This window comes from Pelmatolapia mariae, linkage group LG23 (assembly GCF_036321145.2).
Source record: "Pelmatolapia mariae isolate MD_Pm_ZW linkage group LG23, Pm_UMD_F_2, whole genome shotgun sequence".
Taxonomy (NCBI): Eukaryota; Metazoa; Chordata; class Actinopteri; order Cichliformes; family Cichlidae; genus Pelmatolapia; species Pelmatolapia mariae.
Genome location: NC_086246.1, coordinates 9,744,614 through 9,888,792, shown reverse-complemented (window position 1 = coordinate 9,888,792; position 144,179 = coordinate 9,744,614). Strand labels below are relative to the sequence as shown.

The 144,179-nt window shown below is 40.0% G+C and overlaps 3 protein-coding genes across 8 annotated transcripts; 2 read left to right on the top strand and 1 right to left on the bottom strand.

The window, feature by feature from the left end:
• The first annotated feature begins 33,644 nt into the window (after positions 1-33,644).
• kcnh7 (potassium channel, voltage gated eag related subfamily H, member 7) lies at positions 33,645-107,772 on the top strand. 5 transcript variants are annotated; one of them, XM_063467743.1, is made up of 18 exons: positions 33,645-34,214; positions 34,986-35,216; positions 61,348-61,503; positions 71,715-72,194; positions 72,796-72,816; positions 74,251-74,465; positions 80,768-81,193; positions 86,769-87,000; positions 87,096-87,263; positions 87,562-87,761; positions 89,717-89,969; positions 91,487-91,692; positions 92,228-92,312; positions 96,985-97,275; positions 98,321-98,480; positions 102,717-102,894; positions 103,875-103,920; positions 104,359-104,571. In XM_063467743.1, exons 1-18 carry the CDS (start codon positions 34,139-34,141, stop codon positions 104,457-104,459), a joined length of 3,525 nt encoding a protein of 1,174 aa, XP_063323813.1. In that variant the 5' UTR covers positions 33,645-34,138; the 3' UTR covers positions 104,460-104,571. The 5 variants fall into 5 exon arrangements, with proteins under 5 accessions (XP_063323813.1, XP_063323811.1, XP_063323810.1 ...); XM_063467741.1 differs by lacking the exon at positions 103,875-103,920 and having other exon boundaries at positions 89,726-89,969; positions 104,359-107,772; XM_063467740.1 differs by lacking the exon at positions 103,875-103,920 and having other exon boundaries at positions 104,359-107,772.
• Positions 107,773-107,882: 110 nt separating this feature from the next.
• LOC134621313 (grancalcin-like) lies at positions 107,883-121,519 on the bottom strand. 2 transcript variants are annotated; one of them, XM_063467745.1, is made up of 8 exons: positions 121,393-121,519; positions 119,836-120,045; positions 117,274-117,343; positions 113,704-113,747; positions 113,376-113,523; positions 112,548-112,661; positions 112,283-112,341; positions 107,883-111,556 (listed from the first exon to the last, which is right to left on the bottom strand). In XM_063467745.1, exons 1-8 carry the CDS (start codon positions 121,480-121,482, stop codon positions 111,530-111,532), a joined length of 762 nt encoding a protein of 253 aa, XP_063323815.1. In that variant the 5' UTR covers positions 121,483-121,519; the 3' UTR covers positions 107,883-111,529. The 2 variants fall into 2 exon arrangements, with proteins under 2 accessions (XP_063323815.1, XP_063323816.1); XM_063467746.1 differs by lacking the exon at positions 121,393-121,519 and adding an exon at positions 120,613-120,767.
• A 7,277-nt stretch (positions 121,520-128,796) lies between these two features.
• Positions 128,797-143,247, top strand: dpp4 (dipeptidyl-peptidase 4). The gene is made up of 26 exons (XM_063467568.2): positions 128,797-128,829; positions 129,513-129,600; positions 130,118-130,213; positions 131,090-131,181; positions 131,325-131,399; positions 131,497-131,549; positions 131,682-131,754; positions 133,655-133,775; positions 135,870-136,024; positions 136,112-136,209; positions 136,301-136,430; positions 137,184-137,219; positions 137,625-137,723; positions 137,855-137,925; positions 138,099-138,152; positions 138,242-138,351; positions 138,455-138,502; positions 138,585-138,683; positions 141,270-141,339; positions 141,424-141,618; positions 141,846-141,900; positions 142,060-142,159; positions 142,243-142,301; positions 142,401-142,473; positions 142,988-143,061; positions 143,144-143,247. Exons 1-26 carry the CDS (start codon positions 128,797-128,799, stop codon positions 143,234-143,236), a joined length of 2,250 nt encoding a protein of 749 aa, XP_063323638.2. The 3' UTR covers positions 143,237-143,247.
• The last annotated feature ends 932 nt before the right edge of the window (positions 143,248-144,179 follow it).

Below are 144,179 nucleotides of genomic sequence, written 5' to 3'. Positions count from 1 at the left end.
ATAATTGTAAGTGTGAAAAATCTCAGCTTACTTTTCATAATTGAGTGTCAATTAAATAAGAAGTAGTGTACATGTTAGTAACAGGGAATTACACATTTTTGCATTTATTTTAAATGATGCTGTTAGTATGTTTAAAACAATGTGAGGAATTCATTTCAACAGCGCATAGAACATGTATTTTATTTCTTTTCTTTTTTTTCAATTTAAATTCTGATGGGAATAAAATTATTTCATTTGTTAAAATATTTATTTTTTGGAACAAATTAATGAAAATAAAAGTGGTTTTGCCTGTTAACAGATGGAATCATTAATTGTGTGGATTGACCATTTATATAAAAACACTGCCACCTACTGGCACTGAACACTATGAGCAACGTCAGGTTTAAAACCCATGTAATTCATATTTACTTGCAGCGTACATAACATGGATAGGGGATGCATGACCCATCCTGGTCCATTTTAGGGTAGGAATCTGTTTGTGAAAGATGAATATTTACTAAAAGAAGCAAATGTTAAGACATGAGTTGTAGTGTTGTGCTAATATTAGATGCAATATGTTTGTTTTGACATGGTTTTACATGTCTTTGATGTATTCAGTGTTTCCTGCACTGTTCTATGCTCTGTTCTATTTTTGCTTTTATCAACACATTTCATCATTTCCCATGATTCATGACTATGTCGATCGTTTTAAACTTAGACATGTGGTGCAAAAAAGAAAAGGTGCATTTCTGATATGCAGGATATAACAGACTGTGGCAGTCCTACAATGGGTTAAAAATTCTGCTGTACTTTGCATAACTAGCAGCTATAATTTGATTAAAAAGGAGGCTTGTCCATTCTAGATTTTACCCTAGTAGTGTACACAATATAAATATTAAAAAACTAAACTATGGAACTGAAAATATCTGATTAACATCCCATTTATAGTTTGTATAGATTTTCCAATTTGTACAATAGAAAGCAGGAGTTAAACCTGCAAACTTAAACCTAAGTACATTAAGTTGTTCAACTACTAAAATGTCTTCCCTAAAGGTTTTTCTCATTAACTATAGCCTCATTATGAGATTCCCAAGGAAACCCAAACAACACCACATGGCCAGCCAGAGAACAGATTGGGTTGCCTTTCACCAGCTGCTCCAGTACAGTTCCTGCTCCATTTACTTGAAAGTGACTCCTGCTACCTCAGGTCAGCTGAAAGAAATCATTCTTGTGTGAGTCTGACTGACAGGTAAGCTCTGTGTGCCTTTGAATCAAGCCGTCTCTGAAAATAGAGATGCTACAAAGTGTGGTACAATAAGCATTCTTCCTGAGATCATTACGCCGCTGGTGTTTCGATATAATCCAGAGGTATTAGTGTCAGTAAACCTATAGCCCATATAAGGTTGAACTACGTGAGGAGACTTGCACGGAGAAGAGCGTGTTGATCCTGCAGCACACAGCACAGTTCGTGTAATATTAACACTTGTCTTACTTTCAGTCTTAGCAAGCAGCTAAGACAGTAAGCTATTTGCCAATCATCAGACTAAATTATTATTGAGCCAGGTGCTGTTCTTGGGAGTTTCAGACCAAAACTGAGCTCAAACAGTGAATTTAGATTGGAATTTATAGGCTAGAAAAATGGACAATTTAGCTGCATGAAGGTGTACTTTGATGTCTGAAAAATATGTTGGCATGAGCCAAAATATCAGCAGAGGTTTTTGTCAACTTTTATCAACTCTGTGCAAATTATTTCCACATCATTTACTGTATATGGAAAATGGACTGGTTCTTAAATAGGGCTTTTGTACTTTATACAACTTGCCTCATTCACCTGAGCACTTTTTTTATAAGTGCTTTCTATCGAACATTCATACTCCAATGGATACATCTGAGATGGAACACAGGCTTTCTACCTTGCCCAACGATGTTGGGTATGTAGACTGGAGCAGACAGGAATTGAACCACCAATCTTCCAGTTATTAAGCGCCCTGCTCTACCACCTGAAAACAGCCACCCTATAACAGCATTCAGGGTGTTTTTACCACACATTTGACTACATATAAGTACTGTAGGTGCAGTAAATGATTAAATTATACTCATTGCAATATACTGACCATTCACTGATAAAATTCAACATACTGTGTTAGAGGCTGAGATTAGGTGAACATGGTCCTTGATGATCATCTATGTCCAGTTGAGAATGAATGTGTACAGTCGTGTAATTAAAATAGATGTACTTAAATCAATCAGTTCTGTTTCTCTTCTTTGCGTTGGCAGAGGGCAGTAATAAAAATAAATTACTTTAGTGACCAAAGGTCAAAGGGGAGATATAGATTCCTGCTTGTTGCCAGAATTATGTTGAGTGTTAATGATTTTGATAATTTTGCTTTTGACTTTGATCCTTCTCAAAGTTGTTAGTGGTATGATTGACTGGTCAAGAGTTTTCCAAAAGTTGAGGAGAGGTTGGTGATTAAGCAGGAAGGTGAGCTTCAAATTGTAAGTTAATTCATTGAATGAATTCCTCCTTTTAAGGACAGGACTTGGAATTATAGGTAGGTTATTTCTGATAGGTTCCTGAGAGGCAAAGAGAAACACATTGTTAGCACAGGGAAAACACTAGGAATTTCTACCAGAAAGAGAACCTGATTACCACTACCACTTTCAACTACACGTGATAAACAAAGAACCTGAAGAATTTGTGTGTCACTAAAGCCATTTCCACCTGAGGGTAGGGAAACAGCAAAAGGCGAGTGAGAGGGAGCAGGAGGAAAGACCCCAGACCCTGACAGTTTATGTGTAGTCCCCATCACATTCACCACTGCCATGTACAGAACTTAAATTGTAAGAACTATGTGTGACACTTTACTTCCGTCTCTGTACTCATTACTCTTTGGAGAGGTTTCGCTTTTCATCGCTTAACCTGTCAAGGACAAAAATGTAAAGAAAATTCTTTGTCATGCCTTGTAATCATACCTTTCCTACTTTTTTTAAGCCTGGATTGACAGCTCGTTGGCACAGTGGTTAGCACTGTTACCTAACACTGCAAAAGTCCTGGGTTCAAATCTACAGGCTGGCTGAGTTTGTGTGCGTTCTCTCTGGGTCCTGGGTTTCCTCTCACAGTCAAAAATCATGCGGTTATCAGGGTTAGGTTCTTTCTAAATTACCCATAAGTGTGAATGTAAGTGTAATCTGTCTCTCTGTGATAGACACACTTTACTATCACATCTGGGATAGGCCCCTCCACCAGATGGATGAATCCATCAGCTTTTTATGTTAACCAGACTCTAGACTTTGTTGAACACTCCAAAAAATAACTCTTTAAATAAACTTACAATAATCATGGAAAGGATTTCCACATTAATGAATGGCTTTCTATTAGCCTTAAGTATCTTTATCAGACTAACGTAATTTGCATGGGTTGGATCAATTCAGTCAAATTAAGTTGGACTCAAATGCAGTAAATAAGTTGATTCATCATTAATTAATTAAGTTGGTCCAACTCAAGTACATTAAGTTGGAATAAAATAATTGCATAACGCTAAAATAAAGCAATTTAATCATGTTCATGTTTATTCAAAGAGTTATTTTTTTGAGTGCAGAAACTATTAATAAAAGATAGAGGGTCCAAAAGTGAAACCAATAATTAAAGATTTGCCTTAACAACTTTCGTTATGAGTTTATTGACTCGGTCACTAGTTTGAGATGTTACGGAAGAGAACCTGATGTTCATTTGGTACATTGTGATGCCATTTAGCAGAGGTATGCCTGTCTGATGACAAAACATCAAGATGAGGGTGATTGGATGGAGGCCACAGTGGGCTGGAAAGGTTTTTTCTTTCTGTTATACATAAAATGTGTGATGAATTCTCATGGAGAAAGGGAGTGTTGGGACTGAAGACTGTTTGTCTTCCCCCGCGCATCCTCAACCACTTGCAGCTGACGGCCGCTCCTCCCTGAGGTTATTCTGGTTAAAAGGGAGTTTCTTCTTCCCACTATCGCCAAAGCACTTGCTCATAGGTAGGGATGGGAACTGATAAGAATTTAGACATTACATTTTGAAATTAATCAAATGTTTGTTCACGTTGGCGGTATTTCCCCTCTTTGTTGTGATTAGTGTTACACATATTAAACAGAGTACTTTTTCTTAAAAGTAATGCAGTACATTATTACTCCCAGGAGATATTAATTTGTTATACTACTCATTACATTACTTTCGTGTTACTCGGTGAAATGACCTGAAAGCATTGTGTCATAATAACCATTCAGCGATATAAAGCTATGGCCTACAGTCCTACGCACAAACACAGATCCCTATCCTAATGATGAAACACACAGTCTTTCTCTTAGTATTACACAAGTAGAACACAAAGCCGACAGCACAAAGCAAAGATGAAAACCAGCACAAAGAGACTTTAAAGTGATGGCACAGTGATTCTACTGTAGAAACATGAACAGGGTCTGGCTGCTGGACTGGGGTCAGCATACAGTGAGCTTTAACATCACTCTGGGCTCTTGGCTAGCTAAGCATTAGCATGTTTCTCCACATGCTGTGCAAGAGAGCTGTGCAGGTAGTTGCAATGAGCCAAAGTTGTCTTAGCAGCATTATGCAGTTGTTTCTGGCCTGGATGCACTTTACCATCGCACTCTTTTTTTTTTTTTTTGAGCAACTGTGCCACGATTTCCCTCCTCAGACAAATAAACTGAAACCAGCTAAATGTAGCGTGAGTGCAAGAACCAATTAGCCTGATCGATAGGCAAGCAAACTAATAATTCTGAGGAATTGGACTACTAGGAACCAGTACTCTCCAAGAACCAGTTCTCGATTCCCATCCCTACGAGATCATCTGATTGTTGGGGGGTTTTCGCTGTATTATTGTAGCATCTCTACCTTACAATAGAAAGCGCCTTGGTTAGCCAAGCAACAATTGTAGTCAGCAGTGGAATTAAGGCAAACTTAGTCTGTTCCCAGGTGTGCCTGCACCTCTGAAAATGGCGTCAAATTGAACAGCCCAGTAGCAAAAGGACATCAATGTGTTATGGGCATTGTCAGCACAACTGTCAACTCCAGAATGAAGTGGCAATGACACAATGAATGGCAGTCTCCAACTCCTTATTCAATCTTTTTCTGTGATCCCAGAGCTTAGATGTACCTAGCTCCAAATGCAAAACGGAACCCCTTCCACCCCAGCAGTGGAGCAATAAAACACCACAGCAACCTACCCCCCCCCCACACACACACACACACCAAATAGCTCCAAGAGCAAGAGGTTGTCGTGGATACTGGAACAGCTGACTGAGCAGGAGTGGAGGAGCCTGTGAAAGGAGCAGATGGTAGTTTAGCATGGATTGATTGTAAAATATTAAACAACTGTTCAAGGCGCTGGGTGACAGCTGTTTACTCCTGATAGCATCTACCACTTCTCTTTTGAAATGAGAGGCAACATCAGAAAATAAGTGTTGCGTCAAAAAGTGATCAGTGGCCAAAAAGACTAATATTTCTAATATTTTGCTTGTTCAGGTCTCTTGAAAGACATGTTTTTAATCCCAATGAGATAAAAGAACAAGTACTGGATAAACAAAGGATAGAAAAGTGACATTGCCTAAAACTATTCATAGCTTCTAACGTGTAATAGGAATGTTTCTTTTGGCTCTAAATAACATGAAATCATTCATGAGATTTGTTTGACAGGTTATTGGCTAACAAGTCATTTATAACATTTTAAAGACTAGAAATCACTTCTTGGCAGGCAACTGCGCTTTGGCATAACAGCAGGATAAACTTGTTAGGAAAGATCCTCTCTTAGAATTCCCATCTGAGTAAATTCAAGGACCAAAAATTTGCCAAATTTAACTCCTACTATGGCCGCTGTTACAAATAACCTGATATAATGACTGAACATTTGACTCTGGGGGAAATTATGTTGACAGGGATTGTTTATATTTTGTGCTGCTGTGGTAAATACACGGTTAGCATTTTACTAAAATGCACTCCTTTGTGTGGTATCTGCTGTTGTGCTGTGGTTCCTTTTTACAGCAGCTGGTGATAGAAATAAAAAATATATTCCCAACAATTGCCAGCCACTGCTACATGTTAAACTCAGCTGATTTTAAGAGAGAGAAAACTGTGCAACATCTTTTAAGAGGCTCTTGGGAATCTGGGTTGAAGAGGTGGAGATGCTACGTGTGGCTAAACAGGGCTGCTCCCAGATCTTATTCTCAGTCGAATGCTACGTCTTAAGGGAGCTGAGGCTATTGCTCATCCTCTAAGTGGTTCAGACGTGACAAAGCTTCTCTTATACTGAGTCCTGGTTGGGGTCTGTGATGCAGACACTTGGACACACATGAGATTCAGGCTCCGTAATGGAGAAGATGAAGAAAGAGGGAGATAGACTGCCAAACGAGCAGGGATTATACTGTCAGTTGGTAAAGTTCACTCCTCCAGTTTCATTCCACTCCTGCTCTTACTTTAGTTGTTATAGAGTTAATGAGAGCGAGTGATACTCGGCTACGCTGGCTGAAAGCCCAGGTCAACACCAGGTTTAAGTTGACAAGGTGTGCTAAATGATTGATCGAGACACGAGTCATATCATGAAACCAAGCTCAGTCATGACCTTACAGTGAGGGTCAGCCTACACCTGTGATTGTGTATTCACGCAGCCTGCCCTTCCGGACGGCATGAAAGTCATGGGTCTCCTTTCAAACGGGCCTCATTACAGCTTATTGTGTTCTCCCCCGAAAACAAGACTCATAAATGATTCCAATTAATGAAATTAGTCCTGTTCAAGTCACTGAATGCTAGTGTTGAGTGTGCTTCTAGAACAGTACTCTTTAGGGTCAGGAAAAAACATGCGCTGAACTTTACTTTGCTAAATTCATAAAAGGGAATGAGCATTAAAACCACTACTATTGGCTGTAGCGGTTAAATGGATGTGAATTTATCATATATAAAAATATTTATAGCCTACATACACGAACTTTAGAAAGCACTGAGTGTGTAAACTCACATTGGGCTCTCTTCACAGGCTGGAGAGGAACTCTCATTCGCCAGGCTGACAGCAGTCTGCACCACAAAAAGTCCAACTGAGTGTGTCAACTCACACTGGACAAAGGACCTTAAGGTCCTCGGAAGAATGGGTATCTTCTCCTTTTATGCAAGAAGGAACAGGATGATCATTGCCAGGGCCCTACAAAATGGCCTCTAGCACTGGTGTGAATGTCTCTCACCAATCAGAAACAGTCTTCATGAGGGTAGTCTGAGGGCCTGATGTCCTCTAGTAGATCTGTGCTATCTGCCTGGCACCGCGAAACCTGAATGACATTTGCAGTGAATACCAGAATTGGAAAATCTACCACTGGCGAACTAAAAGGTTTTGGAGATTCATAGAGAACATTATGCTGTCTGTCACATCATTAAGCACGACCAGTTTGGTGGTGGATCAGTGATGGTCTGGTGAGGCTTATCCATGCAGACCTCTACAGGCTATGGCAGCCTAAATGTACCTACCTATACCTATATATTATTAGGTATTAAAATATGTCTAAATGCTTAGATTGCAAATGCAGACCTGATATGAGTCCTGATAAAATTCCAGATAGTCCCTTTTTAACTTAATCTTTTCCAAAAATAATTTCTAATTTTATTTCATCTGACTACAGAATAGTTTTCTTCTTCCTCCAGCCCATTTTAAATTAGCTTTGAAACAGAGAAGATGGATGGACTTCTATTGTTTCTTCTTTGTATGATAAAGCCTTAACCTGCATTTGTGGATGCCATGGCAAACTGTGTTTCAGTGTTCCATACAACTTTTGATGTGTGTTTAAATAACATCACCAAAAGAGGGCGATAGAGACTTATCTGTTTGTTTTATGAAATGCCATATTTATATATATAAATATATATATATATGAAATTAAATATGAGAAAGCTCAAAATTAGTATTAGATGTTGCCCATCTGTAGCTTCTCTTGCACTCAATAGGCATCGACAGAAGTGTAGGCTCCTGTTATACTCTCTCTAAATGAGCTCCACTTATTGCTCGACACCATCAGTTGCTGACAGCTCTAATTAATTGATTTTAATTATTTAACTTTAATGAACTAAAACCTGGTGTAAATGTTGTTTTTTCTTTACTCTCTTTAAACTGTGACCAGTGTAACACTTTACAAGTGTTCATGCGTCTGAGCTAAAGCTAAAATATTCACTGTGAGAACTTAAAAATTTGATTTAGCTGAACGACAGGCTCCCATCCCAGCTCACCTCATTGTTTGGTAACACAGAAGTCACAATCGCTCTTTTTGTTTTTTGTTTGTTTTGTTTTGTTTTTTATGAGACACTCAGTAGCCATGCTTTAAATATCCCTATTCATTACAGCTATATTCTATATTTAGCCCTTTATACTATCAATAAGCCGGCAAGCAGGTTTATTATCCTAGAAAATGATTCTCAGTAAGCAATCACTCACTCAATACAGCATGTCAATAAGCTAACTGTAAGAGCTTTTTGCAGTCATCAGTCAATGTCGTTATCCACAAATCGATTAGAAGGAGATTGATCAATGGCTAACTTCACCTTGTATGACATCTTTTTTTAACTGATAGTCCTGTCAAGATATTAGACAGAGTCAGTGATTACAGGGGTGTGAACCTGTGTGTAATTAGTCCTGGCTAATGCAAATATTTTCCAAAGAAGGGAAACTCTCCAGATTTGGAAACTTTTTAGGCACCCCAGGTGAATTGGTATGTCGGCAGAAAAACAAACACAAACTTATCTGTTTTAGTTTGGACTGTGGGGAGGAGTGTCTTGACTCCCAACGCGTGTTGTGGTAAATTGATAGAGTTAACTCCAGTGCACGTACACTTGTCCTCTCATGTCTAAACCAAAGCGATGTGGTGATCACAGCGCTTTTAATATACCTGGTAGCACTGTCTGTCCTTTGAAAGCCGTTCACTGCCACAAATGTATTACTGTGTAAATGAATAACATCACCTGGCAACTTATGGCTGTTTGATCAGCCAAGAGCCATATTTTCTTCGAAATTTAAAAGTCCCGTTCTGGGGACAGGACGAACCTCAGTTACCGAAGAGCAGGGATCAAACCTGAATGCCAAGAGCAGAGAATAATGTGAATAATATAAATATCAGTTTAAGCTACATTAATGGTTCCATATAATATCTCAACAACAACTCAATGGATTGTTATGAAATATTCATATTTCAACAATTAATTAAATTACTATTAGATTACTAATAAATCTGGGAAAAAAGAATGAAACTGAATGTATGAAAATGTTCCCAAGGGGCGATCGTGGCTCAAGAGTTGGGAGTTCGCCTTGTAATCGGAAGGTTGCCAGTTCGAGCCCCAGCTTGGACAGTCTCGGTCGTTGTGTCCTTGGGCAAGACACTTCACCCGTTGCCTACTGGTGGTGGTCAGAGGGCCCGGTGGCGCCAGTGTTCGGCAGCCTCGCCTCTGTCAGTGCGCCCCAGGGTGGCTGTGGCTACTATGTAGCTTGCCATCACCAGTGTGTGAATGTGTGTGTGAATGGGTGGATGTCTGGATATGTAAAGCGCTTTGGGGTCCTTAGGGACTAGTAAGGCGCTATATAAAATACAGGCCATTTATGTTCCCCCGGACAAGCTGGAAGAGGTGGGTGGGGAGAGGGAAGTCTGGGCTTCACTGCTTAGGCTGCTGCCCCTGCGACCCGGACTGGATAAGCAGAAGAAGATGGATGGATGCATTATTAGATTACATTTTTGTGGTGAAGATGTCAATGATTAGAGGGTGAAGATGAAGCCCTTAGTTTTTAGTGATTCCTTGGCTTTTCTTTTCATGAGGCTGACATTTGTGGCAAGATATGAAAAGTCTTGACAACTACTTGATATCATGACATTTATTACAAATAATAATCAGTTTAGACTTTCATGGTCTAAAGCTTAAAGACTGAAGTTCTGAGTGCATCTTGCATCACCTTGAGGCTGACATTTGCTGCCTTGAGTTAAATGCCTGGAAATGTTACGGATATGCAGAATATGTCATAAAGATTTGGTACAAATATTCACAATCGTTTTTGCATTAATTCTAAAAGCCTTTCTGTCATGCGGTCAATGGGCTTTTTGTCCTGCTTGTGCTTTTTTTTTGTGGAGGGGGGGGAGGGGGGGGTTCGCTAATGTAGTATCTCTGCTTTGAGTGAAACTCTCTCCCTCAGAGATGTCTAAAACTGATCTGCCTGTAATATATGTCAGTAGTTTTGCATGAACATTTGACTCTCTGTGCATGTGTGTGCTGTCACACACTGACAACACTGGAAACAATCCTTCCCTTCCTCTCGTCTATAGCCTAAAAACCTGAAGATGTCACTTCTTCCCTGCAGAATTTCATTCTTGCTAGCCTATAATACTTTGCCAACAAAAGAAGCATGATGGAAAATCTGACAGAGACATGTCTGTTCCTATAGTTCGACTTAAACAAGGAATTTACTGAAGTTTATTTTGTCCAATAAATGTTAGGGAGTTGGCATATGTTTCCGTTTTTCTGTATTCCAAAGAGTTTGTGGTAGTAGGGAACAATCCATGGATGGATAAGTTGCCATGGCAACCTTACCTCCTGATCTGTCAGACCGACTGGAGCTGACAGAAAGTGAGAGCAAGCAAGAGTCACACTGGAGGTGAAAGAAGGAATGGAGGAGGTGGGGTGCCTTTGGTCAGCTGAAGTGCTGCCAGAGGTTTTGACAGCAGTGCAGTAATGAACAGGAGGGATGGAGTCATCGCACGGGGGTCTCCAGAGGGATAACCTCTTAATGGTTAGGCCATCTGAAACCATTATTCAGTGACAAGACTGACAACGCACAGACAAATATCCACAGATGCATTTTCAGAACAAATTCCAGTATATCAGAAATAGTAAGATTAAAGAAACACACACACACACCCTTATGTATGTGTCACACAAATACATTCTTGTCTATTAGTATCAAACTATTGGTTTGATAATGATGAACATATGTAATTTCTGAAGTTCTCAGCTGCTGCCGGTGATCCAGAAACTATGTGCTGTAGTCAAATTATACTTTGGATTCAGATTGTTGAGTGTGGAATTCTCAATATTTTTTAAAGTTTATACCGTTTTTATTTTCTCTTTTTGGAGATTTTGAATTTCATATGGTCTTTTGTCTTATACTCTATTTCTATTAGAGTATAATTGTTCCTCAGGGTTGTATTCTCTTTTATTCACCAGACTCTATGGTAGGGGTGGACAATTAATTTCCCCCAAGGAGCCACATATGAAACTGGGACTGTTGTGGAGGGTTGCACCAATACGCTTATAAAGAGATAAAACTAATATCGAGCAGAATTGAGTTTGGATTATTGGTGGCTCCTTAGTTTCGAGTGTTTATTTTATTGTACTCTATCAGTTCCAGGACTTGTTCCCTTTGTTTTCCCTGCCAGGAAAGTTCTACATATTCAGTGTTTCAGTTTTCCTTTCCAGATTTATTTTGGTAGTCATTTGTTTGTTGTGTGTATTTAATTTTACTTTCTTTTGTTATTTCCTTGATTAGTTTCAGTTCTGTCTTGTTTCGCTGGTGTTTCTCCCTGAAACTCTTTGATTGCTTCATGTGTATTTCTAGCCTTGGTCTTCCTTCAATGTTTGAATGTGTGGTGTCAGTTTGAGGTCCCTAGTGTCTGTCAGTTCATGTTTTGTAAGTTATTGAAATTTAATAAACTTTTGTTGTTTTACATTGTTTTTTCCTTCTCGTGGACTCCTACTTTAATAAAACGGTCAGTTTTGCATTTACTTGCCTTTCCTGTTAGTCCTGCATTTGGATTCTCTTTCTTGCTGAACCTTAGGAGACTTTATCAATTCTGTAGTTTTGACATGCTTTCCTCGGTTATTGTATGTGGACTGTCCATCTCCACCCTTAAGACTTTATGCAGCCTTCTGGTCTCACCCTCAATTGAGTGTTTAGCCCAACAGAGCAAAGTGTTCATGAGTAGATGCTTAATGTCTGTCAGGCTATGGATGAAATATACATTTACTTTTTTCTCGAAATAGCTGTTTGCTTTTTCCATTCATGAAGGCATTTCTAGAGGGTTTTTTTACTTGGTTAGATGTTGTTAAATTCAATTTTTTTCAATTCAGTTCAGTCTTAATTATGCATCACCTAACTACAACAACAGTGTCCTCAGAATGGTTTATATTGAAAGGTAAAGACCCTACAACAATTCAAAGAAAACAGAGAAAACCCCAACAATCTTATGACCCCATATGAGCAATTGCTTTGGCACTTTGGCGACAGTGGGAAGAAAAAAACTCCCTTTAAGCAGGAAGAAACCTCCAGCAGAACCAGGCTCAGGGAGACGCAGCCATCTGCCACCACTGGTTCGGGTGAGGGATGGAAAGCAGGACAAAGACACTGTGTGAAAGAGAGACAGGGATTGATAATAATTAGCAACTGAATGTGGAGAGGTTTGTAAACACACAATTATGCTGCAATAGGCCTAGGCTGCTGGGGGATCCCCATGATGCATTGAGTGTTTCTTCTTCAGTCACTTTTTTCACTCAGGAAGGGAGGATTCAGGGTCACCTGGTCCAGCCCCAACTATATGCTTTAGCAAAAAGGTAAGTTTTAAGCCTAATCTTAAAAGTAGAGATAGTGTCTGTCTCCTGAATCCAAACTGGAAGCTGGTTCCACAGAAGAGGTGCCTAAAAACTGAAGGCTCTGCCTCCCATTCTACTTTTAAATACTCTAGGAACAACAAGTAAGCCTGCAGTGCGAGAGCGAAGTGCTCTAATTTTCGATTAACTGAAGGCTTTTCGAGGAGTTTTTAGGACATCCTGATAATAATGAATTACAGTAGTCCAGCCTAGAAGTAATAAATGCACGAACGAGTTTTTCAGCATCATTCTAAAACAGGATGTTTCTAATTTTAGAGATGTTGCACAAATGAAAGAAAGCAGTCCTACATATTTGTTTAATATGTGCACTGAAGGACATATCCAGGTCAAAAATTACTCCAAGGTTCCTCACAGTGTTACTGGAGGCCAAGGTAATGCCTTGAGGCTGTCAAGGTCTTTATGTCTTTAAGACATTCCTGCAGTTTAACTAATTGGTGTGTGTTATCATGTGTTTTGATGGATAGATAAATTTGGGTGTCATCTGCATAGCAGTGAAAATGTATGCTATGCCTTCTCATGATACTGCCTGTAAACATAATTGGTAACCTTAGTGTGTGAAGAGTACTCTCCATTTACATGAACAAATTGGAGTCTATTAGATAGATATGATTCAAACCACTATAGCTCAGTACCTCTTTCCTACTGGTGGAAAAATTTACCACGTTGACCAATCAAAACAATTACATGGCAACGCCTGGCCTTTGATACATGCATTCACACTCCGAGGAACGCATCGGAGAGCAACTTGGGGTTAGTATCTTGCCCAAGGATATTTGGCATGCAGACTGGGGAAGCCAAGGATCGAACCACCAACCTTCCAATCAGTAGCTGATCTGCTCTACCACCTGAGCCACAGCCACCTCCTGTGCAATTTTAATTCCCCCCGGTGGGGTCATTAGCTAACTTTAGGGATTGGTTGGCTCAACAGAGCTCTGACTTTTTGTCAGCCTGGCTACAGTACTGAAGAGAAACCTAGGGTTGTTCATATTTTTTTCTATCAGTCATGAATAGTAAGATGTTCTAGATGTTTTTGTAAAGCAGCAAACTATTTTTTCAGGCTAAACAATGAACTTCTAAATTAGTGAGATGCCATTTCCTCTCCAGCTTACAGGTCATCTGCTTTAAGGTGCACGTTTAAGAGTTCTGCATGCAGCTAAACATGTCACTCCTGATCTAGTTGGGAAGGGGAACAGAGAAAAATGCAGTCCCACATTGTTTTGGCAAAGTTGCACACTGATTAAATATTAATTTTAGTGCTCTCCAACTGGCATAACCAAGAGTCATTACTCCTGACGTGAATTATAATTTTATGGAATTTATGTTTACCCTTAGCCAGCAGTTTTAAATTTCCCTCAATGTCACCTGTTCTGTCCCCTGGAAGACAGTTGACTATGGTTGCTGGTGTCTCTAACTTTACACGTCTCAAAACAGAATTGACAATTACCAGAGTTTGTTCCTCAGTGGGTGTGTTGCCGAGCGTGGAAAACAGTTAGAAACATAAATGGGTTAGTGGTGGACCGGGCTTTCTGTTTAGAGCTACGCTTCCTCATCGATCGTGGTTCAAGAGTAGGCAGTTTGTCTTATAATCAGAAGGTTGCCGGTTCGAGCCCTGGCTCCGACAGTCTCGGTCGTTGTGTCCTTGGGCAAGACACTTCACCCGTTGCCCACTGGTGGTGGTCAGAGGGCCCGGTGGCACCAGTGTCCGGCAGCCTCGCCTCTGTCAGTGCATCTGACAGAGGCCAGGGCAGCTGTGGCTACAATGTAGCTTGCCATCACCAGTGTGTGAATGGGTGGATGACTGAATGTAGTGTAAAGCGCTTTGGGGTCCTTAGGGACTAAGTAAAGCGCTATACAAATACAGGCCATTTACCATTCATCACGTGAGCAGCACCCAGAACATAAATATTACACTATGAAAAAAGACGTTATGTGTAAGCTTTTAATTAAATTGGCTAAACAGATAAGCTACACAAAAACACCACTGTGCATTGAAACAGGAAGAGTAAGTGATACGTTACTGCAAAGGAAGCCAACACCGAAACACTGTTGTGAAGCTGTTTCTTGGCAACCATGACAATCATTCTTTCATTATTTCCATTAGGTGTAGGTAGTCTTTCAGGCCTTTTGGTACTGCTACATTTTTTTGAATGTAACTGATTGTTGCTTTTTAAGTTTTTTGTTTTGTTTTGTTTTTTCGAAAGGTCAGTTTTGCTTTTTCAGAACAATGATGACATCACTTACACTAACAGTCTCTGAAATTGGGGGAGTGTTTATGAAAATGTCTATAATTCCCAAGCAGTTAATGTACTATTTTTTTGCTAATCACCTTGAATTAAAGTTTTAATTGAAGTCTGCACTTCAATCACATTTTTTTTTAAAGTCCATTTAAAATGTGTACTAGAGCCAAATCTATTAAGAAAGCTGTCTGTCCACCAAATTATGAACCTAATAATAATGGGAAAAAAAGGAAATGTAAAAAATTAGAAAAGTAATTTAGCTTGTAAACAAAGTCTAAAAATACCTCAGCCTCTGTTTGTTCTGTCAACATTAATCACAAAACATCATGCTGCTGGTCTAATTATGTTACTATGTCATATGCATTGTACTGAGCTGCACAATGATCTGTATTTTAATTTCCCAGACATATAGGCACAAATTGTACACAGCTGAATATCCCCATTGTATCTGTAATGCGTCTATACATCTCATTTTAAGAAAAGCACTTTCTAAGCTGCAAAGACATGAATAATTTTGTTTTCAATGTCGAGTACAAACTGAAACCAGGGTAAAACTGCTGTATAATTTCACACTTCTTTTTGCCTTTACTTGATAGCATAGAGAAGAGAGGACAGGAAAGCGGGGAGAGAAAGTGAGGGAAGACAAACAGCAAAGGACCTCAGGTCAGAGTTACATCCAGGCCGCTGCATTGAGCCTTACAGCATATGGTCGCCTCCTCACCCTGTGAGCTAAACTGGCAGCCAAAAGTTCATATTTCTGAATCAATTCTTGTTTCTTTACTGAAAGTAGGCTATATTTGAAAGTAAATGTTGTCCAATGTAGTTCTGCTGCCAAGTGAGTGATATTTTTATATGACTTTGTTCCAATATCATTTCTCCCATGCAAATACCAGCCCACTATTGTTGCCATTAAGATGACTAATGTGACTTGTTTGCGATTCTGCAGCTGGGAAGTATCCAGCTGCAATCATAAATGGATGCAGTTGTCACTAATTGTAACAGCAGTCACTGCTTCATTTAATTCACCCATACATGTAGGATGAGTGAGTGTTTACAGGATGAGCTAAGTCTAAGAACAAGAAAATATTCGTTATTTCACAAATGACTACAAAAGCAGACGTCATTATAGGGCAAAAAATTCAGAAAGCAGTAACAAAACTGCTATGCTCGTGGATTTGGTTCTAAGAATTGGCACAAGAAGCTGATCTGAGACTTGAATCGGGATCTGTGTTAATGATGGACTGTAAATAATTAATCCTTCCCATTTATGAATTCAATTATTATTTATCTACAAAGATCTAAGGCATGTCATGTTTTACAGCATACTTTGTTGAACAGACAGACAGACATTAACATACAGCAGTTAGGTATTTATCAGTCAATCATCCTAGCAAAAAAAAGAAGACATTCGTGTAGTTTAACTAATTGGTGTGTGTCTGGCTTCATAGATAGATAGAGCTGGGTGTCATCTGCATAGCAGTGAAAATGTATGCTATGTCTTCTGATGATACTGCCTAAGGGAAGCATGTATAATGTGAACAGAATTGGTCCTAGCACTGAACCCTGTGGAACTCCATAATTAACCTCAGTGTATGAAGAGGACTCTCCATTTACAGGAACAAACTGGAGTCTATTAGATAAATATGATACAAACCACTGCGGTGCAGTACCTGTAATAGCTGCAGCATGCTCTAATCGCTCTAATAGAATATTATGGTCAACAGTATCAAACGCTGCACTGAGGTCAAGCAGTCCACTGTCCACTGTCAGCGGCCATAAAAAGATCATTTGTAACCTTCAATAAAGCTGTGATGAGCTCTGAAACCTGACTGAAATTCTTCAAGTAAACCATGCCTCTGCAGATGATCTGTTAGCTGTTTGACAACTACTCTTTCAGGAATTTTTGATATGAAAGGAAGGTTGGAGATTGGCCTATAATTAGCTTAGACCGCTGGGTCAAGAGATGGCTTTTTAAGTAATGGCTAAACTGCTGCCATCTTGAAGGCCTGTGGTACATAGCACAGGTCACAGTAGGGATTGTCCATAATGCTGCATTCACATCTTCTAGTAGACTCAATCTTGGATTGGGATGATGATATCTCCCTCCTGACCTGAGGTCCTGGCACCCCTTGCTGTAGCATTTGTGTTGTTCCTCATCAATCATCAAGAAACATCTAGCAGAACCAGGTCTCAGGGAGGGGCAGTCATCTGGTGCAAAACATGCAAATGCCACGTAGAAAGCCCCCAGCTGGTCAGTGGATTTAAACCCAGGCCCTTTTTTCTATGGGGTGCTTTGTCTTTGTCTTTTTTATTTTGCTAACATAATGCTTTATACAAAGTTAATCAAACAACATAAAACAAACAGAGGCACAAAACAAAGAAAGCCAGTAGTATTGTTTGTTTGAATGGTTTTATGGATGGAAAACAAAATGACTGCAATCTAAAATGTGGTGTCTGTACCCTCACAGCTTTGAGGCACAAATCTCTGCCCCTGGGATCTCAGGTTAACCAGGCAATCAGTCCATAAAGTGCAGTTAAAGCACGCTAAAATCATTTCTTTTTATGAAAATTGCCTCAAACTCAAATCTGCTCTTACAAGGACAGCCACAGCATTACACTCACAAATGGATATATATACACAGCCCTGAGTCACAGTCAGTCCACTTTGGAACCTCAAGTGGACTACCAAGGAGACTGGGTCATGTGTAGGGTGATAAATCTCTGGGATGACACCTCTCTTTGGCAATGAGCTGTGCAGTCACAGGCATTTAGTTAGGATGGTGACACTGACAGAAGACAAAACTGTGGGTTTATAGAGAGCTGTCAGGGGTATCTTGGAGTGACGTGTGGGTTATCGTTGTAATGCCCACACTACATCCTAAGCACGTATTTCCCATGAACCTCAAAGGTGGACTGCGCAGTTACCAAATGATAGCAAGATAGTAGAGAGGAAAGGTGAGAAATGAATCTGTGCATGGGGCCAGCTGTGGAAAAAGTCTGTGACAAAAGGTGGATGGGTGATCATAGCAAAAACCAATGCAATGCTTCATTACCTACTTAACCTTACTGCCATGCATTCTTCTATTCTGCTTTACTGTGTCTGAATTAATTTGCTTTGGATTTTTCTGACTGTCCCCATGTCTTCACCTGGCTGCCAGCCAGAACAGAGAAGAGCCAACAAAAACAAAAATGGGCAGAGGTAAATCACAAGAGAATAGGAAGAGATAGGGTCATTCTTGGATGTAGGCAGTCATTTGCCCTGGAGTGATCTGTGGATTAGGTGCCAAGGCCTAGCTGCCCGATCTAAATTGCTCCACATACTGAAAAGATTAAGCTACAAATGAATGGGCCAACTGAGCTGATAGTCAGGCCTAAGCTCCAGTGGCGGCAGTAGGAGGCTATATTTTGATGCAAGTTTTGATGGGAGATTAACACAAAGAAGAATGTTTTTTCTCACAGAAGAAAACACAAATAGGACTGTCCCAATTATATCCTCATCAGTGGCATTGATTTAACATTAATAATATCATCTATTATTAAAATAGGTCTTTGTTTAGCTTGACAACAACGTTTTTTAACTTGGAAATGTCAAATTGTGTCCATTTTCTGAATTATTGTAGTTTAGTCACAATGCAGATAGATAAATACTGATACACTCTTTCTTTGTGCAACCAAGATGCCTCTTTGGCCAGCTTTCCCTGTGCTGCATTGTTTGTCCAGTGTCCTGACAACTGCTGGATTACATCTGGTTCAGTCATTCGTGCTCTTCAAAACATTTAGGAGGTTCCCCAAACTTCTTTTCCAATGTTTACATCTAATTTTAGCATTTATCTCAAAAACATAAATGTGCACAGGCCACCTTAGCGTTTAAAAGGTTTTGTTATTCAATTGCATTCACTATATCTATTTCTTCTTTAATATAATTAACTTAGGGCAACAATGCAATCAAGTAAAGGCAACAATTTTTCTGTAATCTTTTCCAGAACAACTATTATAAAACATGAGCAGATATTATTTTGATACTTTTTATTTAGAAACATTTTTATACAGCAAAAAGAAAAAAAAAGGGAAACAAAAAAACCCAGACAAATAAATGCACGTATATACATCTGCACATACATACATACATAAATACTATAGTATTGCAAGTTCTGTGCATTAAAGAATGCTGCCACAGTTTGTAAAGCCCAGCCATTTTCTCTAACATCTCCTTCCCAAGTCCCCCTGAAGTCGCAGGGTGACATCAATCTGATGTTTTACACTATAGAAATAAAAAAGCTTTTAGTGGGTGGATCTTTACGAAGCCAGCATTTTGTTATAGCCTTTTTCGCAGATGCCAAAGAATTCTCAAGAGATAAACATCATCTGTAACTAAATCTTCCAGAAAACATCCCAGATCATTGATGCGAATGTACAGCTCACATTAAATCCCAGTGCTTTTGGAATTATTTTTGAAACTTCCAATCAGAAGGATCGTATGGACGGGCAGGACCAGAATATGTGTCCATGATCTGCCATGACTTCCCCACAGTTTCTGCAGCACAGCACAGATGTAGCACTGAATTTAGACTTTTGTTTAAGTGTTATGAAAAAACGTATAATGTTCATCCAACAAAAGTCCTGCCATGTGTTGGAATTAGTTGTGGTGAACTGTGTTTCCCAAATCCTTGTCCACCTGTCTTCTGTAATCTCAAAGTCCATTTCTCTTGCCCATTTCTGCTTTATGTTAATTATTGAGTCCTTTTTAAGCTTAATCGTATATTTGTACAGTTTACCTATCAGTACTCCCATAAGTCATAAGCGTCAATGAAGATGGTAACAATCGAGAAGTCTCCAAGGACACAGCTGTTTATTCTTTTACCAATATAGTCACGAAATTGCAAATATCGGAAGAAGTCTTGTTTCTCGAGGTCGTAAGTCTTACATAAGGTATCAAAAGCCATAATTTTAGATTTTGCGATAACTGTACACACAGCAGTAATACCATGTCATGCCCATTGTCTAAATCTACTGTCATGGGAGGCAGGTAAAAATTCAGGGTCGTATGATGGCCACCTCAGAAGTTTTATCTCCTCCTAATGTTATGCCTGCTTAACCGCTCCCCTCCATATTTTTAATGTCAAATTGACCCATTGGCTGGTTGTCAAAATATTGTCCAACTCAGAAGCTGCGTGACCACTGGATCGGTGTGTCCGAGAGAGACATCTCAATCGCCTTCCACCTTGCACAATAAGATGGGTTACACCAGCACACCAAAGATCTCAACTGAGCAGACAAGTAGTAATCCCTTAAAGAAGGTAGAGCCAAGCACCCTCCTTCCCTCGGCAAGTGCAAAGTAGAAAACTTCACCCTTGGTCTTTTGTTGAGCCAAATGAATCTCGAAATCTGTTTATTCCATTCCCTGAATTGCTTCTCAGGAATCGGTATAGGTAAAGCAAGAAAGAGATACAGTAATTTAGGAAGAATGCTCATTTTAATTATCTGTATCCTGTTGCAGAAATCGAGAGGGAGCAGGCTCCAAATGTTAAGGTCACTGTATATTTCTTTATTAGTACAACGGTAATTAACATCATATAGTTGTGACAAGTCTTTCATCAGAAAGTGGTTGCCTTCCATTTAAACTTGAATTTTGATTCAGAATAATCAGAATAATGATCAGAATAATGTCTGATTTGGAGAAAAATTAAATGTCAGAACTTGTGTTTTATTGACATTAAAAACACATCCTGAATATAAGCCACATGTTTCTAACATCCTCATTAATACTGGTACACCTGACCTGGGATCTGTGATTATTACTAAGCCATCGTCTGCGTATAGACATACTTTATACTCCTCCCCTCCTATTACAATCCCTTTTAATGATGTTTCCTGACGTATGGCCTGGGCTAGGGGTTCAGTAAACAAATTGAAGAGATAAGGGCTTGCCGGGCACCCCTGCCTAAATCCGCTAATCTAAAAAATATGGCGATGGAGAGACTACCTTTAATTTTAATTCTGGCAGTAGGAAAGGAATAGAGGGCTTAGAAACATTTTATAAATTCACTATGGAAACCAAATCTTTTCATTACTACAAAGAGAAAGTCCAAATTCACTGAATCATAAGCTTTTTCAGCATCTAAGCTAAGAATAATTGAGCTATTTTTCCTTTTAATAATGTGTTCAATGATATGTAAAGCTCTCCTAATGTTATCATGAGTTTCAAAAAACCTGTAGCAGATATTCTTGTTAACACATGTGCATCTCATTTTTTAAATTTCTGAACAGCTTATTTTCTTCTTCTTGTTAGGGGAGGAATAGTGGATATAGTGTGCAAAGGATGCTGGCTGTGGAGCTGCCAGGTTAGAGTAGTAGTGAAGAAGGACATGCAAAGGGTTGGGGTGACAGAATAGGTTGCAAGAAATAGGGTGAGATGGAGGAAGATCCACTGTGGGAACCCTCTTAAAGGAGACTGCTGAAAGAAGAAGAGGAAGAAGAATGTAATGTAATAAAGAACGTGTAGAACCCAAATGTGTTGCTTCTTCTTGTTGTGTAATAATATCCAATAGAAGGATCCAGACAAAGTAGAGTGGTATACTTTACAAATAAATGTTCATACACTGAGTAGATTAGGATGCTCTGGGTTAATTTAATAACTGCTGAACCAGCTACAGCAGCTAGAGCTTATGGGATGAGGTTTAAAAAACCCCATCTCATAGTAATAGAGATCCTTTACAACCATCAGGGGAAATTACTGCCAATTTCTTGGTGGTCCATGTAATTAACCCATGTCAGCTTTCTTAGACTCACAAAAGATGGAAAATAAACCCCGTGTAGACCCTAACCTTTCAATCTGGTGTCACATAAAGTGAAAGGGGGCTATTTAAAGGTGGACAGCATCCCTAATTTTTCCATGACGAAGCTGCTTTAAAATAATTTACTTCTAACAGTGAAGGGGAAAATTATGTGATTTTTCTATTGATGAAAAAGTTTGTCTATAGATGGGAATTCATTATCTTCTCATGCTCTGGGAGGCTCAAGAGGGTGGATGTTTGTTGTTAATGGAGTCAAGCCTAAGTTAAAGTCTCCCCACTCACATCTTTTTGTGTATGAGTAGAGCATTATCTTACTCCTTGTTCGAGCTCCTCACTACAGGAAAGAGTACCAGTCATACTCGAACTCACTGCATGAAATGCCAATTGAAATTCTTGGGTCTCACTTGTCTGTGGGGAGGCATTTAATATGCTTGCTAACAGTTACCGTATCATTATCAGTGAAAAGATTAACATGGCAATAAAATTTATAAATAAATTGACTTTTCTGACATATAATAACCATCATCAATATGATCATATTGATGATGGTGAACTGATCATATGATCATCATCTGATCACCTGATCACTGAAATTGCCAAGGCATTCAGCTCAACAAAGAGTTCTGGTGGTTTCAAATTCCCAGAGATATATGACTCCTACTCTACTATTAAGGGGACATACATGGCCTTCTATTTGACATTTGTGTGTGCTGGGCAAGCACAGCACATGGACAGATTCCATATTTATAGCCAAAATGGAGGTCTAGTGATACTTTTTTGCAGACATGATTCTATTGCTTGAGCTCTAATTGTTTCTTACTTAAACTTAAAATTGATGTATTAGGATTTCAGAAATGTACAGTAATTTTACCCCTTGTAAAAAAAAAAAAACTTATTCAGTGTCTTTTGTAGTCATGAGCAGGACTTACAACCTTGCATTTTCAACCAATGTCCATACTTCAGGAATTAGGGACCAGAATGAGGCAGATTTTATGATTTTACTGATTTTACTCAGGATTATGGGAGTCAGTCTTACTGTAGAGGGCCAGACATCAGAGCAGGTAGGAGCAGGTACAGAGTCACGGCACCTACCGCCAATAATAACAAGAATGTGGGGCTCTTAAGTTTTGTAAATTAAGATATCTAGAACGGGAAATGGGAACCTTTTAAGTTGAATTCTCTCTCTCTCTCTCTCTCTCTCTCTCTCTCTCTCTCTCTCTCTCTCACACACACACACACACACACACACACACACACACACACACACACCAGCTGTCAATTTATGCAATTAGATTAACGCTAAAATGCATTAAACCATACCTCTCCTGTCTTTATCAATTCAATTTCAATCATGCTGAAACTGGGCTGATAATTTTTTTGAAAATGATGAAACATGAAAATAGGACAACGCTGCCCACAAACACCAACTGGGTGATCCTCTCATTACATCGAACAGAAAATGGGCAACTGGATTATAGAATTATAAAACATGTCAGAGCTCACAAAACATACGGTGGTGCTCATCTCTGAATGGAAAGTAGCATTATGGTATACTGAAATTGGGTTGAAATTGTTTTTTACCATGAAAGATGAACACAGGACAACATTGCTGCAACCACCAAATGGGTGTTCCCCTAATTACATCAAACAGAAAACAGGTAATCAGGTTTTAGAGAAAAATAATCAGAACACAAACAAGAGGGAGATGCTTATCACCGGACGTAGCATTAAAACTGAAAACATTCTGGAAGTGAAACATTCAGCACATCTATGGTTAGATAACCTAGTATCTGAGTTAACTGGTTTGTAGTTCTAGCCAAAATTCAGTAAGTTGAAATAGATTCTTCAAGACTAGGTAGGCCATCAAAGTAACAAATTATCTTGATGTCTCTGAGAAGTGGGAAAGAAATAAACTCCTAAAAAGCTACCATGGAAAGAAGATTCCTTTCATAGGCAGGTGTCTTGTATGGCAGACACCGGCAATCCATAATGGATTTGTGGTGTCATTATTTTGCCCATTTTGCACTGGCTCCTCAAAATCTGGTATGTCCTATGTCTGCCCCTCCTCCATCGTATCTCCTGAAAGCTCTAAGTTTGACTCTACTTCCACAGTTAAATAATTTCTAACCTTGGCATGTGTGCATCAGTATAATAAGTGGTGTAGGTGAGTGCATGAGAGAATAAATGGTGAATGTAATGTTGTTTGGTGCAAAAACCCAAATCAAAATCCAAAAGGGTTTCTCAGGGAAGAGAGTCACGACACCCAGCTCTGAGGGCTTTTATAGTACAAAGACACAATAGTCCCAGTTGTTGCCAGTGCTACTGATGGAAACGAGCTACACCAGCTCTCCAGTGCCTACAAACGAGACCTGCCACACCAAAAAGCTGGAAAAGAAAACCAGGCGCCATGGGTCATCACACCTAGGGGTGGGTTTTAATAATCGATTAAAATCGATTCTGGCCTGGATAACATGAAATCGATTCATTAAAATCCTGAATCGATTTTTTAATATAAATTTATTTTGCCCGAAACGCCAGAATCTCAGGTGAAACCTCACAAAATTTCAACAACCACCAAACAGCTAAGACAGTAAATGAGAGCAGGTACACGGATTCTGCACAAGGACGTAAACACACAGGCGGACCCGCGGATCAGAATCAGTGAGATGTCGCCTTTCTCACCTGACGGCGCTCCCGCGGACGGCAATCACTTTCTGGCAGACAATCACTTTTTGGCACAACAACTGCACGGACACGGTCGGGGCTGAAAGCCGACAGCTCGCTGATTCTGATCCGTCGGCGGGTCCGCGCTTTGTGTTCACGCCCTTTTTGCGCTGCTGATTCTAAAGCTGTTAGTTTTATCTCTCTCCAAACAATAATGACCGAACCAGCAGCAAAAGAAGATCCAAACTACGCTTCACATAAACATTGTCATGAAATCACTCTGACTTTTACTGTTTTGCTTCACCCACGATAAAATCACACGTCATGCACAGCTCTCTCTCTCTCTCTCTCTCTCAGTGTACTTCAAGAACAGTTTCCCGTCTAAAAATCTGTTTTCTGCATTATTCGCTTGCTTGTTACGCACAAGTCTACTGTTGTTTACAGGGCTGTCGGCCACTGTTTGTTTTTTTTCGTTTTACAAACTACCAAAAAGAAAACCTAATTTCTGCCGTTCAATACTGAACAAATTTAAACTTTTTAAAATTATGCAAAATGCAAAACGCTTAGCCGTGTCTCTAATAAAACTGCTGTAACATCAGAGGTAACGTTCATATGTTCATTAATGGTTTTCTTTCGTTTTTGATGTACTGCAGAATATTTTTTATAAAATCCCAGGCCAGGAAAACCACCTTCATGTTTTTCTGTGTTTTATCTTCAGCTACTTTGACACAAAGGCATCTGCTGTGATGCTCACACCTTTGATAAAGTCTTGCATGTGTCAGCTTCCTTTTTATAGATACAAAAATATGTAAATGTACTGATCTGAATTATAATATTTCTGACTGTCAAAATTTCCCAGATTCAAATCGAATTTATTTGAATCGAATCGAATTGAATCGAATCGAATTGAATCGAATCGTGGATCGAAACGATTCGGGACCTTGTGAATCGGAAACGAATCGATTCTAGAAATCAGTGACGATACCCAGCCCTAATCACACCACCCCCTTAAGACCGTAGTCTTCCATAGGATCTCTGTCCCCTAAACAAAGAAGGGTTTAAGCAAAACAAACAAATCAAGAAATGAAACATACTAATCAAAGTTTGTGTTGGGTCTAAACTCAGACCCCGCTGTATCCAGGACTTATTCCCATGAAAGAAAAACAAGGCAACAGTGTTCGATCGATTACTTGCGCAAGGGAGGCCACATCTGTGTCCAGCACGACAATGAACCCCATGATGGCCTCCTCTCGCTGGCTTTTATTGAGAGACAGTTCACACAAAACACAGCAAAGCAACGCCCCCATGGTTCTAAGGCATTGTATGTTTATGTGTGAACTTCTATATGTAAGTAGGAATGTGTGTGTGTGTGTGTGTGTGTGTGTGTGTGTGTGTGTGTGTGTGTGTGTGTGTGTGTGTGTGTGGTAGACCTCCTGCTGACCAAAGGGTCGTAAACTCAGGAAGCTTACATCAAAAGAAGTAGATCCTCCAGATAGGATGTATCTGCAATAAAACATTACAGCCCCCTACCCAGAACCCCGAGAATCTGGGGGGAAGGACAGTGGAATCCCTTTCATCAAAGTTGGCAAGCATAAAAATGACAAACATTTAACAATCCACTCTGACAGTTTGCTTTGTCCTTTGAAAAGAAACTGGCTGGACTGTCAACTCCCTGCTCATTAATACAGCTCCTGCCCCCACATGAACTTGCAACTACCTGTAAAACAAAAGGATGGTCAAACCTGTGCTGAGCACAACAGAGACTTACCATTATCAAAAGCTTCTTGGCAATCAATTGACCACATAAACGGAATCTTGGCCAGGTCAGTGAGTGGCACAACCATGGTGGAGACATTTTTTCAGAAGCCGAGATAATATCCCACCATTCCTTTGTTGTGGAAACTGCTCAACTAGCCACTACTTTGACCTGCACAGGAGCAACGCGCCCCTGCCCCATCATCACTCTCACAGTTGCCTAAGTAAAATAAATGGTAAATGGCCTGCATTTGTATAGCGCTTTACTCAGTCCCTAAGGACCCCAAAGCGCTTTACACTACATTCAGTAATTCACCCATTCACACACACATTCACACACTGGCAATGGCAAGCTACATTGTAGCCACAGCTGCCCTGGGGCGCACTGGCAGAGGCGAGGCTGCCGGACACTGGCGCCACCGGGCCCTCTGACCAAGTAAATTCACATTCAGCTTTTTCTCTGACAAGCAGTCAAACAGCACTTTAAACCTCTGCATGTGAGTAAACCAAGTCACTATAGACCACCAAATCATCTAAATATACTGCACAACTTGTCAACCCAGCCACAACATGACTCATAAGGTGCTGAAACGTGGCTGATGCATTTCTCAAATCAAATGGCATTACTTTATAGGAATACAGCCAAGATGGAGGAAATAAATCTGCCACTTCCTGTGCTCTTTTCGACAAGGGAATCTGTCAGTAACCTTTTAACACATCAAACTTATTGGCATACCTGGCAGGACCAACCTGGTCTACACAGTATGCCATGTGGGGTAAAGGACAAGAGTCTGACTTTGTGACAATCTCAACCCTTGGAAAATTAGAACAGAACCTGGGCGTTTGTTGGTGCTAACCCTTTGGTTAAATTCGATGTCAAACTCATTGACAAAGGCACCAAAATACTGCGCTTAAGCATGTAGTCTGCCTCAGTATCTAGACATTCATGCCTTCCAGGAGAAACTATAATAATACTGGCAAAAAGGCTACTTCAGTGTCATGCTCCACACACTCTGTGCAACAGGGCTGGGTGGAGAATGGGTTCTTCAAACTCCCAGGCCTGAGTTTCTGATAAATGGACCAAAAGACACCTTAAATTCTTAAGGGTCTCTGAATTCTTCAGGTATTCAGACAGCAACTCCTCATCTAGAACAAGAACAGCATTGGTACATTCACTTGAGATGGCCTTCATTTCGCCAAATACCAAAACGGGACTGACAACTACACCTCCTTCTTGACAAATAGGATAAGACAAACCAGGAGACTGCTCATAATAAAGTCTTAACAAATTAACAAATTGGAAAGGTGAACGAACAAGTGGGCCAAGAGCTAAGACTTTGTCACCAGGAATAAACTCACGCAACTCGGCTCGGGAATCATATCTCTCTTTCATTTTAGGCTGGGACGCAGCCAGTGTTTCCCTTGCTAGCTCACCTGCAATATTTAACCAGTGCTTAAACCCATTCACATAGTCAATTAAATTTGTTTGAGTATCTGTCTCACTCTACCCATCTTAAACACAGACAATGGATCCCTAACGGCATGGCCAAGCACCAGATCATTTGGGCTAAAACTTAGGCTTTCCTACATCATCATTCCCACAGCTAAAAGCAAGCACAGCAGGGCCTCTTCCCAGTCATTTAGTGAAAACACTCCAAAACACCTTAACTCTGTGGATAAAAAGGTGGTGACTGATTACTCCTGACCCCCAACAGTTTCAAAACTCAGGCCAACAAGTAGGATGAAGAATTGGATCTCCGATCACTCTGAATAACCCTGAGGATGCCTAATGAACTTTTTCATGGCCTTAACTACATATCGTTACACTCAAAAGTTCATGCCACCAGACTTTGCATGGGACAGAGGACTCACACAGTCAATGAGCAAATACTAAAACAGCTGACTAATAGCTTAAATCGCTAGAGGGTACCAGGTTTAATAACCATATTTGGCTTTCCAGTCAGTTGACAAGTCCCACAGAGGTGTCTTTCTTCACACATGGCCAGAAAAAGTGCCGCAAAATCCTACCATACATTTTACAGAAACCGTGGTGTCCTGACCCATCATGAGCATGATTCTATAGAATCACTAGCTGAAAAACTGGAGCTCCAAAAATATACAGTTAAGCCTAAAATTATTCATACCCCTGGCAAATTTTGACTTAAAGTTACTTTTATTCAACTAGCAAGTTATTTTTTGACTGGAAATGACACAGGCGTCTCAAAAAAGATAATAAGATGATGTACAAGACGCATCATTGTGGAAAAAAAATATTTCTCAGCTTTTATTTACATTTGAGCAAAAAGTATCATGTCCAGAATTATTCATACCCTTCACAAACTGTCACAGTCTCTGGGAAAATCCAAAGTATCATACCATTACAAATAGTCAAAGCTGTTCTAAAGCATCCTAATTACCCTGATTAATTGGAAATAGCTGTTTTGATCAACTCAACAGGTGAAAAACAGCAGCTCTCTGCAGGTGGTCTGTGGACATTCATGGCTAAGACAAAGGAACTCAGTGAGGACCTGCAGCTGTGCATTGTGGCTGCTCACAAGTGAGGAATGGGCTACAAGGCCATATCCAAATGTTTTCAAGTTCCAGTGGCCACAGTGCAAAGTATTATTAAAAAATACAAGATGTTCCGCACTGTGGAAAATCTCAGAGGACGTTGTCGGAAGCCAAAAGTGAAACCTGTGCTGGCCAGGAGACTAGTGAGAGAGGTGAAAAAGAATCCAAGGATCACCACCAAGGCCATTCTGGTGAATCTGGGCTCTGCTGGTGGCAATGTCTCAAGCCAGACAGTCCAACGGACACTGTTGGGTTCCACGGATGCAGACCAAGGAAAACGCCACTTCTCCAGGCACTTCTAAGGCATGCAAAAGCTCATTTGGCCTTTGCAAATGCTCATCTGGACAAAGAAGAAGGTTTCTGGTCTTCAGTGTTATGGTCAGATGAAACAAAAATTGAATTATTTGGTCACAATGATGTTGGCATCATTGTGATCATTTGGCATAAAAATGGAGAAGCCTTCAACCCAAAGAACACCATCCCCACTGTCAAACATGGTGGTGGGAACCTAATGCTTTGGGGGTGTTTTTCAGCCAATGGACCATGGAACCTAATCACAGTAAACAGCACCATGAAAAAAGAGCAATACATGAAGATTCTCAACAACAACATCAGGCAGTCTGCAGAAAAACTTGGCCTTGGGAACCAGTGGACATTTTAGCACGACAATAACCCAAAACATACAGCAAACGTGGTGAAGAAATGGTTAGCAGACAACAACATTAACGTTTTGCAGTGGCCTAGCCAGAGTCCTGACTTGAATCCAATTGAGAATCTGTGGAGGGAGCTAAAGATCAGAGTGATGGCAAGAAGACCCTCCAACCTGAAAGATTTGGAGCTCATTGCTAAAGATGAATGGGCAAAAATGCCTGTGGAGACATGCAAAAAGCTGGTCTGCAATTATAGGAAGCGTTTGATTGCTGTAATAGCCAATAAAGGCTTTTTTCTATTGATTATTGAGAAGGGTATGAATAATTCTGGACATGATACTTTTTGCTAAAATATAAATAAAACCTGAGAAATATTTTTTTCCACAATGATGCCTCTTGTACATCGTCTTATTATCTTTGGGGAGACACCTGTGTCATTTCTGCTCAAAAAAGAACTTGCTTATTGAACAAAAGTAACTTTAAGTCAATATTTGGCAGGGGTATGAATAATTATGGGCTTAACTGTATATATAAAATAAATATAAAAATACAAAGTAAATATCCATTAACAAGACTTCTCACCTCCCCCAGCATAGAGCACAGTCTGAAACAGCTGTTTCAGAGACGGGTCAGCTCATTCCTTAACTCACCATAGGACACAGATAATGCAAAATCAAGAACCACTGGTACAAAAGATTTGACCCCACTCAGCCCCTTTGGACTCATTCTACTCATTGCCTGAGTAACAGCACAGGCCAGGTAAGTGTAAGGACAGACTACACTTTCTACCTGATCTGAGCTGAAAAGCGACCACATTTGATGATGACACGTTTGCCCAAACACAACTGCATGCAAAATCATTGCCTAGAACAGGAGTGTCCCACTCCAGGCCTCAAGTGCCGGTGTCCTGCAGGTTTTAGATCTCACCCTGGGTCAACACACCTGAATCGAATGATTAGTTCATTACCAGGCCTCTGGAGAACTTCAAGACATGTTGAAGCCATTTAAATCAGCTGTGTTGGATCAAGGACACATCTAAAACCTGGGGGACACCGCGCCTCGAGGCCTGGAGTTGGACACCCCTGGCCTAGAATGAGGTCAACACCCACGACAGACAATGCGGGCTGAAATCCCCACAAAATAATAGAATCTGCTTCCAGTTTGTATTCTGGAAGCAAACACCATCTCTACTTTCAAGATCAGGCTTAAAACATTCCCTTTTGATAAAGCACGTAGTTAGGCCTGGATCCTTCCTTGCAAAGCATCTTGTAAAGCAAGGTTTACACGATGCTTTACAAGATTTCAGGTGATCCCTGAAGCTAGCTTATTGTGTGGTAGCGACTATTCAAAACATTTGTGTTAAATGTTTGAGTCAAATGTCCCCATGTTATTACTCAGTTATTTAGCACTAAATGGCCCGATTTGTTGTGTCTGCATTGCAACCACAGTTTATGAAAGCAGCATGCTAACCAAGCTTGCTAGTATTAACTGATAAAGTAGCAGTCCACCCTTTTACCTATGTAAGGTTTCACTCACACAGGGCCAGAGCCCCACAGTTGTGGTGTTGTGCCAAAAACCTCCTTGTGCTAGCAGATTTGTTGCAGTCATCTGTAACTTTCATGAAGATGCTGACTTGTCTGCAGAAACTCACCAGCTACTCTCCAAGTGGTAGGCAATAATCCTCTGATGGAAAAACTAAATGCTGTAACCTATCTCTGATCCACTGTTTTAAAAGCTGAGCTAATACCATTAAAGAGCAAACACCAGTATCTGCAGCCATCATAATCTCATTTTCAATTTTAAACTTTTAATTAAATTCATTTTACGATAAAATGATTGAAATTGATTAAAAATGTTATGCACATCTTTAAAAAACAAAAAACAAAAACAGAGATACAACACATTTCCCTATGTCATTACCAGGGGTACACTGACCAGTCACTAGACCTGTATGAATTGGAAATCACAGTAACTCTTAGCAACTTTCAGAAACCCCACACAATTTGTTGGGGAATACCCATTTTTGATTTTTTGATTGCATGATGTTCCTGGGACAGAGTGAAATGGAGGCAGATAATCCACTGTGACAACACCTAAAGGGACCAGTCGAAAGAAGAAGATGGTGATCATCTAGAAGGAAACAGGAATAAAAAAGGCCCTCAGATTTTTATGTAAATTTTAAAATTTTGTTTTGTCATTTCATTGAGCACTTTAAGAGCTGGAATACAAACTAACAAACACTGCATTTTCTTTAAATGGGATTGTGACTATGGCAGGGGTAGGCCTTACCTTCACTGTTTCAGTGAAGGGAGGGTTTTGCTCGCTCTGTGACAGACATAGACTGAGGGAGGAGTAAGGGAATAAGAGAGAAATAAAAGACTGCAAAAGCAACATGGGCTGCAGTCTCTGCAACTCCCCTCCCCACCATGTCTGTTGAATTGTGAATCATTTTCTCAATGGAGCAGATGGAGCAGGACAGATGTTCCACTAGAGTATGGGAGTGCTTATTTGCCTGTGCGTGTCTGAGTGGAACACTGAAGGAGACATAGAGAATAAATTGAATCTGCAAGGAAAGTGGACCAAGGGGGAAAAGATAATAAAAGGAAACAAGAGCATTTTAAGACCCCCGGTATAGATAACCTGCTAGCTCATGTTGGTGTAGTTTATTAAATGATCAGTAGGTAATCTAGTGCAAATTCTCCAAAAAAAAATACAGATAATTGTGGTTGAAAGCACATTTATACAATAAATGCTACTTTAATTTTATAGCTATGGATTTGTAGATTAAGATTGCACATATATGACCTAATAAATGTCATTTATAGAACAACTGATATAAACATGTTACCAGTTCATATGTGATAGATTACTATTTAAATGGCTCTTAACTATTTTTACCGAGCACTACAAAGCACTTTAAACACTACATGCCACATTCATCCACTCATACCACACAAATTCATGCAGCACTTTAATTCCATGCCTTTAATTGCTTTTTCACTATACGCCCAGACGATTATAATGGATACACTGGGTGCAATTTAGGAACACTGGAAGCCTGCAGACTGGAAGAGCTAGGGATCAAACTGCTGACCTTCATTAGCGGTATTAGTAGATTACTAAATGGCCCGTTCTATCACCTGAGCCCTAATTTGCATGTAAATAACATGAAATGCTAGCTAAAGTCACTCTAATTTATGTTTTTTTTTATTTCAGTCTACTGTTATTTGTTATCTTCTTTGTGTATTTGAATGTAAAAATGGCATTGAAAAGATATGTAGCTTTTTTTAAATGAAAAAAAAAACACCCAACAAGCTAGAAAAATGCTGTTAATGGTAAACAAATGTCATAGTTCAATAATAAAACATTCAGTCATATGAAAGTACCGCTAATGTGCAGAATATACTATTAAATCTCTGCCAAAAAGCACAATTTTGGAAGAGAGAGTAATTATTTGACCTCAAGTAAGCTGTTGCATTCTAAGGAGAGTTTACAGCAACTAAGTGTAGACTGCTTGAGTGGGAAAGATTATCTTTTTTATTGTTGTTTTTTTGTTATTTTTTACACAGTGTATTACGTTCGTTACAAGGCAGCAACAAAGGCTGAATCTTTTCATTCAAAAAAAGTTACTGAAACCAGCAGCGGGCGGAAATGTGAGACGCCGCAACAGCAGCACCATGGCCAGCGCCTGGCCGAGGCAGTGACAGCGGATCCTTGCTCCATTTTGGATGCAAACGGTGTTTTACAGGAAAAGCGGAAAGGGGAGATATGTGGTGGCCAAGCGCTTCTCTTTTAATAAAATACACCTGCGTCGGCTGCCCTGATCTCAGCCTCCCACTGCCGCTGTCGGGCTTGCGACTCAGAAAAAGTAACAAAGAAAAAAATGATTCTATGTCAAAACGTATTTCCTTACTCGATGTCGTGTTGCAAACCAAAATAAGATAAGTCATTTTAGTAAAAATCCGTTTTTGGCTTTTTTTTTTTTTATTCAAGCAGGCAAACTTAAGCTAGTTTGCGCTCATAAAGTCTACAATAAATGTAGATAAGACAGATAAAAAGGAAAACTGAATATTGAAAATGTCGATAATAATTCGCCTTTAGGCGTGTATCAGCTAAAAGTACGAGCTGTTTACTCTGTGCTAACTTAACTAAAGCCTACTCATGAAATGATGCGTCTAACCTCACTGGAAGGTGTTACAGTAATCCGTTACTTCTCCGCCTCGCCTCTAACATCTCTACGTTTGCTGCTTTGTCTGCGCATCCTTGTGGGTTCTCCCTTCGCAGTGTCGGTGCTGCGCCTCTCAGCCATTGGCCTCAGAGACCATCCGTCTTCCCTTCACAACAATAGACCCCTGCTCGCTCGCTCGCACGCACGCACGCACGCGCGCCTTCTGCTCACGCGCCGACACAAAAAGCGCGCAGTGCTTTCGAAGAGCGACGGTGAAATGTTTAAACTGCGGTTTGCCGATTCTTTCTTTCTTTCTAGCTTCACGTCGGCGAGGAGCGCAGGGAAGCCTCTGCGATGCGCTCAACGGGGGACACGTCGGAGTTGAAATAAGGGAAACACTGGGGCTTGGGTAAGAAAACCGGAAAGCAGAGGGGGAGGTTTTTTTTCTTCGGTTGGTTGGGGCTTTTTTTTTTTTTTGTTTACGAGGATGACTGACTGGTGACAAAGAATACGGGGAGCCCCTCTGGCTTCGGTTGACACCCGCTATATAACTTTACGGAAGACATTTTTGTGGGGACCGGTGTGCTCTTACTTGGACAGACAAAGATTTTTTTTCTTCCATCATTATTATTATTTTTGGAAGGGGAACCATGCCTGTCCGGAGGGGTCATGTTGCGCCACAAAACACATTTTTGGGAGTAATTATTCGGAAATTCGAAGGACAAAGTAAGTAGATTTCCTGGGTGTCAGGTACTGTGTGGGTGCACTGTGTTGTGCTGCTTGTCGTTTGTGTCTGTCCCGCTGCTCCTCGAGATCAGTTATTGTTAGGAGTAGGCCTTCTTTTATACACCAGCAAGGCTTTGGATGGCTAACCCTGTGATGTTAATGCCAGAAGTCCATGAAAGTCATTATGAGTCAATTACCATACTGTGTTATCGCGCACCAGGTTTGTTTAGTTCTGGTGTGCTTCTCATTTTCTCCTGCTCCAGTGGGAAATGTAGTTTAAAATGCTGCATGTGAGATACACGGATTAAAGGATTAACGTAATTAATTACAGATTGTATCCCCCATATATGAATTTTGCTAATTACGCTTTTAAAAATGGGTTTCAGTTATGCCTCAAATCTGGTTTTTACAACTTAAAAATGTGCATCAGTTGTCTCTCCACATTGTTGTTTTAAAAAATGTCAAATTTAACCCTACCTCGTTAATAGAAAGTGGAGTATTTAAGCCTACTAAGGATTTACTGAACATGCTTATTGTCTAGAGCAATCCCACCTACATGTGAAGTTTCATAATTTTATTCAGTCAGCTGAGTAGCATTCAGGACTGTAATTCTGGATAATCCCATGCAAACCAATACACCCACTTGTATTAGTTAAATAAAACATTTGTTATACTTTTTCATATTCTTATTTATGTGCAGATAGTTTAAAATTACATCCATGAACACGGTAACACTCTTTCTCCCCCAATTTCTTCTCTGCCTTGTCACAGATAAGAAATTCATCATAGCCAATGCCCGGGTGCAGAACTGCGCTATTATCTACTGTAATGATGGTTTCTGCGAGATGACGGGCTTTTCCAGGCCGGATGTAATGCAGAAGCCATGCACTTGTGACTTCTTGCATGGCCAGTTCACCAGTCGGCACGCTGTGGCCCAGGTGGCCCAGGCACTGCTGGGGTCCGAGGAGCGCAAAGTGGAGATCACCTACCACCGCAAGGATGGTGAGTGTTGCAAGGTTCAGGTGGCACATGCAGCACTTGACATAAGGCTGCTGCAATAGTCTGACATTAAAATCCACACTGGCTGGCAAGCTGCTTATGTTTTCACTTTATGTTGTGATCCCTGTTATACCTTTCAATGTAAAGAAATTGCTTAAAATAAATACAGTTTTTAAATCTAGTGTTACAGTGTTTGAATTTGAATAGATTTTGTGCTGCTATCTGCAAGGAAAGCCTATAGATGAAGAAAAAAATACGTGAAGGGTGACTTGTACAACATCTGCCAGTGTAGGTACATTTAGTGTGTAATTTTTAGTTCTGAGTCAGCTCTAGCTGGAGCATTTTGCTGCAGCAAATCACCAAGTGCACCCATTTAGAACCCTGAGGGGGGAAAAGAGCAACTGTTAAAGTTTTGTCTCCCGTGATGTCCAGTTTTGAAATGATGCATGCACTGAATGACTGGGAAAAGGTGTTCATTAGCCTTCGCCGGCTAGGACACTCCGGGAAGGATGTAGCTCAGCTCCCTTAAGACCAATGTGAAGATAGTAAAGCGTGCGGTTTCTCTCTTTCTGTTCTTGCCATCTCTCAGTTTCTCCTCAGTTTACTGAACACATATGTCACTCTTCATTCTGCTACTTTACATTTTCCAGTGTAAGCATCCATAGGCGTGGCAGTTGTCTGTAACTGATGGGATCTGTATCACTCATCTATGATTAAGATGATGTAGCATGCATATGCTAACTCATGACTTGACAGCTGGGATAGTTTTGATGAAATACAAAGTTAGCTCCAAAGTGAAAGTTCAACTGTTTGATTCACATCAACTGTGCTGGTTCAGGGAGAGTTCGTGTGCTGTCCTCTAACCGTGGCATATGTATTCAGATGATTAAGTCTCTTTGCGTAACACTTAAGGACCAGTGAAATTGCACTGTGATTCAAACAAGGATTAATAGTTTTGTAAGAACTTTGTAGGGATGATCCCCATGTGGTTGTGTGTTTTAGGAATTGTTTATTTTTTTGTCCTGAGCTCAGGGATCATTTTACAGCATTTCTTATGACTTTTAGGAGTTGGCTACAACATCAAGTAATAATACTTGTATCAATATGTAATGACCAAAGACCTGTAGGGCCAGTATCTGCTTCGGAACAGAATGAGCACTGCACAAAATGACCTCCAGCAGGCCCCTAGCATGAATGTCTCTGACCAAACAATCAGAAACAGAGTTCACGAAGGTGGCCTGAGGGCCCAACATCCTCTAGTGCATCCTGTGCTCACTCCCTGACTGGCATTTGCCACAGAATATAACAATTGGCAAGTTCACAACTAGCATCTTCTATTTTCACATTTGAGAGCAGGTTTGCTATGAGCACATGTGACAGATGTGAAAGGATCTGGAGAAGCAGTGGAGAATATACGGCCTGTAACGTTGTTCAGCATGACCGGTTGGGTGGTGGGTCAGTGATGGTTTAAGGAGGCATATACACGGAGAGACACACAGACCTCTACAGGCTCAGCAACAGCACCCTAACTGCCATTAGGTATCAGGATGAAGGCCTTGGACCTATTGTCAAACCCTATGCTGGTCCCGGGTTCTTCCTGGTGAACAAGAATATCTGGCTTCATGTGATGAGAGTATGCAGGCAGTTCTTGGAGGATGAAGGAACTGATACCACTGACTGGCCTCCACACTTACCTGACCTAAAGCCAATACAACCCCTCTGGAGCATTAAGTTTGGGTCCATCCAACACCGCCAGGTTGCACCTCAGATTGTCCAGGGGCTAGTCTGTATCTGGATCCCCCAGAACACAATCTATCGTCTCACTGGAAGCATGCCCTAACGTTGTCAAGCATGCCTACAAGGACGTGGGGGCCATACAAACCACAGAGTACTATTTTGACTTGCTTCAACAAAATCTCGTCAAAATGGACAAAATCTATCGTTTATTAAATAACACTTTTTGGCTTTTGTCTGGAAAAACAAAAGCTAAAAAGGCTGTCTTCAATTACATTATACTTTGGATGGGCCCATACTTTAACATCCAAAGGAGTCTGTGCAGATGTTTAAGTTTCAAAAATACTTTTTAAATGTGGACTGGCGAGACCATAGGGCAGTTTTTAACTTTGCCTCAGGTCATCTTCAATAAGGCAGTTTCCAATTAACATGCATGCACTTCTCGAGTTTCTTTACACATTTAAATTGATCTTGCGTTTCTGTGAAAAGCTTTGAACTGCAGGCGCTGTAGTTGAAATCCTCAAATTGATTGTACTTTTGCACTGAGAAACAAACAAGAGTTGTGAACCTGACCTCCTTTTTTATGTATTCAATATTTTTTTCAGTCATTTGTTCCCATGTATTCAAATTCAAAATGGGGGGGGGGCTTTATTTTGAAATAAATGCAGCTTTTACAAAATGGTGTTGTTATATCTCTGCTTTTGAAATGACTTTTTTTTTCAGGGACAGTGAAACAACATCCTGTCAGGAGGATTTGTTTTGACACTTGTTTTGGCGCTGTGGTTCAATCAGGATGACGCATGCTTCAAAGATTGAGCTTTTTTTTGTTTGTTTGTGTGAGTATGATTGTGTATGAAATGTATAAGAAAATCCAGACCAAAATAAGGTGATGTAGATTAGGTCAAAAGCAGCTTATGGAGCAGTCACAAAGACATAGATGTTTGTGGTCAGAGGTTAAAAGAAAGTGATAAAGATAGAGAAAAATGCTTGAGGGAATAGGCAGAGAGGAGATGTCAGCCCATGTTTTTAAGCAAAGTGTTGTGCTACAGCCTGAACCTGTAACAGCTTTCAATATAAAATCTAGCTTTGTGTTATATTGGCCTTGCTGAGCTTTTTGTAAATGTTGCATCAGTAATGCTACATTTTCCCTTTGCTTATCTAAATGGTTTTGTTCTATATTATATTTATAATTATATTTTACATTCTGAAACCATAAAGTCCATTTCAGTTATTTGATTGATTGCATGAGAACTTTATTTTTGTGTCAGAGAATTTCTGCACCCTTTTTGTGTAATAAATGTGACTTATTGAACACCTAGCATGAACTACATAGAGCAGGGGTGTCGAACTCCAGGCCTCGAGGGCCGGTGTCCTGCAGGCTTTAGATAACACCCAGGGTCAACACACCTGAATCACATGATTAGTTCATTACCAGGCTTCTGGAGAACTTCAAGACATGCTGAGGAGGTCATTAAGCCATTTAAATCAGCTGTTTTGGATCAAGGACACATCTAAAACCTGCAGGACATCGGGCCTCGAGGCCTGGAGTTCAACACCTGTGACATAGAGGATTCATAGTTAAAAGTCCTGTCTTCCTTCTCTCATCCCAAACGGTCGCGGCAGATGGCCCCGCCCTTCCCTGAGCCTGGTTCTGCTGGAGGTTTCTTCCTGTTAAAAGGGAGTTTTTCCTTCCCACCGTCACCAAAGTGCTTGCTCATAGAGGGTCATATGATTGTTGGGTTTTTCTCTCTATATATAATTGTAAGGTCTGCCTTACAATATACTTTGATACTTGTCTGCATTTCACAAGTTTGTGTGAAGCTGATTTAAGTGTATATTTTGTAGCCTATATTTTCACAACAGTGGATCAGAGTCGGTCCTCCTGTGCTTAGTGTAGCTGTAACACTAGCTGAACACGAGTTCAACTAGTGCGCTGGCCAGGACGAGCTTCTCTGGCATCAGCAATATGACTTACAGCATTGTTGCCACTCTCACCAAAATTAGCTGGGGTGTGATTAACAAACTGCAAATATTTGGAGTTGTCTGTCCGTCCAGACGTTTACCAGTTGGAAAGACACAGCCACACTATTCACTATTCTACTCTTCTTTGCATGCCCATTGTGGCACATTTTAAATTGGTAACATTCTTTCTTAATGGAATTTTCTTTTAATACTTAAAGGATTAAAGTAACTGACCATTAGGAGTCTAATGCTCCTCTAGGCCAGTTTGTCAGCTAAGACAAGCTGGAGGTTCAGTGTGCATTGATCTGCTGGGCAAACAGTATTAACGATTACACAAATACCTGCATGTTGCATTGATCTCTGAAAACAGTGTATTGGAGATTGCAAATCAGTCGTGGCCAAACATCCGCCCTCTGTTGGCCCATCCACAGGAGATCTGAACTGAAATTGGACAGTTTGTTAATAATAACAATGTTCATTGGAGGGATTTAGACTGTTGGGCCCTACAGCAAGGGAAAGGCCTTATTACTATTCTGTATCCTGGTTCCTAATTACCACAGTGTTTTCCTCTTACCTGAGTCAGAGTTTCTCCAGGGAAGGTCATACACCTGTTTCAACTTGGCAGACTGCTGTTAAACATGCTGCTCGTATTAGGATAAGCAAGTATGGGTACATGTATTCATACATGTAAATCATCTTTTCTTTTGAATTTATATAACTATATTTTTAGCTTTTTATGTAATCTGGTATGTTTGCAGATATGTTTAACCATTTATAATCTTTGACTGCAAAACATTCATGTGATCACACTGTTAATACAAATGTGCTGAAGCAGGCAGCTCCATTTGTAAAAAATACACATTATTTTGTCTTTTCACAATAATATGTCTTTGATACAGTCTAGCAATGGATAAAGTCATGTAACTGAAGCACGGTTGTTTGTCAGTGATGGACAACAATTAGAATTTAAAAAAAAAAATGTGCCAGCTGTCTTGAGCAGTACTGCAGTGAAAAAAATCCAGAAATGGAAATCAGGTTTAGCAACTCCCGGATTTATGCATTTATGAGAATAGATTTAGATGTAACAGCCAGCAATCAGAGAGCCTGCAGCCTCTGTCTCTATTGTCTTCTGTATTAGGATTTTAGGAGAAATGTCATTGCAGCAGATCTCATTGTGGTGCTCTGTAGGAGTTTCCTCAAGCCAATCTTCTTTTTAATCCCAGGATCCTAGGTTGATATAAGCACATTGCCCAATGCCCTTTACAGTCCATGAAGGAGATTCTGCTCATCAGCACAATCTCTGGCACATTGTTAATGCTTTATGATTTGTGCATTCACTGGACCACTGGTCCTTTTTCCTTTCAGTGCATCTGACTTCTGTCATTAAAGTGGAAATTGTTTCCAACTGCCGGGGAAAGTAATTGTAAATAGTGTGTTGAACATACGCAGTAGTAAGACAAAATATGCATTCAATAATGTATTTCATGAGTTTAATATGTAAAGTGTGTTAAATACAGACAATTCACACAAAAATAGTTAAAAGATTGAAAGAAATTAGCCAATAATTGTTCTGACAATTATTTTGACAATGGTACAAAGAGTCTTGCACTTTAATCTTTTAAGGAATACAGATGCAGGGCTCATTCTTCTCTGACAGGATTTTGTTAAATATAGTTGCATGGCCCATTTAAATGGTAATGCTACAAAATTGTCTTTGGAACATCTGTTGCCACCTGAAACACAAGCATATAGTAAAACAGTTCCTGTTTCAAAAGACTACCTGTTTCAGCTCTGGCATTGAACAATGCACCACAGGAGGTAGCTACAGCTGATGTTCCTGTCAGCACTCATTATTACTCTGCAGGCTTATATTTGCTAATGAATGTATCCAGTGCATAAATAAATTACCTGAGTTAAAGATTAAGTATTTAAATGTTAGTGTCTTAATGACAGTTTCAAAAAAAAAGTCAGAGTAAATATAAACAGTTCTAATCTCAGCAGCACATATTTACTCAGCAACACTCGCTCTATTTGCGTCTCTGTTCTGAGCATTTACAGCGCCTTGCTTCCCATGCTAAAAATGCCGACTCTCGGGGTCCTTTGTGTATCTAGAAATCCATAAGCTCAGCACATGCTAACAGCTCTCACTTGCAAATAGCAAATGAGAGTGAAAATGTCACACTCTAAATAGATTAAAGCTGGTTGTGCTTCAGTGATGCTCGCTGAGATTAGAGCTTTTTCAGCCTTCAAATGCCATGGATAAATGTGGGAATTTTAGATTGTAATGAACATTTGTTGTCGCTGCTTAAAAAGCCATAATCTCAACAAAATAGGTGACATTATGATGTTAAAGTCATAGTTATTCTCAGTCTGTTATTCATGTTGGGTCAGATTTGCTAACAATCTGTCCAAATTTTGCAGACAGAATTATTTTAGGACCTGCTAAAAACTTTAAGTATTTAGCATTGGTAGAAACTACATTTAAAATTATGCTTTTAGAACGTTTAATGTATATTTTTAGTCCTTTCGTGGATCTGAATGTTATTGATAAATGGAGTGTTAAAAGTGGGTCTTTTCTTTCCTTTCCTTTTGGCTTTTAAAGGCTCAGTTACAAAACTAATGTTGTTTCTGAGTCCTTATCTGATCAATAGTACACATCTGAGATATGCCTAATAGTTAGTATTTCCTAATTGGTTGATTGCATTCTGGCTTGGTGCATGTGAGTGAATATATATAATTGTGTGTAAGTGATTGTGTGAACATAGCTGTGAGTGCAAGATCAGCTGTATATCTTTTCTCAGCAGTACAATGTATATACTATGGCAAGGCATGTAAAAGGGGAAAAAGTTGTTCTGCAAGTTTTATGAACAAAGCACAGTAACATTAACGTCATTAACATGCAGGTGGATATATATTGTTCTGTCTGCTTCTGTACATACTTCAGGTCATACTTTTAGGGCTTGGGACAGAATCTAGTACTTTTTAGGGAACTAACTGAATTAGTACAGAGGACAGATTCACACTAAATCGATTGGTGCCAAATTTTGGTACAAGAGCCCATCTGGATTAGACGGTTGTTGCCTTTGCAAATCATGGTGTCCAGAAGTGGTTACAACAGCTGGTGCTGTGTGCGTTTGTGTCTCAGTTTCATGTGCAGCTGCCTCTTGTTGATTCGAGTTGCCATGCTGCTTTTGAATTGAACATATGTACAAAACCTGTGCTTACACTGCATTCTTTTGGTTACTAGATGCTTGCTCTCTCAGTGGGTCTGCTGGGACCTGTTATCACGATTGTCTGGTTATTACTGCTCAACTAACTGGTTTGATGTTTGTTTATAAATTAGAAAATTAGCCTGCGTCTCCTATCAGTCCATTTTTTGTATTGCAGCATCATGTTCATGTTCCCTAATGATTAAAAAAAATTACAATTACAATTTTCCAAGTTGACACAGTAAAATGACATGTTTTGTCCAAGAGTTGAAATCCAACAACATCAGGTGTACTATCCTATAAAACCTTAGTGTTGTTAATATTTTGTTAAATGTGCTTCTAAGAGAAAATTAAGAGAATGTAGGGCAACGATCCATCAGGAGCAAAACAACAGAGTGGAAATAATATCTATTCTTCTTTATCTTTCAGCAAACATCACCTACATAAAGGGCTAATATTTGGGCATGCACAAAACACTTAATGTTACAGGTTACAGAATACAGTTTAACACCATATGTAAACCAAACAAGTTGTCACCCACACATCTGCCCAGTTAGCGCCTGAATCACTTACGTTAGCATCTAAACCAGATTGCCATGGCTATACAAACATGGGTATTGCAGGGACTTGGAGCTAACTAATTTGTACAAGAATGAGATGACTTGAAGGTGTTTTTTTTGAAGGTGCTGCTGACACAAGTGGACCACGTTGTGTGAATTTTGTATGAATAACTCACAATGTGCAAATAGCCAATGAGGCTATGGAAACTGGACAGGATGACTGATGATGAGATGAGTCAGATTATTCAATGGTGTGAGTCTTGAATGGAAACCACACTCCATAAAACCAATTCTTGCAGATCCATTGCTGTGCAAACAAGATAAGCTCTTATTCTGTTTCACCTGCATTCTCCGTCATGTTCTCAGGTTCAGCTGTATTTGAGCGCATACAGTGGGCAGCCTGTCTCTGTGAAAGACATGTGTATGAAGGGAAACAGTGCGAGCTAAAAAGAAGGAAATGCAGAGAGAATAAAAGAAGATGCAGTGGGGGAGAAAAAAGGGACAACAAAAGACAAAATAAGGCGCATAACTGAAAGACGGAGAGCTGGGATGAAGAAAGGAGCATTCATCCTTATCTAAATGTGTGTGTGGTTGGGGCGGCTGGCAGAGAGAGTAAATGGAGGTGTCAGAGATGGAAAGAAATCAGGTGCAGCTGAATATCAGATGGCTTCTTCCATTGTGGGAACAGCCTCTTGAATTCAGTCCAGTTGCTTGAGAGCTGCTTCAATAATTGATGGCCCTAGTTCTGTATCCAACACCCTTTGTCTGTCTCACTGGAAGCAAAGTGTTACCTCTTTATGCAGATACAGAACATTATTTTCACTTGACTGCGCTAAAAACAGAGCGAGCTGTTCTCGTGTTCAACATTGAATGAACCCATACAAAATAAAACAAAGGATTTGCTTAGAAAACTGATTTTGTGTGACTGAATAAAGCTGTCCAGCTCACTCTCATCACTTTACAGGGCCCAGCTAGGGAGCAGTGTAATGAGCAAAGCTACCACTCTCAGTCTAAAGTGACATAGATAGATTTGTGTTGTAGCAGAAGCTTTGATTTCCTCTATATTCATGCCTCACAGTGGATCCCATTTATAACGAGTCTCCTCAACAGCTTTTCAGAAAGAGGCTCCCCAAATTCAGATGTGGTTCTCAAGAAAAGCAGGCAGTTTCTACTTAGCTTCGTATTTCATGTTATGAGAGCAGTTACACATTTTTTTAGCTGACGGTTTATTATAACTATTGCAAAGGAACATTTGACCTGGTAATAAAGATCTGGCTTCATAGACAAACTGAATATAAAGACACTAGAATTGCGAAAGCAGACTGGTAGTAATATAGGAATAGCGTCTAATGTTAGAATATCCGTTTAAATTAATGTGTATTTCAGTTAAAAATTGACAGAAATTGTAAATCTGACTCAAATCTACTCAGCAGGAATACTCAGCTTTTCCCCCATAATGAAAAGAGTAAAAGGCTCATAACTTAATAACTAACTAAATTCATTTACAAAGACTGACACCAAGCCCACATGATACAACTGTAAAAATTTTACTTGCAAAATGCTAACTTTGTTGCCCTGGAAAGCATTTATATGATGGTACATATAGGTGTAACATCTTCAAGCCATATTTCAGTGAATAGCTGGACAGTTGTCCCCCGTAACAGACCTGACTAGGTTGATAGGCCCGTAAGCTGAGTATCACTTGCCCAATGTCACACTAGTAGCTCTGTGAGGCACTACTGAGATCCAGCACTTTGCTAAGATAAAGGTCCAAAATGCAGTCTTTGTCAACAAAGATGAAAAGATCTGCTCCTCTTTCAGTTATCTTTTGCAGAAAATAGCATGGCCTCAGACAGATAAATGATTTGCTGTCTTTCTGTCTTCTTATTTGTATTAAAATTCATGAAACCTTGCACTTAGTGTGTAACAAGATCATTCAGATCAATAACGCATTCCTTCACCATCCGTCCCCTTTTCCATTGTGCTCCTGTTAGATCATTCTTCACTGCAGCAGCAGACACAGACACCATTTTTTTCTTCTCACTGACATGTCAGATGAAGTACAATGCTACACATATAGTTGTAGACATTAATATCTCTAGAAAATAATATCAACACAATATTTTAAAAAAAATAAGAAATCGGATCTTTTTTCTTTAGTTGTTAGGAGGTTGCAAAGGAGTTAATATCCTTCCATTGTTTCTGTTTTGTTTCACTGTTTTATTTCATTGATATCCATTAAGGTATTGAAATTTTGGGATTCTTTCAAAGAGAGGAATTACTTTCATAAATCAAACTTTTAGCAGAAAGGTATACACGCTGCTCTGGACATGTCAACAGCTTTGTCATTTTCCCACATATAGAATTTTATGATATCAGTCACACATACTAGTTAATTAACTGGTATGAATGAAATCTATTACAAAGCCAGGGCTTCGCAGTGCCAGTGAATAAATGTAGGTCAGTCTGGTGTTGTATCTTTGGATTAAGCCCACACTCACTGCATTTATGTGATAGTATTACTGCAAACAGACAGTAAACAGTCTGACGGCCCCTCCCCCAACCCATTCAGGCTCAAACACTTGGCTTTCCTTCCTCCCCCTCCCCACAAGTCTCTGCTCATTCTTGTTTTATTAAGGGGCTCACATCTCCTGTCCAGCAGCTCCATGTGCAGAGATGCCGTTCATTCATCTGATGTCCAGGAGATAATAGGTTGGCTCTATGAATGCTGACTGCAAGGAAGAATCACACAGTGTGGGTCTGCCAATTTAACCCTGCCCCCTCCACTCAATCGTTCATATTTCTCATGAACGATATTTCAGACCTGATCCCAGATTTTCTCTCATTCAGAGACGAATATGCAAAGAGCAAATCTGTGAATGAGCAGCCATTCATTTTTTTCTCACTGTTATAGTTTTTCATTCACTGGATTTTGTGCTGTTAGGATTGTTGCAACAATCAGGGAAGGGAAACAATGAAATGTTCTGAAAAACCTCATGTCCTGGCCTTAATTTGGATCTTATGTTCCCTCACACCTGAACATTGAAATTCAACTGCATCTCCCACATAACAGAAAGCAGAAATTACTCAGGAACAACTTGAAAAACACAACAAAGACCCCAAGACACAATCCCAGCCCCACAACAATCACTTACTTCCATGACTTGACGCATTTTTGCAACCTATCACTAAATGCCATGGATCTGTATTCTGCTACCCTTGAAGGACCACTTTGATGGGGATTCAATCAACAAACCCTTAGAGGCAGGGGGACAGCCTAAAGCTAGTGGCATGTATCAACTGTACAAATGTCAACAAAACCTGACATCTGACATTATCAAGGTGTTAGACCACAGTAGTTCAAGTCTGACATTTCCCAAACTTCGTCTATTTGAGGTCTCTTCATCATGCATGTCTTTCTTATTTACATCCAGGTTTGTACTGTGTATTTTGTCTTTGTTGTTTCTTATTTTTTTGGCTCTTGCTAGACAGTTAAGCATGACCAATGCTGTTCAGATTGTTGCAATGCTAAATAACGCTAAAAAAGAAATTATGGGGTCTTTTTATAAATTTTTGTCTTAGAAGTCCTCATAAGATATTGTTGTATGTTTTCTAGCAAATGTTGCGTTACTATATTGTGTGAACGCTATTTTTAGTTGTCTGACAAAGTCAAACCAGTATTTGGCTATGAACTGGCTAAAAGAAAAAAGTGACTGAACAATCATTAACTGTTCGGTTCACGTACACAGTACACATTCAGTCAAACTCTCGTGCTTTAATAATACTGTAAACAGTAACCCATACACCACATAAACACAGGATATCCACAAATTTAAAAGTCACTCATCAGTTGTTCGTGTATTCAGTAATTTTTTTATATATATATAGTGCCAAATCACAATAGCAGTTGCCTCAAGATGCTCAGGGCTCGCAAAATTGCTAGCCCAACGTCCCGGGGCTAGCGATTTTTCCAGTCGGGCTACCAGAATCTATCCCTGCCCTGCCCGTCAGGCTATCATGGGAAGGAAAAATATATGTCAATGCTTTTGCATTCTTTCGGAAATGTAGCTGGGTAAATATGTCATTGGCATCGGTGAACCACTGTCAATATGTGACTAGGGTTGCTCAATTAATCGAATTTTAATCTAAATTACGATCTGGGCTTTCAACGATCATTAAAAATGACTGAGCCGATTATTAGCACCTCCCTCGTGCTTTAGTCTCGCGCTGCTCCGTGTGGCAAATCGAGCGCACCTCTCTGCGTTTCAAACACGCGTCACAACAATTAAGAGGAGCTAACAGAGGGAAGCTCGGAAAGCTAAGCAGAAGTTATTTGGAGAGGAGAGTGACTGCCGTTGGTTGAAAAGAGAGGTAAAAAACCTTCAGTGGTGTGGAAACATTATGGGTTCGCGGAGTCAGACGTGGATCAAGTAGACATAGTGTGTAAACTTTGGTGTCCACCACAGAGCGACATGGCAAAGTTCACTAAACATAGATGTTTACATTTTATTTTTTATATTGCAAACATTTGCACTGTTACCAGTATTTGCACACTATTTTATACTATTTTTGACAATCTTTAAAGCCATTATTCAATACATTGTTATTGTTAAATAAATATCATCAAATAATCGAGATCTCAATTTCAGTGAAAATAATCGTGATTATCATTTTTGCCATAATCGAGCAGCCCTATATGTGACATATTGAAATCGCATTTGAATTTGCGCTTGTTTTTTGCTTTCACTTTGCAATCGCGCGAACTGTGTATAGAGAGCGACAGTACTGATTGGTGAGTGACGATAATTTGCGCACCAATTCCTCTGACATCATCTTATCAATCGTTAGTTTACTATGCAAACATGACAAGTGAAATCTCCCGCAGCAAGCTTAAACATGTGAGAGGTTGATCGCGCAGAGAATCGCTGAGCGTTATGTGAGTGCGTGTGTAAAGGCAGCAGGATATATATTTTAGTTCTGCTGAGCCAAATAAGACCGGTCAGGGTGAAGAAGTGACAGCCAAAGAAAAGCCTACCACAAAACGGAAAAGTTATGACAAATCAGACTATAAGGCAAAAAGAAAGTGCAGCTTTATGGTTTCATGGACAAAAGAATTTCTGTGGCTGGAATATGACAAGCTAAATAACCAGGGGTGCACATAAGAGGTCCGCAGGTGCGCATTCGCTGTCAAAATAAAATACGCGCACAAGATAAGAAGTTGCAACGCGTGTTTGCGTCCATAAGATTTTCTGGAGGAGGACAGACATTTGTTTAGAACTCTTAAAGATGTCGAAGAAGCTCCTTTAAGCAATTACTTTGGTGTTCCTCCACCTCCAAAGAAATGTCAGATGGAGTCCGAACCACAAAAGAAGCGCGTATTCTAGGAAAAGTGGTTGCAGGAGGTGAGCTGGCTTTAAACAAATGATGAATGCACAGAGATTTGGTGCAGAATGTGCCATGAAAATCCCACCCTAGCGGACAAAAACAGTGCCTTTTATATGGACGCAAACGTGCGTTGCAACTTCTTATCTGGTGCGCGTCTTTTATTTTGACAGCGAATGCGCACATGCGGACCACTTATGTGCACCCGTGTAAATAACATAATGTTCTGCCGGGTGTGTTGTTGGTTTCCCTCGATTTCTGAGTCGACAAGTGCCTTTGTTACTGGGACCAGTAATTTTAAGAAAGGTCCCCATTAGAACCCATGAGAAATGCAAGAAATGGATTATTGCTCAGTCTGCAAATAACATACTAAAAATCAACCTGAAAAATCTGTTTAGAACAGCGTACTATGTTGGAAAGAGTGAACTACCACTGGCAAAATTTAGCAGTCTTTGCAAACTTCAAAAAGCAAAAGTCCTAGATCTTGGTTCCACTTGCCTCTTACCTGTGATTTCAGTGGAAATTTCAAATTCAGGATCTGACACAGACTGATTCCTGTTGTACAGTTCTTACAAGTTCATAGAAATTTCTGTTCAATTACAACCAAGTATTTGAGTTGATGATTGTAATTTTTATACAATATTGTAATTTGTGTTTCAACAATTTTTTGATTGATACATTAAAGTATAATATTGTAATGGAAACAAAACAGGAAACAAAACATTAAAAAAAATTGCTCCCTTTTTTATTCGGGCTACTTAAATTTATTTTGGGCTACCAAAAACTGAAGAGTCCCTGCCCGAAGGGCTACCAGGGATTTTGAAATTTTGCGAGCCCTGATGCTGTATATTGTAAAGTAAAGGCCCTACAATTATACAAAGAAAACAGTGAAAAACCCATTTGATGAAGTGCTTTGGCGACAATGGGAAGGAAAAACTCCCTTTTAACAGGAAGAAATCTCCAGCAGAACCTGGCAGGGGGAGGGACGTCCATCTGTCGTGACCAGTTTTTGTGAAGGGAGGACAAAGACATGCTGTGGAAGTTAAGTTACTTTTGTAAGTGTCTTTTGTATTTAGCTGTCATCCTGTCTTTGTCCTCCGGATCCTGAATTTGGGTCCTTTTTTAAACCATCACACATCATAATGGAATTTTAGTATCAAATCTGTCAATAGCAGTAAGCCAAGTTTTCCCGATCCAACAATACCAAGGAAATATCAGATAAAAGATCCGAGAGATGCTAAAATACAGCAACTAGTTTTTGTAATAAACCCTGAATGACTCTGCAGTTGTGGGTAATTTTCAGCTCCATCTCTGATCAGCAGTGACAGAAACATAGCAGCACAGGCGGATGCTTTAATTTTGTCATGCTTGATGTTGTCCCTTTTTTGGTAGCATCTGAAGCGCTTGTCACATCAGCTACAAAAACCATCTGTCTGTCCAAGATGGTGCAGTAGCACTGAGTTTGGAAAGATAAAGTAAAGACATAAAAACTAACTACTGTAACTTTGGCACTGAGCTCCTAATTTTTTGCTGTTTACTGTTTAGTAACTCTGTTTCTCTGACACTTAAAGAGGAACAGAAAGACAAACTTGTTTACCACTATATTGTAATAGTTATGTATGCATGGTAAACACTGCTGGTTTACATTTTGAGGAGGGGCTCATAAAATAAGACCTTAAATGAATCTGCACCACAATCAGGCACACAAAAGGCAACTAAGTTGTTTGTATTCAGTTCTGCATCATGACTCAGATTTGGAATAAAGTTTATCTGCTTCAGCCTGCAGTTTGGCTTTTATACTGTGTGATTTAAACTCATAATGAAGTGTCTCTTATATAAATGCTGGCACAGGATGCAGTGACCCTCTGATCAAATTTTACTCACTGTCTTCCTATCATTATCAGGTCCTATTGAAAGTCATTGTGCCTCATGCTAACAAGGCTGTACTCTGTCATTGTGCTCACAATGTTTAACACCCACATCTCCTGTCTGTTCAAGAGGAGATGTTATGGGATGTTATGACTCCATCGCTAATTTCCAGGAATATATTTATGATATGCCATTACATTAGATTTTAATTATGTTCCAAGACTGTCATTGCCTTACCATTGGCAGGGGATAAATGGAAATAATTTTCTTCTATGAATAATAACAGAGGATATTTCTGCAGTTATAAATAATGTGTACATGTGTACTGTGTACCTGTTATTCATATAGATGTTGATGCACTTCTCTTGATTTGACAAGTCTCAAACCACCAGGCCCTGTGCTGCCATTGATGACATTGTAACCTCTTCTGGAATAGATAGCAGACATACACGTACACAGTTCTGAGTACATTTAAATGTTCTCAGTGGAAAAAGGAAAACGGGAGAGGGGTGGGAAGCGCTATTTACGTTTCCAGAAGCATAGGCTTGTTTTTTTCATCTTTCTCATTTTGAACGAATAGTAATCATTTAGCTTTAATACTTTAATGGAATCACAGCATCTTTTCACCCATCTTCTGTTTTTGAGTAGAGTCATCAGATTGAGTGGCTTGTCTGTTACTGTAAATGAGAATTTGTGCACTTTGCAGTTTACACAGGTCGCCGTCATTCCTACACCCATGTTGCTTTTCTCACTTTCTGAATAAAAGACACTACTGCTGCAACAGTGATCGACTCCGACACATACTAACTTGCTGAGACAGGGTTAAAGAGTGACCTGGATAACTTGATTTGATGACAATTAGTTGTGGCGAACTGAAGAAGCTCACAGTTGAGCGTTTTACAGAGACATAGAGAGTGGAAACAAGGAGGGAGGTGTCACTGTAACCCCTGAGGTAGTGTAACACCAGAGCTGCTCGAGGCTCAGCTCACATTAGTGTCACTCATTTGTGGTCACATACAAACATAACTGCATACACCCACACATACACACCATGTCTATCAAACCAAGGCAAAAAGTAGAGTTTTCCATTTAAAATGATTTTCACTTAAATGGTGCTGGCAGAGATTTCTCCGAGTGAGGGCTGTCAAGATTCCCATATAACTGTCAGATATAACCAGTTAACAGATGTTAAACAACTGTGTGTGTGTATCTGTGTATGAGAGAGACAGCAAGAAGAAGAACTTGATCAAACTGCAGAGATTAATATATGCGTGTGTTGAACTTTAGTTACCTTTCCACTGTGAATGAGTGTACGTTCAGCTGCATTCTTTTAATTATTGATAGTGGAAATGGAATGAAATTTCCAGCATCCTGAAACTGGAACTCCTCCTGCTGTGCAACTGTCAGGTACACAGTCACATTCAGCAATTTCTATTACCTAACTAATTTAGTTTTTTACAAAGGATTGTTTTTTTTTTTAATAATAAAGATACCAGGATTTTGTTCAGCTATGCAAATTGTTTATCACACCAACCCTCTTCATATCCTTCTTTTATTCATTTGAATGTTGTGCACATCCATGTATCTTCCTCTTTTCATGGTAGCACCATATTTACCATGCTTTGTCCCATATGCCCACTATGCCTGTCCAAACATGTCCAAACTATTACAACCTTTCCTCTCTAACTTTGTCTCCAACGCACTCAACTTGAGCTGTCGATCTGATGTACTCATTTCTTCGTGATATTGATCTTGTCCATTTTGGTCATTCCCAGTGTCAATCATAATCTTCAGCTCTGTCACCTCCAACCAAGCCTCCTGTCTTTTGTTAGTGCTACTGTCGCCAATCCATATGTCATATTAGGTCTCACTATCATCTTGTAAATCTTCTCTTTTACTCTTGCTGATATCCTTTTCTCACAAATCACCGCTGACACTCATATCAGCCTGCTTTACCCTGCCTGCACTTTCTCCTTCACCTCTGCACTCTCCATTGGTTTGTATGGTTGACCCCAGGTATTTAAACTCATCTGCCTTCACTATCTCTACTCTTTCTATGTTTACCTTTCCACCTGTCCCATATCTTATTCACACACACATATTCTGTCGTGCTTCCACTGGTTTTCATTCCTTTTCTCTCCAGAGCAAACCTCCACCATTCCAGGCTCTCGTCTGCGCCCTACTTTCACTATAGATCACAATGTCATTGGCAAACATCATAATCCACTGAGAATCCTGCCTGATCGTATCTGTCAACCTATCCATCATCATTGCGAACAAGAAGGGCAGCTCTCTGATGTAATCCCATCCCACCATATCCAGTGTCTTGATGCATGTCCTGTACCAGCCTCACATACTTCTTTGCCACTCCTGACTTCCTCAAGCACAACCACAGCTCATCTCTTTGCACCCTATTATTAATTTTCTCTAGATCCACAAAGACAGAGCACCTCTTTTTGACCTTCTCTGTACATCTCCATCAACACTTTTTACTACAGCTTTGCGCATCACCTTTGTTCAGAATGAGCAATGCTCAAGAAATTGCAAAAAACCCAAGAGCCACATCTCAGTTTCTACAGGTTTCTCAGTTATATGTGAAAAATTACATTTTATGACAGGGCAATTAGAAAAAGACTGAAAAATCTGACAAAGTTAAAGAGACAATGTATGGGCATATGCAGAGGAAGGAGACTATTGACTACATCTGAAAAAGGATGTTGAATATGGAGCTGACAGGCAGGAGGAAAGAGGAAAATCACTGTACCACTGTACTGTACCACTGGTGTGATAGAGGATGCTAGTTGTAGGGTGAGATCAAGGTAAAAGATCCACTGTGGTAACCCCTATAGTAGAAGAAGAAGAAGACAATTAGAAAATGACTGAACAAGTATGGGTTGTTTAGAAGGGGAGAAAGGAAAAGGCCTCTTGACTCTAAAAAGAACATGGCAGCAGGCGTGCAAAGTTGTAGCTGAACAAATAACAAGACTTCTGGAACAATGTCCTTTGCATGTATGAAACCATGTTTGGCCATCACATGCAATGCCATTTTTGGAGAAAACCAAACACACCTCCACCAGTGCCAAGCGCAGTGGTGAAGATGTGTTTGGTTTTCTGACCATTGATGATTTGGGCTTGTATGGAGCCATAGGATCTGGATTCCATGCAGTCACTGAATTTTCAATGAAATCCTCTGTATACCAAAGTATTCTAGAATCATGTGAGGCCATCTAATTGACAACTAGAGATAGCCGAAATTGCTTTATGCAACAGGAAAACCTAACCCTATTATTGTAGGGTCCACCTTACAATATGATAAAAACAATACAGCGGCAAATCACAACAACAGTTGCCTCACAGCGCTTTATATTGCAAAGCAGACCCTACAATAATACATACAGAGAAAAACCCAACAATGATATGACCCCCTATGAGTTAGCACTTTGGCGACAGTGGGAAGGAAAAACTCCCTTTTAACAGGAAGAAATTTCCATCAGAACCGGATAACTACCATTGTAGTTATCAGTTACTTTCATTTTACAAACAAATGACAAACTTAGAATTGTTATAGATTTAGAGCTCAAAGACTTAAGTGGTGTAACTATGTAGTAGGAACTGCAAAACTGTGACATTTCCCACTAATAGTACAGCTATTTAATTCCTTCCTTCTAAAATAAGATGAAAACAAGTACCGGCTTTTATGCATACATTTCAAAACAGAGCTATCCCGTCGCAGTGTGGACACTCGAAAACGCAGACTTTCTAAAACAATGACGCATTTAAGTCATGTGATGCAGTCATGTGTATTAAACAAAGATAGGAGAGTGCATTATACAGCAGTTGTTTTGATTGCTCTCAATTTTGACAGCCCTAAAAAAGATTAATATCAGTTTGTACATGCTCCAGATAGCTTCTCTTCAAATTCTTTAATTCTCACTCGCTTTTGCGCATGCGCGGGACTGGAACGTAAGCATTTTCGGCCGTTTCAATGTGGACGCACAACTCTGTGAAAACGACTGAAAACGCTAGTGTGGACGCAGAGTGTTTTCAGACGAAAACACCGTTTTCAAATCTATCCGGGTTAGTGTGGACGTAGCCTAAGAGGACTACTTTATCTTGAAACTTTGCTAGTGGAAAAGAAGATGTTGTTTGACTACTTTGGCTACTAGCCAGTTGCCACAGCTGCCTATGGTTGTTTATGTTGGTCTGCAAATACTCACTAATTATTAGCTGAGTAGAAGTAGAATTTGAAAAAGTTCAATTCTTTAAAGTAAAAGTTGTGCCTGCAGTTAGCATGTTTCAAAAGACACTTTCACTTTGAAGCCAAATGGTTTTCATTTCCAGTTTGCAGATTCACAGTTTCCATACAGCTCAGGGAATAGCTGTGCAGTGTTTGTGGAAAAGTCCAACACCTTCAAACTGCGACCACAGCAGTGTCCTAGAGACCAAAGCAATCGAAAACAGTTGTGGAGTTGTACAACACATTTTTCCCAGTGAGAGGTAAAACTCAGGGGATTGCTGACCGCTGACTAGGGCTCTAGCAATTATTTTTCCAATGACTGTCATCAACTTCCAGCAACTAGTTAGGGAACACTAATTTTTCCCTCATGATCAGTGGTTTCTGGTAGCTGGTCACAGGCTAATCTCTAGGCCTATGTAACTTGGGCTTTATTTGTTTGATCCTACATTGTCAGCATAATTGTCACAGGTCCATACAGATGATGTAATTTTACTTGGTTAGTCACCACATGTTTGCAAAACCTCAGTAAGAAAATTGAATATTTCTTCCAGTAGCGTAGACTGTTGACCTCTGCTGAGCTTTGGGTTTTGTGTTTTGGCCATTGCCATCTTGGGTTTTTGGAGCTATAACTTTTCAACCAGGGTTTAACTGAACAGCTACCATTTCAGTAGTGGGTTAACACTCCTACAGGTTACTCAGGTTATTTCCTTGGCAGGCTAAGATAAACAGCCAAGAAAACATTAAGGATTAAGATAACTCTAGTGCCTGCTTGGCTAACAAGTCATTTACCAATGAACTGCCAACTCTCTTCCTTTTTGAAACCAAAATTGAAGAAATCAGTAAATTTCTTTAATTGGTAAAATTAATACAATGACATCTCATGTCCTGTACAGCACTAAATATAATTAAAGTACCAGGTCTTTTACAGTATAAAACAAAAATTGTACACTATAAAATACTATGAAAAAGTCTTGAGATATTAGCTTTCTTGTAATTTCTTTAAGTAGGCTTCAGGAAAAGAGCTAATTTCTTAATGATTTGCTACGAAAATGGGAAATAGGGGAAAATGGGAAATTATTAATTGAAACATGCATAGAAATACAATATATAAGAAAAAAAGAATTTGCACAATTCTAATGAGATTATGAACGTCAATCATTTGTAACACCCACCTTTATTCTTCAATAGAGCCTGAATTATCTTACGTAAGCTTTCTTGTAATTTCTTTAAGTAGGCTTCAGGAAAAGAGCTCCAAGCTTCTTGAAGGATATTTCAAAGCTCTGCTCGGCTGGAGGTAATGCCCTTCAGCAGAGCAGAGCAGTGATCCCTCAAGCTTAAAATGAGCTTGAACTGGCACAACCTTTGATGGTGTAATTAATATAAGTTGAGAAAGAGAATCATGGCAGTGAGGCACAGACTGAGAGAACTGTGTTGAACAGAGACATGTATTGGATAGCTCTGTAATGAAAGGACATTGTTGGAATTGTTGGTCATTGGTGTATCAGTGCAATATAAGACACTACCCTCATCTGAACTTTGTCCTTAGCTCCATTAGTGTTCCTGTTGTCAGTCCAAACCTTGAGGTCAAATTAAGGTTCCCGGGAGTCTTGTGTACTAAAAGGTGTCGATAACGTGTCTGTTATGCAGAATATCAACTTTTATCCACTGTGTTTGAGATGAATGCCGGTTTTATCTCATGCACAGTTGTGTTAATTTCATAGTAATGTCTTTGCTTGCGCCAGTCATCCAGGTTACTGGAGAGACATCAAGTACAAAAACTAGCATGGAGGTGACTTTGCATGACTGGAACTACCTTTTTTTTTTTTTTAAATCTTGTGTTTTTATCAGAATGGACACTGACTCCCCACTGTACCAGAGTAGTTATGTTCAAAAATGATGATGCTATACAATGTGGCTTTGGTCTGAAAACATTAAAGAGCATGCTGTGATTTGGCGTATTCTGTATATACACTTGGTAACACACTGTGCTGCCATCCTGCCGAGCCATCTGTCTAGCAAAAGATTACTAGGTAGCTCTGTTAATCCAGGTAGCTTCCTAACTGCACCCCGTCAGCGAGGAAATGAAGTTGAGTGGAAAATGTTTCAATGAATAAGACCCACGTTTCCTCTCAGGCTTAAGGCTTGACCTTGACACACCAAGCAGTTTCAACACTAGCAAAGCAGTAGCCTTATCAGGCTGCTTATATATATATAGAATTCCCTCCGGTTTGGCTCAAGAATCTTGTTTATGGGGATGATAGGCAGTTTTGTGCGCATTAGATCACTTTCACCTTGCCAAAGTCTGAGATTCTTTGCCACTTACATGAACTGTGTGTCAGCACTTTCCTCCATCCACCATTCTCTGAGGATTAGAGACTAGAAAAGAACAGATTGTGTTTCTGTTTCACTTCATCCATCCATGACTGTAAATTTGTGCCATGGGAGGGCTGATGCTGAGTCACACACTTTCTTTAAGTTTGAAGGGTATTTTTTTTTTCAATTCTAAATCTGTTGTTAAAGCAGTAGAGATGGCACCCGATCTATTAAATGGAGATATTTAACTGTGTTTGCTTTGCTTGTCCTTATAAATATTCAGGTCAGAAATTCTCTGACTAAAGTTGTTTTAGTGCCTTTCAAAGGTGTGCTCTCTCATTACACTGCACCATGTAAAGCAGCTCCATTGCCTGCGTATTAGATTTAGTTGGACAGAGAACATTCTGCTAATTAATGCTGCCGGCAGGCTGTGTGTGAGTGACTGTGTGTGTTTATGTGTGTGAGCTAGTGTCTGTCTGTGGCTGTTTCAGAGTGTGCTGAGCCGAGATCTGTGGACCTCATTAGCGTTTTTGTGCGCATGCTTGTGTGGTTGGCTGTCTCACTGCCAGTGTGCGCGCAAGAAATGTAAATGTTATTTCTGTTTGTGTGAGTGTGTGCATGCATGTATGTGTATCTGTGTTTGCCTGTCACACTCCTCTGAGGCAGGATACACAGGCAGATGGGCAGAAATTTGCATCAGCAGCAGTGTCGGGAATCTTTCTGATCTGTCCACTTATAACGCGTCAGGTGGCCTTCCTGCAGAGAACCTGGGCAGCTCTCTTTCTTCTTAGGAAGAAAGACATGCAGAGACATGGGCAGAGAACGAGAGCAGGCAAATAAAGACTAAGGGGAATAAACCAACAGAAAAAAAAGGAGTCTGGATTTAAGAGACATGAAGGAGTAAGGGAGTAATGACCAGAAGAGATAGAGGGGAAAGAAGTCCATGTAGAATTATTATTTTTATGCAGGTTTAAAACTAATACTAAACCCATATTAAAACTGGACACCCCGCTCCGAGTAACACATGCCTCCACTGAACTAATGACAAAAAGATCACAGTGTCCTTGTGCCCCCGTATGGCTTAGAAACTATAAGCACTTCTCTACCCCATTGTCTTTTTTCATATTCAACTGTATTTGAATTGAGCCATTGCTAAGTATATGACATGAGATCACATGAAAAATTATTACAATAAACAAAATATTGATTTTTTGTAACAAACTTTACGTTTTTATAAAATTCCCATCATTTTCTTCTTCTTCTATTCTTCTTCATACACACAGCTTTAAACCCATTCTCATTCTTATGTTGCCTAAAAAAGTCATTGTCACCAAGTCACCATTATGTTTTCTAGAATATAATACCTGACACTTATGAATTATAAATGCCTATGGATTCCAAGCAGCTTATTTTTAGAGTCCCTCATACACGTACACACATAGATTGCATTTCAAGGCTGGGGTTTTGTCCCTGCAAGCACTGCTTTTATAGACTGCTCTGTACTGTACTGTGAACGAATGTACTACAAGTACTGGAAAGTACTGTATGTTAAAAAATAATATAGTATAGTCAAGTAATCACATAAAAATAAAATCATAACTATCTATATTTGATGTGAGCATCTCCAGTTCTCTTGGGTACATGTGCAGTTTTTCAATCTTGGAAAATGTGCCACAGGTCTGTGGATTTTAGACTGGCTCACTGTCTTTTGTCTCTTGATATAATCTCAGAGTGACTGCATGGTGTGTTTAGTGTGGGGCTCTTTGTTCGCCTTGTGTTTGAAGATAATTCTTTGACTTACCACGTGCTGGGATTTTGTTGCTATGCCATAGACTGACTTTGAAATTAATAAGATGTTTTGCTCATGGTCTTGAGTGATGGTTATACCTACATCACATAATATTTAGCGAGTTTTATTGGATTTTGTTCGTTGATGGATAGAATGCTTTGAGACTTCTGTACAGCACTGTATGGTTGTGCACATGTGAGGGCATCTGTGTGCATGCATGTGATTTGTTTTGCATGTTTGGTTAGTCTATGCAAATGTGCATTTGTACAACTTCAGACACTTCTTCAACACTACAACTGAAAAAATGTAATGATAGGTGGCTGGGTGGTGTTTGTGTTTTCAGTGGAAACGCTGTTAAATGCCCATCTAAGTGAGTTATTCCATTTGTTTGTTGCCATAAAAGGAAAATTTCTTTCAACACCTTGTATATTGACAGATGAATAAAGATGATCATTTGAAAAACATCTTGAAGTCACTTTGTACTGACGACAGAATGGTGCAGCGAGTTTAACTTTCTTTGGAGCGCTCAGTTGTTTCCATGGAGACAGACAGAGAAGATTTTAATTTGCAAACAAAGTGAGTCAAATTATAGGATGCTTATCACTGTCAGTGCTACTCCTTGTGCTTAAAGAGATAAAAACAACAGATGCATTTGTATTTTTATAATGACAAACATATCTGAGCTGAGATGAAAGCTAAAATCAAAGTCATTGATTGAAGTTCATATTTGTAAGTTGGGGTAAATAACTGAATCTGTCAGTATGAGGCAAGTACACAATAATATCTGGATGCACTCTTTTCATATCCAGAATATTCCACTAATAATGTGTGTATATTTGTGTAGGTCAGGATTTAATCCCTCTAGCTAATGTCAAAGTCCTTCTAGAAGCATGACTTACCACTTGGCAGCCATATTGGTAACTCTCCTGGGGCAATCATGAGTTGGCAGTTTGTCTTATAATCAGAAGGTTGCCGGTTCAAGCCCCGGCTCCGACAGTCTCGGTCGTTGTGTCCTTGGGCAAGACACTTCACCCGTTGCCTACTGGTAGTGGTCAGAGGGCCCGGTGGCGCCACTGTCCGACAGCCTCGCCTCTGTCAGGGCACCTGTGGCTACAATGTAGCTTGCCATCACCAGTGTGTAAATTTGTGGATGACTGAATGTAGTGTAAAGCGCTTTGGGGTCCTTAGGGACTAAGTAAAGCGCTATACAAATACAGGCCATTTACCATCTTCTGGGTAGTTATTTCATAAGTGTATGGGGAGCCTGTGAATAAAATTGACAGTCAAGTCTGATTCAAATTGCTTTTAAAAAGTATGTTGAATGCAAACTAAACTATGTGGATTATCCTGTCTTCTTTCTGTCACCCCAACCGGTCGCAGCAGAACCTGAACCTGGTTCTGCTGGAGGTTTCTTCCTGTTCAAAGGGAGTTTTTCCTTCCCACTGTCGCCAAAGTGCTTGAGTTGTGGTTCAAAACAAGCTTCTTTTTTTACCTCAAGTAATAGTTGCTATATCAGAATGCTGTTTGGAATCTTAATACTCACTCTGTAGTAGATGCTGGGTTCATAGTGTGTATATGTGTGTATATAGTGCCAGTTTACACCAAGAGTCATTTTAAGTTAAAGGTATGGAACTGGAGAGGGAACACTAGCAATCTGGTCATTCCCTGTGAGTGAGTAGGCAGACCTAGGGTGAAGAAGAGGCAACCATCTGCTGTGACTTTATGTTCTGTATTATCTGTAAGCTACAGTGCTACAGTGTTGACACTGTAGTCACAGGAAGCACGGTAGTGCCCCCCGCCCCAGATTTAAATGAATAGTTCGACCCACCCATGGTGACAGTGATATACTGTTAGGCCCTGGATATTGCTTAGCCCTGCAGAATCTGGACTTCCTAAAACATAAATCAAAGCCAGGCCTTGTGAGCTACTTTGGTTTACAAAGCTGCACAGTAGCATTTGAGAACCTGATATAAGAAAGTGAGTGGTAATCCACAATTCTTTTGCAGGCAGAGTAAGAATCGCAGTTTAGGGTGTTTGAGCAGCAGTGCATCTATGCTCCCCCAGAAAAGAAACGCTCTGGGCTGGGTGCCTGCTGGGTGAGCTATAAATAGCCTAATAGTGATACCAGGATTTCAAGTCTAGTGTGTGAGAGAGCATCTTCCAACAATGTCTATGTTTATTAGTTAAAACATAAACATGCATCTCATTTTTGTTCATTACTCCTGTACTACAGCTTTACTAATGTTGGCAACACTGCAATTACTATTTAAGCCTAGATGTAGCATTAAAGACAGAATCAAACCTAAAAATAAAAATGTAACAATCATATTTTCTGTTTATTTGAGGGTTTTTTCTAAAGCTAGGACAAGTCAGCTGGTAGGAGTGGTCTACAATTTTGTCTCCTATATCTGCTTTATTTTTGTTCACCTCTTTCCTATTTGATCAATTAGGAACATTTAGATGTGAGGCATTAGCAGCTAGCAGGGTTGTATTAAATTACCTCCCACTGTGAAGCCATTGCCAACTCTAGTAATTGGGCCTCATTTTTTTTCCTTCCATGAGAACTGCTGTGAAAATATTTATGGTTGTTACATGAAGAAGAAATTATTCATGTGACATTCTGATGTTTTAACACCAAGGGGATACATTATTTAAATAATCTGCTAATGTTAGGTTTGAGGTAAGCTGTTTGCAATGTTTTAACTGTACTGAACTGTGAAGGACACTTCACAGTTCAACATGTCTGTATGTATAAAATCATTGAGCTCCAGTGGGTTTCCTCTCAGAGGCCTTGTTGACCTTTTCACCCTCATTTTTCTGCCAGACCTGCCTGCATGAGCAGCTTTATCTGGAATACAATGCCTGAATGTCAAAGGGTGTTAATGGAAAACTCCAGGGTCAAAATGTCTAGAAACCTGCTATGTTATGGTTTAAATCAGGTTTTCCATTTTGCTTCAGACTGAAAAATTACAAAGATTGATTGGGCCTCATAATTTCGAGATTCTGTATCTGCCACTGGCTCACATGCTAAGTCAATCAAATAGAAAACTCTTTCTAACTGTGATTTCCTTTTGCTTAGGTTCAAACTTCCTCTGTGCCACCCATATCATCCCTGTGAAGAACGAGGAGGGTGTGGTCATGATGTTCATCCTGAACTTTGATTACATCCTGGATGAAGGCAGCAGTGACTCGCTGGAGAGACTAAACCATACCTCACCTTCTAAAGCTGACCAATGTGAGTAAAAACATGCAAGGCCCCAGGCAGGAGTGTGTCGGTGCTAGACGACCGTCTGTGACATTTGGTTGGAGCTTTTATTCATTCCCCAAATCTGGTTGTGTTTGTACCATTAAGTAAATATAGTGTTAGAAATAATACACTTATAAAGGTGGACATATATTAGAAATATGTAAATATACTAGATACCTACTATAATCTTAAAGTTGCACATGCTGCTGTCTGCTATAATTGATATTTCACTTTAGTATAATTTCCTGCTTTTTTGTTGTTGCCTGCAATAATTTCATATTTGTGGCCTGGTCTTTATCTAGTCACAATTATACACAAAATCAGGGTAAATAAAAACAGTCATGTGTTGTTGTCTAGACTCGTCATTTAGTTGCGTCATGTTAGTTTTTTCTCCTAAGTCAGTTATATCGCTGTCTGTTTAACTTTTTGTCAAGTTCATACGTGTTGTTTCCTCTTTTTTTCTTTTTTTTTTAATAGTTCCTCATCTTGTCTCTGTTTTGTTCAGTTTTGCTTCCTGCTGTCTCATTAGTTAGTTTCTGTTCAGTTGTGTTCACCAGGTGTCTCCACTTTGCCTCATTTTCTGATGTGTGTATTTAAGTCTACAGTTCTTTGTCACGTTGTCATCATACTTCCCTCATGCTGTCTACCTCTTGTGTTCCGTGTTTTTTTGTTATCTGAGTTTTCTAGATTCTTTTGTTTTGTGTTTTTTGTATTATTTGTCCTGCAGTTGGGTCCACCATAAATCTACCACACCGAGGCCCCGTGACGAGTTTGTATAGCACCCACGTCAGTCGCCTGCATGCCTGTCAATTGCATGCTCCTTGTGAGACAATACATGGTGTACTAAGGGATCTCCTTCCAGATCTGGTCCAGGGCAATGCTGTTCCTGGACAATCTGAGGTGCAACCTAGCTCTGGAGCAGGGATTTACCTAATGGTAGTCAGAATTCATTGCCTAGCCTGTAGAAGTCTGTGCATGCCACCATGGTTATGGCTCCCCAGATCTTGACTGATGCACGACCAAACCTGTCATGCTGAACGATGTTATAAGCAGCTAAACATTCTCAGTGGCTTCTGCAGACTCTTTCACATCTGTCACATGTGCTCCGGGTGAACCTCATCTGGAAAAGGACAGGGCACAAGTGGTGAACCTGCCAATTCTGGTGTTCTGTTGCCAATGCCAACGAGGCTCACAGTGCTCGGCTCACTAGAAGATGCTGGGCCCTCTGGCCACCTCATGAAGTCTGTTTCTGATTGTTTGGTCAGACATTTACACCAGTGGCCTCATTTCTTAGGGCAATGCTCATCTTGTTTCTTCTTGCACAAAGGAGAAGATACCTTCTGCTCGATCCTTCTGCTAGTTTAGGACCTTCTACAGTCCTGTGCAGTTCTCGTAGAGTAATTGCCGGCCTCCCAGAATTTCCTCCATCCTCTTGAGACTGTGCTGGGAGATAAAGCAATGTTATGGATAGGGATCATGTTATGTATCAATGTGCCATCCTGGAGGATTTACGCATGCTGCCAGTAACAACACTGACCCTAGCCACTGGTGAAACAGTCATATAAATGTCAGTGGGCTAGAATTCATTTTTATTTATATAGCACCTCTATTAATTAATTAATCAATAAATTACTTTCACTAGCGGAACAGCAGCATAAACTCATTAGCTAAAACTGCTACTTTATTGACCAGATCAATATTCCAGAAGTTAAGGTGACTTAATGGTATGCTCCGGTGAAAAAAAGATCCCATTCCTACAAGACTGCTCAAAGACGTTTGACCATTAATGCTTCAATTTTATCCATCCATCCAATTTAAATTTAATTCATTTATCTTTATTATCAGGCTATGTACCACAAACTTTTAAGGTGGTGGTAATTAAACCATTATTTTAAAAAGTCCTTAATCGATCCTTAATTATAGACGGATTTCTAAACTTGCTGTTATTTTTAAAAGTTATTGAAATAGTAGTATTCAAACAGTTGGCTGATCATCTGCAAAGGAATGGTTAGTCTGAGGAGATTCAGTCAGGATTTAGAGTGTATAGCACAGAAATAGCACCATTGAAAGTCAAATGATCTTGAAATTGGACTGGTTTTTGTGCTTGTCCTATTAGACCTCATTTAACATGGCTGACCACAGTATTTTACTACAGTGATTAAAATACACTAATGGTAACAAAAGAACTGCATTGCAGTGGTTTATATCATATCTATATATGCAAATTTGTAGATGTAAATCTACTAATTTTTAGATGGGACTCTTCTTCACACACAAGTTAGTCACGGAGTTCCTCAAGGTTAAATGCTGGGACCAATACTTTTTACATTATAAATGATTCGCTTAGGTAAAATTATTAGAAAAAACTGCATTCAATTTAATTGCTCTGCAGACACCCAGCTGTACTTATCCAAGAAGCCAAATGATACAAGTCAACTACACTCCAGGCATGTCACAGACAAAAGCCTGGATGAGCTCTGAGTTCCTACTTCTAAATTCAGATAGTCACCAAATCAGACAACCTCCGTTTTAACCAGATAATTACTTTAAAGTGCATTACGTTGGCCTGCAGTAACACTGTGAAGGATCTTGTGGTATATTTTATGTCCTTCAGCATGCACATTAAACAAATATGTAGGACTGTCTTTATTCATTTCCACAGTATTGCTGAAATTAGAAACATCCTGTTTCAGATTGATGCTAAAAAGCTAATATCAGGTCCCTCTAAAAGCTCTCTCAAAAGCCTTCAGTTGATCCAGAATACTGCAGTGAGCGTACTAACTGGGACTAAAAAGAGAGACTATATTTCTCCCATATTAGCTTCTTTCCGTTGACTCCCTGTTAAATTTAGAATTTAAGCATGTTTTAAAGATGTCATAGTGTCTTATTATCCTAACAGAGCGCTTCTCTGTCAGACTGCTGGCTTGTAGTACTTGTACTTGTAGTGCTTAGAGCTTGTAAAAGTAGAATAGGAGGCATACTCTTCAACTATCAGGCCCCACTACTAAGGAATCAGCTCCTATTTGGGAGACAGATACTCTCTCTACTTTTAAGATGACTCAATTTAGCACAAATGCGTTGTGTCAGAAGAAATTTTGCCTGTTTCTTGATGTTATCAGCTACCAGTTTAAATTGTATGTCATGCAGACTGGAGTGTGAGGACCCAAATACCAGATGCAAAGACAGTCAGACTGAAATAAACAAAAAGTGAGCAACTTGTTGAAAGCTAATGACACATTTGAATAAAAATGAAAAGTAACATACAAAGAAAACGGCAACTACTTGAAACCTAAACTTGAAAACACACTAACGCTTGGAAACAACAGAGCTGGGGAACAGTGGGAAGGATGAACAGCAGGGCATGGAGAACAGACTCAAGAACACTGCACGAACACAATATTCAAAATATTTTTATTGAGTATTTGTGGATGTAGTTTACAAAGAAAAAAAGAAGACGGAAAACACAAACTGTTTACAATGAGCACGAACACATTAGACCAATCAGGGACCAAACAGAATATTTAAATAACTAGAAAGTTAAAAAGCTCAGACACAGACGCAGAACCAAAACACTGTAATCATCTTAGTTATACTTTTATTTGGCTACTTCAGCATTTTTACAATTGATTCCCTGGTTGTCTATTTATTTCTCTGTACAGTCTATATTCTTCATTATGTATTTCTTTGTCATTCCCTTTTCAGGTGCACTTATTTCTGTTTTTCCAGACATGTTAAGCTAATCTCTGCATGTACTCTTGACTACTGCAAAAACACCTCTGGGGTACTTCTATTTCCATATTGACTGCTACATTTTCACTTCTTTCTTTCTTTTTTTTTTAATCTTGCAACTGTACTAGCAGCAGTAATCACGAGGGCAGCTGCTGAAATTCCCAGCTAGACGGCTCCTTTGGCATGTTGACACAAGCGTTTAGCAGACACTGATGTGTTAGCCTGCTATCATTTCAAAGGTCTGGACCAATTATAGCTCAGGATGGCCTGATGAACTACTGGAGCAGTGCTGTGGGTCCCTCAGTTTCCCAGAGCTGTCGGTGTAATAGTGGTTAATGTCATTCCCCAGCTGTGCTCTTGAACGTGTTCTTGATGCCTTGTCTTTTTTTAAAGTTTTTCACTTTCCCCATTTTCTGTCTGTGACATATACAGCAGCATCATGAAGACCAAAGGTCACCTCAGATTAGTGTAATTGAACGAGGACTCTAACAGACTGCCTTGCTTCATGTGGCGTGTGAATGCATGTTCTTTACATACAGTTTATATACATGTTTATGTATGATACTATTACAGTGTGCATGCTTAGGCTATAGTCAAGCTTTTGTGTGTGTGTGTGTGTGTGTGTGTGTGTGTGTGTGTGTGTGTGTGTGTGTGTGTGTGTGTGTGGGCAGGGGGTCATGTTTGGCTGTTGTGCATGTGACTGATAAGGCCCTCCTATTTCACTTTTCTAAGTTTCCTATCTGAATATCTAAGTGAGTGCCTCCACAGATATAGTTCAGATTTGCTTATAGGGTCAAGGCCCGATGCTGGATAGGTTTCTTTGTGCTTCGTTTATTTATTCATTTAACTCTAGAAACTCTAGAAACCTGTGTCATGTTCACAAATTATGAATGATTTTGCAGAATTTTGCATGAAAAAAAATGCTAAATATGTAATTTAAGACTGTGAGACATACAGTGTTACTATTCTAATTAATAGCCTTACACTGCTTGTTACTGAGGAGATGATGCATGCATTGCGTTATCTAGACTCTATCTGAGGAATGCATTAGGCACTGCTTATCAGTTGCCCTCTGTCAACCAGTGATGAGTCATACATTCTGCAACCGTCTTGGATTGCTTTGATGTAGCTGAGAAGAGCCACTAACAGATCCACAAAATGCACACAGAAATGTGCGCAAAATGGTTCGTTTCACTATGCTGTGTATTGTGTTTCTTATGAATTCATAAGTATTGTTGCAATAGTAGGGAATTCCTCCAGGACTGAGCATCACTTGGAAGATAAGAAGCAGAATAGTTGAAAATGTTGTCAGTATATTGAGATCTGACACTATTAAAACCAGAACATTGAAAATAAAATATGTGATCACTACAAATTTGACAGATGCAGTTCAAATTAAGTCTGCTGTGTGTGACAAATCTAAAAACTTATCCAGGTCAAATAAGTATGTGTGTGCCTAAAGGTTTGTGTTCTTTACATCACCATTGGAGCTTCTTGTACTTTTGAACCAGAGGCCTATTTTATAAAATAGTCAGTAGGTTCGAAAGAGCAGAGATCAAAATTAGAGAATGGTTAATAATTTGTAATTTTTGTCTTATGGGTGACTGTAAATGCCCAGAATTTCAAAGGAATATTATCTGTGGGTATAACACTAATATTTTATTCAAATACATGTAAGGCCTTCTGTAAATTGCAGTGGTCAGAATTGGAGAAGAGCAATGACTGTAGAAGAAAAGATGCTTGCTGTTTACTATGCTAACTGCTTTCAAAAACCAGTAGGTAGTAAGCATAGTGATGACTGTAGTGATGTTTGGACCAGTTAAGATTGATCACTGTAGAGTCAGCTTTCATTTAAATTCTCTCAGACAACAAGAAAGAACTTTTAACCAAACTACCACGATGGCAAATGGCAATCCCCCATTACCACTGATGAATATATTGTGCTGTGTTACAAATAAAACTAGGTCTAAGAAGCTGATGGTTGCATCGGCTGCTAATGAAATAAACAAAACAATTTGACAACGCAGTCAAACCTGGACATGCGCTTTGCTGCAGGCTCCTCACTATTTGTTGAGGATTTGTATAAACACATGCAGAACTGATGAAGTCACATAGATAAAAGCTTTAAAAATAACAAACAGATACTGTATTTAATTCCAAAATCAAGATTAAAGGTGTTTCATTTTCACATGAGTGCAGGTGGTGAAGACATGCAGGGCGATTTGGAGAAGGTAGTGTGTGGATTAGGTGTGCCTGGTGCTCTTCACTGCAGTGTACAAAAAGTCATTTGTTGTAACCCTGACAACCAAAACTATTATATTCAACTTCACAGAACCTGCGTAACACTTTGTAAGTTATAAGGGGAAGCAAGGCCTCACACAGTTTTGTTGTCTTTTAAGACTGTTGGTACCTTCATTCCTATAATGTGAGATTGTCTGCTTGTGATATATTAGAACAATTAAGTAGCTCTAAAATTGTCTCACCTCTTATCTTACTTTGCCCAGGCCTATATCAGTTCTTCTTCTAAATATTCTGTCTATGCTAGGCATCTCAAGTTAGAAAAATTATGCTGCTGAAAGGTTACGATGGTTTCTGCTTGTCTCCTTACTATCTCTACATTAGACACCAGATTTTCACATTAGACACTATTTATTTTGAGCTCTCCACTACAGCTCAGCATCTAATCTAACCACATGATGTGTTTATAACTGTAGAACAACAGGAGGTTCAGAATAGGTTTCAGGAAAAAACGAGCAAGGAATTGCAGATTTGATGGCGCTACGTGTTGTCTTTAGCATTTAGTCGCACTATAGTTTTCTGTAACCAACCACACTGGCTTCTGTGCATTGGGGAATGTGGTGATGAGCCTAGGAAGTGAAGAGCAGCTGGGGGAAATTTTTTATGAGCTATCTTTTTCCTCAGGAGGAAAGATTCATCAAATTCCTGTTGGGGAAATGGCTTTTCAGTTTATTCAGGATTAGCCTTCAGGGCTACTAACACTCAGTCTTAGTCTTTCTTTCTTTGCTTTCAGTGTTTCCCTCTTTACTCGTTTTTCTACCCTTGTCCACGCAGTTTAAGTAATTCGTGTACTTTATATCTGTAGCCAATTTAGAGTGACCAGTGAATATAACATATGTCTTTGGACTGTGGGAGGAACCCTGAGTACCCAGCGGAAGCCCACCCAAGGGGAACTTTCTTTCTGTGAGGTTTTGTACTGAACACTGACTTAAACTACATTGAATGCATTCTACAGTGTTTCTATTTCAAATTCAGCCAGGGACCTTTACTGATTATCATTCTCAGGTATATTTTCACACACCAATGGCAACTGCCTGACTTAAAAAATAAATAAATAAAATAAAGCTCTTGACTATTAACTCAGGCTCATTGCAATCATACCCTAATTTCCTCTGTAATAAATAAGCAGAGAGCAAAGTTGGGACCCAGCAGAAATATAAATGTTATCCTCTAGAGCATGTGAGTAATAGTAGGGCTGTGCTGGAAGTCTAGGAAAACAACTCTTAAGGTGAAAGAAATCTGCTTTCAAATCACTTAGCAAACACATTAACTGCTGTACAACTCTCTTTTTTATGTAATGTCAGCAAAAGCTCAAGAACAAAAGACAGAGACAAAAAGACACACCATTGTTTTTGTCCCGCGTTTACCACAGCATGGAGGGTTGTTGTTCTCTTTCTGTTTCTAACATAATCTCTGAATGATGCTCACATTACAGCAAGATGTTTCACTCCCCAACATGGGGATCTGAGGACCCAATTAATATTCAGTGCAAATATTACTATCTGGTATCATAGCAACAAGGGCCACTGTACTGGTTGTGTAAAGCTGCCAGTGAGATTTTGCAGGGAGGGAACGGGAGGGGTAAAGAGGGAAGAGACGCATACAGTACATGCAGTAACAGCAGTCACAAAAGGGCAACATATCCATGAAACGTTTGGCTCTTTCAGTGCCACAATTAAATGTACATGCAATTTTCTCACCACACGCTGACTGTGTGACTGAATTATGAACTAATTTAAGGAGCTGTGGCATACATTGTCCACTTATCCTCCATGCACAATAATTGGAGGCAAGTAATGTTGTTCATTATTTTCGTAAGGTGTCACTTTTAGCAGTGAATGTTGGCCCTTAAAATTGTGAAATGCTTCACAATTAATTGTCTAACATGTTAGTATTGTAATATTACAGTGGTGTGATTAGAAAAAGCGAACTGAGCTCTCACGAAACAGACTTTTGTTCACAATCACTTTTCAAAGACGAGAATGCCGATTTAACCTGTTTTCATCCTGATGAATGTGAACGGTATCCCAGATTTGAGTTTCCAATCCAGCTCTGAATCTCAAATGAAATGCCGATGATCACTTCTGGCATCAGCATCTGGCTCCAGACTTAATTTAAACACACCACACTGACCCAAACAGACATTGGCATTGTGTCTAAAATTAGTTTTTCTCTCTCCTCCCTGTCAGTCTCACCCCAGTAGAAGAAGCAGTGAGGTAGACAAAGCGACGGGCTGCTCCCTGCTAACACTCAAACATTAATTCTACTTTTCTGAACACATCCTTACCTTTTCCGCTATTTGCATATGTCGGTATGTTGTATACAATGTAGCTGGCTGCAGAAAATATACAAAGGAGACATGATAATGTGATGTGTTTACTGATTTTCACGGTGTCGCCATGGCAGTAAGACTAAAGGCTGAGAGAGTATTGTGATATGGATGGCATATGTTCAGGTGACTTTGCAGTGCATACAGTATGTGAAAACCTGTAAGTCTGAGCATCTGTCTTATGGTGTTTGCATATAGTGTACAACAAAAGTAAATGTGTGTGTGAATGGTGTGTGTCTTTGGGGTGGGGAGCGTTACAGTAAACTTATATTGTTATACTATCATCCCTCAGAACTGTCGTATGTTTCAATATGGTCAGAAATATGACTTTTTACCATCTCCCCAGAAGCTATCAGTCACTCATTAAAGCACTCTCTGTAATCTCCTATAAGACTGATTCTTCTATACATCACACTATAGTATTTCCACAAATGTCCTCCCTTATGAATAATTGAAGAAAACTGAAGCCTGAACTTGTGCCTGAGGCAGAGCAGGCACTTGTGTTGATCTGCCAGGGTCTTTTTAAGAAAGCTGTGTTGGTAGGCTTTTCAGTGATGCTGGCAAACAAATGCGAGGTATCACCAGGGATGCTGAAGAATGTAAGCACGTTTTCTTATCGACACACCGTGAAAACACACTGCAAGGTCACAGGGGGTTGTGTCTCTCAGGGGTTCATTAAAATCCACTGTATTCTCTGTTTTTATGCTATTTGGGTGTGACTACAGTCAAATAGTCTTCACACTAATTGAGTGAATCAGTTACATTAAATGTGATATCAATTGTCCTCAGGCGTTCCCTGCTTGACAGAAACAAATCTATGCAAGAATATTTTGTTCCAATCCATTAATAGAAGCTAAAGGTTAGAGATAAAATTTGCAATAATACTCATATTTTATGGGCTATTTTTGTCACTCCCTGAAGAAAAACTCAAATTACTTTACTTTACTTTTTTAAAACGTTTTTTTTACTTTACCTTTGATCAGGTGGATAATAGACATGATTGAATGGGCAGTCCCCATTCTGTCCATAGCTAGACTGGGTTTACCTCTTGCTCAGTAATAAGAAAATGAAATCCCACACTGTGCTTACACCTTGAACACATCTCTTTTTTTTCTATGATGCGTTCATGGTGTAAAGTTTTTGTCATGGCACTCAGCATCACGATTAAATTGAGTAAGGTTTTAGGTGTCAAGTAATTTCAAATGGATTTTTTTCAACAGATTTAATAAATATGTACACATTTGGCTAGCAGAAACAAATTGTTTCTGTGCAGCGTCTCACAAATAGTGTCTGCAAGCTAAATGTACAGTTGTTGTAAATATACAACACTGAAAGATGAGTGCAGATGTATGAAAGAGAGGAGCGGGGAAGCAGATGAGAGATTATTTTTAAAGGTGAGGATTACTCAGCAAGTGAAATTTGATATGCTGGAAATTTAAATCTTATTTCACTCACTGGGCCCACGTCCTCATTTGAGGTTTGACAGCGTTTTAGTAGATAAAGGTGAATGGCTTGGACATTAATTGAGCTGCGGTTTGGGGAAGGCTTCGAAGGGGACTGGGGTATACCAGTTTTGTGTTTCAGAATAAAAGTCTTACCCTCTTTAGGGTCTTTAACTTCAATATAAAGAATCTTGAGGCAACTGTTGTTGTGATTTGGCGCTGTATAAAAACATGTGCTAATCAGAATTGAGACACTGTGTCAGTGTTGTTATTCTTATTCTTATTCTAAATTCTTATTATAAAAAATTATTATCATGGGGGCATAAATGTGGAACAATATAGGAGAAACAGAGGCAGTGCGACCACTTGTTCTTATTGATTTTTCTCTCGTTTTCTGTCAGGGAAAGGGAGATTCTTTCGTTTCCGTCTCCCAGCCTTACCTCTCCTGGGAATCAGCAAGCAGTCCCTGCCCCAGGAAGACCCTGATGCCGTCATGGTAGACTCTCCTCGGTACAGTGACGGCTCAGTAGCAACACGCGACTACCAACTTCCCACCACTCGAGAGAGCTGCAGTCCCTCTTACGCCAACGACACCCGTGCCCTCATCGGCCCCAGCCACTGCTCAACCCCTGTGTCTGGGCCTTTGGACCACTCGTCGCCTAAAGGCCCCTGGGACCGGATGTACCCGGACCAGGCCGTTGCCCAGACACAAAACCAGAGCCAAGAGGACACGCTTATTGCAGCTCCATCAATCCCAGGCCTTACTCCAACTGCCTCCAGAGAGAGTATGTGCAGTATTCGCAGGGCCTCTTCTGTACATGACATGGAAGGCTTTGGGTCCAACTCCAAGATGGTGTTCAGGGACCGGCATGCCAGTGAAGGTAAGAGTATCCTTTTATACATTTTCAGACATGCATCAACAGTTGCTGAACTGTATATATGGTATTACTTAATGATCACTTTGTATTTATTTTAAATGCTTTAAACTGGTAAACAAAGTTTACATTAGTTTACATTAAACTGCAAAGTGCACAGCACTGGTTGATGATGTCTTGTTTATTGATTTGTTGAACTGATGTGATATAAGAAAGAAACAAATGTAATTGATATTTTATTTACAGATCTAATTAATTACTGTGGTCCTAAAATATCAGCTATGTGGAGTTCTAGTGAATCCTCAGTAGATGGTCACATCTATAATCTGTGGTATTGATCTTCCACCTTTTGGTCCTCATTTGGTCGAGGGTAGAAGTGACCCATACTGGTCCTGTTTCCTGCAGATCAATCAGTCTCCTCCAATTGCCTATAATTCCTATTTAGATACATCTAATACATCTACTTCCCTGTAATGCATTGTTCACAGGGACAGTAGCGGGTCGTTAACGGCAACCCCCATTTATCATCATAGACACCCACAAATTCTTCTCTCACCTCCACTCCCCTTTTTCTGCCTTCTCCCCCACTCTGTTGCCACCTTCACAGATAATGGTCGCAATATCAAAGGTAACTAACAGCAACCTGCTGCATTTTCAGATCGTGAATAGCGGCATGTCTAATGATACACGTGTACATGTCAAAGCCTGCTTGTTGCATGAGTTTTCCCACAAAAGGTTCATGTTGTATGCAAATGCCTCAGCAGATGACTGTGTTTGTAAGTTCTTTGGCCTCGAAAGACACTAAATGACTACACGACCTGCCTAAACCTAACCAGCCTCTGTAAGTGCTCACTAAAAAGAAAACACAGTAACCTCTGCACATGCTTGCATGGAAGCAGCACGTTAAACTTCTCTCCTGCTTGTTGTTCATTGAACAGGATAAATTAATGCTTAAGAAATGATGCCTCCTACTGTCTTTAACCTTTGCTTTCTTGTGTGCAAGCTCTGGATCTTGTCTTTGTGAATGGAAAGAAACCTGACTGTTTACATGCTTAATTGAACTGTTGCAGTGCTATGTTGAATGCATAGTACAGTACATATTCAACCAGGTTCTTTAAAAGTCATATGCTCTTTGTAATCAAATGGAATACACATTAATAGCAACATTAGTATCATAGTCTGCCCTTTTTAATCCTCTAAAGGTTTACTGATAGAGCCCCTGTCAAGCTCTATTTACTAGTAATGCCACATTATTGATATGCTTGTACCCGAGACTACTGACCCAACGTCCCAAACACCCTTCCATAATCCCACTTTCTCCTTTACCTCCTATTTCTTCTCTCTCCTGGTTGGCTAGTATCTCGCTCCTGGATGGCTGGGGGTATGGCTTCAGCTTTTTTCTTTTCAGTTGTTTTTTTATGACGGCTTTGATGTATCCTGACTGTGGCATGTATTGAAGCTGCGCATGCAATCTTTCATCCTCAACTGTCTGTTTCTCTGTCCTTGACTCTCAATCACTGTGCTTTGTGGGGTGGGCAGTGTATCCTTCCTCTGCTGGTTCACGCAGCTGAATTAGCAAACTTCTTGTTTTCACTTTTCTCACTCTCATTGGGCCACATGTCAGTTTGTGTAGCGCTATCGCACAGATCCGTTTTTAATATGATTGTGTTCTACTTACAAAGTGTTCACTGATCATACTACATAATTTTATCTATACAGTGAGTTCACTGCACTATATTTGGCAAACTATGGGAACTTGCACTCTCTGATTGCACATTAAATCATTCTGTTTATTCACCAACAGTGTTGTTCATTATGTTTTAATGAGAGGCTCTGAAAGGCTGTACAGTTTATATTTCAGCATCTTTTGTATTCTCGGTATTGTGTTGTGGTTGAAGTCACTCCAAAACTAGGAATCACTCCATGCTCACTACCCATGTCGCAACTACTTCCAAATAAACACTACTGACAGTGCATAACAGATCAACAAGAGCCCAGCTATAAAACAAGATACGGCATCTTCTAATAATAACACCCACCCTCTGCCGTGCTCTTTTTTCAGGACCACTCAGCCAAATCAAATCAAGCCTGCTTGGCTCAACTTCCGACTCCAACCTCAACAAGTACTCCACCATCAACAAGATTCCCCTGATCACGCTCAACTTCTCAGAGGCAAACAATGATAAGAAGTGCCCCTCCCCTCCATCCTCTGAGAAAACTATCATCGCCCCAAAAGTCAAAGATCGCACTCACAATGTCACAGACAAAGTCACACAGGTAAGGACGTGAGCCAGTTTCAAGTTTGTGAATGGGGAGAAAAATTGAGGGCCTGTAATTTAGAATTACAGGCATAAAATGATCTGTTGGATCCTTAAAATAATAATAATACTACCTGTGAGAAAAACCTGCAGACGCAACAAAAATGTTTTCATTGGATTTACATCCTGTCAGCCTCATTTTTTTCACTTGTGCCTTGTGAGTTTCTATTCTTTCTATTTATTTATAGTCCTGTATTCCTATTGATAGTTGACAGTCTGTCTGATTACATATGTTCTCTGGCTGTGTTCATCCCCCTGCCTTTGGTGCCAGTGCTTTTCCACTGTGTGGTTTTCATATATTGCTCAGGCCAGTTTTAGTTTTTGGATTACCTTGTTCCTCCGGAATTATCCAACCTCAGTTAAACAGTGCTTGCTGTGTGTTTGGTCATCTGAGGACTCATGAATTTGGGTCTTCAAACTGTTATGGACAGTGCGAAGGGAATAAAACATACTACATCATTGTTTTCATTCTTGAAGAAACAAGTAGTAATTTCAAGGTTTTTGCCTACATAAAATAAAAACAAATGTATCACCCACACAAACAGAGGCAGCACTGCAATAAGAATAACAACGTAAATAGGACTACTCAAAAAATCAGGAATAGACTGAAACGTCTTGTTGGGCCCTTAGTCTGTATTTATTTGTAATGATTTTACTAATAAAGTCTGTGCAGACTGGAGAACAGTGAGATATTAGAATTCTAATATAACGTTCATCATATTATCATTTATGATCATCACAAATCAGACTTGGACAGATTGAGCACTTTATCACCAGATTGCATGCACGCTCCCAAATGCCCTCAGTCAGCATCAGGATGATTAACTGAAATTCAAGGGATCTGATACGTAAAGCATTGGAGGTGTCTGTAGCTCACGGTGGATAGCCAAGTGTTCTCTTACAGCTGTCAGACAGCATCCAGAGCTCAGGCTGTATTTCTAGAGTTACGAACAGTGTAAGAGGTCATTCTCACCTTTCCTGCCAGGACTGAGAGGCATGGAACTATAAGTTAATGTATTCCTAGGGGTAGGCCAGAGCTGCTTGAAACTACTGATTAGGTCTCAGTTTTGCATTTTGCCAATTAATGGTGTAACAGATAGAGGACACAGAAACTGACCCCTGTTTGCGCTCAAAGCCAATTTCGGCTGCAGGCCTTACACTGACGCCAGAGGCAGAGGGACCACAGCATGGCACACTGTCCTCTTACACAAGTGCAAAGTCAGAGAGGGCTTAATATGGTTTTAATTGACTTGGGTAACATGTGGTAGAATACAACACCTCAGAAGAGCTGCTGTATGAGAGTGGTGAAAGCATCAAGAAGCTTCATAATTCCTAGAATATAACTGTAAAATATACTTTTCCTATCCTATCACTTTCCTTTACAGCTTAGATTGGTAAGCGGGTTTCTGGACACCTGACTTTGACAACCAAGTGACAGAAGATGTCTTGAAAGCAACTTTGAACTCATCAGAGTTTATTTGAAGTTATAATTAAGGCATCTGAACAGATACACTCTCTGTTGGCCTTGGCCGCCTCACAGGTACTGCAGCCAGATGGTGGCTTCACCCAGGAAACTGATCAGCTAAAAAGGAAAGCAGACTTGCACCTCACAGGCTGTTTATTACATTTTGAACTTCTCAGTGCACGTGTGGCTCATCCCCATATGAGGCTCAAATGACCGCATCTTAGCAGTTTAAACTTCTTGCGGTTATCTGAGGTGGAATCTTGAGTCAAATAACAGTCTATGCAGTTATAAATGATATCTCAGTGTGCACTGTGCAGACCAGAAAAACCAGAAGAGGGGAGGGCTAATGTTCATTTGTGCTTGAGACCGAGACAAACACGGAATGCGCTTTCCATTAACCAGCAAGAAAGACTTCATTTGACCAAGTGCACATGGCTACTGTAAGCAGGTTAAATAATTAAGATGGGATCATTAATTTAGAAACAGATGTCTACAACACTTTGATCTAGAACTGTCACTCTGACAAATCAACCAACTTTCTCAGGATTACCAGCAGGTTGTGGGATCATGTGAGCGATCGGGCCACAATCGTCCTCGGTACAGCAAGTGTCAGCTTTTCTCAACATTTATACTCCTTCCTAACAGAAATCATTTTACAAGAATGGGAATCTAAGGTGTTATTTCAAAGTCGACAGTAATTAAACTCTGAGTTAAGACCATCACTTTAAGCATCCAGCTTTAATGAAGTGGCAGCTTGATGAATATTAGAGCGCATTCCCTTTGACTGTCCTTTGGTTTCTGATCGATTTCAAAGGTTATCCCATATCAGAGGGTAAAAGCGTTTGACCCTCCTCATCACACAGAGGGATGGGGTTTCTAATAACCAATTCAATTATTAATACCACGCCACATTCTGCTATACGTCATCCTTCTGTTCTCCGGTCCTACCTCCCCAATCACAATGGTTAGAATAGAGGGGTGACAGGGCACCGATAGAGGAGCAATGAAAAATATGATGAATGCCAAAATAAAGTCACTTAAGGCCCTCCCTTCTTGTTTCATTCTCATGCTCACTCACATACATCACAGCATAATTGTATCTTTGCCTTTGTAGTGCATGCAATTTACCTGCACACCCACCCATCAAACCTACCCCCTCTGCCATAATCAGCAGTGAAAATGAAAATTTGTAGCTATTGAAGTGTTGAACACTTAGATGAATAGCTGTACCCCTGCCTGCACCTATAATTACCCCCAAGTCACTGAGACTCTTATCCGAAAAGTCCCATGACGCTGCTTTAATATTCATGTTAAAAGCTATTAGGTTCTGTAGTATATGGTGACTGCAATAACAGAGATAATTATGTTGACATTCAGGCTTGCCGGAATGGATTATACGTCCGGTCTTGATGATACATTTTGACATTTATGCATGCTCTCATTTTTCTATATGCAGTTGATGCATCATCATTTTATTTTGGTTTTTACTATGTTCAGTTTCTGTTCTTATAAACAATATTCTTATCTTACAAATGATCATAATAAAAGGTATCACTCCCTCAACTGAAGCTTCAATTTTAAGAGTTTCTGTAAACTTACAGGCACTGGAGAAGCATTTATTTATTGCAAATAGAGCTGGGCGATAGAACGATAACGATATGTATTGCGAAATAACTTTTTCTCGATAGAAAAATTAAACTATTGCGATAGGCCTCATCTCTCTTGCTCTCTTAAAAAAAAAAAAAGAACAGCCAATCCAAATTAAGTAGTGCAGAGCCGAACCAATCACAGCCGCAGCGTCACGTCACGTGACTTGTTACGTACAGCACAAGTGCCAAGCCGCACATGTGTATTTGTTTGGGAAGCAGCCAGCCGCCGTGCCGCCCGGGTAATGGAGGAAATGAGTGTGCCGACTAGAGAAAAATCAACCGAGAGCGTGACCGAAGGTTACCGAAGAGAAAACAGATGATGGTTCCAATGCCGGAGAGATTGTCGAACGGAAGGGCCATAGAAGTTCCGTAGTGTGAAGGTATTTCGGCTATTTCAAGTCTGACAAAAAACAGAGTAGCGCGCACTGTAAATTGTGCCGAAAGCAAGTCTGGAAATACAATAAACCGGTGCATGCTCAATCTCTGACTGAAAGCGCTAATTCGTCATTCGGCTTTTGTCAGACTAAAGTTTATTTATTTTTATATTTATTTTATATATATATATATATATATATATATATATATATATATATATAGATATATATATATATATATATATATATATATATATGAAGAATGTTCAGTTAGCATCTTTATTTTAAAACTGTTTGAAAAGCTAAGCTATACAACAAGGAGAGAGTGAGAATTTCCTTTTAGTTCTCAGTTTATTTGATATTGACAAAAGTTTGTCTTTTCTTCTGTAAAACAAACTAAGATTTATTTTTAGAATTAATAGTTTGTTTCTAAGTGGAATTGACAATTTAGTAGTCTGTTTTGTTTGTCCTATTTTGAAACTTTGTGTAGTTTGCAATATTTGCCTATTTATCTGAAAAAGTCTCATGTTCCTTAAGTACGTCTACCCTGTTGAACTTATTATGGGAAATAAATATTTAAATCAAAACAAGCTGCTGATTATTTCACATTTTACTTGTGAGCAACGGCACATTTAAATCTTACAAATATAGTTATTTGGCTTATATCGTGATATATATCGTTATCGCCTGAAATGAAAAAAACATATCGTGATATGAAAAAATCTTATATCGCCCAGCTCTAATTGCAAATCATGCCTAAAGTAATGTGCAAGATGTTCTTGTGGATGACAGATAATGGTGAAGTGCATTACATCTGAATCTATATGATGTACAGCTGCATTATTCACACAGTGATAAATCTTTTCTTTTGAATTTTACTTGACCTAATCTAAAGAAAATATACATTTTGTTAATTCCACAGCTTTACGTATAAGGGCATTATTAAAAAAGTCCTTATCAGGTCTTAAAATTTCAGATGAACAATTGATGACTTATTACATGTTGTCTTTATGATATCAAAGCCAAAATAAAACTAAGTACACCCCATGATTCAGTATCTTGTAGAACCACCTTTAGCAGCAGTTACCTGTTTACATCATTACTTTAGTTCAACGAGGTTTGTGGCCATTTGTTTTCCATGTGCTCTGTAACATTGATGTAGGCTTTAACCTTCATTTAAACATATTCCAGTATTCCTTATCTCATCTTATCCTAAATTATCTTTCATAAAATATGGCATGTCATTGCTAGGATGTTATCACTTACAGTCTAATTTCTTGGCACTCTCACACAGATGCTGGATAATCAGGAGTTTTGTTTTGTTTTTTTCATGTGGGGTTGACAGATCACATGCACCTTCGTCTGTTTTCTTCTGTTTCTCGTAGCCTGTTTGTCTTTTTCATAGCAAATTTGATTTCAAACTTAATTAAAACTAAACTTTTTTAAAACTTGAGCCACAGTGACTTCTTTAGGATAGTGAAGATATTCCTCCTGTCATCAGAGGCTTCTTCAGTTTTAAAACAACTGATGGAGAGTCCCAGGAAATTAACCCTTAACCCTCAGACCAGGGGTCGGCAACTCCAGGCCTCAAGGGCGTCCTGCAGGTTTTAGATATCACCCTGGGTCAACACACCTGAATCAAACGACTAGTTCATTACCAGGCCTCTGGAGAACTTCAAGACATGTTGAGGAGGTCATTTAGCCATTTAAATCAGCTGTGTTTGCTCAAGGACACATCTATAACCTGCAGGACACCGGCCCTCGTGGCCTGGAATTGCCTACCCTTGCCGTAGACCAACGCCTTGGGGGTGGTGCTGAGGGTCAATGACCCGCTATTAATCATGCGGGTTATCACATGAACCAAGATGTGAAAAAAGGCGGGGTCATTACCCCCTCCAGAACAAAGGTGTGAAACCTCTAACATTACAAGGCATTACCCGACCCCACCGTCATATGAGCTGTAGAGGTCACCTCAATGATGGTTTGTCACAGTGGATGTAGATGGCCTCCTTTACTCCAAACCGTCTTTCTTCTCAGTCCAAACTGTGGACATTGTGTACTACAATTTTTCGCACACTGCTTCTTCATTTTAGCTTAATAGTTATTCATCTAACTTTATATTTACCTTACTTTAAGAGCTGCTAAGGACAAGTTGATTTTTAATATGTACTGATATTTAAACTTTGGAATTGACAGAACGTGTACTTTCTTATCACCATGACTGTATGCAATTCCACTTACTAGCATGCCCAGCAATGTAAGAGAGCAGACATGCAAACGCTTAGTGTAAATATTTTCAAATGTTATTGTATTTAACTAAATTTCTCAAACAACAGAGCATATTTAAGATTGTTAAGTGCATGCAGTTCTTAGATTTGTTGCACCTTCACAAAGTAGAGACTCAAAGTGGCAAATAATAAGAAGCAGTTCTGACTCTTAATCAAAAACAATGCTCATCCTGTATTTCCTGTGATGCAAATCTTCTTACAGACTCTTTGAAATGTCCATGTAGTTAAAATTTTAATCCTTTCGCCTGACCCTTCACTCTGAAAATATTGCTGATGGTGTCGTAAAACAGAAATAGATATAGAAAGCTTCTCCCAGGCACTGCAAAGGTAATCAGTGAAGTCCTCAATAAAAACAAATTTGCAAAGAATCTGCAAGAAAAAGCACCGTATTACACTTTTATTTCCCAAAATGTGTGTGTATTTGAACACAAATAGCGAATGTTAATGCCAGTAAAATTTTAAAAGTTCTCTTTGTTTTTCACTAGGTTCTTTCTCTGGGTGCCGACGTGCTTCCTGAATACAAACTCCAGACACCACGGATGGATAAGTGGACCATTCTTCACTACAGTCCATTCAAAGCAGTTTGGGACTGGCTGATCCTGCTGCTGGTCATCTACACGGCCATTTTCACCCCCTACTCTGCTGCCTTCCTCCTCAATGACATTGAGGAGCAGAGGAGACGGGAGTGTGGCTATTCCTGCTCGCCCCTCAATGTGGTTGATCTGATAGTTGACATTATGTTTATAGTGGACATCCTTATAAATTTTAGGACGACTTACGTCAACACCAATGAGGAGGTGGTCAGCCACCCAGCCAAGATCGCCATCCACTACTTTAAAGGCTGGTTCCTCATAGACATGGTGGCTGCCATCCCTTTTGACTTGCTCATCTTTGGCTCAGGATCTGATGAGGTGAGGATTTATTTCGTTTATCAGTCAGTTATCAACCAGGCAGAGTTGGAGATGACTGCAGTGATGACCGAGTATCTGACTGCCTTTACAAGAAAGCACTTGAACTCACAGAATAAATCACAACTATCTTTTAGAACATGAGATAACATTGGTGGGTTCATCCAACCCTATTTGTGTCCTCTCCCAGTCTCCAACCAGGGATCTTTCACCTGTTAGGCAAATGTGTTAACCACTACACACTATGGTCACTAGTATTTAAGCATGCTAGCAAGCAAGCATTAAAGCCAATCATAAGATGGATTAAGTAGGTAAAGAAAATGTCTGAACTGATCCCAGTTCATCTTGAGGTGAATGTCGTTCAGGTGATTGAGGTCATTACAGTTCAGCAGTAACAATAGTATGTATGGTCCTTCTTCTTCTTCCCTTTAGGGGTCACCACAGCAGCTCACTGGCTTTCATCTTGCCCTATCCCTAGTATCCTCCTATTTCACACAACCCTCTGCATATCCTTCAATACATCCATGAGTCTGTCTCTCTGATTTCACTCATTTCTAACTTCTTCTACTGACTTTCATTCCTCTTCTCTCCAGAGCATACCTCTCCCTGTTACGTTTCCTCTAGATCCACAAAGACAGTGCAGCTCCTTCTGATCTTCTCCATGCTTCTCCATCAATACTCTCAAAGCAATCATCACGTCTGTTGTGCCTAACCCTAACCCCATCTCAACATGAGCCCATACACATTACACATTGATCGTCGCCCCTCTTCTTAACCTAGCTTCTACAACTCATTCTCATTGCTTCATGACTCATCAGCTTTATCCATCTGTAGTTCTTACATCACCCTCATTCTTGTAAATCGGTACAAGATTGTATTACATGCTCTAGTTAAACAGTTCACTGCCCCACAAGTATGTTATCTGGACTAGCTGCCTTTATGGTCTTTAACCTGCTCATTTCCTCCTTACTAATCCTCTGCACTTCCAGATTCACTAACTTCCCTCCTACTTCCTTTACTACTCATTTGCATAATTCAGCAGCTTCTTAAAGTACTCCGTCCATCTCTCAACACACACTCTTCCAATTCAATTCAATTCAGTTCAATTTATTTATACAGCGCCAAATCACAACAACAGTCGCCTCAAGGTGTTTTATATTGTAAGCTAGACCCTATCCTACATACTACAGAGAAAAACCCAACAATCATATGAACCCCCTATGAACAAGCGCTTTGGGGACAGTGGGAAGGAAAAACTCCCTTTTAACAGGAAGAAACCTCCAGCAGAACCAGGCTCAGGGAGGGGCGGTCATCTGCCGGGGTTGGTTGGGGATAGAGAAGTCCAAAGGAATTTTTAAAAATGCTGTACTTCATATCCTCTCTGTCCTCTTAGATACAGATCGACTCTTTGTACAGAGTCACATTTAAATAAGTACAGAACACATTTAAATAAACTTAATCAGTAGATTAATGAGTGGGGGGGGGGTTCATTTTTACCTGAAATAGCTTTGTGAAACCTAAATTGAAAAGAACTCTTTTTTTACACCATGAAGCTGCTGAGCATCAGTCCTGCCTTAGTTACCCCTGTGTCATCAGGCTACACTTTGGGCAGTCTTTTTTTGAGATGTTATCTTGAACGCTTAGACTCCCAAACCAATCTGACACTTCGTTTTCGCATCTGCTTCCCTCCGCTCTCTTTTCATCAGAGACAGACTCTACGGCCCCAGGCCATCCAAATCTTTTTTTTTTTTTTTTTTTTTCTCTTCTCATCCAAATCTTTTAAAAAGGTCTGTGCCTGCCCAACAGCTCTGCTTGCAAGCAACTGTACATCTGAGGGAGATGGCATAGCAAATTCCCGCTGCCGAGAACGGGGAGCAGCAGAGGACATAATTACTAGCATGAGAATATACAAAAAAAATCTGTTTAAATGAAACATTTTTTAATTATTTGCACTCCAAAATAAAATTACATACATCAAGGTTCATTTAATATTTAATAGTAAGAAAACATTTTAAAGGAAATACAATATTCCAATCCTTTACTGCCCCAAACACATGCATTTCTCTTGTTTCTAGAGCGGGTCTGATTCCCAGCCCCTTCCTTACATTTTCAAATCAATCCAGGAGCAAATCTGGCAATGCAGTCCACTGCAATGTGCGAAAATTCCAGGTTCCACGATACGCGAAGCAATACCTTCAAAAACACACATAAAATCAGGATATATCCAGGATTAAGGTGTGTATTAAGAGCAAGGTCCTGATCTGATGTCAGCCTACTGGTTTGCCAAGTCTTTATTTACCATTAGGTGTGTGTTTCTTTGAGGAAGTACATGGCTAGAGGCCACCAGTGAGTGGCGGGCAAGGAAAAAAGAGCAGACAGCTGAGCGACACCACAGCACAACATACGTCCTCATCATACAGCCAAATGACTTGTGCAGTGACAGGATGTGTTCTACTTACAATTTGCGTCCGCAGCACACAGTGTGAGGATGAGGCAAAAAAAAAAAAATTGTATTTTTACCTCCTCCAATCAAGAGAAGCTGAAAATAACACATCCATGTACATTTTTAGCTCTGGTCTTTAAGGTGTGTTATTTTAGCTCACTGTGCAGAAACAGGAACTATTTTTAGCCATAATTTCATGCACCTTTGTTGCCTGGAAACCACATCTGACAATGTGTTAAGAGTTTTGTTGGGTTTTTTCTGCTGATCTTATTGGGTGCATATTCCTGGGTGATATCCTGCTTTGACTGGACTTGGCTGCAGGCTGGCACACAGAAGAAAATGATGTGGCTTCGAATTTGCCTGCAGGACTTGTTTCAACTCCTCCATCATTTTCATATCAATGTCCTGTTGTGATAAGATGAGATAGTTTGCATATTATGTCCACATTCACATGGATATAGTGCCCACATTTGACACATTTGCAAACTATGGAGGATCCCTGAAAAAAGTGAACCTAAACCACAATTCAAATGTCATTTACCTGAAATTCTGGGCAGACCACTGTAAACTCGGAACAAAGCCAAAATGTCGGGGTGTGCAGGTGGTTACATACATCTCTTCCGTGCCTGGTAGTAAATTTACACAAACACTGTGCTTCCAGTGTGTCTAGCTACAGTTCCACAAAGTTGATCATATTACTGTATCTGCCCTTCTGAAAGAGACATTTATGCTTACAAATATTAAATTAACCCTTTAAGGTCAAGTGAACAACACGAGCAAATCCTCTTTTCTATAACAGATGTTCTGTGAATATTTTCATGCAAATCAAGTGAGGCGTGTGTAATGGATTGCTTCCCGGCTTCACATTCAGGCTGTCTCCATTCAGAGGGTAAATGTGCATTGTTTTCCCTTTGGTTAAAGCAGACTGTACAAAAATGCACTCCAACTCCATTATGCTGTAAAACCTGCAGCAACGGCTGTACTAAACAAAGAGAAAGGAGGCAGATTCGTTGTAACAGGCAGCCCCCTCAGTCTCGCTTGTGCACACAGGAAGAACAGACAGATTTGTACTTGAAATTTTTCTGCAACTGTTCACTCAGACAGTACTATAGTTGTGGATAATATGTTCTCTTTATAGATCACATGAAGAAGGGAAGCATTTGGGTGATTATTGGCTTGTTCTGTGCCATGCAGAGCTCTTGTCGTATAGAAGGAATGTGATCACTTCGAAGACAGAAAGTTATATCACAACCTTGGTTGACTCTTGGTTTTTAAAAGTGGCCAGGGGAGCCTGCAAAACCACAGTGGCAGATGACCAGAGGAATATTTTCTGGGTATTTTTCATATAGTTTGTTCCTAATGTTAGCTTTAGCTTCACTCTTAGCCCCAAATGCATTCAACTTACTTTAAGATTTTAATCAATTTTACACATCATACAGCATGCACTGTGTCATCTGTGCAGGTCACTCAGAGTCACTTGCATGCTGGATAATTTGAAGCTCATCTGTTTCTATACATGATTCATTCACTGTTCACTGTGTTGTCACTGAAAGGGAACACTGCAATGACAGATGGCTGTGATTTAGGGGTGAGATTGGAAGAATGGAGGCTCTTTAATGGACCCATCAGAAGCAGCTACAGCACTCTTCCTCACCATGATGTAGACGCACTCTTTCTCATCAGTCATTTGCCTTCAAAACAAAACAACAAACAACAAGCCCCCTTCTTACTTTTAGTGCTTTGAATAATCAATGTTGTATTTGCTTTCACCTGCATAAGAGGTAATAAAACAATAGGCAAGCACAGAAGTGACGAAGCACAGTTACTAAGGTTTGTGCTTCTTTAAGGATATTAAGATAATTGCCAGGTGTGATAGGGAGTGGTTGGACCTATTAGCATTTTCTTGTACTGTGTTTACAGATTGCTCCACACTAATAGCCGCTCCACTCTCACGTTACACACTCTGTATTCATTGTGTCAAAAATGGGGACACGTTGGCACACTGGCTTTGAGACTTTGATGGAGTTTCCAAGCTGCTGATATTTTTTGTTTTTTTAAGCTAATTTTGCCATCATCATATGCAGTTATCGAAAAGTCTTTTTTTTTCCATCTGCCAACAGATGAATCACCAAAGCAACCTCCTCTCTTTCAAACGCTTTTTTGGCATGCCAGTCTGTTAAGAAGCCAGATACTTACTGACATTTTATGATTTGTAGAGCTTGAGGCAGGGAAGTTGTGCTGACACCAAGGGATGCTGAGACCTTGAAAGATCTGTTTATACCAGCACGAATGATCTAATACTGTATGTTGCAAAAAGCTACACCATATGTTTTTGAGTCGGTAATAATGAGCCGAACATTCTCATGACCCCAACCCTAAACAAATGGTAGACAAATGATGAGTTCTCTTTGCTTGCAAAGATGCGACATACTTGAAGTTTGCCATCCCACATGTGTTTTGATCAGACTTGTGATCCCTTTTTTAACTTTTGAATTTTGACTTTGCTTTGTGGGGATGCTGAATATTTTCACAAACGTTGGAAGGAAAAAACGCAGTAGCTAAAGATTACACACTGGTCAGAATCACTTATAAGCTTAACTAAACAGTGAGTGAACCTAATCACTGATGGACCGATAACCATTAGAGCCCAACTGATTTATTTGCAGACTGATATTATCAGCCATTATTAGCTTTTCACTGCTTTCATTTATAATGCCTGATAAATAAAAAGAGACGAGAGAAACGCCTTTTAGCCATGTTTTGAGTGTTGTATAATTTATCAATTTGCAAGTTCCCTGTTGTCAACAGGTAACACCATAGTTCCCTGTTTCCAACAGGGAACTGGTCCCTGTTGGAGATTAAATAAATAACTAAACAATACAAATGTTCAGGAATTCTATTTGTGTTGCGTGAGCCTAAAAGAAAGAAAATAGGAAGTTTTAAATAGTAGGATTTTTTTGAAATCACTGAATACCTGCACATCCCCAGATTTATCACCCAGTAGAATAAGGAGATGAGTAAACTACCATCACACCCTGTATCACATATTTTAGCACATTGTACCATGTACATATCCAAACGTAGAGTATTTAAAACACGTAGATTTAAGTGAGCGTGCACTCCTCTGTTTTCCAGACTACCACTCTGATCGGTCTGCTAAAGACGGCCCGTCTCCTACGGCTTGTACGAGTGGCCCGTAAGCTGGACCGTTACTCAGAGTATGGTGCTGCTGTCCTCATGCTGCTCATGTGCATCTTTGCCCTCATTGCACACTGGTTGGCCTGCATCTGGTACGCAATTGGAAATGTGGAGAAGCCTTACCTGGAGCATAAAATTGGCTGGCTGGACAACCTGGGGGTGTCAATAGGTAATGTGTGTTGATGATAGTTCCTTCCCTCAGTTCTCTATTTTAAAGCTGAATTTAAAAGTAGGATAGAAAAATGATTATGTTGCATTTTACAGGGAAAAAATACAACTACAGTGACCCAAGCTCAGGTCCTTCCATCAAAGATAAGTATGTCACAGCACTCTACTTCACCTTCAGCAGTCTGACCAGCGTGGGCTTTGGGAACGTTTCCCCCAACACCAACTCTGAGAAGATCTTTTCCATCTGTGTTATGCTCATTGGATGTGAGTGATAACTGAATGACAGCACATACAGACAGTTAGGAAAGACAGAAAGCCAAACACTGAACTAGGAATGTTTTCATTTTACATGAAAGATCCAATGTATTTTTTTAATATAAATAAATGCACTGTTAAAACCTGCTGATATAGCATAATTGGAACGTAAAGGATTCACAGTCCACATACAGGACGTCAGTTTATGCATTTCTGGCAGTAGCAGCAACTCCCAAGGTAGGTGTTATGTATATGAAGAGATGAACCCATCTGTACTCAAAGGTCACCTCTATGGCTTCTCTCCCAGCTCTAATGTACGCCAGCATCTTTGGAAATGTGTCCGCCATCATCCAGAGGTTGTATTCAGGTACAGCCAGGTATCACCTCCAGATGCTGCGGGTCAAAGAATTCATCCGCTTCCACCAGATCCCAAACCCACTGAGGCAGAGGCTGGAGGAGTACTTCCAACACGCTTGGACGTACACTAACGGCATCGACATGAATATGGTACGAGAGGGATGGTGTTTGCACTGGTACGGAACTATAACAAAACTGGAATTGCTGTTGGGTTTTTCTCTCTGCTGCTCCTTCTCCCCCTTTTTCAATTTCATTTCTGTGAGTTTGAAGTTTTGAACCCCATTTCTGCTGAGTTTCAACTATCCTGTTCTGAAAAACGCTCTTACCACATCAGCGTGAACCTATCTTGCTATGTCACTGGCATAGTGCAATGCTTTCATTATCCTGTGCAATGTTTAGCCATAACCAAGTGAATGAAAGCCACTGTTACTGTGTGTGCACACAGTAACTCAGGCTTTTGTCATCATGAACTGTTCATGGTACTTATATAAGTTTGTCTTTTCCATGTCTGCCTCATGTCAAATGGAATGACCCCACCACTCTGGTAAGAGCAGGAGGTACATGTGCTAACACAATGTTTATACGGATGCTCCTCAGTCTTAGAGCTTCACCTAGCTGTGTCTGACATTAGTAGTGTAATGCTTTGTTAGTTTCTCCATGAGACCATCAAATACACCGTGTCAAGGTTTTATTAGTGCCCCAGACATGCATGTAATTGGTGGACGTGTTCTGTTCATCAGGGTGTTACACAATTTACTGTGCACATATGGGCATATAGCTATTTTGTACACAACTGTGGTGAAACCATACCACATATTTTTTATCGACTTGTGCATGTCTTTATTAAGGAACACACACGTAATTCTTCATGTTTCTCGCAGGCCCCAGTAATCGTCTATCATTGGTAGACTTGCATGTGGCCTGTCTTGAAGTTCCTTTTGCATGAAATCTGTGTATTCAAACACAACCCCATGATATTCATCTGGTACCAGAGAGAGTGAGTGAATCATGCCTGTGAGAGTGGGCACAGCCTCGCTGGGCACTGCCAGGTTTCCCTCCCACTGTGGGAGGCTTGGCTGCACGCTCCGCGGCGGCACCTGCGCTTGCCAAATGTTGTTCAATCTTTCCTTTCCAAATGTACTAATCAGTTTTTGTTGCGAGCAACAAAAAGCATGTCAGAGCCAGAAATCCTGTTCAGGCAACATTTCTTTTGCTGTGCTTGTGTCATTGTCTAAATGACAAAAAGAAGAAATGCCTTTGTGATGTCCAATGAACTCAAAGCTCATTTTCAAGCCTTTCAGTCTATGAAAATGTACCCTTAGTACCCTTAGTACAGTCAGTTCAAGTTGTCCTGGGATTTTTAGTTTTTTGTCAGTGGTCACTGTTTTGTTTTGGGTTTTTTGGGGGGGTTTTTATGTCGTTAAACGGTAAGTGTGAAATAAGTTTTAATTTCAGTTCAAAGACAATCGCCTCAGGTCACTTTTTACTGTAAGGTAAATACCGTACAATCGAGAGAAAAACCCCAACAGTGTTTTAATCAAACACCTGGTGACTGTGGAAAAGAAAAACTTCCTTTTAACAGAAATTGAATGTGATGTCACTAGAAATGCTAATTGTAATGGTAAATGTGTAGGAATGCTTCACATTTTATTGGTTCAGTATTTTTTAATGGTATTTGTTTTTTATCCTTTAACAACAAGCATAGGGTCAGAGTATTATAGTTAGTATTCTTAGAGGATTCTCATTATGTGAGTACATAAAGAAACAGAGAAGACTTAAATGTCAAATCTGTGTTTTGACTTTGTGATTTCATTTATCTACAGCTTTACAGTCTCTAAATGTTCTGTTTACCTCTTATTTTAAGCTCCTCAGAGGCTCACTAAAACAGTAAAAAGACATTGCAGACTATTTCTACTGCAGGGTTTTGAGAAGAAGGAAAGAACACAAGTGGCAACTGTATCAAATTTCTCTGGAAATCAAGTCAATTCGACCTACTGCTTCACCCCAAACCCAAAGTCATAAAATATAAGGAAAAAGAACCATCACAGCTTACATAATATACTTCCTCAATACGTCTGACCATACACATGTGTGCTTTGACTCAGGTCCTGAAGGGTTTTCCAGAGTGCCTACAGGCGGATATCTGCCTCCACCTCAACAAGAATCTCCTCCAGGGCTGTAAAGCATTTCGCGGAGCCACCAAGGGCTGCCTTCGGGCCTTGGCCATGAGGTTTAAGACGACCCATGCGCCCCCTGGAGACACGCTAGTCCACAGTGGAGATGTACTTACAGCACTCTACTTTGTTTCCCGTGGCTCCATTGAAATCCTAAAGGATGACGTTGTGGTGGCCATCCTGGGTGGGTCTGCATTACTCATCTAAAGATTTACGTTAGACATGAATTGCATTCACATTAACAAACATTAACTTTAAAAGCAGCTATACAGTATATGCTTTAAGTTAGTGGCTTTTTCTCTTTTCCATCAACCACCTGCTGATTATAGGTTTACATAGATGGATGTCAAACTTCTTGTCTTGTCTAAGTTTAACCAAAGAGCCAAAGTATAATTTGGTTTTGTTTATGATTGGCTTTCAGCAACAGAAAAACATTTTTTCTTCAAATCATACTCTCATGTCTGAGGGTTTGATGAATTCTAGTGCTATTACAGCCAGCATGAGCTTTCACAGTGCAGAAAACTCGCTGACAACAATTCAGCATCCAAGTATGCAAACATCTAAATGTTTTTAATTAGTGAATAACATGTGAATCCAGCTGATGAGCCAGCTCAAAAACACTTTAAAAGGAACCTCAAAGGAGTATGACTGATAGTCCTGTCAGTCCAGTCTGGTTGGACTTGCCTGAGTACACCTCCATTAGTAGATGCAGGTGGGCCAGCTAAATGAAGATGGCTCAGTTGTGCTATAATAAGGCTGGGCTGGCAGCTGAGCTCCCTATCGGGTATGTTGTTTTAACTTCAAAGAAAATTCTGATTACTGCTCCCTCACAGGCATGCTCAAGATGAAGGGAGAGGACAGAACACAGTGGGGGAGTACATATAGTGGGATGAGGGTAACAGAGAATATGTGTTAATGGAAAAAAGAGGGCACGATTTCTTTCAGATAGAGACAAATGACAATAGAAATGGGGAGGGATGAGCGAGTGGGCAGGTTAGAGAGAAGAGAATAGCAATAGAAGACAAAGAATGTGAAGTGACAGAGGAAGAAAAGAGAGTAGAGAAATTTTGTGTGGTTGTCAGCGTGGTGTGATGTAGTGCTTGATGACAGAAGCCGCATTCTGCTATCAACAGCTTCCAGATTTAATCACAGCAAATCTCATCTGGTCTCCCTTTTTCTCTCATCTCAGCTGTGGGCAGGTGTAGCCTGCTGAGCCTTTTATATGCTTGTTTTTCATTAAGGGCTCTTTTCACACAGCCAATAAGGTCTAGAGAAAGCACATGAGACAATAGGGTTAGGATAAGCAAGGGCCATCACATGTAAGTCAGCACATTCTCTGCGAGGGAAGTAGATCAACACAAAAATAAGACAAAGTGTAAATAAAATCTCATAAATCCATATTTTAGTCAATATGAAACAAAGTTTTATCGTTATCATTTTAAGAAAAACAGGTGGAGGAACATTTTGCATCTAATTAGCTTAATTTGTAGCTCAGTAACATGTTTGGTTATAAGAAAAGCATCAGAGGGAGAGTTTCTTAGGCAGAGGTTCCCCAGTCTGCAAAACACTGCATCTACAAGTTATATATGCTATATGTTCTCCAGTAACTTTAATTTAATTTCTTCTGCCAAAAATAAATGTCCTTCATAAGCTGAAAGATGACACTTCCTCTGTCAACCTCCCCACTTGTTTCTTCTTTAGGCAAAAATGACATCTTCGGAGAAATGATACACCTGTACGCAAAGCCGGGGAAATCCTGTGCAGACGTGCGGGCGCTAAGTTATTGTGACCTGCAAACCATTCAGAGGGAGGACATTCTGGAGGTGCTGGACATGTATCCAGAATTCGCTGACCACTTCTTCACTAACCTGGAGCTCACGTTTGACCTCCGTGATGAAAATGCAAAGGTAACTTAAATAAGGTTGGCCCCACCGATTATAGCGATATAGGCTTTCATATTCAGTTCTATTTTAGAGAAATTTCTGTAATCGCTCATTTGCTGGAAGACAAGAATGAGAGAGTACTAATCGCTGGACAGAAGACATGATGTGGGAGGTTGTAATAACGCGTTAAGTGAGAGAGCAGCATTGTGTGTGTGTGAATCCAAATAAGCTAGTTTTATCTTTTAAAAAGAGAGCTGGGAGTGCACTTTGTGTTGACCTTTGGTTATTTATTTAGAGAACTGGAAAGCAGAGAGGGACGCAGAGCAGAGGAGACACATGAGAAGAGCGTGCTAGGATTACAACAAAAACAGCAGAGACATGGTGTTCCAACAAGACAGGCAGGAGTTTATGTTGCTTAGTTAAGGAAGCTTGTTGTTTTGCCACCAACAATTTTTGTGCTTCTAACATTTTTACTTCTAGAACAACAGAGGCGAGTGACACAGATATGACACAGACTTTTTACACTGGTTCAGTCTGATCATACATCATCTCTTTATAGGTGACCTACTCACAAGAAACTGATTCTAACATGGATGACTCCAAGTGTCGAAAACGGGTCTCATACAGAAGGAAATCCTCCACAGGTCAGCGTGATGCACAAAAGCACTACTGTTGGTGGTTTTAAATGGGAAACCCTGTTTATTTTGCATCTAAATAACCAGCACACATGCTGTTTACTGTTTACTGTTACCATAGCAGTGCCATTTATTCAGCCAGCTAACATCTCAGACCTGCTGCACCCTCATTTAAATATTCGGCACATCGTTTTCAACCCCCCCCCCCCCTCCCCCCCCGCCCGCGGTCTTTTCGCTACTCAGGTTAAACAAACCCCAGCAGCTGTCTATTGTATTAAATGTCCACTAAAATAAAAATAAAAGCGTTCTAACATCTCACCTGCTTGTTTTTATTAAGGTATGTACACGTATGTACATGTACACTATTTTTATTAATAGAGGTTTCACTACTGAGGTTAACAATGATATATAAGTCACTTAGATCACATCTAAATGTTAATGTTTGGTTTATTTCAGTGTTTTATTTGTTCCTGAGTAAACCGGTTTGGCTGTGATTAAAGTTAAGCTTCATAACATGTTACTCACAGTTAAATTAAGAGGGGACGGCAGTAAAAACTCCGGACCTGTGACATCATCACGTACGCAGGTGTTCCAATTGTACATATCGCGAGTCCGTGCTCGCGTTCTCGGCGGGTACATACTCCCGTGCGTTCTCGGCGAGTACGTACTCACCGAGAACGCGAGTACGTACTCGCGTACTTGGGCATTGATAAACGGCCCACATGCTCGATAAAACGGGCGGAGCGAGAACACATCCGGGACTTTTTTGCGTTCTCGGCTTGATGCGTACTTCGAATTGGAACAGTACTTGGTCTCCGACTGATGACGTATCACGAGTACACGAGAACGCAAGTACGCACAAGTACGCATATTGAGAAACGCCCCATATCTTGAAGTTCTCCAGAGGCCTGGTTTAAATGATTCAGGTGTGTTGACCCAGGGTGAGATCTAAAACCTGCAGGACACTGGACCTGGAGGCCTGGAGTTCGACACCCCTGGGCTATAGGCTCGGATTTCCAGAAGATTGTGTGTGTTTGTTTTGTCTTGTTACCTGCTTGTTGTTTTTGTTGGTTGCTCTTTGTTCATCTTGTCTTTCTCCTTATGACTCACCTGGCCTCAGCAGGTGACAGCACCTGCCTGAGCCTGGCTATGCTGGAAGTCTTCCTGTTAAAACAGAGTTTTCCTAGTACTCCTGCCCAGTCCTTCCTCACCGGGGATTGTCAGATTAATGACAGAGTAATGTGAACATTCTCTCAGTTTTAATTTATTTACTTTCATTTGATCAGCTTCTGAAAACTTAGTCATAAATTTTACATATAAAATCTGACAATCACTTTAAACTGTAAGTCTAAAGTCTGCAAATTATTTTCACTGTTTTAGACACAGATCTGTTTGGACTTGTGTAAAAGAGAGACACACAGCATGTAAATCTGCCAAATCAAATATGGAACTACCTGCTGAGGTGACCCTTGTGAGTAAGGGAGCATCTGAAAGTAGCTTTTATTAATAATTAACAGTGAGCCTTTCATCCGAGCAACAGCAGCTGCAATTATGGATCTTATGACTAAATGACCAAAGTTTGGGTATTGAATTGTCAGCATAATTTGAGAGAAATGATCTCCAAAACCACTGTTACACTCTCTGTTTAGCCTTATTTCATGTTTTTTTTCCTGTGACTGATGTTTCACATACCTGTACCTATCACAGAGACTCACATTCAAATGAAGTCATTTTCCTATACATGTACCTGTGCACAGAGCCTAGGTGGAGCTGAGTGTGAAGCCTTTCTCAGACCTATTTTTAGCACATCTGTATTGTATCCAGAAAGATTCCAGCATTTTTTTTTAAGTGGATTGAAACCACATTTGACATTTCTAGAGAAGTGTGTCAGTGTGGATGCTAAAGTCAGTTTACAAAGCGTCTTTTGTCACGCAAAACACAGGACGCAGAGGACAAGGTACACATGCAGAGCTGCTTACTTATTACACTGTTACCATAGCAACTCATTCAGATAGCTGGGCGACATGTGGACACACAAATCCAATCTGATCACTTAACCAAATAACAGTATGGAAACTGTGCCTTAAAAGGACGACAGCAGGCAAATCAGAGTTGCCTGATGTCTTAGCAAAGCATGTGACCTCCCTGTGTCAGGTCAGAAACTCATGAGGGCTGATGAGAATGAATTTTGGGTGATGTGTTTTTCAGTGCTTTGGATGTGTTGAACATCTTCAAGAATTCAACATTTAGTTATCACACGGTGGCCTTTTAGCACACCGTGCACTCTGTAGGAAGTCATGGAGACCTTAGCTGCGAATTCGGTTTTTCCTACAAACATTTTTGATTCTCAGGACAGTATTTTAAATAAACAGGTCTACGCAACGATGCCTCCAGGTGGTGTTTGAGTTACACTGAAGCCTGTGCAGTGTGAATGCTCCATTTAACTTGCCAAAGCTGCGCTTCCTCATTCCTAGCCCCTTCTCATGAATGTGTGCTGACTCAAGTGCAATGACAGCCTCAATGTTAATAAAAGGGGAGGTTTATAAAATAAAAAAAGCTTATTTTCAGAAAAGATACTTTAATAAAGAATGTTTGCTTACAGTAAGGCTGGGTTATATTAGGTTTCTTTGTGCAGTCATGCTCAATCATACAAACTGAAAGCGATTCTCTGAACCTTCCTATTTGCTGCAGCACTGTTAATGCATTGTGAAAGTGCTCGGCCCTGACAAGCTGGACTTGTTTTGTACTTTTCTGAAGCTCACACATGACAGAATTTAAAATACAGAGGAGTCTAAACAATTTCATTAAACTACATTAATTAATCCATCTTTTGTCACTGTCACTGGCAACAATATACAAAAAGAGAACCTCAGCAATCTGGCAGACCATTTTAACAGGAAGAGGCCTCTGGCTGAACCAGGCTCAGGGAGGTGCAGCCATATGTTGACTGGTTGGAGTGAGGGGGAAGAGATGAGCGGAAAGAAGAGCACAGAGAGGCTACAAACAACAAATGGGGAAAATGGGTGGAGGTGAGAATAGAGGAGTGCTCAGTGCATCTCCCAGCAGAGCCTATAGTAGCATAACTTGTTTGGATATCCAGATCCAGACTTACTCATAACCTGTAGGGAAAAGAAGAGTTTAAAGCTTAATATGAAAAGTAGGGAGCATGTCTGTCTCTTAAATCCAAACTGGGAGCTAGTTTCACAGAAAAGAGATCGAGTAGCTGAAGGCGCTGCCTCCTAGTCAACTGTAAAATAAAATACACAAACAAGTCTGCAGTATGAGAGTGAAGAGCTCTGCTGGCAACAGTTGATCCTAAGAGATTTTAAAAATATAATGCTTCATCATCATTCAGTACTTGGTACGTGAGGTGGAATATCTTTAATTTAATTTCTCACCCAGTCGGTCGCAGCAGATGGCCCCGCCCCTCCTTGAGCCTGGTTCTGCCGGAGGTTTCTTCCTGTTAAAAGGGAGTTTTTCCTTCCCACTGTCGCCAAAGTGCTTGCTCATAGGGGTTCATATGATTGTTGGGTTTTTCTCTGTATGTATTATTGTAGGGTCTACCTTACAATATAAAGCGCCTTGAGGCGACTGTTGTTGTGATTTGGTGCTGTATAAATTGAATTGAATTTAAGAAATTAAATCTGTTTCTAGTCCCCTGCTGTCCTTTAAATTTATCAGAATACCATAATACAGTTTATTATTTTTATCTGATACTTTTTCATACAGAGCAGTTATATAAATGATGTAGTTTACCTTAGCTAACCAAGCTAACTGGTCTGTAATGTCCTCTGAAAAACCATGTTCGTTGCAGTAGTTTATAGTGTAACAATGCATGATTATATCTGCTGATTTGTGGACCGTTTCTTTAACATGCCAACCTTTAATGTGACCACTTGAAGTCTCACTTACTGTTGTAAAGTCATGAAATTGAAAGTGTGATCACATCAATGCTGAGTTGGCTTCTTGAAACATTAACAATGGTCCAGTGTGCTGGACTTCTTGCAGTCATCCCTGATTTTCAGAGCCACCTTTGATACAGCCCCTCAGGGCCTGTATATTATGTAGGTAAATACAGCAGACTCCCTGATCTCTGATGGCAGGGCAGCTTCCAGACAATATCACTCAGTGTGTTTGAGCAGGAGTGGCCCGCACAGGGGGATCTGTTGCCATTTGACTTCTAACAGCCAGGAATCTTGGGACTTGACGACAGAGCCTTCATACAGCAGCTACCTGGGGTTTGGCTTCGATTCAGGGAAAAATCTAATTGGTCACCATGGTTACGAGTCCTCTGTCACTGGTGTCACCATCTCACAGTATAACACAAGTAGGGACAGAGAAAGTAGCTAATGGTCCGTTTCACAGTCTAGCAGCTGGCATATCTTGCCTGCATCCATCAGGTGTGAAGATTTAGACCTCACTTCAGTTTAGTGAACAGGAGCTTTTCATTCCATTCGTTACTGCTGAACAAGCTTGCCTTGTAAACACACATTTGGAACACATTATGATATAATGCACAACATTAACAGGCTAGATTGTGCTTTAACATTGTTTGTCCTCACTTTAATCCCAAAGCAAGACACGTGCTACTGTTGTCAGAGATAACAAAGGCAACCCCGACATCCCCAGAGGAAGTCAGTGTTCCCCCAGCAGGTTTCCTGACTGCACTTTGTGCCCGTAGGCTCCCACAACCAGGACAACAAGGAGACTGCGGTCACCTACTGCGACACAAAGCAGACGAGGCAGATCTATGCTTCCTCGGCAGCTGAGGAGAGGAGAGAGTCTGCTGAGGAGGGAGAGGATGATGAGGATGAGGAGGAAGAGGAAGGCAGGGAGGAGGAAGAGGAGCAGAGGCCCTTGTGTTCTGGTGTGCTGGGCTACCCGGTGGTAAGGGACCACGCCCTGGGCCTTGGGTTGAACAGTGCTTCCAGTACACAGGCTGGAGACAACGCACAGAACCAGGAATACAAAGGTGACAGAGATGTCAGATGTATTTGTTCCTACAAATGAAGAGGAGTTTTTTTTAATCTCTCCATCAAGTAACAAGAGATTAGTCTTTATTTCTTTCCTGTCATTCAAATAAATGTTTTTTCAAACAAAAACCAAGTGGATAAAACACTAAAGAAACATCTGGGAAATTACTGACATTGTTCAAATACACAGTTTCCTGTAAATCTGTTTTTTTCCCTCTAAAGGTTGACACCAGAATAAGTAATTAACTTAGAAGTTCATTTTCAAGAATTCAAAAAACCCCAGTTAAAAAAGCCTGAGGGGAGGATTGTCACATCTATTAAAAATCCCAAAAAGGATTATGTGTCATGTTGAAACCTAAAACCAACTCAGTAATAAAATGTAAGAGGAATGTTGTTAATAGGACTGTACCGGGTGTAAAGGCACAGCAAACAGATACAGAATCCTCCTATGCATTCCAGTGCAGATGCAGATGCAGCTTCCACATAAACAGCTGCATCTGACTTCATTTGATCTGCACTCTCAGTAGTCAGCTGCAGTCACCTTAAATCCTCCATAAATTGGTTCAGTATAAACACACGCACAGGGCGCTCCTGCATTTTAACTGCAAGTCAAACTCAGCAGGATTCCACACTGACGTGGGAAATCTGTGTCAGCGTGTTGGTTTGATAATATCCCATAATTCAGATGTTACAGCTGTAAGAGGATTTCTTCTGGAGAGCAGAGTGATATTGATTCTTACAAACAGCCTGGCGAGAGAAATGCACAGGAAATGTCAATTTAATCTCTAGCAGAAACCCAAAAGAGAGGCAGGAAAATCCCACTGAGGTTGTGATGCAAGCCGGGGTCAGATGGGTGTTTTCCTCTCTAGTGTAAATGTCAGGAATCAGAAGGTGGTAAGCTGCTCGGAGCTCAGTAAAGCTAAATGATGAGAGGGCACAGCACATACAGTGCTTTCCCTGAGAAACCATTCTAATAACACAGATCGTTTCTTGTGCACGCGTGTGTATGCGTATTCATCTCTGCTCGCATGTCTTTCCCTCCAGAGCTCCACCCTGACGAGTGGGTGCATCAGCATCCCGGTGAGGCTGCGGAGGAGTCGGCTCACTGCCAGGAAACACCAGCCAGGGAGGATGACAGTGACACAGAGCTCACCTATGGAGAGGTGGAGCAACGTCTAGACTTGCTGCAGCAGCACCTCAACAGGTGTGCAAGGGCAAAGGGTTTTGAAACAGCTTGTTGGTCATGTCAAACCAAAAGACTGCAAATGCTCTTTGTATCGTCAACACTCAGGATTACTTTGATACAGAGGCTTCAGGCAACTTTAGTGGCTAAACTCAATAGTGAATTTCTAAATGCCGATATAGCAACAGCAGCAGGAAAAGACCAGTTTATCAGTCAATGCTGGAGCTGAAGCTGAACGTCTCTGCAAAAGTCTGCTGAGCAGAATGGAACATGATATCAGTCCTAAACACGTTACTATCTACATATATAAGTATATATAGGATAAGTACATTATTTATTTATTTTTTCATTTTTCATTTCATTTATCATTAATCACCCAAACATGCTGCACATCCTTTCCAACTCAAGCGCTCTGCCTAGCCAGTCAGTAAAAGTCCTTTTCGCCTTCATTAGTGCCTAGGATCACATAGAAGTCACTGCAAGCCTTCTGTCTACATTCTTCAACTCTCTGACTACTCAACTTCTTCTTAGCTAACCTATTTCTTTGAATACATTCCTGCACTTCTCCATTTCCCCACCAAGTACACCAAACAGCTTCTTGGCAGCTGTTTGGTGTACTTTAGCTGTACTTTCCCACTCATTGGTAACACTTCCCTACAACCCAGAGCAGGTCTCTCTCCCTGAACTGTGCATACGATTCTTTCATCCTCAGCTTTACTTTTACTTGCTTCCTCTTCTTAATATACAGTATTATCCTATAGACTACTGTCTGATGCTAACTAGTGACATTCTCCCCTGACATAACTTTGCAGTCTCCTGTTTCAGATTCCCCTTCTGCATAAGATGTAATCCACCTGTGTTTAACTTCCTTCACTCTTAGGTCACCCTATGTTCCTCCCTTTGTGTTTACAGCCATTTCTGTCCATTTCACAAAATCCACTACCATCTGTCTTTCTCGATTTCTCACTATAGCTATACAACATGCCCTCATCACCTCTGTTCCTTTCATCTACGTGTCTATTGACGTCCACTCCAATCACCACTCTTTCGCCCATGGGAACAGCCTCTACTGTTTCATCCAACTTACTCTAGAATTCCTTCTTCTAACTGACATATTCAACCTGTGACACTGACAACATTCAGCATCACCCCTTAAATTTCTGGGTTCAAACTCATGATTCTGTCTGCAACCCTCTTCACCGTCACATTATTCACATACTTTTCCTTCAAGATGACCCCCTTCTCCATTTCTCTTCCTATGTAGACCACGCATTTTGATCTCTTCTACTTTTTTTGCATTGTTGAAACCACTCATAGCTCATTTTTATACCAGAAAGCTAGCTTTCTCAGTTAATCCCATAAAAACTATAATGTATCATTTTTCTGGGGAGCAACTGCCAAATCACAGATGTCCTGTTTTTAAATAAAGAAACAAAGAAAAATGCACCAATATGTAAACTTTCAGGCTTTTTTCACATTTTGAACAGTTTTGGTTGAAACTTAAACTAATCTATTGGTCAGTACTACTGGCCAATCAGATTTACCATCACTAGTCGATGTTACAGGAGCTAAATCAGTGGAATGCTATTTCAGGATTTTTCAGGCACTTAACCTTTGGATTACTAAAGACACCTCCGGGATCATGTTTGACTCAATTTCCTATAATAGGCTTTGTATTTTTCAGCAGCTTCTTTGAGAGCTAGCCATGTGAATCCCATAATTCTGCCTATAATTGGCTAAAACTTGCAGACACATTTTAGGCCAGACACCCGCTGCAGCTGTGTTAATGCAGAGAGTGGACCATGTGAGCAGCTGGTGTGATTCTGGGCTGGTGCACTGATACAGATGAGGGGGAGGAAGACAGTTAGCGATTGTCTATTTATAGCACAGAGCCACAAGATACAGACAAATTGCAAAGAGCTTCGACGTCATCCTACGAGGTTTGGTTTGTGGAAGTCACAGTAAAGTTGCCAATTGAAGGAGATGGCATTTGTTAGCAACTGTCTCACAAATCTCACATGAAGTAATGAATTGAAGGGAGGAACTACTTGAGTTTCTTCAATATTCTGCTCACTGCCTCTCGGTAGAAATGCTGGTCTCATCACTGCTGAATATCTTTCAGCCATTTATGCTGATTCGGTTGATGGGCAGGCTTGGCCACCGCACCACCAACCCTCATTTACCCTCACAGCAGAACCGAGACAAAGTGTTTACTTCCACTCTGTCCTCTGGGTGAAAAAAACCCCACTCACCTGACAAAGTACCAATGTGCTCGAGTCTGCACTGGAAAGCTTCTGTGTTTACTGACTCTCTTTATTTTACACTGAAGGACAGAAAATGAGTGTGTAAGCAGGGGAAAAAGAGGTGATTCATCATCTCACACCCTGTGGCTCATGATGTAACTTGGTGCATAAGGTGATGCAGAGATCTCCAGGAGAAATGAAAAACAGTTCATTTTTATAGAGGATTTCATACTTTCAAGTGCAGATATCACAGAATCAGGTTCAAAATCGGCACAACAGTGAGGGAACTGAGCACTGGGAGCACTTCTTCATTTTCTACTACTTCACATTTCCACTTCATTTTAGAGGGAATTACTATACTTTTTACTAGCGAATATCTTTAGCACACAACTCAGAATATTTGAATTATCTTTCCTTATTTATTGCTGGTGAAATCTTTAATGCATCAATACATGCACACACTACACGTGTTCGGTCACACCTTTGAGAATTCCCCATCTTCCTGAAGGCTCTGCATTTGAGCAGGATCATACTACCGGGAAACTCTTGATTGTCCTTACTATATGAAGGAAGCTTTAAAGCTCCCTCTAGTGTTCCATCCATGGTACTGCACTACACTGTGGTATGCTTTTTCTGTCTGCATATTCATTGTATAACAGTCCACACACTGCATAACTTACGCTCTGCAAAACAGTTGAAATTTACACAAATACATTTTTTTAAATCCTGGTAGTAAACTGCACTACTGATACACTGATACTATTACTGCAGACGTTGGGGGTTTAATAAGAGTACTTTAGTTCATTATCATATCAAGACTATCTCTCCACTCTGTTACATATTCCATATGTATGGGGTATAACCCCCACATATGGAATATGTAACGGAGTGGAGAGATAGTCTCTCACTCAGAGAACAAGGTGACAATGTAACCGTATGTTGTGTAGTAATGATTACCTTTAATGGTCTGCCTTGCTGTCACAGCAACAGCGGGTAGCCATAACCAGAAGACTTCTCTTAGAAATAACAGCTGTTCATTTGTTCGGATCTCATTTAAATAAAGTTTTTGACTGGTGTACTCAGAACTATCAAGCAGGAACTCATCACCTGTTTGTCATCAGTATGGAAATCAGTCTTGATTGAGAGTTCTGTAGAACCATTTGATTCATGTTACAGCAGCTTATGAGTGAATGAACATGGTGCAGTAAAAGTACTTTTAGAAGTACGTCTGTGAAGGTTCTCAGTCATCCAGGTCATCGTAGTCTAAGGAGCTTGGAAAGAAGATTTAAACCCAGTGGGAGTATCCCCCACTGGGTTTAAATCTGGGACTCTCCACCATTTGACCCTTAGAACTGAAGAAGCTTCTCGGATGAGAGGTGAAATGTCTTCAAGCAACTTAAAGAAGTCCAGACGCTTTTAGAAGTACATTTTTCCAAACATTTACATTTACTTACATTTATTTAAATTTACTTAGGTAGAGTTAGGGGTTACCACTTTCTATAGAGTCTTGCTAATTACCTATTAATTTTATTCAGGTGTGTTGCAGCAGGGACACATTCAAAAGATTCAGGACTCTCGAGGACTGGAGTTTGACACCCCTGATGTCGAGCATCAAAAATGGGGGAACTCCAGGCCTCAAGAGCCGGTGTCCTGCAGGTTTTAGATATCACCCTGGATCAACACACCTGAATCAAGCGATTAGTTCATTATCAGGCCTCTGGAGAACTTCAAGACATGTTGAGGAGGTAATTTCGCCATTTAAATCAGCTGGGTTGGATCAAGGACACATCTAAAAACCTGCAGGACACCGGCCCTTGAGGCCTGGAGTTCCCCACCCCTGATGTAAACGATCAACTATCAAGGCTCATTGTTACTTTGTTGAAGTGAACTTTTGTTCTGCTAAGATATTTCCTTCAGATGTGTTTTCTCTAATGAAACACAAAGATGTACAGCATCCAAAATGGAACCACTGTCATGCTGCTTTTCAGTTTATTTCATGTTTTGTGGCCATCAGACTTGAGTCCCAGATGACTTCAGACATCCAGGCTATCCTGCAGCTCCTTCAGAGGCAAACAGCAGCCGGTCCTCCAGCTTATAGCACCGTCACCTCCAGCCCAGAGTACCAGAGGCCAGCCGTCAGGATCCAGCTGGTGTCTGCCATCGATGTGAGCCCTGCTCCAGCCCAGCCGCAGGTACAGCAGAAGCTTAATGAGTGGAAACGCTGATTTTCCCTAACACTCCCACGATTTTCAGCTGGTGGTCACACTGTTTTACAATAGCTTTGGCTCCGTTTTTGTGGTAAATTTCAAATCTGTATAATCTTAAGATTCTTGTTGATGAATTCCAATCATAGTTTTTGTTTTTTTGTAATTATTATATAATTAAATAACAGTTACCAAAAGTCAAACCAAATAGCAACTACCTTACCAAAAAGAGCTTAAAGGGGTCATTTCCTCTACATTTACTTAATGTTTACTTAAAGCAAAGATTACACAGTACAAAACCTGCTGTTCATGTTGCGGTCCCTCCATCACAGGTCAGCAAGGAAAACATCAGTTAGGAGTTATTTTGGAGCATAGTAGAGCAAACTGGTTAGCTGTGATGGAGCTCTGCGTTACACAAATCAGAGAACAGCAGTGGATTTTGCCCGTCATCACTCAGCGTGCTGCTGTTGTAAAGTTGGAGCAGCTTGCCATGGTGTTTGCCCTTCATATTAATATCAAATATTGATCTTTTATTCCATTAAATCCAGTTTGATTTATTTGTGGCAGCAGTTCACAGTTCAAGGTCCTTTTACATTTGAAGGTAAATAGCCTGACATGTTATAAGATTTATTAATAATACTATCCTTATGAACCAGCAATCTCCTGTGACGAGCATCAGAAGCGTTTGTTTTCAAAGGGCCACATTGACTTTTTTGCACTATTGCACTTTCTTGTTTAAATCGAGCAGATGGACTCATTGCAGTCATTCACCATGAGATCTACTAACTGTTTTTTGTTTTTGTTTTGTTTGTTTTTTAGTTTTTAGTTTTAGGACATCAGGGGCCTGATTAGGAAGCTCCATGCGCCAGTTCTGAACCTCAAGCCATATTTTGCCCTTGTGTGTCCTATGAGCAAAGCACTGGTGATGGTGGGGAGGAAGAATTCCTTTTTTTTTTTTTTTTTAACAGGATAAACCTCCCAGGAGGACCAGGTTCAGGAGAGGGCAGCCATCAGGTGACGTAAAAAACAAGAGAGAAAACAGGAGCAGAAAGACAACAAACAGAACGAATCACAGAGAGTAGAAAAAGTTAATGGCATGCAGTAGTGGCATATAAATACAGAGGCTACTGGACAGCAAATACAATTTTTGTTTTCATCTCCTGTTATTATAGGTTTTGTATTATAGGTGGATATTTATGAAAGCAGTGTTGAAATAGTGCGGGAGAACACCTATATGGAAGGACAAAATTCGCAGTAAAATTTTAATTTAATTTTTATTATTTATTAAAACTAATAAGAAAAGAAGTGAGATAAAGCCTTGGAAAGAACTACCAAAAACCACTCCTACGTTGACCGGCTGTCAGTGGTTTATATCATGTGATAGAAAGTCGCTTGCTGTGTGTAGTCTTTCTTTAATTTCTGTGGATTTCCACTGTACTGTTCCATCCCCAGAGCCCCGGCTCAGAGAGAGCCCTGAACACATCCATAGAAACATCCCCAGTCCTTCTCCATGCAGAGACTCATCCCAATGGGGACTTAGCTGGACTGCTTGAGAATAACGCCAACACTGAGCAGAGAGACATCCTAGACTCAGCAGCGCAGCAGCACCACCAACATCCACTGAATTTCCCATCAAGCCGGCAAGCCTCTCTACCAGATGTCCCCAGCAGCTCAGGAATGTTGGGACTCCACAGGCCAGTCTCCGACCCGGGGCTTCCAGGGAAGTAGCCCCCACCCCCCACTCCAAACCCTTCGACAATGACTGAAGGTTATTTCTAAAGCTTGACTCAGGGTTTAAGAAAGAGACTAAATATGCAAAGGTTAAAAGAAACTGTAGACTTTCTTCCATTCCTTTTGAGAAAACCCCCTAGCTCCCTCCTCCGTCCCTGCCCTGTGCTCCAATTTAGATGTATAAAATCCATTTATACAGAGGTATTTATACACTATATTACTACCACGTGTAAAGTCATCATCTACCATGTACATAGTTGAAATAGAACACTGCCAGCAACTCAAGGCACCTAATGTGCTCTTCCGAAAAGATATGCATGATTTTTTTTTTTTTTTTTTTTCTCACGTTGTCTTCTGTTGCATGTTCCTCACACACAGTGCAAACCACCATTCATTCAGGGGTGGCCTCAGCATGCTCACAGACTGCACACAGACTGGAGCTTTCCACTCTCATTTTCCACCACTCTTCCCTCCTCACAGGGAACAAAGCTACTTGAAACTCTTTCCAAGGCATTTCTTTGTTCTAATAATCCTTCTTGCTAATAAATGTTATACTGTTGGAACGCTTGTTTATTTCCCTTTAAATAGTGCCACATTTGTAAGGAAAATGCATTTGTGGGTTGAGCAGCAGTGTTGAGTAAGTGGGTTGAAACTAGAGATGGCACGATACCACTTTTTTATGTCCGATACCGATATCATAAATTTGGATATCTGCCGATACCGATATTAATCCGATATAGTGTGTTTTTTAATCAATAAAACTGTTTTGTTTTTTTTTTATGTCTTGCTGCATTTTGTATAAGTTCATACTCAAGTTTAAATAAACAACAACACTAAAGCTATTCTGTTATACCTGTATGTTTAAAAAAAAAAAAAAAAAAAAAAAAAAAAAATACACTGCACCCAAAATATTTCATAGTTCAGCAATACTGATCAATCTAATAAACTTAAACCTACTCCATCCTTCCTATTCTGGTATTTTAAAGAGTACTTAGCAGAAATATTAAGCAACCTAACTAATAGGGTTGCAAACTCCCAGCAAAAAAAAAAAAAAAGGGGACCACCCCCACCCTCCACCTCATGATGCTTAATCGACGTAATCAACTTTAATTTGATGCAGTGTGAAAAAAATGCACAGAAATAAATTATTTTTCAAGAATAATTAAATATATTCAACATCTTTCTTCAACAGAATTGCAGACTGCACAGATGGTACTTTCCCAAAGGAAAAAGTACTATAGCTTACTAGGGTATATTAGACTTAACAGTTACTATATACAGTAATGGACTTCTATACATTTTACATCAGATTAAAACTTTGAGTGTAAGATTCAGATAATTATTTATTAAAAGCTAGACATTTTAAATGAGAATAAGAAAGATAAGTATGTCTTTGTGCCCCCTTTTCCCTGTTAATGCCCTATCGGCCCCCCTGGCTAAACTTTGCTAGATCCGCCCCTGCACAGTTACCAGCCGTCAGCTACGTAGAAAAGGATCCTGGTCTAGAAAGTAATATTAAATAAATTCTAACAACAGCTTATCAAGGTTAAACGTGCTGCTGTTGTTCAGCCGCTGGTTTCCTCTTTCTGATGAGAAGTGGGCCAAAAACAAAGAACAGAGACGGACTCGCGACAGAAAAGCCGATCAGCTGATCATTAAGCAGTTTCACGATTGAAGTAGCAGCAAGAAAAGGCAGTCGCTCCATATATCGGTTGTTAAGCTTAACGTAGGTACGCTTTACAAACATTCAGAGATGAACTTACACACTTGCTTTACTTCTCTCTGGGATAACTTCCTCGGAGATGAAATGCTGGATTGCTAGCGAGGCTACAAATAAACACAGCCGCTCTATCACGTGAGCACACTGCTTCCATGTGCTACGGTTATGAGCCGAGTTACGTCATGTCGCAAGTTTTGTGAGGTGCTTCTTTGATATTTAATGGATCGGATTACATTTTTTAATTTCTCGCCGATATCCGATCCAGTAATTTAGGTCAGTATCGGACCGATACTTAATATCGGATCGGTCCATCTCTAGTTGAAACTATGAAAAACACGCCAAACCAGCTTATCTATTGACTTGTTTGGTGTTGTTTATTGAATTAAATGACTGAAGTGTGAAGAAACAAGAAATATTGACAATTTGTTCATTATAAAACAAGGGCCTTGCCTTCCACCTCCTCCTCATCCTAGTCACCAGCTTGGTAGCACAGTGCTGTGCGCTGGTGTCCCATTTTACAACCACCATTTGACCCAAGCCAGCCAATGTGGTTGTGTTGGTCACAGAATAAGCTGTTTGGCGAGCAACCACATACTTAACTTTGCTGCTCAACCCACAAATGCATTTTCCTTACAAATGTGGCACCATTTAAGGGGAAATAAACAATCACTGATACAATTAGCCAAACACAAACTTCCTTACTTTTTGTGCTAAGTTTATATTTCACTCCACAGCTTTCAAGCTCCAAATAAATTGGTGCAGTCACATATTGGCAAGGAGAGCTGTCTGTATGTTTAGCGTGCCTAATGTACACCACATTGCCATGACATATGAAAAACCAGTTATTCAGCCCCTATTACAGGATGTAATATTAATGTGTGTAGAGGCTGCTTGGATGTCCCATAGCACAATGACAACTTTGTCAGTCTTTGAAAGCAATAATGATGTAACGATGAGGAGCCACAGTGGATTTTCTGGTATGTTTCTAGAGTTAAATACATTCTGGAAATAATTATCTATGAGCTGAAGAACATAGCGTTTGTGCTGTGGATGAATTTACTTGTATAGAGCAAACCTGATGTAAAGCTTCACACATTTTAGCTCACTTTAATTATTAGAAACAAACAAAAAAATTAAGACCACAACATAAAGATGAATAACACCGTGAGGAAGTCAAAAACGTGAAGGACATTTATGTCAAGGCTGTTTGTTTTTTCTGTGATGGTTTACAGTGTGAAGCACAGCTCACTGTCTGGTTGTCCTATTCTATTTTGGTAGTGATCAACGAGACACTGACAAAAGTCAGCATGAATCTTTGATGGCTGTTTGTGACAGAAAGTTCACAAAATGTATTGTTTTTTCCAGTCTTTTCAGGATAATTCACCAACAATAATTCCTGTAGCTTATTAAGCTAGTCCATTTAAAAAAAAAACAAAAAAAAACACACACACAAGTCCAACTTTTACCAGTAGCCAAATATATAAACCATGAATATGAATGAAAAAGCTGGACAAAGGATGAGTCAAACACACTTCAGAACATGCGTACACGTTTTTCTCAGAGTAAGTCAAGCTTGACTTGCTGACGTGGAGATCAGTAATAATGTGAAGGAAATAAAACAAAAGAAAATGTCTCGGAGCTTAAATTTCTTATTATTTAATCATTATCAAACAGTGGGTGGAGATTGTGGCGTGACCAAAATTACTGCAACCTTGGGATCTTATTGCCTCTTAAATAGTTGTTTTGAAGATAGGGACCAGGTCTGTGAACACTACTGCAGTTATCTGTGAGGAATTAGTCAAAACTGCTAATCTGTTAGCATCTACATGCACAGAAAGTAAATAGAAATTCACATTAGCTATGTAGATTCAGAGTCCAGCCAGAATCTTATGTATTTAAAACAGAAATTCCTCCACAAATTGTTTTTGCAATATAGCAGAATAACTGCAAAATGACAGGCTCTGATACAGGAATATAATCAGTATACAACTAGCAGCAACCAGTTGAGTCGAGTGGGCTGTTGCAAAGACTCATCACAGGAGAGTTGCTCATATTGACACGTTGCCTCATTGTAACATGTTTGTAGTCAGACTTTATTCCTAACTTAGATAGCAATTATATGCAAACCTTTGCCAATTTGTGTGAGAGGATCGGTCCACGTTTCCTGTTTGGAGATGGGTCGCTGCCCTATTTGAAGCTTGAAGGTGCTTCACGATTCAGTGCAATCACAGGGCAACCAAGGTTGTTGCCCTATTTACACTCTAGTGTGACTGAGCCACACTAAATCTGGTAAATGCTTTTGATTTGTGGGAGCTATAAATAACAATAATAGTGTGTAGTGGTTATACATAAGGATGGGGCTTATTGGAGGACCTTATTGATGCCTTGGTATTCATATTATTTTTTTTTACCCCTGCACCTGCTGCCCTTTGCTTTACACATACAGAGCTCTAGCTTCTGCTGATCTGTTTCTGATTGTAGAACTGAGACCAACAGAACACAGTTCCCACAAGTGTGTGTTTCACACAAGTTCCAGAGTTTTTGTATACAAAAGATCAGTAACAGGATTGGCTAAATCCATTCATGGTTAAAGAAGGTAATTTTCCTAATACACATGCCCGGTTCATACAAGAAGAAAAGAATATGTGAGAATATGTGTACACATTTCAGTTTTTGTGCACACATACAGGATTTCTTATGAATTATCTGTATCTGGATACATCAGATAAAGTGGAGTTTGCGTTTACACCTATTCAAATTCATCTTAACTTGGTATTATTCTTTCAAACGAAGAGCTCCATTTGTCATTTTGTCACAGAAAAAGAATGTTTTAGAAATAATTAAAACTCCTAAACTGATTTCCTTGACATAAAAGTCCTTCAAGTGTTTGAGAATGAGACTGCTTGACAGGAACCAGCGTCCCAGATTCTCTTGAAAGCTAAAAGGAACTGCTGGAGGTTAGTTTCATTCAGTTGCATGCTTTACGTCTTCCATTATACTCCTAAAATAACATTGCCTGTGTGAACGTTAACAAAGCACGATGATTAAAAATCATCTTAAACAAGGTTTATTTCATGTATTTTATGCTGAGGACAGAGCTCAGCCTCCAAACGGCCTTAGCTTTATTCGCCTGCTCTAGCCTTTACAAACATCAGTCCGACACACCAAAAATCTGCTTATCCACAAATGTAAATGTACCAAACCATTTTAGATTAGACTGCATGATGAGAATTAGTCCTTTTAGTTTTCTAACTACATAAAGTCCAGCACAAGCTCATGTATTGCATGGAGACTGCACTTGAAACAATTATAAAAAGGTCTGCGTGACACGTATTGATCTGTAATTACAGCACACGACTCATCCGCAGAGACTTGGAAATAACAGTTACATCTATTTTTCTAAAACAAAGTATTAATTTGCCATTATTTTTCTATGTACCTTGTTTGTTTCCAAAAGCCCTGCTCTCAGTTGGAATGCTGTGGACTACTGCTGGGACGATAATGATGATGATTAATGTCATGCGTAGCCTCTCAATGTAGCAAGCAGAGATGGGCAACACTGAAGGCGATGTGTTGCACAGAGTTTGTCTTTATTTTTTGCACATTGATTTGCTGATTTTTTTTCCCCCCAGTTTTTACTTGGACCTTTCCCTCTGATCATTCGGTATGTTGAAACAAGCAAGTTCAAACCCAGAACTTCGCTGTTCTCTGAAGAGAGCCTGGCTTGCATTTGATCCTTTGACTCCAAACCACTCAATAATACATGTAGACGTGATCAAAAGCTTGGTGAGATATGAGAGAAATGATGAAATTAGATTTATCCTTCCAGAAGAACCAAGCGGTGAGAGAATACACAATTAACATGGGTGAGATTAAAGATCTTTACAGGACGATACAAATGTTTCCTGCTTTTTTTGGATAAGCTTTCTTTCTCAAGCACATATGTAGAACAAAACTTGACATGTCCAACACCTGAAGAGGCATCTAATGAACTTTCTTGGGATTTGCAGACTTTTGCACAGAGATTAGAAAACTTGCTGTACTCGATATGTCACTTTTTAAATCTAGTGCTGTTCACAATTGTTTTTATGCATTTTTTTAAATGTTTGCCACTGTATTTTATACAATGCAACACTTAACAGCTAATTTGAATGTTTCTGTTAACTATATTTAAAGAAATAAAGTATATTGTGTAAATAGACTTGGGGGGCGGGGATTCGCAGTTGTATAAATAAATAAACAGAATGCTTACTGATTAAAAGTTGTTATTCTGATTTTCCAAAAATGCTGTCAATGGATGAAGGGGAAAAGCTGAAACATTCCCAGCTGGAAAATCTCAAACACATGAACATTTTTGAACAGACTGCAGATCTCACTCTACTTTTCCAACACACAGTCATCACTGACAGGTACACAAATCAGCTCAAAGTCATGTTTGCTTGGTAAATTAAATTTATATGCATCTGGTTTTGTAAAAAACAGAGGTATACATCAGATTGGGCAAATGAGAAAACAGCAGCTGACAAAATCCATTACTGTCAAACATTTAATATAAAAAGCAAATGAACATGTTCTTTGTAACAACAATCAATCGTGACTCGTGATGCACTTCCTGTAAGTCCTGCAAAAGGTGTTTGGGGCGTACATTCAGAAAGTCTAATGGCACATCAGAGCATCTTTTTAACAGCGATACGTTGTTAGCATATCTTACAATTTCTGTTAAAACAGGTGTTTGGTTATTGAATAAAATCTCTTGAAAATTATCCTAAATAAAAAATGTATTTTTGAAGTCCAAATCCAAAAAAGTGTTTATGATGAAACCCTTTAAAGCCTCTACATGCAGATTTTATGAGATTACATTTTTTTTAATAAACTTTAAGATTATAATATTTGTGCCCTTATTTTGAAAGACAAACATTTCTATTACAGGCTTTAAAATATTGCCCTTCAATGCTGATTTATAATATGTGTGTACATCTTCAGCACATCCCTGTGTAAAATACACAATTAATGCATTATAGTAAGCATTACAAGCAGTGGGTGAATTTCCTGTTGCTGCACAGTCTTAGTATACTGGCCTTCCCTTGCATTCCCGTGAGACAATAATCCAGAATTAGGTTCTGATTGGCACACAAACAGCTTGCCCTCGTGGTTTGGGACAGACGACAGCACTTAGATGGCCATTGTGCACAGGATAAACTGTCAACAAGAGGGGGAAGAGTGGTAAATGTGGTCATCCACAGCAACTCAACAGGAAATGCTTTTTAAAGCTACAGCGAGATGCTAGCAAACCCCCAACTGCTGCAGGACCCCACAGCTTGCAATCACGTCCTGGGCCCTCTGCACAGCGTGCTTGTGTTTGTCATGCTGAGAACATTTCACACCGTGGGTGTACAGGTATGCAAGGACAAAACCTCTATGATAGTTTCTCGGAGCCCTGTCAGTGCAACGGAAAAGCTCCAGAGCGATAAAGGGTATAGGTGAGGAGGGGACTATCACTGTAGTTCTTAAGTTTTCTACACATTGCTTGAAAGAAGTGCATATGAAAAAGCAAGTCAGATATACTGAGATCAGGTTTAAATGGATCTTTAACCTTGTAACTTTCTACTGTTAAGTTTACGTTGTGCTGATGTAAGAATAGTGCACCAAACTCACACCCTCAACACAACCGATGGAAAATGTCTATAATGCTGTCCAAATCCTGCCTATTCATGTCTGCAAAGGGCTTAACTTGGACTGTGACATGGCCATGACTGGTGATTAGGACAGGAAAATAAATAAATAAAATAGAGTAAGACTGGAGAAATCTTTTTTTTTCCTGCATGGGTAACACAGGTGTTTGGAACACCACAAACACAACAACCAGGTGATCTGAGCAGATTCGGGCAGAGCTAAATTGGAACACCGGACATAAAAAATACTTACATCATCATATTGGAAGGTGACAGATCCCTGCTGCATGACATCTCTCCGCCTGAAGTTGTCTGTAACAGGCAGAGTAAGATCAGGGTCACGATTTCAATAAAACTAATTTCTTGCTGCTTCGTGACTCAGACGTAAGGATGGAGCAAAGTAGAACATCGCAGCACGCTGCAGCGAACAGCAGGGGAATACAGGTGAAATGAAAGCCATGTCTGCGTTTGCAATGGCTGGTCACTGAACATGTCAGACCTCGTCTGTCTTCTCATACCTGTGAGAGCTCGGAGTTTCACACAGCAGGCCACATAGTCATCGAAGAAGATCCTGCCCCCTTTGTTGTATCGCTTGAGAATAGCATTCAGGGCCTGTGGACTGATGCGGTAGCCTTAAAAAAAAAAGGGGGGGGGGACAATATCAGGCTCATCATTCCCGTCAATCTGCTGGTCAAAAGTTGTGTCACTGTGAAATAATTTACTAGATTTGAAATCAAAAGAACGCTCCTATGAGCAAAATAAAGTTCAATATTTTATTCTTTCATCATAGTGGAAGCAAGTGCTTCACTGCTGTCTTTTGCAAGAAAGCTGCAAAGCACTTCATAGACAGATAGATAGATACAGATAAATAGATTTTTTTTACAATAATTGAAAGATTTAATAATGATGAAAACCATTATCACCAGCATTTCGTAGTACTGTGACTCAAGATTAAGGCCTGCTGTTATGGAATCGTCTGTTTATAGCATTATTCTGTGGCTTTATAAGTCATATTGCCTGTACTTTATTCTATACAGTTTAAAAGCTTTATCCGCTTTACATTCATAAATATGGCCAATTTAGAAACGCAAATTAACCTTACATGCCTGGCTTTGCACTGCCCAAGGAAGTCGGAGTACCCAGATAAACCTACACTGGCACAGGGAGAACATGCAGACTCCAAGCAGAGAAGCCTGAAGGCTGGAGCCCAGAACCTTCTCACTGTGAGGGCCAAGTGGTAACTCCAGTAAAACCCAGTCACATATTATTAGGTCTAATTAAGTGTCACTAAATTAAAGATGATATTAACCATCAAGTATCTGATGCTGAAATGTTAGGACTCTCACCCATGGCGTTGATAGCCTGAGTCATCTCGTGAGGTTCTACAGTTCCACTTCGATCCTGGTCAAACATCATGAAGTTCTGCTTCCAGCCGTTGAGAGCTGAAAACAGCTCCTTAAACTCATTGAAACCCAACTTGCCTGTCATGTCTCTCTGGTGACAGGTTGGTTAAGATTTAAGCGCAGATATGAGGACAGTAATTGCTATAACAAAGCAAAGGTTGAGTCACGCCTGCTATATATCTGAGGAATTTCACCTGAAAAGTTTGATTAGGATATGACGAGCAGCATATTGCAGCTACTTAGACCAAAGATACTGTACAAAAAAGGATACATCTAGCATTGCAATCATGATCCTGCATGTGTCCAGGCTGAAGGCTGTAAAGATAATACACATGTTAGAAATTACTTGAGGCAACATTTTTATTTTCATTTTAAAGATAACACAAAAGTACTGCCTGGTGGTTGAAAGCAGCTTTTGGAGCTAATACCATACTCAAAGCATCCCAAGATAAAGTCTGGTTTTAGGAAGCTCCTAAAAGAAGTTCCATGTGACTCCAAATCGTATGACTCCTACAAGGTTTCTCAATAAAGCTCTAAACTAGTATTTGCTTTTGTGAAAAAGCTGGTGGTGATATAGATTACTTGTTAGCTCACAACAAAAACTGCTGCAGATAATTTACTTACTGAATCACTATTTTAAACCTGTTAACCAATCACTACAGATACAGTAGCTGTGTCCAAAATCACTCATCTGTCATTCACTACCTTCTTTATAATAGACAGTCAACAGTCCAGTGAGCAATAGACCAATGGCTATGAAGATCAAATGCAACATGCCATACTCCAAAAATGGCAGAACTGTACAGCTTCAGCATCTTCTAAGTCAAATATTAGAGCCAATAGAAGGTTTTCATAAACGTGACTTTTCTGTAAAAATGTATTTTTTACGACCAAACTTTCACATGCGCAGTTACATTCTTGCAACGTGTGTTAACCTCATCCTTCCTCTTAACTCTGGGGTGTTTCAATAACTGTTTGAACCTTTCACTTCTCTCTTGGAGCTCAGCACTGTGTGGAACTACATGTATAAACATGTGAGAGCTGCCCTAAGGGGGCGGGCCAGAGCACGGCTTTAGAAAGTTATTACTGTTGGTTAATCCAGCAGGTTTCATGATGTAAAGTAATCTCACGGAAAGTCGCTAACGTGCTTTTGTCCTTTTTGCTCATACTTATTGCTCACATGTGTCTGAATGTTTGCTTTTGTTGATTAATTTTATATGTCATCAACCTGCCAGGGAAAACCTGGCATATTAATTGCTAATTAATTCTCTGTCCCTTTTAAATACACATAAACATAGGTGCTTATTAATGATAAGCAGTGAACAGTCTACAAACAAGACTTCACAAAAAAAGTGTACATTTTATAAAATCCAAGCTGTGACAGTGAAAATTCCCCAGTTTCTCAGTAAAAATTGCTCTCAGCAACAAATATTTAAAGGGCCCACTTAGCTGGAACTTTTAGCTCAATATTGGAGATATAAACTGCCCTTCAAAATTAAAACAGAAATTTCAGGGCTCGCAAAATCGCTAGCCCGACGTCCCGGGGCTAGCGATTTTTCCAGTCGGGCTACCAGAATCTATCCCTGCCCTGCCCGTCGGGCTATCATGGGAAGGAAAAATATATGTCAATGCTTTTGCATTCTTTCGGAAATGTAGCTGGGTAAATATGTCATTGGCATCGGTGAACCACTGTCAATATGTGACTAGGGTTGCTCAATTAATCGAATTTTAATCTAAATTACGATCTGGGCTTTCAACGATCATTAAAAATGACTGAGCCGATTATTAGCACCTCCCTCGTGCTTTACTCTCGCGCTGCTCCGTGTGGCAAATCGAGCGCACCTCTCTGCGTTTCGAACACGCGGCACAACAATTAAGAGGAGCTGACTGCCGTTGGTTGAAAAGAGAGGTAAAAAACCCTTCAGTGGTGTGGAAACATTATGGGTTCGCGGAGTCAGACGTGGATCAAGTAGACATAGTGTGTAAACTTTGGTGTCCACCACAGAGCGACATGGCAAAGTTCACTAAACATAGATGTTTACATTTTATTTTTTATATTGCAAACATTTGCACTGTTACCAGTATTTGCACACTATTTTATACTATTTTTGACAATCTTTAAAGCCATTATTCAATACATTGTTATTGTTAAATAAATATCATCAAATAATCGAGATCTCAATTTCAGTGAAAATAATCGTGATTATCATTTTTGCCATAATCGAGCAGCCCTATATGTGACATATTGAAATCGCATTTGAATTTGCGCTTGTTTTTTGCTTTCACTTTGCAATCGCGCGAACTGTGTATAGAGAGCGACAGTACTGATTGGTGAGTGACGATAATTTGCGCACCAATTCCTCTGACATCATCTTATCAATCGTTAGTTTACTATCAAACATGACAAGTGAAATCTCCCGCAGCAAGCTTAAACATGTGAGAGGTTGATCGCGCAGAGAATCGCTCAGTGTTATGTGAGTGAGTGTGTAAAGGCAGCAGGATATATATTTTAGTTCTGCTGAGCCAAATAAGACCGGTCAGGGTGAAGAAGTGACAGCCAAAGAAAAGCTTACCACAAAACGGAAAAGTTATGACAAATCAGACTATAAGGCAAAAAGAAAGTGCAGCTTTATGGTTTCATGGACAAAAGAATTTCTGTGGCTGGAATATGACAAGCTAAATAACCAGGGGTGCACATAAGAGGTCCGCAGGTGCGCATTCGCTGTCAAAATAAAATACGCGCACAAGATAAGAAGTTGCAACGCGTGTTTGCGTCCATAAGATTTTCTGGAGGAGGACAGACATTTGTTTAGAACTCTTAAAGATGTTGAAGAAGCTCCTTTAAGCAATTACTTTGGTGTTCCTCCACCTCCAAAGAAATGTCAGATGGAGTCCGAACCACAAAAGAAGCGCGTATTCTAGGAAAAGTGGTTGCAGGAGGTGAGCTGGCTTTAAACAAATGATGAATGCACAGAGATTTGGTGCAGAATGTGCCATGAAAATCCCACTCTAGCGGACAAAAACAGTGCCTTTTATATGGACGCAAACGTGCGTTGCAACTTCTTATCTGGTGCGCGTCTTTTATTGTGACAGCGAATGCGCACATGCGGACCACTTATGTGCACCCGTGTAAATAACATAATGTTCTGCCGGGTGTGTTGTTGGTTTCCCTCGATTTCTGAGTCGACAAGTGCCTTTGTTACTGGGACCAGTAATTTTAAGAAAGGTCCCCATTAGAACCCATGAGAAATGCAAGAAATGGATTATTGCTCAGTCTGCAAATAACATACTAAAAATCAACCTGAAAAATCTGTTTAGAACAGCCTACTATGTTGCAAAGAGTGAACTACCACTGGCAAAATTTAGCAGTCTTTGCAAACTTCAAAAAGCAAATGGCCTAGATCTTGGTTCCACTTGCCTCTTACCTGTGATTTCAGCAGAAATTTCAAATTCAGGATCTGACACAGACTGATTCCTGTTGTACAGTTCTTACAAGTTCATAGAAATTTCTGTTCAGTTACAACCAAGTATTTGAGTTGATGATTGTAATTTTTATACAATATTGTAATTTGTGTTTCAACAATTTTTTGATTGATACATTAAAGTATAATATTGTAACGGAAACAAAACAGGAAACAAAACATTAAAAAAAATTGCTCCCTTTTTTATTCGGGCTACTTAAATTTATTTTGGGCTACCAAAAACTGAAGAGTCCCTGCCCGAAGGGCTACCAGGGATTTTGAAATTTTGCGAGCCCTGAATTTGGTCAACCTTACTAAGCACTGTAAAAGCACAATTCAAGCATCGACCTCTTTAGTTAAAGAGAAAGCAGTAAACTTACGACTGTAGCTGCCAGTAAAACCAGCTTGAGTCAGACACCTCTGGAGTTCCTCTGCATCAATCTCGCCGTCCTGTACAGAGCAGGAAGTCACATATTTTTTCACTTAAAATTGTAAGAAGTGGTGCGGATGGTTCTGCATTAGGAATTGGATGGTTTCCTAATATGACAAAGCCAAGGCCTATTAATTTCTTGTTATTGATCATGATTGGATACAACTGGTAATTTCTCTTTCCCACCAGATTTATTTTAAAAAAGAATTTATTTGACCGTTTTAAAAAAAATTTGGCAGTCCTCATTGGATTGGCCAATACCTAAAAGAATAGGAAAGTGCATGGAACTCAGTGAAGACCTAAGAAGAATTGTTGATTTACACAAGTTGGAAAGGTCTCTTGGACCTTTCCATTTCTAAACAGATGCAGATTCCAATATAAGTGATCCTGATCCTTCACCGCTGTGCCAAGGTCTGGACGACAAAACAAAGACTGCACTATTAGGACACAATGAAAAGAGATGTAAAGGTGAGACTTCAAACCTAACACTATCAACTGTCAAGCATGATGGTTGTACCATGATGCTCATTCTTTATGCTGTATACAGTGAGGAAAATAAGTATTTGAACACTCTGCAATTTTGCAAGTTCTCCCTCTTAGAAATCATGGAGGGGTCTGAAATTCACATTGTAGGTGCATTCCCCAGTGTGAGAGACAGCATTTAAAAAAAAAAAAATCAGGAAATCACATTGTATGATTTTTAAAGAATTTATTTGCATTGCACTGGTGCACCTAAGTATTTGAACACCTGAGAAAATCAGTGTTAATATTTGGTACAGAAGCCTTTATTTGCAATTACAGAGGTCAAACGTTTCCTGTAGTTCTTGACCAGGTTTGCACACACTGCAACAGGGATTTGGCCCACTCATCCACACAGACCTCCTCTAGATCTGTCAGCCCCACAAAATCGTGGGGTGTTCAAATACTCATGTTCCTCACTGTACATTGCACAAAGTGGATGGAATAATGAAGAAGGAGAGCTACCTCCAAATTCTTTAACATCACCCCAAATCAACAGCTAAGCAGTTGAAACTTGGACACAATTAGGTGTTTAAACAGGACAATCATCCCAAACACACAACAAAATTGGCTCTGTAAGAGATAAAGCTGCCTAACATTGAGCTTCTGGAATGGCCTTCCCAAACACCCAAACTCAACACTATTGAAAAAACTATACTTAAGACCCGAGCCTGTGCCAGGAAACCAACCAGTTTAAATGAATGCTACCAATAGCTTTATTATTTTGTGCGTTTACTTCTATTTTGCATTTACTTCTATTTGCATCCGTAACGGATGGAAGGTTTATAGACCAGTACAAACTTTACTGGCACTCATTCTTTAAGCCTTGCAGCTTACATTAGCTTAACAAACACTGACTGGGATACCAGAGAAAGACAGGGTGATACTAACAGATTTTAACTAGAATTGCTTGAAGGAGTGAATGAGGTGACATGTAAGAGTTGACTCTCCGAATTATTAACTATCTGTGACTTATTTCTTCAACCACTTATGCAGGGTGGCATGGTGATGTAGAGGTTTGCTCTGTCACCGCATAGCAAGACAGTTCAAACCATAACTGGGGCCTTTCTGTATAGTTTTCATGTTCTCTCTCTGCCTGTTTGGACACTTATTTAAACTTTAATAATTATCAAAACTTTACATTTGACCTCTGATATGCCTTAGCACCAAAAAGGTTGAAAATGGTATGTAGGCAGGTTAAGAGACTAATATTAGTCCTATATGATTCATTCTTGCAGAGGGTCTTGTCTGTGTAGCAGAAAGTAAAGAAAGGAAGAAGATGTGACAGACGGTAGTGAAAGTGAAGATGAAAAAAAAAAGTTAAAATAATCCACCGTTAACCTTGATACTTTAAATAAAACTCATTTAACCATGAGATTTTGGTAGACTACAGTATGCGACAAATATGAAAAATATAATGACCACAGATCAACAGATATCAGAGAATGTTCGACCTGTCGGCCTCAGGCTGCTGTGTCAAGTCTCTGAAGATGAGAACCAGTAGGTTCAAAAACAGTTTCATCCCACAGGAAATAATACCCCAGAATAAAAACCACTAAACAAAAATAGTTTGAGTGCAATAACTGCAAACATCATTGTGCAAGTGCATGTACACTGCTGTTTTGTAATATTTCTAATGCAGTTTTTTCTCGAAAACTAAACAACTTTCTGCTCTCGTCTCAGCAAGCCACAACCTCTCAGCTGAGCGCACACACTATCAAGCAAAACTTTGTGCTCACACCGTTTCGAACTGGAGGCCAGCAGCCAAGATTTTGTGCATTATCTATGCACTGATGACAGAGGGAATTCAAGTTAAGTCAGAGCTCCTTTACTGCTTCATCTGAGCTCCTGACACTCATGACATCTTGAACATCTGCAGACAGAGCCTGTCTCGTTTTTGACCAGAAATATGAAAATGAAATCAAAGCTGCTGGGAAAATGTGACTTTCTTAAAGACTATGACTGACATGTTTCTGCATGCATCCAAACTCACCTGGCCTGCTATGGCTGTAAAGTATCCCCACATTGGGTCATTTGCAGGTGGGGGTTGGGCACCAAATGTTCCTGGATAGCTTCCATACTGTCCATATCCTCCTTGAGGTGGCCCACCTCCCATCGGACCCCCCATGTTCCCAGGCATGGGACCTCTCATGGGCCCTCCTGGCATTCCTTGTGGTGGCATGCCTGGCATTTGGCCCCCATACTGAGACAGAAAATAGAGAGAAGATTAGTACTGGTATGTAAAACACTGATCAGAGTGCTGATTTGTTTCATACCACAAAACAATTATAACCTGTTGCCCTGCATGTTTAATGTTCTAACAATGAGAAGGTGTGCCCTACAAGTGCTGTCAATACGCTACATTTTCAAATACTCTGCGGTGCTTGTTTAAATACAGTGTACGGACATAAAGAAAGTCTTTAGCACAGATAATCGTACTTGCTGTAATTTCATAGGTTACTCTATGCCAAGCCCTTTTTCATATACACAGCTGAGAGACTGAAGGCGAGCACTGAGAGATTTTTCATCCCGGAAGACATTTTTTCGGGGTATAAAAGTTCATTTACAATCAACAGTGGACGCCAATATAGCTCCTGAGTTACAGTAGGTGAAAAGTCACCACATTAGTAATTACTACAGGAGTACAGGAACAAATGCAGCACCTCTACAGTCACAACTTAACGAAAAATATGCAAGAGCCTCCAGCAACAGCTAACCCTCCTGCTAGCTACTGTAGCTCGTTTAACAGTGTTTAGTACAGTTTACTCACTCCGCCGTATCCTGGATAAGCCATTTGGTGAGAAGGAAAGACCTCTGACAAGTTTAATACCTCTATAATGTCAGTGTGATTTGATACGAGCTACACTGTAACAACGCTGTAACTTCCGAAGTCAGAAGAGCAGTGCATCACATCCGAGCTGCCGAGAGTTGTCGGAAGTGCCTTGACGGATAGTGCAACTAGCCAATGACAGAAGAGCACAGGGGATTTTTAAAAGGACCGCCAAAATGCTCTTAGCTTTGCTCTCCTGCAATGTTGTCATTCACCACTAGGTTGTGCTGTGGAAACCTTGGTTCTGCTCGTGTAATCAAGAAGCGCTATATACTATTTATTTACATAATTTCAGGAATTTAACCACTTAAGCCCCACGCCCCCGGTATCGGGGGCAAAAAGGAGGAGATCACGTTTAATCGGTTATAACACGGGGTGAAATATAAGTCCAGACATGTGTGGTATCCACAGAAACCTCTGAATCTCAGCTAAAATGTCATATAAACTATTTCTACAACCACCAAACACACCGAAAACAAGCCGCGATTAAACGAGCAGTTACGTAAATGCACAAAAGTCCGCTAAACAAACAAAACCGAACCAGAAATTCTTCAGACTTCATGTAACCGGTTAAAGATAGGCTGGTTAGCTCCCAGAGGTATCACTGACTGCACACACCAAGTTTCACCACGATCAGACCAAAATTCACTGAATGAGCCGCAAAAGAAGACCACAAAAACACACAGCGGCGCAAATGCGCTAAGACAGAAATTGGCTTACCGTCCCGATTTCCTCCGTTATTTTTGCCGGTAGCCGGTAGCCATGTGATTGCTGGTAGTTACCATGCCTACCTAGCTGCATCAGAGCCATTTTTCGTCAACAACCTCCATTTTTGACCCACCTACAGACACGTGACTGGACAGACGCCACATGCAGTAAATTTGGGCCCACGTGGGTTTTGGCATTACAATGTCTGATTGGTTGAAGTGACGTGAACGTGGCATCGTTACTTTGAATCTATTGGCTAAAACGATTAAAAAGAGGTGTCAATCATGCAAATTGACCAAAAGACACCAAAGTTACAGCCCCTCGGAATTTAAAGGGCCAGAGGCCAATGAAGCGCTCTATGCGCACGGCATTAAAGGGCCATTACCATGTAAATGTGTGGTTAATTCTTCCAAAATATATTTTTTTAAAAAACATTTTTAGGCCTTTTAATAAAATTTATTACTTTCTGCTCTTTAATACCTAAAAAAATAAACTGGCATGGTGTCCAATTGTGTGCCAGAATTGGACATTTTTGTACAACGCCTGGATATTCATATATTGACAGGGCTGTAGTTTTTCACTGTTTCACTTTAGAAACATAAATCTTTGCACAGATGATGCTTATATGTTGGTTACTGGATTTCTGGAACCAAATGTGATCTGAGGCATTTTTTTAAAAGGGTTATATGCTAAAAATTACAAAAAAAAATTAGGCGAGAATAAAATCTACTTACTTTTTCTCTGTTCCAGTCTCAGTAACTTTGACACAGTAATATCTGCTTTAATATTTACACCTCTGATTAAATTTCCCAAGTGTTAGCTTTATTTTGATACCAAGATTGTAAGGACAGAGTTTGTAATTGCAGAGAAATAATCAATTTAATTTGGGCATTACATTTTCGAGCAGGAAGCTCAGAAACCCCCTTGGGGCTTAAGAGGTTAAAGGTTTTTAAATAAAAACGAAACACATAAAATTACAAGTAAGAAAAATGCACATTAAGATACGTTTAAATTAAGTTTAAAAAATGTATTTATTTATTTATTTATTTATTTATTTATTTATTCTTAATTGTCTGCTGATCCAGCATAAATAACCTGCCAAATCATTTATGTATAGCTACCTACTGTCGCGATCCCTTTTGAGTAAGGGAGGAGTCAAAAGTAGCTTTACCTAAAACACTATCTCAAGAATATGTGTATCTAATCAAGACAGGAAGCTGAAAATATAAGATAAGATAAGATAAGATAACCTTTATTAGTCCCACACGTGGGAAATTTGTTTTGTCACAGCAGGAAGTGGACAGTGCAAAAGTTATGAAGGACAATTAGAATAAAATAAAATAAGAATAAATACAGTACACAACTGTACAGAATAGAATAAAAATAGAATACTATATACAGTAGAATAAAATAGAATAAAATATACAATAGGATAAAAATAGAATACAAATGCTATATACAACAGAGTGAAAAATACAACGGTGCCAGAAAGATTATTGCACATTTGTGTTATTGCACATTTGTGGATGTGTGTGTATGATCAGTTAAAGTCTTTGTTGTGGAGTCTGACAGCAGTGGGGAGGAAAGACCTGCGAAATCTCTCCGTCCCACACCGTGGGTGCCGCAGTCTCCCACTGAAGGAGCTGCTCAGTGCTGTCACAGTCTCATGCATGGGGTGGGAGATGTTGTCCAGCAGGGATGACAGCTTAGCCACCATTCTCCTGTCACTCACAACCTCCTCTGGGTCCAGAGGGCATCCTAGAACAGAGCTGGCCCTTCGGATCAGCCTGTTCAGTCTCTTCCTGTCCCCAGCAGAGATGCTGCCACCCCAGCAGACCACACCATAAAAGATGGCTGAGGCCACCACAGAGTCATAGAAGGTCTTCAGGAGTGGGCCCTCCACTCCAAACGACCTGAGTCTCCGCAGCAGGTACAGCCTGCTCTGCCCTTTCCTGTAGAGGGCGTCTGAGTTATGAGTCCAGTCCAGTTTGTTGTTCAGATGAACACCAAGGTACCTGTAGCTGTCCACAGTCTCAATGTCCATACCTTGGATGTTCAGTGGTTGCAGTGGAGGATGTTTGTGCCTGCGGAAGTCTACCACCAGCTCCTTGGTTTTACTGGCATTGATCTGGAGGTAGTTCAGCTGGCACCAGTCCACAAAGTCCTGAGTCAGTCCTCTGTACTCCTTGTCGTCCCCATCAGTGATGAGGCCGACTATAGCAGAGTCATCAGAAAACTTCTGCAGGAAGCACTGGGTGGAGTTGTGGGAGAAGTCTGCAGTGTAGATGGTGAAGAGGAACGGAGCCAGAACCATTCCCTGTGGGGCCCCCGTACTGCAGACGACCCTGTCCGACACACAGCCCTGAGTCCTCACATACTGTGGTCGGTCGGTGAGGTAGTCCAAAATCCAGGTAGTGAGGTGATGGTCCACTCCAGAGTTCTCCAGCTTGTCCTTCAGAACCGAGGGAAGAATAGTGTTGAAGGCACTGGAGAAATCAAAGAACATGATTCTCACAGTGCTCCCAGCGGTCTCCAGGTGAGCGAGGGAGCGATGTAGGAGGTGAATGACGGCATCATCCGCTCCAATGCCAGGCTGGTAGGCAAACTGAAGTGGGTCCAGTGATGAGCTCACAAGGCGCCGAAGCTGAGCCAGGACCAGCCGCTCCAGGGTCTTCATCAGGTGGGATGTCAGAGCCACCGGCCTGTAGCTGTTGAGGTCCTTGGGGCATGAAGTCTTTGGCACTGGTACAACACAGGAGGTTTTCCAGAGCTGTGGGACTCTTTCCAGCCTCAGGCTCAGGTTGAAGAGGTGCTCCATCACACCACACAGTTGGTCCGCGCAGGACCTGACGACCCTCGAGCTGATGCCATCTGGACCCGCTGCCTTCTTGCCATTAATCCTCCTCAGTTCCCTCCTAACCTGGGTGGTTGAGAGAGACAGGCTGGAGCCTTGTGTTGATTGTGTATTGGATGCTGTTGTTGGGGGTGGGGAGGAGTGAGCAGGGTGAATAGAGGAGGTGTGAAGTGTCTGAGGTGTCAGAGGTGGAACAGCAGCAGTGGGGGTGGTTGAGTCTGCAGCCGATGTTGGAGACTGCCTCATGGCTGAATCAAATCTGTTGAAGAAATGATTCAGTTCATTTGCCCACCTCACATCCCTCCCAGGCAGAGAGTTCTGATGTTTGTGGCCCGAGATGGTTCTGAGGCCTCTCCAGACTTCACCAACGTTATTTTGCTGAAGCTGGTTCTCCATCTTCAGCCTGTAGCTATCCTTCCCATTCCTTATCAGTCCCCTCAACTCTCTCTGCACCCTTTTCAACTCCTCTTTGTCTTTGGATTTGAAGGCCCTCCTCTTCTGCTTGAGGACAGCTTTAATTTCCGGGGTAATCCAAGGTTTGTTGTTGGAGAAACACCGTACAGTCCTGGTAGGTACGGTGTTATCCACACAGAAATTAATATAGTCCGTAATGCATGTAGTAAGGCTGTCGATGTCCTCTCCGTGGTCGTCACAGATCACCTCCCACACAGTCGACTCAAAACAATCCAAAAATATCAACAAATAGAAGATGAGAATTCACATCTGTAAAAGTGAGCAGCCTTCACGGCATTTCATTCTTCAGTAAAACTTCAGTAAAAGAAATTCAAATGAAAAGCAAAATATCTGAGGCTGCTAGAGAACTGTGAGAGCAAAAGACAGTGCAAAAGACATTACTTCCTGTATGTTATGTCCATGGCTTAGTGTGGAGTGATATCTTAACAGAACCAACATCTGGGGTGGGAGGTCCCACTTTATCATAACAGGGAAATACCAACACTCAGAGCCAAACACCGAAATCAGTGAGTGTCTGAGAGTGCTGTAGGTCATCGAGGACACACACTGGCTGCTATGAAGGTAAATATGCTGTGATAAAATCTAGATGCACGGATTTGAAAGAATAATGTATCTCTGTCTACACACACACACACTCACACACCTAGTATAAAAAGGGAATTTCTGTTTGGTCACTTATTTCTTTGTTGTAACAATGTTTCTTAGCAATAAATTTATTACTGTTGGAATTCCTGCCATACTTGTGAGGAAAATGCATTTGTGGGTTGTGCCCATACAGTCATTGGTTGTGCCCATGAAAAGCTAGCCAATCCTCTCTGCAGTGTTTCCAGATTCTAACAATCAGGTGCCTGACTGTCAGAATCTGGAATCATGGAACCTTCTACAGTGATCAGGTTCTGTCTGCTCCAAGAATGCCACATCAGCTCAACAGCTCCAGACTATTTATCTCAATTTATCTTTAAAAAAAATACTGCTCCTCGCTGTCTTCAATCACAAGCTCAGAACCAAATGATAACTTTTTTGTTAAGTCTTTCTGTGGAAACTCTTATTGATACTGTTTTTTATTTTTATTTTTTGTTTCCTTTCATTATATTTTATTGGGTCTTAACTTGGTTTTATGCTATTATTAACTGTATTTTAATTTTCAGTTATATTTTAGTGTGATTCTCCAAATATAGTTCAAATAAAGAAACATGGCAGTGGATAAAACCGTAACACTGGTGCTTCAAACTGCACAATCTATCCGTCATTTCATAATGTTATGTTGTGTTCAGTTATTCACGTGAATATAGTTGCTCAAGTTTTTTTGAACTATTTTACCAAAGTGACATTCTACAACAATTCACTGTAAAATTACATCACTTCCTTTGGTGCAAATGAACATGACAATAAGTACATTGGAGAAGCCATTCTGACTGACGTTTCTCCAGTTTTGCTTTTTGCCAGTGTCATTGTCACTATTGCCCATTTAGGTTCAGAGGTAGACCAGTGTTTCCAGTACAGCACATCAATAAATGCTGGTACTAGAAGGTTTGCTGCATCTCGCTGCACAGTCTTAAGAGTGTAAGACCAGTATTTTATCCTTTGTGTGAGGAAGAACAAGAGCAGCACTAGCAGAGCCCTACAAAATTACCTCCACTAGGCTACTTGTGCATGTTTCTTTCTGTCCTTTAGGGAGAGCTCATTGATACTCTAAACCAGGGGTGTCCAACCCCAGGCCTCTAGTGCCGGTGTCCTGCAGGTTTTAGATATCAACCTGGGTCAAATGATTAGTTCATTACTAGGCCTCTGGAGAACTTCAAGACATGTCAACGGCTCCCTACACTACACTACTAACTCACATGTATGTTAAAGATTTTCATTTTGTATAGTTCACTCACCAAGATCCACTGTTTGATTTATGCGATTTACCTTTGATTTATTTTTTGTTTGGTTCAATTTCTTTGAGCAGTGCATATATACTGTGCATATGTAATAGTAAATACAATTAGTTACAGGACTTACAGCAGTAAAACATTTATATGATCTATCAGTTTATCAGTACCCAGTCCTTTATCCATTTATAGTGTTTATAGCTTCAAACTGAAATACAAATTGGTATCGCAAAACAACATTAGTAATTGTAGTGTATCATCTGAAGTATCTGTGTGTGAGTGGTGGAAATAGTTTTGAAATGAGCTGCTGCTACAATACATTAAGTTGATACGTCAGTGCTGTGAGGATGTTTACAAAATGTTCACTGGCTTATTTCCAACAGCGGTGATTTCCTCACAGTTCCTCCAAACAACTCCCAAATTTCAAGGCTATTCAACCTGAAGCCAAGAATCTGTTTAAGTCAAGGCCCAGCTTCTCACTTTATCCCTGAGACGGCACGCTTTTATTAGAAGGCTGGTTACGGTCAAGCACAATCACCCTCCAAAGAAATGTCTCATGCCCTATATAACAAAATTTTACTTAACACAGTGCAGAGTTGAAAGAGAGTTGAAAAAATAATCTGACTCGGTGACAGTGTTTATCTTACATTAAAGACTTCCTGTTTTCTCTGTTTTTATTCACTTTTCTTTAAACTGAAAAATGGTCATTATGTTAAGACATTGCAATATTTCCATGTATCAAAATCCTGCATTAGATTATAAATCCACCAGTACACAACTGTACATAGATTCAGATGACCAGCGGTTCAAACTTTGCTCTATATCTTTCATGTTTTCTTTCCTCACTCTCTGCCTTCATACGTCAAAGCTATATCTGTCCAATAAGACTAAATGCGTATAAAGTGACACCTATAAACGATTTTAGTCAGGCTGAGTGTCAGCTAAATGGAGGCATCTGTGAAGTAACACTCTTCAAACAAGCCATGCTGCATTAGGGAAGACATCCACTGTCTATTTGTTTGCTGAGGATGTCCGGTATGAGGGAAATAAGTGCAGAATATGATGTCTATTCCTCATAAAGGCACAGCTTTATATTTGTTAAGCCTTTAATGGGCTCTTAGCATTTTCAGACTGGTCAGTGTCATGTGCAAAGAGGAAGACTTGCACAGTCAGTGGAAATAATGTCTAAAAAAAAACCTAAACTTGCATTTCTGAGAGTCACACTGACTGAAAAAAATAAATAAAATAAAATAAAATTAAATTAAAAAAAAAAAATATATATATATATATATATGTGTGTGTGTGTGTGTGTGTGTGTGTGTGTGTGTGTGTGTGTGTGTACATATATAGAATAGATAGTGTTATTTGTACAGCTGTTAGACAAATACATCTGAGCAGAGAATGTAAAATCACTTTATAACTTTTTCATTCCTCCCTACTTATTGCATTGCATAGGGCTGGGGGTCTCTTACCATGCACTACAGAAGGGACTATATTGTGGATGCATCTAAGACATAATTTTGACAGTCATGTAAAGGGGTGGACAGCATATGCAGTGCAATATGAGAGCTAACAAAAAGTTATTCCTTGTCATACAGGATGGTGGTTCAATATGAATAGCTTGTGTTTGTTTGATTTTTATGAATGAACACTACAGGACACTATAATGACACTGCATATATAATGCTACAACTTAGCTTGACTGAGTTAGCCACAATAGCAGCATAGCCAGTGATAGCAATGGTGACTATCTGGCTATCAAAGCCAGTGAAATATTTTTAATAGATTTTGACACATGATAAGGATGCTCAAGTACAGTTTGGCTTAAGCTTTTCTTTTTTTTTTAATAGCCTTCACAGTATTAAATCGTATTTAATAACACAATTGCATGAATTAATATATATTGGGTGCTATGTGATCATCTTTTGTAGTTTATAATATATGAAAATAATCAGTTTTCTTTAACCTCCTAACTCTTTCATGGCATGCATTTTTAATTTCTCTTTGCTATTTGGGCTGATTGGGACCTGATGAATGTAAAAACAAAGCATTATCGTTTTACCTGATTTTTGTTTCTGGGAAAAATGATATCCACATATGAGGACATTCGTTTTAAATTTCGATAGAACAGTGGTAGTATACTGTCCTCGTATGTGGATATTGGGCCCTTGTAGAGCAAAATTTAGTATTTTGGTCTAGACAACCCAAAATGTGATGTCCACATATGTGGACGCCAGGTCCTGGGAGGTAAAATGACGTTATTTAATATTTATTTCTACACTCTGTTTAGTCATAGTTGGAAACCGTTAATCCGTTTTTTCCCTTTTTCCTGGCAAACTTCCCTGTCTAACAAGCATAATTTTCTCTTTCTGTATGAACAGGAAAATAACTAATCAAACAAGATCTTAATGTTGTCATTTCAGGCAAGTGCAAAACAGACTAACAGACTAAACTGATAATTGCAGCCTTGAACAAAACAAAAAGTGTTTACAGACACGATATGTGTTCTTATATTTAAGTGAAATGGCATTTTGCTCCACATGCTGAATGAGAGGAAAAGCTGAAAATCTTCTGAATAGCGGACAAATTGGGGAACAGCTGGATAACAGCACATACTTCCTCAAAACTGTTGTGCATCATAAAACCTGACGAACTTTACTCCGCTGGACATTTTCTGTCCCACCTTTGAAACTTGAGCTGAGATAATATTTAACAACAAACCAAGTGTGTCACATAACTTTGTTGCTCTCTGCGCGTGTGGCACTGGATCGATGAAGTTGTGATTCGGAGCGATATCGGTTGTATACTTCACTTTACGGCCAGAAACAATGGTTGGTGGTGGTTTGTTAATACTCACACGTCGTTGTTATGCGTATGGAATGCTTCACACGGAACCGTTTGCACTTTCTGACTTTTGTCCCTTCGAACAGGTTTCCATTGCCAAGGTGCTCCTCGGAATTTTTGGGGCAGCTGTGGTCGTCGTTTTGATAGCGGTCCCCACGGCTATATTTCTTAATGGTGAGTCTTTGTTATTAAATGCTTCACACACTGGCGTCATCTCTGCTTTACCGTTAAACACATTTGTCAGAAAGTATTTTACGCGCGCGTCATTGCGCGTTGTTTGGACCGTTGTCACTTAACACTTCTCTAAAAACACTGAAAGAAAACATTTAGCTCATCAGGAGTCACGTTGCCATCTAAGAAACGAGAGAAGTCACATTTATAAGTGTGATTAAAGTCGCAATGACGTTTCTCTGACACCCCATATGTATACCTTTAAATCCAAACCCATTCTGTACACACTTTGACAATTTCCATTATTACACATTAACGTAAGCGACATCCCACTTGCCGTTATCAGTTACAGCCTCTACAGCTCTTAGCGTCTCTCATTGCTGATCATCATAATGTGTGTGTGTGTGTGTGTGTGTGTGTGTGTGTGTGTGTGGGGGGGGGGGGGCTGTAGATATTATATCTGTAACATGTGATCTTCAAGTGCTTGGCAGCTCCTAACTTTTCCAAACACGTGTTTCAGAAAAGAACGACGAGGCGAGCATTAGATCTTTCACCCTTGAGGACGTCTTCAACAGCTCACTGAAACCCAAATCCTACAACATCAGGTGGATTTCTGGTGGGTGATGTAATTAACCTGTATTAAAAAAAAAAAAAAAAGTGTGGGGCATGATGACACTGAGTTATTGTCTCCCGGACTGTAAATATGTTATCAGACAGGATAATTTATATCTCCAAAAAATCCACTTTGTGTTACTGACTCACTGAGGCACATGAAATTATTGGCACGTATTTAGTTACCCAGTATATGGAACCAAATAACATAGAATGCAGTAATATTAATAAGGACAGCTCTGACCTGCCTAATTCACTTGTTCTGAAACCAGAACAGCGCCTTTTTTCTCTGAAATATCAAGCTGGTTTTGGCCATGCATCTACATGGATCACAAGTACTTTTTCATACTTTTGCATTCATGTTCCCAGTGGATAACTAACCCCTGGTGCTAAATCTGGTGCCACTATGATTTTGGTACCAGTGGTTTTTAACCCTCTCAGAGCTAACCCACCATAGGGTCTAACCCTAATTCTAACCCATACATTTGGGTACGTTTAAGCATAACTGTAGCATATGAAGTAGTAGCTATAGCTAGATTAGAGCACTACAGCAAGTTAAAGTTCATTTCCATAAAGTAGTAGTAGCAGTTTTTTCAATTTAACAATCATGAGAAAACTTTGGTCCATATTGAGATTGTCATCTATATGACTGTGTCAACTGCCTTTTATCACGGTAATCAGTTGTTCAACTTCATAAATCTGCCATAGTACCTAATAAAAGATCATTTAAAAAAAAAAACCTCTGAAAAAAAACAGAAACCAGACTGAATACAGAAATTAAAAATGTTATCATTTAGTAACTCTCTTCTTTAACACACATTTTCCCTTGTAAGTAGAATATTCAAGGGTGTGCTTTCATCTTTCTCATCTTCCACCATAGATCATGAATATCTGCATACGTCAGTAGGCTCAGTGTTCCTCTATGACGTCGCAACAGACAAGATATCAGACTTCTTGAGCAAAGACAGATTTGTAAGACATCCTTCTCATGTGCATCCATAGCCTTCTTTTAAAGCTTATAGCACACAGCTTCCATACAGATGCTGTGTTGTTTGTATGCAAGACTTTGAGGAGGTGTCTATGAAATGCTTACAATCTCTCTGTTCAACAAACAGATGGACAAAAATGCCTATGATTACCAGCTGTCAGCTGACCGCCGATACGTTGCATTCATGAGCAACTACTCCAAGGTAAAGTACCTTTATTCACATCTGATTCATTTCTAAACTGATTTATATTCAAAGTTTTTAAATGATAAACTACCTTACTTTGTTTTTGTCCCATTAGCTGTGGAGACATTCATTTACAGCTTCATATTCACTTTATGACCGGGAGTCAGAGTGAGTAACTTTTTTTTTCAACTACAAAGAAGGTTTTGGCTTCCTTTATTTAAATATATATTTATATCACCGACATAATTCACAACTCCAGTTACAGGCACCTCGTAAAATGTATGCTTAAATCTGTTTCAGCACATTTATCACACCCTCTGACATTCCTGATAAAGTCCAGTACTTTGCCTGGGCCCCTGAAGGGAACAAACTGGTAAGTTCAGGGAAAGACAGATGATTGCAGGCTTAATTTTGAATGACACTTCTGTTTTGAAGTGGGTAAAAGATTATCATGTACAACCTTTTCCAAGTCCTCCCATCCATCCATTTTGGGCTCTCATTTCACCACAACAGACTCGTGCAGTATCTGCATCACTGGCCCCAATCTGTCTGTCAGTCTCTCACTGCCCTCTTCCCTAAAGCATGAACAAGCCTCAAGATACTTAAAATCCTCTATGTGGTGGGTCAGGGATGTCTTTTCTGGCTGAAGACCATGGCATCAGACTCAGAGGTGCTGATTCTCATTCCTGCCGCTTCACACTTGGCTGTGAACCACTGTAGTGTGAGCTGGAGTACACCACCCAATGAAGCCACATCATCTGCAAAAAGCAGAGTTGAAATTCTGAAACCAATAAAGTAAAAGCTTCCCACCTCTTGGCTCAGCCTAGCTATTCTGCCCATAAAAATTACAAACAGAATCGGTGACAATGGGAAGTTCTGGCAGAGTCCAACATCCACTGGAAACGAGTTAATGCCAGCAATTATTGCCAGCGATGCAGACCGAGCTCTCACCACGGACCAAATGGCTTGTAGCAAAGGGTTAGAATCACCATTATCATCAGTTGATGTCAACAGCACCCCACCTGCGCTATACACCATGTGAATAGAACACTGCTTTCCCCTCCTAAGTCACCTGACACTTTGCCAGAATCCCTTTGTGGCAGACCAAAAGTCTTTTTCCATGGCCTTACCAAACTTCTCCCACACTGGAGTTTTTGCTTCAGCCACTGCCCAAGTTCCATTCTGCTTGGCCTGCTGATATCCATCAGCTGCCTCCCACAGGCTAGCCAAACCAGATAGAACTCCTTTGTTAGCTTGATGGCTCCCTTCACCTCCAGTGTCCACTTTCAAGTTTGGGGTTTACCACCATGACAAACACCAACCAACTTGCAGCCACAGCTCTAGTAGCCTCAGTAATAGCGGTGCAGTAGGTAGTAGGTAGAGTGGTGTCCCTATGATCGGAAGGTCGGGGGTTCGATTCCCCTGAACAGCTACCCTGAGATACCCCTGAGCAAGGTACCGTCCCCACACACTGTTTCCCGGGCGCCCAATGGCTGCCCACTGCTTCACTGAGTGAATGGGTCAAATGCAGAGAGGAATTTCCCCACGGGGATCAATAAAGTATACATTATTATTATTATTACACATTTCTGTCCTAATGACGACACACATACAATCTTTGCTTTAGTATTTAGGTATGAACACAAAGATGAACATGATGAGATGTTAATTGTCGACAAACTGGTTTGCATAGAAGTCAAATAACAGAACATTACTCAGGTTCAGACCAGTCATGCCCCTTCAGGTCTCACTGTCATTGCCCAACTGAAGTCTTTTAGTTGGACAAAGGGGACCCCAGATCAAGCACCATTTAGCACCCCCCTCAGTGAGTCCTCCAAGGCTGGGTACTCTGAACTGTTGTTTGGTACATAACTCCAGCTTGCAAACCCGAAGACACAGGGAAGCAATGCACAGTCTATAAGCAAAAACTCCAATGTACTGGCAGCAATCTGAGAGGATACAAGAATACTTACCCCTGCTCCTCACGTCTCACAGATGAAGGCTCCAGACTGGAACTTATTGGTTCAGTTACTGATCGGGCTTACATAGGGTGGGACCATCATCTCCTCTTAAGGCTGTGCCTAGCTGAGCCCGATGGTCTAAGACCCAGCCACGAGCGGGTCACCCTCGAGCCCCTGACAAATATATATGTATATATATATATATATATATATATATATATATATATATATAGATAGATAGATAGATATACATATAGATATAGATGTATGTTTGGGTTTTGTCTCTTGACTTTTGTTTATTTGTTTTTCTAGGCCTTTGTTTGGAACAATAATGTGTATATAAAGACCAGCCCCAACTCTACATCACAACAAGTCACATTCAATGGCGAGGAAAATAAGATTTTAAATGGAATCCCAGACTGGGTGTATGAGGGTAAGTGGAAGATATATGACTCATTTACGTTCAGTGTTTGCATGAGGAAACTTGCTTCTTACTGTTACACAAGTAGCTGTGTCCTGTGTCTCCAGGAAGAGAGCCTGATCAACTCTATACGTATCCTGATACAGACATTTGAAATTTTAATATCACATGTAAATAAACCATTTTATATTAATATCAGCCCATACCATATGATAAATACAGGTACATAAAGACATTATTCAAGCACAAAAAGTAAACATTAGTGTGGCGGGGCGTGGTCTGTGGCGCCGCTGTGGGAAAATACAGGCTGACACACCGGAGCTGCATCAGCTCATCACTCCTCCCCTGCAGCAGCGGCACAGACTACGCCACCACCACAATTAGTAATAGAAAGGATGTCATACTTGACTAGCATTTAGATATGATAAAAAGTTTAGGCCTCAGATCAGTTGTGAACTCACTGGAAACTTTTGGCGAGAAAAGCAAAAACTCAGATGAAGAGGTGTTTGCTGGCTGGTGTGATGGTTCCATTGTTTGGGTGAAATATTTTTGAAATCAGTTCTAAATAGGTTGCTGCACCAACAACCTCCTTGTGATTGCTTTGATTACTAGCATATTTTGCAACTACCTATACAGTAGTTTTGTCACGGGATGCCGAGGCAGGCCGTGTGAAGATTAGTAATGGACCCAAGATGCAGACTGCTTAAGTGGAGGGTGAGCTTTATTAACAAAAGGTGAAGTACAACAAAAAGGGTGGCGAGAGACAGAACTGTAAAAACTCTAAACTGGGAAAACTAAAACTAAACACAAAACCAGAACACGAACGAAGGTACCTTGCAGGGAGAAAGATGCGGCCAGAATACACAGGAAAATGGAGGGGAATAACACAGACGAACCAGCAACGACAAAGACACAAGACACGACTAAAATACACTCAGAGAACACAGGGAGATTACACACAGGTGGGGGACACAGCTGGGAGTGATTAACGTGACGAGACAAGGGAGGCAACTGAAAACACTCACATAAGACGCAGACCTTCACAATAAAACAGGAAACACATACACAAGGACACAGACTAGGAAACGCGGACTTAACACAGGAATAGATGGGCAGAACAGAATAACACTAAACAGAAGGAACAGAACCAAAATCACCATAATAGAAAACACAAAACGCTGGGTCAAAAGGACCCAGGATCATGACAAGTTTGCAGTGGAAGATACAAACTTGTTAGCGAACACTCTGTAACCAACCACCGAGCAGTATTAAACTATAACAAAGACCAGAAATGTAGAACATTCATCTTTAAAGTAAAAGTTGTGCCTTACTGCTGAGACCAACACATTTCAAAAGGAGAGATTTTTACTTTGAAGGTGAACAGTCTCTGTTTTTTTATTGTCACACTTTTTTAATTATTAATGAAGTGGAAATGCAGAGCAAGGACAAAGGAGCAACGCTGGTCTTTGAGCACTGTAGTGGTATGGTCTTAGACCGAGTGCCCTTCTGGTTTGAATGATATTTTATTATAATGTAATTGATGATTTTGACTAATTACTGTACAGTAGAATGCATACGAAGGATGTTTTCCTAATATGGCTGTACTTTAAAAAAATATTTTTACACTATAATATCAGTCATTTCTCTTCTGTCTTAGATTTTCTAAGACAGCAGTAGGCCTCAAATGTTCCCATTCATTTAGAAGAATGTTTGTGTTTTTACAGTCACATTTCAAGAAGTACAAAAACCCACACACAAATATATCTATCCATTTATCTATCTATCCATTTATCTATCTATCTATCTGTCTGTCTGTCTGTCTGTCTGTCTGTATGTATGTATGTATGTATGTATGTATGTATGTATGTGTATATATATATATATATATATATATATATATAAATATATATATATATATATATATATATATATATATATATATATATATATATATATATATATATATAGGGACAATAACCACACAATAATCTGCTCATAGCCTCCAAGTACTGTGAAAACATGAAACCATACTGCTGCTTTACTACACCATTACACCATAAGCTGTAAAAGATCTTCTAACACAGCTTCATACGTTCATCGTTCCAGAGGAAATGTTCTCATCCAACCAAGGTCTCTGGTGGTCACCTGGAGGAAAGAACTTGGCTTACGCTGAGTTTAATGACACTGCGGTCCACACTATTGAATACTCGTGGTATGGTGAAAACCAGTACCCCAGCACTGTTTCTATTCCATATCCAAAGGTAGCACATTTGCTGTTTTGTTTAAGACATACATCAGTAATCAGTGTTGGCTTTTGTCTATTATCTTATATTCTTTTGTCTTTGCAGCCAGGAACTCCCAATCCCACAGTGAAGCTATTTGTTGTGGACACTGACAATGCAACAAAAATCTCTGAAGTTGTTGTTCCAGACTCATTTGGCTCAGTGTAATCTAACACTTTCTAATATATTTTCTAATATATCATTTCTTCCACAACAAAATGTTGAACTTTAACTGTTCTTTTTGTTTCACTTCAGTGAGCACTACTTGTCTACTGTAACCTGGGTGAGTGATGAGCGTCTAGCTGTCCAGTGGCTAAAGAGAGTACAAAACCATCTCATCCTTCAGATCTACAGCTTTAATGGATTCAGATGGAATACTTATGAGGTAAAACAAAAATGTATAAACCAGTACTTTTTTCCTACCTTTGAGTCCATAACTTTGTGAAAACCACTAAGATTTTGCTGACTGAGACTAGAGTTTTTTGACATGCTTCATGTTAAATCACATAAAAAATTGATCTTTTTATCTAAAGTATGGACAAAAGACTATTTGTTCAATACATCCCTAGATTTACTCTAAATAACTTAGAGCTCAATGGTTACGTATGTCAAATCCACTGGAAATTTGCACAACTGAAGTAGAATATGATCTGGAATGCATCTTCCATCCTATATCCCTAGTCTTATAAGGAAAAAATCTAGTCCAAAAATATTTTCTGTAGTCCAGGCTTATATACTAAATACAGTCATGTATGTAAATGCTGCAGTGTAATACATTCATGCCTGTAGATAAAATAAACTTTTAAAGATCTAAAAATCTGTTCTGGAATATCTTCATATAAACCGTGACAAAACCTAGTCGAAAGTGTTAACTTGGTGCAGCAGAGTTTCTTGTGGCATTCCACTTAGCTACAGGGCTGCTAATTATTTCCATTTATGTAAAAATGTGAAAGAGCAACCCTGCCATTTAGAGATTTTCCTAATTTGTTGGCTAAAGAGTTTCAAAATTCAGTTCCCTGTCACAATGTCTCTTTGTGCTCTCTGGGTTTAAAGCTGCTGAGCCGATAAGGCTGGTGTGTTGTACTCTAAACTGTAGTTTAGAGCGACAGTAAACACAAGTTTTAACATCTTTTCACAGCATCTGGAGGTGGCGAGCACTGGCTGGATTGGACGGGTATGGTCACTACACTGTTAAATGTTAAATATGTATTAAATATGTAAATGTTTTAATGTAATAAGTTCCATGGAAAGACTCACTCCCACAATGACGAGTATTGTGCTTACATCAAAGTGAGTCACGCTGTTGCTCTGACTAATTCACTGTCAGCAGACAGTGCTGCAGAAACACTCAGTAGAACACTGTATGTGTATTAATCCACTGCAGAAAATAGTTCCCTACTGACTGGATGATTGAGAATGCATCAAGACGTTCCCTACTGACTGTTGGATAACATTTGCTTAAAACCATTTATTTCAGGGTATTGAAATAAAATTAATATTAAAATTAAATGTGTGCTGACTTGAATGAATTGCACAGAAAAGGCATTAAAGAATAAATAATAACATGCTTGTTCCTTAGTTCTCTCCATCAGAACCAGTTTTTGCCGCAGATAAGAACAGCTATTACCTGCTCATGAGTGACACCCAGCAATACAAGCACATCCATCATGTGGTTGGGGTGGGTGTATGAGTACTGAAATATTTTTGCTGGCTAGTCTTTCTTTTGTCTTGCACAATATCTTTTATGAATCTTTATGAATCATTTTTTGTGACATGTTAACCACCCACACATATTCTGTATTCATGCAGGGCAAGGCTACAGCCATCACTTCTGGAGAATGGGAAGTTATTGACATTCTGAAAGTCACAACAGATAGTGTGTAAGTCAAATCATCTCCTACAGGGTTGTCAAACATAAGGCCCGGGGGCCAGAATCGACCTGATTATAATTAAGAATTCCAAAGTCTCCATACTAGTGTCCTTCAAGCTTTATTCCTACTTTGCTACATTCTTAATACTCCTGCGTCACTCATTCTTACCGATTACTCCTCAGATATTTTTCAAGTAATGAAGAGGGTGGCAAGCCAGGAGGAAGAAACGTTTACAAGTAAGAATATTGATTTTGATGTTTTATCCTTTATCTTTCATTAAGGAATTCAATAAGAATTGCTATGTGGGCATTTTTATGTGTTTTAGGTGGACACAACAAGAAACCAAGTGTCTGACGTGTAATCTACGTGAAAACTGTCAGTATAACTCCGCTTACTTCAGCCACAATGCCTCCTATTACCGCATGAGCTGCAGTGGTCAGTTTTATTCTCTTTCTGATTCGTAAAAACCTACCTCTTATTCTCTCTAGATTTTTTAGATAATTTGAGTTAATTATATGATCATATTCCTTACTCAAAGGTCCTGGCACTCCTTTCTATTCTCTCATGGATAACATAAACAACAGAGGTAAGCTACAGTATGCAACTGGTTCTGCAGTCCAGAAAAAAAAAAGTATTCTAATAACTTTTTTGTATTTGTACATTTGTAGAGCAAAAAGTTTTGGAAGACAACAAGGAATTTGTGAGCATGATTTCTGGTATTCAAATGCCAACCATGCGTCAAGGCACCATCAAATTGGGCGAATACAGTAAGTGAATGCAGAAATGATAATTTTTCCTTTAAGACTTTCCCCATCAGTTTCATTTTGAGCTGATAACATTTTTGACTATACTCTCTAATGATAATCCAATAGCAATAATAAACAACGACCCTGCAGAAAGCTTTTGTTTTTTTACACAATTAGATTGCCAGAATATTTCGTCAACGGCAACATATAAGCATAATCTTGAAGCATATGCAGTTAGCTGTGCCCATTTTAAACCTCAACCCCACTACACTGTAGATGTTTTTAAACATGAAATAAATTTCTTAAAATCCCTTTCATTAGAGTATCTTGGCCAATTACAAATCTAGTATGTTTTTTTTGATGTTGGCAGAAACAGATCTCAGATCTGCTGGAGCCACTTACCTAGCTTGGGGGTCACTGCACCAAGCGCTCCAATTACCACTGTTACCTTCACCCTCCACATCTTCTCAAGCTCTTCCCCTTGGTACTTCTCCAGCTTCTCATCTTCCTTCTTCCTGATGTTGCTGTCATTCTGTATCGCTACCTCTATCACTATAGCCGTCTTCCTCTGCTTGTCCACCACTACTATGTCCAGTTGGTTAGCCACCGCCATTTTGTCCGTCTGTATCTTGTCCCACAGGATCTTAGTTTGGTCATTCTCCACCATTCCTATTTTGACCTCGGGGTTTCCAGGCCATATTCTGCACAGATGTTTCTGTATACTCTGCCAGCCACTTGGATATGGCGTTCCATGTATCCCCTGCCTGCTAGCATCTTGCACCCTGCTGTTATGTGCTGGATTGTCTCAGGAGCATCTTTACACAGCCTGCACCTGGGATCTTGCCTGGTGTGATAGACCTCAGCCTCTATGGATATTGTGCTCAGAGCTTGTTCCTGTGCTGCCATGATTAGTGCCTCTGTGCTGTCTTTCAGTCCAGCTTTGTCCAGCCACTGGTAGGATTTCTGGATGTCAGCCACCTCCTCTATCTGCCGCTGGTACATACCATGCAGGGGCCTGTCCTTACATGATGGTTCCTCCTCTTGCTCCTCTTTCTTGGGTTTCTGCTACCTGAGGTATTCACTGAGCATGTGGTCGGTTCAAGCCATCTTCCTGATGTACTTGTGGATGTTCATTGTCTCATCCTGGACTGTGGTAATGACACTCACTTGTCCCCAACCTCCTTCCTTCCACTTAGCATACAGCCTCAGGGTGCTGGACTTGGGGTGAAACCCTCCAGACATGGTTGCGAGCTTCCTGATCTTGATGTCAGTGGCTTCTATCGCCTCCTTTGGCCAGCATCTCTTCAAGTGTCTGTGAGTCTTTGCTTGGTAGTTTCCATGGCCTCAGGTAGGGGCAGCCTGCTATATTTATTAAACAAACCTTTCTTCATCGTACCTCCGTGCTACGGTGAGCTTGGCCTCTAGTGTCCTTCTCCATCATCTTGTAGCCATGGATCTCCATGATCACTCGTTTCATGGTGTATATCAGCTGGTTGGTTTCGTTGATGGTTGCAGTAGGGATTGTTGCTTCATTCACATCTTTTAGTAGACCTTCAAGGGGGTACTTCACATAGTCTTGGTAACTGGCTAGGAAGGGTCCAGGTTTCCAGTTTCACCATGATCTTACATTTCAGGTCAGCTGCTCTCGCACTCAACGCCCTTTGTTCCATCGTATTTGGGGCTTGGTACCCAATCTCAGGTGGGGGTGATGATATCACGTATCATCCTGGCTCCCCCTTGCCATAGCATTTCTGTTGTACCTCATTGATCTCCAGCTGTGATAGCAGTTCCTTCTTCCGAATGCTGGAACACCGAGCTACTAGTTGTTTCGCCGTCAGTTTGGATGCTGGGTATCGAAGATTCCATGGGTCCCACATCCTCTTTGTGTAACCCCTTTCACTGGGGTTACATGCGTAGTAGCATTCATTGTAGTAGCAGTGGTTAGCACTGTTGCTTCACAGCCAGAAGATCCCGAGGCCACAATCTGCCCAGGGCATTTCTATGTGGAGTTTGTATGTTCTCTCTGTGTTTGCATGGGTTAGCCCTCAACAGACTGGCAATCTGTCGAGGGTCACCCTATGGTAGCTGGGATAGACTCTAGCCCCCCCCTGCAACTCTGCTAAGTATAAACGGAAGAGAATGGATCAATAGGTAGATACTGGCACTGATATATGCAATATCTTTTATATTAATGACATTCACTAATACTTGTTTATATTTATTATTGGAAGAGACAGGCATGTTTTAAGTATGAGCTGCCATTAGCAAAATTTGGAAACAAAAAACAAAAAGAATAATTTGGCATTTTGAATAAAAAGCAGTGGATGTCCAAATACCAGTCAACATAGAGGACATCAGCTTGCATGATAGAAGGTTTAAGCAGGTAAACCTTACCTGAAGGTGGCCCGTTGGAAAACTGTCATGAAAAAAAGCAATTATGAAAAATAATGTAGCTCTCTGGTTGAGCAGGCATCCATATGCTCCAAGGCTGAAATGCAGTGCCATGGGTTCAATTCTGACCAGCATGAAATTTATTTATTTATTTGTTTATTTATTTTACTACATGTCTTATACCTACTACTCTTTTTATGTTCATATTTTTGACAGATCTCTGGTACCAGATGATTTTGCCTCCAGGCTTTGATGAGTCCAAGAAATACCCTTTACTGATCGATGTGTAAGAGTTCATTTAAAAAATAAAACGAAAAGACTTTTTAAAGGAGGGCCAAAAAACTCATTCTGAATGTGCTCAATGTTCCAGGTACGCAGGTCCATGCAGTCAGAAAGTAAACTACGTCTACAGGGTAAACTGGTCCACCTACCTGGCAAGCACTGAGAAAATCATTGTTGCTAGCTTTGACGGAAGAGGGAGCGGTTACCAGGGCGACAAGTTAATGTATGAAATTTACAAAAGCCTGGGAACCAAAGAGGTGGAAGATCAGATAACAGCAGCCAGGTAAGGAAAGTGAGGAGGAGTTTAGACAAGTCAGTGCATCTCAAACAAACAGGTTCCTTCTTTGCCCCAGCAAGTTTGATAAAACTGGATTTTACTTGTTTCTGCGACTCCCATTTAGAGAGAAACTTAGTGTAGCGGAAATATCACGAGTCAATGATGGCAATGATCAGCAGAAGTTCTTGTCATCCGCTTATCCATATTAAATTCATATCTCTTTTTTTTCCAAGGGAATTCATCAAAATGGGATTCATTGACAAAGACAGAGTTGCTATTTGGGGATGGGTGAGTAGTGAAGACTCTGTGTTAAACAAAAACGCCACAAAGGTTAAACACATTGAGAATGTTTTAGTGCAAGTTAATGTTTCACTCACAAGTCAATGTGTTTGGCATGTACTTAAGACAAGAGATGATCTGCAGTAATGAGTTTTTTACATTCAACAGTCCTACGGAGGATATGTCACATCCATGGTCTTGGGATCTGGCAGTGGAGTTTTCAAGTGTGGAATGGCAGTTGCTCCAGTCTCCAAATGGCGCTATTATGGTATTTCTTTTGCTGTCACTTTTTACAATCCCATTAATGATATGAAATAATAACATCTGCAACTATCTGTCTATTTGTACCAGATTCCATCTACACAGAGCGTTACATGATATTGCCTTCACAGAATTCTGAAGGTTACGATGTAAGTTTCACAGCCAGGAATATCAAGTTCTCTGTCGTTTATTTTCAGCTGTGCGATTGTCTTTGTTGACGCATAAAAATTAAATCTGACTGTGTGCAGAACACAACAGTAACTGCCAGGGCCAGGAACTTCCATTCAGTGCAGTATCTTCTTGTTCATGGAACAGCCGATGGTGAGCAACACAAGGCCTCTATGTTTGTGTCTGTTTATTATTTTATAATTTTGGGGGGCAACATAAGCCTAAAACATAATAACAATAAGTGTGAGAGTTTATTTTTCATTCGCTGTGACAGAATACATTTGCAGCCCTGCCTTTTCAAACAGGAGGTTTTAGATGCATTCCTCATAGCCATCTCCTGATGTTGGAAAAGTGCAACGAAATTAATGTGGTTATGGAAAACTAAACTGAAATGTTCTAGACTAATTTGAATTTGTACATGTGGTTGGTAAAGCACACTTTTTTCATCTTTTTTAAATTGAGTCTTTGGTCTAATGCCAATACTATTGGAGAAAATCCATTAGTATACCAGCACTTATCATTATCAACAAATTCATACAGACTGATGTAAAATAAATAGATCCAACACTTGCAACTTGATCAGCACTGACAAAAGTAATGGCCATGATCATACCACTATGTTACCTTTCAACGGAACCCTGCCTTATTGTTCGGTTTGTTTTTCTAGACAATGTCCATTTCCAGCAGGCAGCAGAGATCTCAGAAGCTCTGGTTGAGGAGCAGGTGGACTTTGAGGCCATGGTGAGCAACTTGGGAAATGCAACAGACAATTGCGGGACCAATGTCATGAAACAGTCATACATATAATGCCTTCTTCTTTCAGTGGTACACAGACAAGGATCATGGGCTCGCTGGCGCTGCCAATCAACATGTCTATACCCACATGACTCACTTTCTACTCAGGTGCTTTGCATAAAACCAAAATCTGTTTTTATTTTCTATGAATAAAGATATGCAAAAAAAAATACATGTAAACTCATTTAGTACTGGGAAATTAATGGGTGCAAAGCTGTCCCAGTTCTAATGTTATTCTGTGTCTATGAGAGCTTGTTTTAGATATGTTCATTTAGTTTAAAAAAGCTCTGAATTAACAACAAACGTCTTGCTCTCTGTTATTTTATTAAACCACAGCGTTTCAGTCCAACTGACCTTCATCGGGTACAAAAAACAATCTGATACGTTATAATTTAATAAAATAATGGTAAGTCAAACAGTGTGTAATATGTTCTTTTAAAAATATCTGTCTCTTCAAGAATGAACAAGCTGATATGGTTCCTTGTAAAACCTATATGTGAAAAGATGATTTTTCTAGAAATGTATTAAGTGTACATTTATTGTTTAAAAGGTCATTTCATGGCCAGCAGAAAAAGTATAATAATGCAAAGAATGAAATGGGAACTGAGTGTAATGGAATGTTTTAGTGAACCTGAACTACTTGGACATCTAAGATTTCTACAGCATTGTATTAAGCATAGACACATCAAAGTGATTTGATACAGTTTTATGACATTTGTAAAACTGTTAATGGAGTTTTTTCTAATGTAATAAATAATTAACAATGAGGAAAAAAATATCTTCTTTCTTCACTTTCAATTTTAAGGGGTATTTAAAGTATGGTGTCATTAGTGGGTTGGGTGTAGCTCAGGTGAAAACTAGTGTACCTGGGTTAGTGGGAGTTTTTTGTCAAAGACATCTGATTTAAATATATGTCATATCAAACAGTTGGTTCCATGTAGTATCGTAACTCTTGGAGGGAAAAGTCTTGGTGATGAAATAGTAATACAATACCTGAAGTTTTCTTGTCCCTTTGTAAAAATCTGTGACACTATATGAAGACAGTCTTGTTGATTTTCTCCTTC

What these genes read in the sequence shown, in the direction of transcription:
- kcnh7 (XM_063467740.1), top strand. Translation starts at nt 34,139, where the DNA reads ATGCCTGTCCGGAGGGGTCATGTTGCGCCACAAAACACATTTTTGGGA. An exon ending in GGACCGGCATGCCAGTGAAG is followed by an intron (nt 72,195 to 72,795) that starts GTAAGAGTATCC and finishes CCACCTTCACAG; the next exon opens with ATAATGGTCGCAATATCAAA. An exon ending in ACGGCATCGACATGAATATG is followed by an intron (nt 87,762 to 89,716) that starts GTACGAGAGGGA and finishes GCTTTGACTCAG; the next exon opens with GTCCTGAAGGGTTTTCCAGA.
- LOC134621313 (XM_063467745.1), bottom strand. Translation starts at nt 121,482, where the DNA reads ATGGCTCTGATGCAGCTAGGTAGGCATGGTAACTACCAGCAATCACAT. An exon ending in TTTTACTGGCAGCTACAGTC is followed by an intron (nt 113,748 to 117,273) that starts GTAAGTTTACTG and finishes TTATCTTTACAG; the next exon opens with CCTTCAGCCTGGACACATGC. An exon ending in TCAGGCTATCAACGCCATGG is followed by an intron (nt 112,662 to 113,375) that starts GTGAGAGTCCTA and finishes TTTTTTTTTAAG; the next exon opens with GCTACCGCATCAGTCCACAG.
- dpp4 (XM_063467568.2), top strand. Translation starts at nt 128,797, where the DNA reads ATGTCCACATATGTGGACGCCAGGTCCTGGGAG. An exon ending in CAACATCAGGTGGATTTCTG is followed by an intron (nt 130,214 to 131,089) that starts GTGGGTGATGTA and finishes CTTCCACCATAG; the next exon opens with ATCATGAATATCTGCATACG. An exon ending in CTCCAAATGGCGCTATTATG is followed by an intron (nt 142,160 to 142,242) that starts GTATTTCTTTTG and finishes TATTTGTACCAG; the next exon opens with ATTCCATCTACACAGAGCGT.